At 37.2% G+C, this 106101-nt stretch overlaps 2 protein-coding genes across 31 annotated transcripts; one reads left to right on the top strand and one right to left on the bottom strand.

Annotated features, from left to right (window-relative positions):
* Positions 1–4087: 4087 nt before the first annotated feature.
* SEC31A (SEC31 homolog A, COPII coat complex component) lies at positions 4088–75986 on the bottom strand (the record flags this gene model as incomplete). Of its 30 annotated transcripts, none has more annotated exons than XM_084233666.1 (27): positions 4088–4267; positions 5709–5780; positions 7895–8014; positions 10660–10923; positions 11956–12014; positions 21159–21500; positions 23125–23251; positions 23957–24049; positions 26976–27149; positions 30789–30962; positions 32721–32866; positions 33799–33925; positions 35740–35918; positions 36437–36512; positions 39356–39433; positions 39907–39945; positions 42226–42300; positions 43259–43495; positions 50305–50457; positions 50661–50822; positions 53026–53125; positions 56776–56918; positions 58098–58238; positions 59418–59513; positions 60936–61134; positions 63759–63882; positions 65620–65698. In XM_084233666.1, the coding sequence occupies 27 exons, from the start codon at positions 65696–65698 to the stop codon at positions 4088–4090; spliced, it is 3759 nt and encodes a 1252-aa protein (XP_084089792.1). The 30 variants fall into 30 exon arrangements, with proteins under 30 accessions (XP_084089792.1, XP_084089803.1, XP_084089814.1 ...); XM_084233677.1 differs by having other exon boundaries at positions 21204–21500; XM_084233688.1 differs by lacking the exon at positions 23957–24049 and adding an exon at positions 13624–13662.
* A 13218-nt stretch (positions 75987–89204) lies between these two features.
* On the top strand, positions 89205–105257 carry THAP9 (THAP domain containing 9; the record flags this gene model as incomplete). The annotated part of the gene is made up of 6 exons (XM_084232970.1): positions 89205–89473; positions 97651–97846; positions 99402–99491; positions 99580–99883; positions 101240–101390; positions 103289–105257. The coding sequence occupies 6 exons, from the start codon at positions 89205–89207 to the stop codon at positions 105255–105257; spliced, it is 2979 nt and encodes a 992-aa protein (XP_084089096.1).
* Between the last annotated feature and the right edge of the window lie 844 nt (positions 105258–106101).

Below are 106101 nucleotides of genomic sequence, written 5' to 3'. Positions count from 1 at the left end.
CATTAATCCAGAATGCAAAAACATGTACCCAGTTAAAGTCTGTTTCGATTTTATTAGTTTTTTCAAGAGCTACTCCAACCACTTTAAACCCATGCATCCCATACCTCTCAGAGGGGGGAAAAGGCAAACAACTGAAAATTAAAGAACTATACATTTTGACCCTAGCCTTAAATGCATGCTGTGCAACCTGAACTTAAGTGACTAGCATGGTTACCACAGCCCTGAGCAGAACAGATGCTACAGAAATATAAAGCAAATAGTGTAAGAAAATCTTTTTCCTTTGTAATTTTCCACTGTTTTTCCTTTGTAATTTAGTTTGGTTGAAAGATTTGGGGCACTTATCCGTAAGATCAACTAGTTAAGACTTTCTGTGCAGTTACTCCTCTTTGTATTCGCAGAATAATTTGAGAGGCCACTTGTGACACCATCATTTAATGAATACCCCAACAGATTTCTCAGTTGTTATATGGGAATGCTGCCACCATAGCCGTGGACAAAATAGAGGGGACTGTGTGTGTGTTGGTGAGTGTGGACACAGATGTGCACTGTTTGCTGAGTCTTCATGACAATTCCAAATGAAGTTTCCACTGTGGCAAAGGAGACCACAGATGGTCTCTTAGTCATTCTTAGGTAAGCCCCCATCAAATGTTGCTATCTCTCCCTTTATCTTTCAGGCAGGATCAAGCAGGCATGCTGGAATCTGGTTGTCCTTTGAGATTCATGGGAACTATCTGAATCCAAAGGAACAGAAAGGGTCACTGTATTCTGAACAGGCAGATGTAGTGTAGTTGTTCTCAACTTTTTCCCTCTGTCACACTATTCAAATGAGTTACCTCCTCCAGCAGCGATCTTTCCCATTGCACATATTCACAAATGGGGCCTATGGCTGTATCCATCCCATGGGCCAAGGTTAGTATGAAGAAGGGGAGGAACAAGTGCAGTATAAAAAAGCACACCTCCCTTTGAGATTCTGATACAATTCCTCCCAATACCTCCAACAGTTTCCCTCACACTCTTCTTTATTTTAAAATCAAGTAGTTTTAAAAAATAAAAACACAAAACAGAAGCAGCAAAATTTAACAGACTTGGGATTCAGAAAGAATGACTGGTCAATATTCATGAAATAATGGCAAAGGGACATTGGTGACTTTTTTTTTTTTTTAAAGATTTATTTATTTATATAAGCACTGGGTACAGTCAGAAGCGTGGGTGAGAGAATTCACCAGGCCAGAGCGGGGAGCAGAACAGGCAGACTGAGAAAGTACACTGCTGAGGGGAGCAGTGGGCGCAGGACACCATGTGGGATCCTCGCTGGCAGCCGGGGATGGAACCGGCGCTGCAGAGGCTGCGGGCAGCTTCGCAGCCTAGTGCTCAACTGCTGCGCCATGGGGAGGCCCACATTGGTTAACTTTTTAAAACTAAAGAACAAATGAGTTGATATCATCGACCGGGTGTTTATATATAGTCTAATACAGTGGCCCCTGAATTATGCAGTCATAAACTATAACGTCTTCTGAGTTGAAAACATTAAAAACAGATTCATTTTCAAAGTTTCACACTGAAATTTTCCACCTTTTGAAAGTTTTATCCTTCAGAAAGACAAACTTCTCTTTCCATGAGCTCCTATTATCTTCATGCTTTAGTGAGTGAACAATATTTTGGGTACAGCTCATGTAAATGTCCATCCGTTTACATGAGTCTTCTCCAAGGTTATAAGCTTTGTGGAGAAATGTCTCCATAATATTGTATTTAAGGAGAGAACAGGGCCTTTCTGGTGGTGCAAGGGGTTAAGTCTCAGCACTATGAAGCAATCCACAGCCACTGCAGCACAAGTTCAATCCCCAGCCAGGTTGTTGAACAAGGCGCAGCAGACCTCTCCTGTCTCGCCTGCTGCGCCCCTCATCAGTGTATATCAGTAGATCTGAGGGTTCTGCCTACTCTGTCTCTGGTGAATCCTCTCACTCCCTACACCTCTGGCCTACACCCTGACTCTTGTATGCATAAATAAATAAATCTTTAAAAAAAAAAAAGAGAGAGAAAAGCTCAGATGTCAGTGGTGAAATATTTTACACTCATGCTCAAAATCTTTTGGGTTGGCCAGGACTCGACTGCCACCTAAGATTGTGTCCCATCTTTTTGGGAACAACTGTTAAGTGCTGCCAATCATGTCACTGTCATATCAGGGTAAATATGCAGTCATAACGCAAAGACTCTATAAAGACAACAAATGAAAAATTAGCGGTCAGCCTGTTGTTCAGATGGGGGTCTTGGGCTGACACCGTAGGTGAGAGTCAGGTTCAGATAGTCAAGTTGCCACTTCAGTGAGTCACAGACTAACTGAGACTTGCAAGTTCCAGAAGACTGAAGAACAGCTACAATATTAGCACCTCACTTTGTTTTTTTTTTTTATTTTTTATTCCCTAATAAATATCTGATTTATTAGATTTATTTACCATTTCTCCCCTCACTTATATGATCCCAAATCTGTCCTAAAATCAGCTTCATTTTTTTTTAAATAATAGATTTTATTTTTATATTCCCCATACAATTGCAACCCCCCCATTCTGACCCCAATCCCTCCCCTCCCACCCCCCACCCCCCAAAAAGTGTCTCTGGCTCATAGTTTTTTGTTGATTTTGATTTTCACTTTCTTATAGTTATTCATTTTCCTGGTCCCTTATTTAAGTTCTCTAGATCCCTGCTATGAGTGAGACCATCCGGTATTTTTCTTTTTCTTTCTGGCTTATTTCGCTGAGCATGATCCCTTCCAGCGCCATCCATGTTGCTGCAAATTGCATGTGCTTATCTTTTTTGAATGCTGAGTAATATTCCATGGTGTATATGTACCACATCTTCTTGATCCAGTCATCTATTTTTGGGCATTTGGGTTGTTTCCAAAGCTTAGCTATAGCACCTCACTTTGGAGGCACCAACACTGATTAAGGTCCTCCTTTTTTTTTTTTATTTTTTACTTATGTAACTATTCTGAGTTAAAAATTAAGTTGGCTGATTTCTAAAAGAAGGATTGTGAGTAGAGAATTCCAGTAAAAGGAACTGAAAAGTTCTTCCAAATTATTTACTTATACTGGAAGCTTGGTGAAACTCATTCCTTGAAACAGAACCTCTATCTCCATAGTAGAAACAGTTTTTATCTTCTAATCTTCCAACCCTCTTAGGTAAAATTGAATGAACAGTGAAAAATTATTAGTATTTAATTCTCCTCAGTTATAAGAACCATTGTCTTTTTTTTTCCACATCACCCTTAAGACAAATTATATAATAAAGTCACTTACCGAAAAATGTCTTGCTTTGATTCAGGAAGCTGACAGAAATTAGTTTTCTTTCTGAACTTAAATCCTCGAGCTAATAGGTAACTACTGAAAAATGGATGAATGACTCTCAAAACTATAAAATGGAGACAATTCAATCTTAAAATTCAGAGTATTGAAAACATTTATTAATAGAAAAAGTTCAATGCATTCTACAGAATGTAAATGTGGTCTTTTCTTATAGATACTTAAAGCCAGTGATCCCACTTTTCATTAATATTTGCTAAAATCCATGTAGCAGCCTCTATATTTAGTTATTTGTTCAGGACAAGAGTGAAGCCTAAGACACACAAAACAGGGATTAAACTAAACTATGAGCAGCTGTTTTTAAAAAAAGAGTACATACACATAACACAGGATTACACATTTTAATCTGATTGACATGGAGGAAGTGGGGAGGACATGAAAGAAATGTAATTTTAGCTCTGCTTTACATATAACCAGATACTCCATTTCTAGAAAGTATATTGAGGTCTTAAAAATGGTATTTTATCAGAATACTTCAGGAAGCCACACTGTGTAATCCAAGAAATACACTATTTGCAGAATAGGAAAATCATCACAGACAATAAAAGATCAAAACAAAAGAAAGCACCAGGGTTCTGAGCAGTTTTAAGTAAGTATATCTGCAGAAATAGTGTAAATGCTCTTGATTGGCTGCTATGGGAACATGCTAATGAGGATTGGTCCATATTTTATTCTTAAAAATATGTTTCTTTGGAGAAATTGCAATGTTGGCTGGGAGTGAAGCTGTGCTTTTAGACACCCAGCTTATTGGCCTGGGTGAGAACAACTTTGAGAACTGGCATGAAAGCAGAGATTTCACTGAAGTTACTGGTGCTAACTATGTGGGTGTGGATGGTCAATCCTTCTGAGTAGTTTCGAATTTCAATGCTCCTTGCAATGTTGTGTAAACCGTTGATGATTGTTGGTGAAAGCTGAAATAAAGGTGGAATCAAGAGAAAGAATTAAATTAAAGAGACTTTCCTATGAGACCCTTTACAAACATTAAATCTGGATTTAAAAAGAGCTTACAATAAACATAAATATGTATAATAAAATTACATGTATAAACTATTTATCATTTCTAGAAAGTTTTTTTGGACCAAGCTACACTTAAGTTGTAAAACAGAGCCATGACAAAATGATCTATGTAAGGATTTTATGAAATATACTTGTTTATGAACAAGGTATTTTCTTTATAGAAAGAAGGTAGAGTTCCGCCCCCAAGCTGAAATGCTAATATCTCTGAGTTTATGATTATTATTTTAGATGTAGCCTCACATCTTTCAAAGTTTTTCCTATGCGGATGAAGGTGATCAAAGATTCTTAATCATAATATGAGGGAGAAAGGGGTCAATTTATTCTAAAATCTTGTCTATAACAGAGACCTTGAACTTCTGGTTTACTTCCATTAGTAGGACAATAATCTTTACCATGTATTCAATTTGCCAATTCTTAAATTTTTTTTTTAAATAATCCTTGATAATCATCTCTTAAAAACCGTAAGACCTTTAGTTTTTTTCCATGCCATTATTTAGCTGACATATCCACACTTTTGTGAGAATTTATTTTGGAACAGTCTGCAGAACACACACTGTTAGATCAACTTTCTTTGGTTTGGTTCTCATGAGATAAATGGTTATTTTTATCTGATAGGACTGGTTCAGGGGAAGAGGAATGCTGAAATTCGAGAATATAAAAAAGTCCCAGTTCCTTTTTTTCCTCTCCTATCCTACTGCTTTCATAAAACAAAGCAATTCTAGAAAAGAATGGAGAGTGGGGATGAGAGATCAGACAGTGCATCTGGTACTCCCTGCTGACTACCTTCAGTGCATTAATGTGTTTGTCTTGTGGCTACATTTGGCTTTGCTTTATGTAATAACTGTTCTAAAAGAAAAGGATCCGGAGTCTTAAGACTAAGAGAAAGATTAGAGATTTGGTCTCTGGAAAACAAAGTATCTTCACCGTTCTCTGACTTCTTTCTTTTTTTCCCCTCAGATTTCTTGACTCAAGGGACACAAAAAATGAACAGGTCAGTTACCTTAGGGCCAGTACAGGTCAGTTTGTATTTCTACTCCTGTTTTAAGAAGGATTAAAAACCTCTATCCCCCACTCCCTTCCTCCTCTCTCTCTCTCTCTCTCTCTCTCTCTCTCTCTCACACACACTCTCTCACATTCACACTCATATTCTCACTCACACACAGCCCTTCCCCTTATCCCCAATGGAGAAAATTTAAGATTTGGAGAGTTAGAGTGAAGCCCATTCCAGGGCTGTCCCAACTTTGCCCTCAAGCATACTACATGTGAGTGCTTTATTTACTAGCAACCAGAAATAATAATTATCATAAATCCTTCCCCTTCCCCTCCAAAACTTACTGTCTGTTCTCTAAGTTTATCATATAGAAATTCCAAACGTTTGTTGGCATCATCTAGCTTCCTCTTGGTTTGCTGCAGGACAGGAAAAACATATATTTCAACACTAATTTCTATCCAAAAAATGTGCCCTATATCTCATTTCACTAAACCTTATGATTTTGACCAGCTTCATTTTACAAAGAGAGAAACAACTATGACACCCAAATTTTAAAAAGTTATTAGAACAGAGTGCAAACTATTAATGGGAGAGGCTGAGTGGATATGAGGCTCCTCCTCCTGGTACATGTAATGGAACACTGGTTGGATTTTATCTGTTAGATTTTATCTGCGTAAGTATAAATACTAGTTAAACACTTAGATATATTTTGCCTAATCCTGACTCTTTCTGAGCCTTTAAAACACCGAAGAAAAAAGAAAATTACTTAAGAGTAAGAGTAACGTAGTAAAATAAGTCCTTAAAGAGTGCTCCCCCCTAATACTACAAATAAAGGATGAAAATTAGAACATGATTAACATAATGATCTGTATTAAACACAAGTATAGAAGTAATACCGTTTTTCAGTATTTACTGAGTGCCTACTATGTGCCATGCTGGAATACTGTCTTGTCTCATTGAGCTCATATTCTAATGGATGGTGGAAAAAAGCACTAAATAAACACTATATTGTATGTCAGATGGTAATTAGTGCCATGAAGAAAAGTTAACAAGGAAAGGAAGTCAGAAGCATTGGGTGTGGCAGGTGGTAAAAGAAAGGTCTGATGGCTAATGGGGCACCTGAGCAGAAGCGAAAGAGAGGAGTGAGAAATGCAGCTATGTGGGAGCAGCAGAAGGAGCAGCATGAATTAAATTTCTGTTGCTGATGTGCTCTTGGTATGTTTGAGGAAGGGAATGTCACTGTGTTCCAAGAGTAGAGGAAGAGGTCAGGCCTTCAAGGATAACATTATAAGCAAAGTAATACAAAATAACTTTGTGTTGTTCAGGTATAACTTAAGTGAAAATAAGAACAAAGCCATACTATAAAAATGATTCCAATTATTAAAATGGACTTAGGTAAAGGGGAACTCTTTTAGTCCCTGTCTCAAGTAAATTCTACTTCGCTCTTGTGGACCCAGAAAGATGGTATGCTGACCCAGAGGAGGTTAACTCAACAAAAATTTATTGAGCTAGGCCATGTACTAGAAAGGCATCCTTCCCACCTCTCTATCTGAAGGACTGGAGTTCTGCACATTTTTAATAGGACTCTTGTATGTCTGAATGACCATAACCTGTCTGTTCAGAAGAGTGCACAGGGGGTAGTGATAGCTGGTGATCAGCAGAATCTGCTCTCTCGCTCCCAGTCTGGTCTTCCCACCACTCCCAGAATGCCAGGCATTAAGGTTTATGGTAACCCTTCCCTGCCTCTGCTTTCCTGACACTTTAGGTACAACTGTTTTCCAAAAGACCAGCAGAAGGCTTCATATATTTATATTCAATGTTTGATGGACAACAAATTCCAGAAGTTGTTTTTTCAAGCAGAGAAGTGGCAGTGGCTAAATAAATATATTCAATGTTTGTTGGCTGAATTTGAAACTTCATCTAAAACAAGACAGGCTTTGTGGAATTTTTGTTGTTGCTAATACACAGGCATCCTGTAAGTAAACTTAGTAAAGTCAGTTGCTATAATTATGACTATGACTCCAATATCTAAAACATTTAACTATTTTTAAGACCTTTGCAAAGTTATATATAAGATTATCTATCTACTTTTAAAAACTTTAACAAATACCCAGAAAGAAACCCTAAGTCCTAAACCCTAAATCTTGCATGTCACTACTCTTGTTCTATACACGGGCCAAGTACAAGGCTGCTGATGAGAGGATATGTAGAACAGTGGCTGAGAGTGAGTGCTGGAGCCAGACTCGGTTGGAATGCTGGCTCTACTTTGACTGTTACTACATTTTGCCTTCATTTTCTCATCTGCAAATAAAGATGGCAAGTCTACCGACCACAGGGTGGTTGTGGGGATTATATAAATATACATAAAAAGCAATTTCATACATTTTTATATGCAAAGAAACTATATAAATGTTGGTTGTATACTTTTGTACAAACTTTTTAGAAATATACTTCGTCAAACTTTAAGAAATAATTAGAGAATTCCATAAAAGATTACTGCAATCCACAAAATATGAGAAAAAATACATACAGGATCTGTAGCTGAAGAGAGGCAGCGCTGAATAAGATCCTCAAATGTGGTCTTTAGGATGAGATGCTCATCTGGAATAGGTTTCTTGGTAATTTTTTCTGTTGGCAGAGACTGTACATGCTGCAAGAAACAATACCATGTAATGACAAGAAGTAATCTACATACAAAGCCCTAAATCTGTGATAAAGAGAAACTAACCACATTTTACATAGACTACTCAAAAGTAAAAAAAAAGTTCCCATGTAAAATCACATGCAAAAACAAAAAGTGATAATCAGTAGAAGGTATAGGTACTCTTCCTACAGCTGTAATTTTCATAAATAGAACTGGACATAAAGTATTTGACTAATTAGGGAACATATATTGATCACATTGTATGTAGCTGTAGGGAAGTTGACCTGTGTCAGTGGTAAATAAAAAGAACAGGCATTTACAAAGTTGGCTGCTTGCTGTGTATTGGCTCATTTTTCTTATCCTGGTTTTCTTCTATTGATTTACTCTTGGAGTTTATTAACTGGCCTATTATTAAATGGCAAGATCAAAGCAAAGGCTGGGATAGAAGAGTCAAAGATGTTACTGAGTATATAGATAGAAAAGAAGGAATGTTTACATTTTTAAAGTTTTATTAGTTTATTCACTAAAAAGACATATTAGGTAAGCATGTGCCAGCACACAGCTATGTATTGGTGATTCAACACAGAAATGAGCTCAGCCCACAGGGAGTTTCTCTTCTAATGTAAGAAAATTGAATGTTGTAATTTTACATATAATACCAATTGTGGCAAGTTAACATTAGTGGGACCAACAGGTAATATAACTGAGATTTAATTGAAGAGAAATGCTCTCTTCAGGAAATTTTATCAGAAGAGTAAGTAAGAGTTAACTAGTTAAATGGGAAAGGAAAAGCATTCCTAACACAGGAAAGATGATGATACCAGGGGACTGAAAGTAGGCCAGTCTGGCTCGAACAGAGAGCAAGAAGATGAGCTGAGGCCTTCCAGGCTATATGAAATACCTTGGTCTTAATCCTAAGAACACTGAGAAGCTGTCATGTTTTAAGCAAGAAGGAGACAAAACTAGATTAGAGATGGATAAGAGTAGATGCTGGCAGATCAATTAGAGGCCCCTACATTGCTGAATATTTAAGATGAAGGTAGCATGGACCAACTGAGATGCAGAGAAATATAGATAAGGAATTTGAGAGAGATTTTAAATGTCAACAAGACTTGAGAATAGATTTGAAATAGAGGTTAAAGGAAAAAGAATATAAAAATGATCCTCACATTCTAAGTTGGATTAAATAGAAGATTAAAGTGCCACTCCCTGAAATAGGAGACACCAAAAAAAGGCTAGATTTGGGAGAAAGACTATGAATTAGGTTTTGGACATGCTGAGTGTGAAATGTCTTGGAGACAATCCAAATAGATATGAAGGCCTACCCGAAAATATAGACCTGTGCAGCTCTCTCTCTTGATGGTAACTGAGGTTCTGGTCTACATCATTATAACATAAGCATGTAGATCTAAACCAAAGTGAATGGCTGAGCAGCTTCCCAAATGATCATAGACTTGTAATAAAAAAAAATTAAAAATGTATCTTTGTAATTTGTATTCTAGTGGAAAGAAGCAAGTTTTCCCACCTCTATCAAAACACTGGCTTTTTATAATGCAGCTTTTAATATCTGTAAGTTCCTTATGTAGAACTATCTCTGAATAGCAGAGCATATTCTTGTAATAAAGATATAATCTTTATGAATTAGGACTTCAATGAGTGAAAGACAAAAACAAACAAAGAATTAGTTTTTACTTGGCAGGAGTTTGTTTCATTTTCTTATTTTGAACTTTGACCCAAGCACTTCTGTTTTCAAAGAATAGATCAAAATATTCATTTTCATATGTCTAAATCAATTACAGAGAAATGTGATTGACAGATTTTTTTAACCACTTGCCAACTAGCTATTTGTATGTGAAAAGGAAATATAAATCTTTATCTCCATTTGAAAATAAGGCTGTATCATTAGCTCTAATATACACACAAGAAAAGATGTCACTATATTTTAATTTTATATATATATATTTTTAATAGGTTTTTTTTAATAGAGGCATGTTTTATTTATTTGTTTGTTTTGTTTATGCATGCACTGGGTACAGTCAGAAGCGCAGGAGGGTGAGAGAATTCACCAGAGCCAGAGCGGGGAGCAGAGCAGGCAGAAGGACCGAAGTACACTGCTGAGGGGAGCAGCGGGAGGCAGGAGAGGTCTGCGCGCCATGTGGGACCCTCCTCTGGTGGCCGGGGAGCAGCTGGGGATTGAACCGGCACTGCAGAGGCCGCGGGCAGCTTCGCAACCCAGCGCTCAACTGCTGCGCCACCGGGGAGGCCCTTAATTTTATATTTTAAAGACAAAAACCTTTGGAAACAGTTTTCTGCTTATTAACCTTGGATGCAAAAGTGAATTCAACCAACCTTAAATTAGGGACAACAATTAGGTAAAGTGAAACACTGCAATTGTTGTGTTATAGTAAACATACACTAGCAAATACATAATCCTCTTTTAGAGAGTTTGCATATGGCTATGCAATTGAAAAAATAACATATATACATGATTAATTCCTAGAAAGGGGTTACCATTTTTTATCTAGGTTGTTTAAATTAAAGCCAAAGTTTCTGTTTATTACTAAGGGTGTGATCATAAAGTTAATACAAATTAAAAAAATGTACTGTAATGCAGCCATCTCCCCATTCCACTTCCACAAATTTGTTGTTACCTGGATGGTATTTCCAATAGGAGCCCCTGGGGCACCTTCGATATTGGGCTTTGAGAAAGATGGTGGCATGCCTGGTTGACCAAGCGGTTGTTGTATGCCATGGAAGGGCTGACCACCTGGAAGATGGGGCTGTGGGAATGAAGGTTGGCTTGACAGTGATGCCGGAGCCGAAGGTTGTTGCTGCAGCATCTGTGACTGAGGGTCACCCAATGGGTTCATGATTGGTGATGTGATGGGAACAGGAGGCATATAGTTTTCAGGCATCTTTTAAAAGAAAGAAATAAAAAGACACTGAAAGTAAGAAAAAAAACAGTACCAACATTTCATCAGTTTGAAATAAGGGAGTTGGAGTATTCATTCCATAGTATTCATTCCACTTTAAAAAGTAATTTTTAAAAATAGAATACTGTTTTCAAATGAAATTTGCTTCTTATTTCTAGAGTTACCATATAAAAGCAAAGCTAAGCTGGCTAAGAGAGGTGGGAAGCTCAAACCTGAACTTCTCTTTCATTTTTATCTTCCATACTTACTAGAGCCAAAACATGGTGTGTTTAAAAGTAGATATCCAAGTCTGAAGAATTATATGTAGCGATACTGGAATCACATACTCAAAAAGTATTTGTTATGTGATCTGGATGTAATGACCTTTTCCTAGATCACGAAGTAGTACCTGTCAATAATCATACTAAATATAGCAGGCAAAGTTTCTGACCATTACTATCCTAAATTTTGGATTTTCTTGCCCATTTAGTGTCCCCAAATCTTATGTTTCTCATTACTATATTTGGGGGAAGAGGATCATTAGTAGCAAAAAAAAAAAAAGTAGAAAATGTCTTAGGGAGAAAGGAGAAAAGATTCATCCTATGCTCTAATCAGCTGTCAATAGTTACTGACATCTAAACAATGCTCAGTTACACAGCTATTTATTTCTTTATTCATGTTATGAGACATGGGCAACATTAGTTAAAAATAAAATTACCAAATTCATGTTTACTCCCAAAAAAGTAACTCCTAAAAATATCATTTGAGAAGCCTGAAATCTTGCTCTCCTCTCCTTGAAAAGGATCTGGTAGGAATTTTATATCTTGCCTTCTAAAAGAGACTTAATTCATACCATTGTAATCAGTGCAAGATTTTGCTGCTATTGTTTTCTACTTTCTTTCCTTTCATGGATAGAAGAGGGAAGTATTGGTCAGTAAGTTTGCTTTTAAAAGGATCTGTCAAGTATGCTGGACACTTGGAAGGCCACATGATTAACAGAACATTTATAGACAATTGGACATCTCTTTCTATTACCTTCTTCTTTTTGGGCACTCTGTTCAAAGCTGGAGGATCATTCCAACCATTCTGAGGACCTATAACAAATAATAGAAGGCATTTTCCTTTAGAATCTTGAAAAGAAGAAAACTAAATTGTATCTATCATAATATAATACCTTTAAATTCTGCTTCAAATCTGAAATAACTATCACAAAAGTTATACCAGGTAAGGTAAGGTTATCATTATGTAACCCTGAATTCTCAAGTTCACTACTTCTAATAGTTACAAGTTCTGAGCTTAGTAGTCAAGATACCTTGACCTTATTTCCATTTAAAATGAAAGGGTTATGTTAAATTTAAGAATAATGAAGTCTTTATATTTACATCTGTGTACAACCTTCAAATATCAGTTAACAAATCTCTCCTAATGAGAAAATAAATCGTTTGAGTCTGTTTTTTAAAAAAAAAGAAGTTTCTGATATATTCAATATACAAAAATAAAAGCATTATCATATTTCCCAAGGGCAATTCAACATAGCAAATCTTCAAAGTAGAAGCACTGAAAAAAAAACCCAGTCCAATTATGTATCAGCAGTTTTTACTACCTTTTTTTCAAATGTCACAAACTTCAGACTGGCCAAAAAAAAAAAAAAAAAAAAAAAAAGGTGAAATTAAAAAAAAAAAAACAAAAAAACACAACAACTGTCTACTTCAGTATATTTCCTAAGGAAAAAAAACCACCAAAAATACTGTCTGCCCAGCCTACCCCATGGAAAGTGTTTTCTCTTTGAATTTGATGCATTTGACATCCGCTGTGCTTGTTTGGCAATAAGCCATGCCCTGCCCATGGAGGGGTGGAGGGGATATGAGGGGGGAAACCACCAAAACAACAAAAAATGAAAAACAACAAAAAATGCTGTCATCTCAAAGTGAGATTACACATCAATAGCGGCACTCATTAAGTAACTTAATGCCTTTTTATTTTTTTTTAAAGAAAATAGGAATAAAACATGCCAAAAATAAGAGAATAATTTCTAAATTGCAATATGGTCATTTTACACTTCACTGAGTTTTCTTAATTTTATAAGTAAAGACAAAAAAATCACTCTCCACTTTCAATAAACATTCTTTCAGTATTTTACCTTTCACTTGTTTTATTAATATCCACAATATTAAATGACAACAAAGTTGTTTAGCAAATCAAAGAACCTATGATTCATGTCACAGGATCTTCTCCTAACCAGTACTCATTTACCTTGACTTTTAAAATAAAATTTCTCACAAGTTTACTAGGAAATAGGATGCCAAAAGAGCCTGAAATCATTTGAATCAATCACAAAATATTAAACCACATGCTATTATATGCCTCAGAAATTCTTAAAAGTTCTAGTCTGACACAGATTAACTATTCAAATCTCTTCTATCATCTTCTAATCTTACTTGAATCTAAGACAATCTTGATGTAATGGTTGTATTTATAGGAAATATCTGACTTTTAAGATTTAAAGTCATTTTTGCTTCCATGTTATTTCAATCAGGTCTAAATTTGATTCAATCAAAAAGCCAAATTAAAAAGATCAGAGTGATCAGATTTAAGCTATCATCAGCTTTGAAGTTCACATGCATTATTGGGAATGTCCATTCAATAATTGTATTCAATGATTCAAAGATTTCTGAAGTTATATTATTTTTGTAACCAATTCACCTTCCAACATAGGGGCCTGGTCTTGCATAGACTGACTTTCTGTAGACAAAATGTAAAAGTCACTTAAACAGTACCATTATCAAAGACATTTGTTAAACTTTCTCATTTTTTAATTGTTCTTTTCCCTCCATCAACCTGCCCCCCACAGAAAGAATGAACTAATTTTATAAGGGCATAAAAAACTTCCTTTTTAATCAAGTCACATCAAATATCTTCTAATTAAGAAAGTAAACAGTTTTGGGGTAGTGAATTCAAGTTGTGTCAGATCCAATTAACTTTTGAGTATCACTTTTTCGATTATTGTGTCATCTCTTTCAAAAGAAAATTTTGCTCTTCTTCATTTAAAATAACAGCATTTCCTGGCCTCCCTGGTGGCACAACAGTTGAGCGCTGGGCTGCAAAGCTGCCCGCAGCCTCTGCAGCACCGGTTCCATCCCTGGACACCGGTGAGGGTCCCACATGGTGCACAGACCTCTCCTGCTGCGCCTGCTGCTCCCCTCAGCAGTGTACTTCATCAGTCTGCCTGTTCTGCTCCCTGCTCTGGCTCTGGTGAATTTTCTCACCCTCCCATGCTTCTGACTGTACCCAGTGCTTGTATAAATAAATCTTTAAAAAAAAAACAACAAAAACAGCATTTCTCTGTTTGCCTAAATTATTTCTCTACTGGGCCTCCGTGGTGGTGCAAGGGGTTAAGCACCACACTATGAAGCGATCTGCAGCCTCTGCAGCATGAGTTCCATCCCCGGCCAGCCAGGAGAAACCACATGGTGAAGCAGACCTCTCCTGTCTCACCGGCTGCTCCCCTCAGCAGTGTATTTCAGTCAGTCTGCCTGTTCTGTTCCCTGCTCTGTCTCTGGTGAATCCTCTTACCCTCCGCACATCTGGCCTGTACCCCGGTTCTTACATAAATAATCTTAAAAAAAAAATTATTTCTCTACTATTATGTCAATGAAGTTCAGTAACATCAATGAGGAGGAGAGCACTTCCTAACTTAACTATGTGCTCATTTTAGTATTACTTAAAGCAGTAAAGCCAAATGAGTTGAGGGTACTGTTAAGATGCAGCTTCTAATTCACTAAATAGTGTATGACCTGAGATTCTATTGTTCCTATTAGCTCCCAAGTAATGCCAATGCTGCTAGCCAAAAAACCCTCTTTCTGTAGTAGGGACTTAAAGAAGAATGGGAGGATTTTAACCTGTCCTGCAAACTTCAGCACTGTTCTTGTTAAAGATAAGCACAACAGGCAATCTTAAAGTAGCACCACTTTTTTGCTGGTTTTGGAAGGCCCTCAGATCTGCATTCTAGAGAAACTATAATTCCTGGGGTAACACTATGAATATGATCGTAAATGAAAACAGGTCCAGTAAATCATCTCATACAGCCTTTTCTGTAAAGACATGCATTGCAGACTGGCACAAATCTTTCAAAAATCATTACTTCTCTTAAGAAACAAGTTTCTAGCATACCAGACAGGGAAACAAAAACTGAAAAGTAACCTAATTCCAAAATTTTCAGATATTCAGAGTCAGGCCAGGGCCAGCCTCAAACCAAAAGCATGTAGAGGAGGTATATACATCAATATAACTTGTGGAAGTTCAACTATCCTCACTTGGGAAGAGAGGATTTAAGATCATTATTTCAATTAGTGAGTTCAATTCAGTTTGAGATCTGCTTAAGAAGCACATGCCTCAGAGAAACAGTGAGGGAGGGACAGTAATCCCATAGCTTGAAATTTCACTGGGCAGTTTGCAGATAGATGTTTTTCATATATTACGGGCCCTAAACATAAGCCAACTTTTCACTGAAGACTTAACTAAAGAAAGGAGTGATCAAGGATAAATAACTATAAGTGATATTCTATTTTTACCTCAAATGCATTGACTTTACAACCTAACATCCCATCCAGGGCAGGACCTCATAGCACCACAGTTAGTAAACCTCTGTAAGCCAATGTATGTGCATTATGGCAGAGGACTAACCTGATTTCCAACTACTGATTAATGCTTTAGCACCAGACTTCAGTTTCTGGGCTTAACCTCAAAGTACTGGAAATACCTTAGCCTTGACCCTACTGCAGAGGCAGGAGCAGAAGATGACAGCAGTTTTTTTTTTCTAATCTCTCATGGAAGTGACTTAAGACCTGGGTATTAAAGCCTGAATGAAATCCTGATTTCATAAACTATTAGCAGCAATTTGTGGACAATTTGATATGACCCTTTGGTAAAATGACACCAAAGTTATAAAGAAATCAAATTAAATTCAAAATTAAGAGTGGAACAATCAAATCAAAACAAAAAGATTCTCACAGGAATATATAAGCAGCTGGCTAGCCCACGTAACATGAGTTGTCTATTGAACAGAAGGTAATAGCTAGCTGTACAATGACCAAAGAACCCCAAAATATATGCCTAACTGACTCCACCTAACTGCAAACCATGCAATATATTTAGCCATCTCTTTTATGTTTATCTATTATCAATTTAATGCAGTCTCATTTCAGCTATAATTCTAAGCCCTTTTAATCTTTGTTTTATTTCTTTAAATACTATTTAAATATGACTTAAAAAAAAAAAACAGAAGTTGTCCTCTACTTTTTAGTGGCATACTTTGATAGCAACACTGGATGAAAAAAGCAAATGAAGAAAACATTATGGAAGGTGTAAAATAGTGTGTGAGTGAGATCTCAAGTGTGTGTATATAAAAAGTATACACAGAAAGAGTCACTTCATCACACCACTAGGATAGCTAGTATCAAAAAAACAAACACCAAAAAAACAAATGTTGTTGGTGTGGGTGTGGAGAAATTGGGACGTTTATACATTGCTGGAGGAAATGAAAAATGGTCAGTTAATGTGGAAAATGGTATAGGGGTTCCTAAAAAAATCTAAACATTGAATTACTATTTGATAAAGGAGTATCACTTTTGGTATATACCCCAAAGAATTGAAAATAGGACTCAAACAGGTATTTGTATATTCATGTTCATAGAAGCATTATTCAAAATATCCCAAATATCCATTTCATCTTCAGTGAATGGATATTATACAATGTGACACTTATACACAGTGGAATATTATTCACAGTCTTAAAAAGAGAAGAAATTCTGATATATTCTACAATGAGGATGAATATTGAAGACAGTGAAATAAGTCACAAAAGGATAAATATTCTATGATTCTACTTATGAGGCACCATGAATAGTCAAATACACAGAAACACAGAATAGGGATTACCAGTCGTTGGGGAAAGAAAGAAATTATTTAATAGGTACATAATTTCAATATGCATGACAAAAAAATTCTGGAGATGGTGATGGTTGTACACTATAAATGTACTTAATGTCACTGAATTATATATCCACAAATGGTGAAAATGTTAAATTATTATATTTTACCACATTAAAAAATTAGTATGTGCATATATATCTGAGATACATCTATAGAATGCATCTGTATGTATGTGTGTATGAAGGGAGTCAATAAACCTAAATTATCAGTGATTATATATTTGGGTGACAGTTACAATTTTATTTTATATAGTATTTGGGGTCTTTCACAATACTTCCTACAGTGAGAAATTAGTAAATATAAAGGGAAAATTAATTTAGAAACAATATGACGTTTGACCGGACACTGTAGACCCCTATGAACCTTATTATAGGGATCAGTACTCCCAGTCTTTGGAGGAAGAAGGCAGCATTGGTTGGTCTCACATGCAAGAATGGAGTTGCATGGAATCCTTCTATGAATTCACTTCTCACTGGGAACCTTCTTGGGTATTCTTGTAGGAGCATAATGGCAGGATTTGTGCACTGGCTAAGACACTTTTCAGTGTATTCACAGAAAAATATTAGTAAAATTGGTATGGAATGTTTTGACTAGCGGGTAACTTGAGATGGAGAGAACAGAGCATCTTTGTTAACCATAAACATCTCACATGCCCCATTAAAAAAAGATCACAAAACTGAAAATTAAAATTTACAAAGACATGAATCCTTGAGGTCATTTTCCAGTGACTCAAGATAAAAGAATTATCCAAAGAAAAATAAGGAAGGCTATCATGTTCTTCCCTTTATTTAAAAAGTTAAAACAGGTACTTAAAATTTGACTAAGGAATAATAATGAAAATTAAAAATTTTTTTCAGAACATTGTTTCATGAAAATATACATTATACACCTTCGACACTATTCTATGTGAAGAAGCACTAGATTATATACTTGAATCAAATTTTCTATTGTTTAACAAAGTTAATAATGTTCACTCAAAAGACAATTCCTCTATAGTTTGAAGGTCACTATCAGAAAACAATTTTTAGAGACAATTTCTTAAGGCCTTCATATTTAAAAGAGATTGCCCTTTGTAGCAAGCACACATTAAACCGGGATTGGGGGGGGGGTAGGACAGGAAGTATTCAACTCATCCTAGAGAGTAAAATTGAAAATTTCCAGCATTCCTGTTGCTGCCACCACAAGGTTGCACTCTCCTAACTCTCTTTATACCTAGAACTGAGGAAGAGCCTGTCTTCCTTCCCTGTGATTAGACCTTGCTGCCTGCCACAATCTATTTTATTGTCCCATGGTCAGATTAGTTTCCATCAATTAACACTTTAATCATACCTCTCTGCAGTTCAAACTTCTTCACTGGAGCTTTCCTTCTTACTTTATGAACATAAACTTCTGGCTTTTCAGGTTTTCCAAAATATGACCCAAATACAAACCTTATGTTCCAATTTATAACAAAGCTTTGAGTTCTTCAGTAGGATTCACTAACCTTTTGTTCTTTCCTACCTCTCCCTGGAATAACTGTGATTATATACTAAATAGACACTCAATAAAATTTAGGGAAGGAATGTTTTGAAGATTGCAACATTCATTTCTCTGAGCCCTGACTACATAATTTTATGGTTCACAAAGAGCAGAGGGCTTGAAAATCCTAGCGCTTGTCAAGAATTATCTATTGGACAAGTGGAATCTCTAAGTCCTATGGAGAACCATGATACAATATAAGACACATTAGAACAAAGATAAATTTTCCAGTCACAATTATTTATGTAACCTAAGCAAAAATTTTAGGACATCAAAAAATAAATCATGCTAAAGTTGTTATTGTTATTTAAAATACAGGGTACTATAACATGCAAGAGGTAACAAACCAGCTAAGCTAAATGCATGCTGAACACAAAAATGTTTGGCTTCTTCTTCCTATTAGTCACTATTTCTCAGCCAGGTTAGAACATTCTGTTATTTTGTATATAAGCAAAGATTTTTATCTCACCGCCAAATGCACTTCTACTTAAGTAGGAAAAAAACCCCATGCAAATACTTAACTTGATGATAAAGTAACAGATCCCTAAAACAGCTCTGCTATATGATTTTCTTAATTTCAACACTGATTGTTATTTCTACCACTAAAATCAGGACTAGCATATCTGGCAAAGAAAATGAAACTAAACTTTGATGATTGAGAGAAGTGGGTTCGTATCTCAGCTTGGAAACTATAACTGTGCCATCCTCAGAACATTATAACTCTTAGGACATTCAAGTAAATTTCTCACGTCAATTAAAAATAAAATACTGATGCCTGACTCTCATGGTTGTGAGAAACAAGAACATATATAGCAAGTGCTGGTATAGATCCAATATATGTCCAATAAATGCTAATTCATTTCTCTACTTGCCTGTACCACTTTTAAAGTGGGGACTTGCTTGGATGTACGTTTTACTCAAGAACTCTATTACATAACTATGCAGAACAGATATTATCTTCACTCATTTGATTTTAAAAAATGTAATTTTAAAACCCTTAGCACTGAATTAGCACTCCTCTATAAAATATCAAACTACTAAAGTACCTGTATTGAAAACTATTAAAATTTCATTTGTGCAGTAAAGGGTGATAACATACTGCATGTCATTTGGGTACTTCGGACTTTAATATTATATATCAAAGAGGGGAGGAGATGTATGTGTGATTGTGAACTTGTAAGACTATGAGAAAAGAGTATTTCCTCAGTAGATCCTATTTTCTGATTTTTTTTAGCAATTAAAGCTACTACTGAGCACATAAAAGGAGAAACACATTTTTACACTGAACTCTCCAAGAACAAATTCATTATTAGGAGCAAATAAAAATGCACATGATCTTTTTGCACCTCTACCTTAAAATCATTTAATTTTGACTTTGGTTTTGTAAAAGCACAGTTAACATTTTAAAAAGGTGTTTACAATATGCCAGCCTTGTCCCTAAATGCTTTCAATCTATTAACGCTTTCAATCTTCTTCATAAGCTTATTGAGTGGGTGCTATCACTATCCTGCAGAAACTGAGGCTTAAAGAAGTAAAGTAAATTACTCAAGGTCATATAATGAGAAAGTAGTGAGGCTAAGATACAAACCCAAGAAACCTAATTCCAAACCCTGCATTCTTAACCAATGTTAGTGGTTCTTCACCCTAACTCATTGATCCCTTTTTAAAATACATGCTTTTGAGGACTCTTTTACTATCCTGAAATGAAAATCAAATAATATAACTGACCAATAAAAAATTAAGAGTTTTCACTGTGATTAAGCGTGATAAAATTAATTTATAAAACATTGTTTTAAAAATAATTTTTAACTAAAAATTTTCAGGCACTACACTACTAGATTAAAAAAAAAAAAAAAATTCCTAGGGCCTCCCTAATGGCGCAGGCGGTTGAGCGCCGCACTGCGAAGCTATCCTTAGCCTCTGTAGCGCGGGTTTGATCCCAGCCAGCCGGAGAGAAACCTACACAGAGCAGCAGACCTTTCCTGTCTTGCCCGCTGCTCCCCTCAGCAGTGTATTTCATCAGTCTGCCTGTTCTGTTCCCCGCCTTGTCTCTGGTGAATCTTCTCACCCTCCTGTGCATCTGGCCTGTACCCCGGTTCTTGTATAAAAATAAATAAATCTTTTAAAAAAAAAATTCCTAGAAATTTCCAAAATATCCAAGAGGGTGGTATTGCCCTAATGGATAATGACTGGACTAGTACATACTGATGTCTCTCAGTCAGAGATGTGTTCTCTTATTTTCCTTTAGGTAAATATATTAAGATCCTTCCTCACCTTTACAAATAAACAAAATTATAAAATTAGTACAATCTCATTAAGACCCTATACTACTTAGTTTCCCTGTATGAGTTTACGGTACAAATAATTTTTAAATTTGAAAATGTCTTACTATGAGCATAGAGCATAGTTTTGCTTTATTAAAAAATCAGTGTCAATTAATTCTGGTTCCTTCCACTAACTACCTTGTCAATTAATTTCTAACCACTTATTTTAAGCTCAATGGTAGATTATTCTTATCCTTCTGAAGTCCTAAAGTTTTCCTCATTTAGCAACTAAAGTTCATTGTGGGAAAAATCACATTTTTAGATATAGTTTTAAAATTTGTTATAATAATCCAATTAAAACTCATATTACTCAGTTTACAAACAGAAGTAATTTCCCAAAACCCATCCACACGTTCATGAAAAAATAAATGAAGGAGCCAAACCAAATCCCTTTCAAGCGCAGACCTGTTCTTTGGGACGCAGGCAGCTCACTGGCAGCAGGCAGTGTACCTGTTGTTCCAGAAGGTAGTGCAAAAGCTGAAGATGATGGAGGAGCTCCTGGTCCGCCATGCTGGAAGGATGCTCCAGAGGATGGGGGAGGAGGGAAAGAAGCAGCAGAGCTGGAGGTAGTTGGAGATGCCTGGTGCTGAGCTGTATACAGCTGAGACTGCCCAGAATAGGGAGAAGCAGAAGATATGTAAGGGGTGTTAGGATAAGTATTTGAGGCAGAAGGTGCAACAGGCTGCTGAGGTTGATACATTGCTGACCCCCCTGTTCCGAAGGAATACTGCTGGGCTTGTTGATAAGCTACACCAAGGAGAAGAAACAGAAATTTTAATTAGTTACAAGTTTATTCAACAAAAGAAAATCAAAGTAATCTCATTTTATGGAGCTTATTTTCATCATTCTCCTTACACCAGTAAGTCACAACCAAGCATTAACACTACAGTATGCTTTTGATAGTTCAAATGCTGCCTTAAATATACTAATAGTCATTAGAACAAGTACTGGAAACTTGCCATCTCCAGATTGTTGCTGGCTATGAAACTCTTTGAATCATCAGACCCAAGAATTTCAAGACTGATCCTTTTCTGAGACGTCCTGTTCCTGTGACATGACTGCAGTGACACCTGCTAGCCACCAGATGGAATCATGGAGGAATCATACAGAAAAAGCATCCCACTTCGTAGTAAAAATTACAGGGAGTTTGATGGTCATAGGGTGAACACCCTTGTTATGAACTAAATCTCTCTCCAGCATCCTGTAAAAATCACCAACCACTCAAATTCTAAGTTTGAGCACAGTTCCAGATTAGTAAACTCTCTCCGATCCCTGACAAAATGATCATTATATAATATTTCACATATAGTACAGAGTAGGTTAGTAAGAGATCAGTATGTTTTAATGCAAAGACCTTAACCTACATGAGAGACTTTAATACTATAGCATTCTGCCTGTCAAGGGGTAGGTATGAACCTCTAGAGATACTGTACCAGAACTGTATTCATTCTATTCTGAAGACAGTACTTATACATTGAGAACTAGAGAGGAAAGCTGTATCAAATTTGTATTAATGTTAAGGAAAAACACCCATTTTAACACAGAACATCCTCAATTAAGATTAGGGAGTAGATAAACAGTCTTGTTTGTGTAACAGTTGTACAGTCACAGAATTTTCCCCCTTTGACATTTTTACTCTTTGCTTACAATTTGTGCTTTTTTTTTTTTTTTTTACTTTCCAAGCACAAAATAATAAGAGTTAACGGTGGATACATGTCATTATTACACATTTGTCCAAAGTCATAAACTGTACAACACTAAGAGTGAACCTGAAAGTAAACTATGGACTTTGGGTGATGATGTGTCAATTTAAGGTCACGGATGATAACCAATGTACCACTGCAGAAGAGGATGTTAATAGTGGGAGAAGTTGAGCTTTGAGGTAGGGAGTATATTGGAATGCTGTACTTTCTACTCAATTTTGCTGTGAATCCAAAAGTGCACTAAAAATAAAATGTTTCTGAAAATAAAATGAAAAACAGCAACAAATATCTCTTGGAACTTTTTTTTTAATGCCTTGAAAATTATCTTGCCTAAAAGAAAAGACTATGTCAAACTATTTCTAAAATTCTATTTTTAAAATACCAAAAGTGGGATATTTGCCTTTTTTTAACAGGTCTTAGTATAGGCTCAGGAACAGTAGCTAAATGTTCTCAATGGACTGAGAGGAGCTATTTCCTAGCATGGTGATTCACGATGCCCACTAAGAAACCACAGTTCTCTATAGCAAGAATTTGAGTCCTAAACAGAATAGTTCTTTATTTACTTGCTTAAATTGATTTGATCATGGTTTTTGGAACTTCAAAGTAAATGTTAAATACATGAGGTAAGACATGCAGCTGTGAAAGAACTTTAGGGTCATACTACTTACGTTGTGGCTGCGGATAAGGTGATACCTGGGTGTGCATATGACCTGGAGATGTGGGAAGCTGAGTTGAGACAGCATTTGGGTTAACTTTTCCATGCATTATAAAACCTGGAGGTGGAGGATTTTCTCCCTAAGAAATGAGAATATGGTAAAAAGGAGATTACATTTGGAACCAAGAACCTTACCCTGTGGATTTATAAGCTCTAAGATGGAATTCTATGTTTACTTCAAAAAAGAAAAAAAGTCATAGGAAACACTGCATCTTGCACAATCTATCTTGTTTAGAACACATTTTCTGAGCAACACATTCTGAATGATTTAAAGATCAGATAGGTCCAAAGTAATAATTGCAAAGAATGGCAATAGATGCCAGTAGCCTCATAATAGTGTCAATGATATTTATAATTCACCAGGTTTCTCCATCTCTACTAAATTCCATTCACTACTCCACACTTTGGAAATATAAGTATAAATGTCTCAGGGGACTTTTGCCTCGCTTCAATTTCTGCAACGCTAAAAAAAAGAAAAAAAAAGAAAAGAAAACAAAAAGAAGGTCTTAAATGAAATCAGAATTAGATCATTGTTAGAACCTTGGCTGATGTTTTTCTAGCTCAAGTCAGTTTAGAAGGGTAGAAGAAGAGAAGGATGAGGAAATAAATTCATTGTGCTAAAAACTGCTTCCTGCATCCTAAAAGAATTAAAATGCAAAATGCAGGCAAGCAGACAAGGGAAGGTAAACCTGAAGAAAGGGGGAGATAAGATATAATTATATATATATATATCTTATATTTAGGTGAGCAGAATCCTGCTCAAAGAGGAATAATGAAGGATATACCTGTGTGTCAGAGGGAGAGGCTGCAGGTGGATGGCTGGGAAGGGCAGTAGGAGTTTTGTTACTCCAGGTAGTGACAGTAGGGGCAATTCTAACCTGAATTGAACAAAGAAATACCAATCACAGAAAATAAAAAATGAAAACGTTAAAAAAGAAAAAAAAAGGCCCAAAAGGCATTAATAGCCATGCAAAGAAAAAATAAGAGCAGCAAAAGAGCATACATAGGTCTGGCAATTGCTTTCAAGGTAGCTGGGATTTCAAAATTCACAAAATGAGATGAGAAAAATCAATATGAAAACCTAAATCAAAGCACAAAGAACAATGCTGCCCAAGTTTCAAGAACAAGGAAAAAAGCTAAGTCCTATAAGCAACGAAGGAAAGAAGACATTCCAGAAAAAAGGTAAAGGAGTAAAAAAGTGATTTTTGAAGCATTAGTAGTAGTCATGCTACTATCAGATCTGTAAACACAGAGCTATAAGCTCTCATTATAGCCATAAAAATTTCATTAGATTTTATTAGAGCCACAAAAATCATATTAGTCCCGTATGAGGCTTAAAATAATACATTCTGAGAATACTAAAGCTGAATATCAAAGACTGTCCAGTGTAATTCTCACCCTTTACCATTGAGAAACCCACGACCCTGGGAAGGGAAGGGATTTGCGCAAGTCCATACAACATGGTAATGGAGCTATGACTGACGGCAGGTCGCCTAACTCTTTGGCCAGTGTTTGCTACATTATACCATTCTTCCTGCTCTGGAGTCCAGTAATTTTCAACTTTATTTTAAAGCCATCAAAATCTTTTTGTCAAGTAAATTTTTGTAAGGACTCCAAGATATATTCAGTTAAAATCGAAGACATGCTGGTCAAAGTGGGAGTGATCTATTAACATGGCCTACCCTTTCCCCCTTTAGCTTCGCCTGTAAACACTGCTTTAAAACCACAAGCCACTGCCTTCATGCAACATATCATAAGCTTTAATCAAGAAAATCACTGCTTAATTCATAGTTGAATTTGTTTTTCTTATGAGATTGATAAATCAAAGTGTAACAAAAGTCTTTCAATGCTTTTATCTTTTTCCATGAAGAAAGATAAGTACAGGGAGGTGAAAAGTAAACAATCTTTCCCAAAGTAGAAAATACCTTACTTCAGTACCCTGAGACAGTGTGACTGAACTCCAGGTGCCTGGGAGTTCTAATGCCTTGCTGGTTATTAACTAGCCCCACAATGCTGAGAAATTTAAACTGCATGTCTTAAAAACTCCGGCTGATCACTTGACTTCTTCCCCTTCATCTCTCAGTTTTCTCAGCCATCATCTGATTTGCCTTATTTATGTCATAGATATTCTACGTCTAGTGCAATTTCCACAAGAATAAGAAATTTAATCTGTTTTGGTTTACCAATATACCCTTAACAAGTAGAATACAGCCAGGCAGTCAGAGCAGGCTCTCAATAAATATTTGTGAAATGAAAGAAAAAGAAAGAATACTCTTGAGAGTTAACAGTTATATTCAAATGTAATCTATCCTGATTAGGGGCTAATAAAAAGTGAAATAGACAAAGGAGCATGAATTGGTTTGTTAGTTATCCATGATTTTATACTTACTTCCACTATAGCAAAATGTTAAAAAAAAAAAAAGACCATTAAAAAAAGAACAAACCTGTTAATCATATTAGCAGCTTGTTTGCCCATTTTATTCTATTTTTATTTATTTATTTATGCATACAAGAACTGGGGTACAGGCACAGGAGAGACACAGGAGAGAAGGGGTGAGAATTTTTACCAGAGACAGAGTGGGAAGCAGAACGGGAGGACTGACTGAAATACACGGCTGAGAGCAGAGGGCGAGACAGGAGAGATCTGTTGCACCATGTGGGTCACCTGCTTGGCCAGGGATCAAATTTGTGCTGCAGTAGCTGGGGATAGCTTCATAGTGCTGAGACTTAACCCCTTGAGCCACCAGGGAGGCCCTGTTTGCCCATTTTAAAATGGGCAAAGTGGGCCTCCCCGGTGGAGAAGCGGTTGCGCGCTGGCTGGGCTGCAAAGCTGCAGTGCTGGCGAGGGTCCCACATGGTGCACAAACCTCTCTTGCCATTCCCCCTGCTCCCTTCAGCAGTGTACTTCGTCAGTCTGCCTGTTCTGGTCCCCACTCTGGCTCTGGTGAATTCTCTCACCTTCCCGAGCTTCTGACTGTACCCAGTGCTTGTATAAATAAATAAATAAATAAATCTTTAAAAATAAAATAAAATAAAATGGGCAAAGTCCCTGCTAATTTTGTTATCAGTCACTTATAAGTGATTTATTACTTCATTATATTTATTAGATCATTTACTATTTATGAACATATACTTTTCATTGAAGAAAAGAGATGTTACTTGTTAGCCTGGAAATATGTTTCTATACAAAATAGTAAAAGACAATAAAAGGTCACATATTTTAATTGGTAATTTTAATTTAATAAGTAAATAATACATTTATTTAATCCCCTTCACATTCCCCATAAACCTTAGGTATTCACTTTTCTCTAATATGCAAGTTGTCCCAAAAGTTTATTTTCTGAATACTCTATTGTACGGATAGAGAAGCCACAATAAACCTATACTAATAATTCTGAAAATACTAGGGAAAAAAACAAACAAAATTATTTTACAAAAATATTTTGTCAAATTAACTAAATCACTCACAAAATGACTACTTTTTCTAAAGTTTCCTGAAGTTACTCAGGTGAATCACATAGAAAAAGTTTCAAGAACAGATGTATATATGTAAGGGGAATTTGAGCGATGGAGAAATAAAAAGAAATCTCTCTAGAAAGTTTAAATTATTTTATATCTACAAGCTAATCCTTGATCAGAAAAAAGCAATCATTTCAAAAGACATAAATATACTTTCAAGAATCTGAAGAGATAACTATTAAAATACTATGTTGTCTACCACAGATAAGATCTCTTGGACCCAACAAATTAAAACCACCAATTTGAACAGAAATACATTAATTTAATCTGGACCGTATCACTCACATGGGGATAATATTGTTGAGTTGAAGCTCTTGGCATCTGTGGGTGGCCTGTAATTGGTCCCGGTCTGCCCTTGGGCAGCTGCTGCCTCTCGTAAGGAATTTTGGGTAATTCCTGTCCTATTACAGGTTCTCCTTGTGCTCTACAAAGTCTGTCACGAAGCTGCACAATATTTGGCTGTAATAAGCAACAGAAGAAAACAAAGCAAGTAGTTAGAGTTCACCCAACTACATGACAGCTGATTTTCTTAAAGTAACCTTGATCATTTTAGAGATCCCCTTTTGCTCATATGCTCTATATTGTACAGTAGCCCCGAACTCAATGATATGATATTATTGTTCCTCATAGTCGAGACTGACACCAAAGGTACCTGATATATAGTATAACTTGTAATTTAACTAATGCAGGAATTTGTATTATGCCCACTGCATGGAAGTGTGCAAGATCCATGTCGCTCATCACCATTGCTCTTTGCTGTTACTTTGTAGTTGAATAATGCTCACAAATCACAAAAATAGGTAAAAACACACAATTTTGTTTCTTTGCAGGGAAAAAGTCTCCAAAAGAGAAACAAGTGCTAAAGATGATGGAGAAAATGGTGAGCTAAAAAAGATGAAAACTAATTAAAAAAATCTCACAGACATTTGAAATAAGTAAGACAAATTCAGGGTAGCTTACAGACATACACAATTACATAGATCTATGAGTATATATTTTGGGTGTTAACAACAACAACAAAAAACACTGCATTGGGGCCTCCCTGGTGGCGCAGCAGTTGAGCGCTGGGTTGCGAAGCTGCCCGTGGCCTTTGTGGCGCCGGTTTGATCCCCGGCTGCTCCCCGGCCACCAGAGGAGGGTCCCACATGGCGCGCAGACCTCTCCTGCCTCCCGCTGCTCCCCTCAGCAGTGTACTTCGGTCCTTCTGCCTGCTCTGCTCCCCGCTCTGGCTCTGGTGAATTCTCTCACCCTCCCGCGCTTCTGACTGTACCCAGTGCATGTATAAACAAATAAACAAAACAAAAAATAAATAAATAAAAACATGCCTCTATTAAAAAAAAAAAATGTTAAAAAAAAAACAAAAAAAAACACTGCATTAAGGGCCTCCCCAGTGGCGTAGCAGGTTGAGCGCAGCTCTGTGAAGCTATCTGTAGCCTCTGCAACATGGCTTTGATTCTAGGCCGGCCAGTGAGATACCCACATGGAGCGGCAGACCTCTCCTGCCTCGCCCACTGCTCCCCTCAGCACTGTTTTCGGTCTGTCTACCTGTTCTGCTCCGTGCTCTGTCTCTGGTGAATAATCTCACCTTCCTGCACCTCTTGCCTGTACCCCAGTTCTTGTATAAATAAATCTTTTTAAAAAAAAAAAAGGACTGGGTCTCCCCGGTGGCGCAGCGGTTGAGCGCTGGGTTGCGCTGGGTTGCGAAGCTGCCCGCGGCCTCTGCAGCGCTGGTTCAATCCCTGGCTGCTCCCCGGCCACCAGAGGAGGGTCCCACATGGCATGAAGACCTCTCCTGCCGCCCGCTGCTCCTCTCAGCAGTGTACTTCGGTCCTTCTGCCTGCTCTGCTCCCCGCTCTGTCTCTGGTGAATTCTCTCACCCTCCCGCGCTTCTGACTGTACCCAGTGCATGTATAAATAAACAAACAAACAAATAAATAACTCTTAAAAAAAATAAATTTAAAAAAAAAAAAAAGGACTGCATTAAACTGTTTCAGCAAGAGTTCATTTTAGTATCTTTAAATAGTATCTTTAGGGCCTCCCCGGTGGTGCAGTGGTTGAGCGCTGGGTTGCGAAGCTGCCCGCAGCCTCTGCAGTGCCGGTTCGATCTGCTCTGAGCCCCGGCTGCTCCCCGGCCACCAGAGGAGGGTCCCACATGGCGCGCAGACCTCTCCTGCTGCCCGCTGCTCCCCTCAGCAGTGTACTTCAGTCCTTCTGCCTGCTCTGCTCCCACCTCTGGCTCTGGTGAATTCTCTCACCCTCCCGCGCTTCTGACTGTGCCCAGTGCTTGTGTAAATAAATAATAAATAAATAAATAAATCTTAAAAAAAAATAGTATCTTTATATAATTCCTACAAATTCATTAGAGATTTAAAGATGTCATTTAAACTTTTTAGGTATACTTCATTGCCTTTTATGGAGAAGAATTATATACTATATGATATCACAAAGTGTCAGGATATATTCCCCCCAAAATATTAAAGGTGTTCTGAGAAACACAGGAGTAAGTAACATCAAAATTATTCTTATATAAAGAATGTTCCTTAAAAGTTATAGAAAAATATATGAAATATCTAAGTAGTTATAAATAGTAGTGAAAATAAAAGGCTTAATTCTAAAACTAGATCTATAGGTCTCAGATTAAGTTAGTCTTAAAGAGTCTTTCATCTCATTATAATAACAAGACCTTAGTAAGTCGAAAGTCTCACAGAACTATTATACCAAGCCAAAAAAAAGATTATTTCCATTCTACCTAACACTCTCACTCACATTTTAGAAAGATATGTACTGAATCCTACAAGTAAGTGTATACAAAACCAACTAGAGAATCATACTTCCACAGTCCTACATAGATATAAGTATTTTAACTCACTGAAATTACTAAATGAAACTTATTGGTAATTCCCTAGAATACACAAAATACTGAACAACGAATCAAAAAAGATCTATGATAGATAAAATGTTTACAATAAAAAGTACAGAAATAACAACTTATCTGCAAGGCTTAAAATTAGGCTCTTATCACACACAAAATGCAGATATAAACATCTTACTTGTAAAAAACATTCCTCAAACCCAATCCTGACTTCCACCCATGCTTCATCTTTGGTTTTAGGTTCCCCTCTCTGCTCTGTTGGCACTGCTAGTTCTATCACAGTACTTATCACTTTAGAAACCCCATGTTTACTCATCTATAATCATTTTGAGTTTGGAAACCTCCTTAGGGAAAGGATATATACTCAGTAATTTATTGAGTTGAATTGAAACAAATATCAAGAAAAAGTCTGCGTTTTATTGCATACCAGCTAAGGACACTAAATTAGGAACATGATGTCATTCCCTCTGCCTTGAACACTTTAAAAATATACTTGCCCACAGATGGCATCAGACTGAAATGATATATAGAATGAACTTGTTTGCTACTATGTGGAATGGCACTGTGGTAATTCACAACTCCAGGGCCTCCCCTGGTGGCACAGCGGTTGAGTGCTGGGCTGCAAAGCTGCCTGCAGCCTCTGCAGCGCTGGTTCAATCCCGGCCGGCTGGCTGGTGAGGGTCCCACATGGCATGGCAGACCTCTCCTGCTGCGCCCACTGCTCCCCTTAGCAGTGTGTTTTGTCAGTCTGCCTGTTCTGTTCCCCGCTCTGGCTCTGGTGAATTCTTTCACCCTCCCGCGCTTCTGACTGTACCCAGTGTTTGTATAAATAAATAAATCTTTAAAAAAAAAAATCACAACTCCACTTGATTTATTAAATATTAACGTTTACAGCTTTACAACAGACAATCTCTACAAAGAACCTTGTACACAGTCAGCACTTGACTTAAGAATAAGATAGTTGGCCCTTTTCCCATTTATTTTCCTCAAATGTTTCTCTCAGTACAAAGAGATCTATTATACTGCAAGAGCATCTTATCTCTGACCCAGCATGAGTTCACCAAAAATAATCCTTTAAGTAATGTCAGTTACATACATATATAGTCAGGTGGCAGACAACTGCTTGAAAACATTCCACTCACTAATATAGTTATGTTTAACACTGAGTGCTATCTACTGGACTCACTTCTGTCATACATTGAAAGAAAAATCATCATTCTAATTACCTGGTTGGAGTTTTCAGGAAGAAAAGCCAAGGCTGCAGCAATACTGCCCTGGGCTGCCAACAAATTGGCATACTGACCCATCTTCTCAGCCAAAAGAACTCCTATGGTATTAGTTTCTATGGCTTGGGTGAGTTGTACAGCTTTTCGCATGATGACAACTTTCTCAATCAGATCCTAAGTGAGAAAAAGGAAAGGGAGTGAAGGAGCAACAAAGATTCCAAGGTGTGCACGAAAGGAAGCAGGAGAAGATAAAACAGTTAAGATGTCTAAAACTTATAAAAAACCAGAATCTATTATTACTGCTCTTACAAATACCTGAACTAGCTGACTAACTTGTAGGTAAATAAGTAAGGAGGAAAAAAAAAATTTCTTTTTCATGGGCTTCCCTAATGGCGCAAGGGGTTAAGTCTCAGCACTATGAAGCTGTATGCAGCCTCTGCAGCATGAGTTCCATGCCTGGCCAGGGAGTTACCCACATGGCACAGCAGACCTCTCCTATCTCACCTGCTGCTCTCCTCAGCAGTGTATTTTAGTCAGTCTGCCTGTTTCGTTCCCCACTCTGTCTCTGGTGAATCATCTCACCCCCCCACCACCCACACCTCTGGCCTATACCCCAGTTCTTGGATGCATAAATAAATAAATCTTTAAAAAAAAAATCTCTCATTCATGGCAAAATACCCTTAAACTGCCAGGTACGTGCCTAGTGTGCAAAAAATAGGCAAATATCAAAAGTGAAGGTAAGCAGATGTTCAAAGGCGAAAAATAGGTTCTAGCAGATAAACGAGGAACCATGCATGAAAACATCACCTGTTCTATAAAAAAAGTATTACTATAAGACTGATCTCCAAATAGGTTCTTGTGTTGCTCTTCAATACCAATTTTTTCAACAATGGGGAGTTTAGCTTTAAGTAAAACGCACAAGACTATCTATTTACCTATCCTTCATAAATGTAGAAATTCAGAAATGTACAAATATTTGTTTTCATAAGCACTTAGAAAAAAATCCTTGATTTCCTACTAGATTTTCTGTTTCAATACCTTGATCTTTCAAGCATCAAGCATATACAGAAAAATCTCTTTCCAGAGAGGAAAAAAAATTCAGAATGAATCATGAGATTCTGCTGACTAAATGCTTAGGGAGAAAAATCTAAATATACAGTTACTTAGTGCCTGACAACAGTCTTCACATTTTTCACTTCCTCTCTTGTATATATTGATACTACATGGGATTCCACTAACCTTTTACTTTCACTTTCCCTAAACAAGATTCACTGTAAGTATTTGGGAATGCCTTCAATAGTGCTTCCTTCTTTCACCAAGCAGAGTTAATGGAGGCAGAAAGGGGAGAGGGAGAATAAAGGAAATAAGCCATAGGCTGTTTCCATGTTCTTGCCAGCTACTTCCCCCAATAAACTACCAAATAACAACCTTGTTCTCATTAAAGGTTGAGATCCATTTTACTACTTGGCCCCTCAGCAAAAGAATTTTAAAGTGTAAAACAGTGGGGTGGAAAGCAACAAAACTGGGGCCTCCCCGGTGGTGCAGCGGTTGAGCGCTGGGTTGCGAAGCTGCCCGCAGCCTCTGCGGCGCCGGTTCGATCCCCGGCTGCTCCCCGGCCACCAGAGGAGGGTCCCACATGGCGCGCAGACCTCTCCTGCCGCCCGCTGCTCCCCTCAGCAGTGTACTTAGGTCCTTCTGCCTGCTCTGCTCCCCGCTCTGGCTCTGGTGAATTCTCTCACCCTCCCGCGCTTCTGACTGTACCCAGTGCATGTATAAACATAAACAAACAAACAAATAAAATAAATAAATAAAACATGCCCCTATTAAAAAAAAAAAAAAAAAAGAAAGCAACAAAACTTCTATAACAAACGAAAGGTGAGAAAGGTGAAAGACAGCACTAAAAATTAAGTACTTTTTGTCAAAGATACCAACCTGAAGAGACAAAGGATTGCTTCCATCTTGAGCTTTATTCCAACATGCAACGAGCTTCTCCACATTCCCTGCACATATGTAGCAGAGACAAGCCTGGGTCTGTAGGAGGCTATCACCTTCACTTTCAAGCCTGGTTCCCAAGAGATCTAAATATAAAAAGGAAAATAAGATTATACTCAAGGCAATCTGTATATGAGGTTTGAGAAGTCCAATAATATTTTTGGAGGTAGAGATTAAACTTAACAACTAATGAGCAGCAGGTAGAAACAAAATCATTCTGTCATGTCCATGCTCAGTAACTATTATAGGAATGGAAGTGTGTGACAAGTTGTATATAACACAATGTGACAAGGTTCGAAATAGCTAGCTATAGAATAGATTTCTATCATTTATATTAGAAAAAATAATAAATGGAAAAAACATGTGAACAGAAAAATCTTAATGAATATTTGACCCCATTTCATCACATCAAATGCTTTTGTAGTAGCAGACTAAACTATGGCACATAGTAATTAGGTCTAATAAAATTTATGATAAAATATCTTACAATTTTTGTGTTCTATTACTACTTTCAAGGTATTCTTTTAGGGATATCTTAAATACTTTAAAGGTTGTTAATTCTTACAATAGCAGACGGTGGCCTTTATTGTTCAAATAATGATACTTACTCCTTAGTTACCAGTTAAGGTCTTTAATGGTGCTTTCTACTCAGATGCTATAATTACTAACTTTATCAAGTTAACATTAAAAAGTGACTGCTAATTATGTGCCATTTTACATATAAATAGACTGAGGCTTTAGAAAGCAGTTTTTCTTAGCGCATACACCTAGTAAGTGGTAGAGGTAAGACTTCCATGTCTGATCTATCTGAAACCAAAATCACTGAGTAGTATAATTAAAAATAATGACTAGGTATAGAGAAGTAATATAGTTAATAATTCTGAGAAAAGTAGTTGAGAACTTCTTATTTGCGATTTCTAAGTTTACATCAATTTCTATTAAAAATTGTCATTAATCTTATCTATAATATACCATGCCATATAAATATGTAATAGAAATATGAAGCTCATTTTCTTACCACAAAGGGCTGAAAACTCATCTGGTTTAGCGTAAGTCAAAACTGCAGCTAAAGCCTCTCTCCAATTTTTAAGGTCACATGACTCAACAATCTCTTTCCAGTTCTTCATCACCACTGCAGTAATTAGCTTGGGAAAAAAGGAAACAAAGGGAAAGTTAAAATCCTTTATTAATGAAAATTAGTTCTCACTATTCAATTATGTCTCTCAAAAAAACTACACATAACACTTCATGCCGAATAGGGCAGCAGCAAATAAATATCCCTGAACCAACTGACCTAAAAGGTAGTATTATTTTTCCTAAAAAAAAAAAAAAAAAAACCACACAAAACACACTTCATAAAATGCTGAGAAAGAAATGTATAGGGTGCTATCAAAACATTTAACAGGAAGATATGATTAGGTTTGATGAATCAATAAAAATTCCCTGAACAACAGACATTTGACATATGAAGTCAAAATTAACTTTCTCGAGAAGAAAAAAATATAAAAAACAACCAGGCCAAAGGAACACTATGTGCAAAGTGCAGAGGGAAAAGGGAACATGGCATATGTGAAGAACTGCAAGGTTACCAGTGTGGCTAAAAGATTAATAGGGCAGAGACATGAAACAAGGCTGGGAGAAAGACAGCAACCAATGTGGTGGGACGGAACAATGGGACAGCTTTTATGGAAAGGAATTAGACATCAAGCAGGGACTTAAAAATGTTCAGAGCCTCTGCACCAGAAATTCTTTTCCAAGAACTACAGTCCTATTAAACAATTAGAAATTCACACAAATCTTTAGACACAGGATGCTTATCACTTTTGTCTATATTAGGAAAATAGGAGAAATGGACTAAATATTAAAATAAGGGAAATAACATCCTTAATACAGAGCAATCAGAAAATCTTTATTAAATAAAAAAAGATAAAATTAGTTAAGAATCCCTAATGAATATATAATATATATAATCCTGATTCTGTTGTAAAAATTCTACAAACACACAGAAAGAGGGATGAAAGGATATGTACTGATCTGATGGAAGAATCGGGAGGTGTTCAAATGTTTATTTTTAAATTTTTCTAAGTTTTCTACAAAAAAATATGAAAAACATTTTTCATTTAAAAATAACCTATGCAGGGCCTCCCCGGTGGCACAGCAGTTGAGCGCTGGGTTGCAAAGCTGCCCACAGCCTCTGTAGCGCCAGTTCAATCCCTGGCTGCTCCCCGGCCACTGGAGGTGGGTCCTGCTTGGCACGCAGACCTCTCCTGCTGCCCGCTGCTCCCCTCAGCAGTGTACTTCGGTCCTTCTGCCTGCTCTGCTCCCTGCTCTGGCTCTGGTGAAATCTCTCACCCTCCCGAGCTTCTGACTGTACCCCATGCTTGTATAAATAAATATATCTTTAAAAACAATAATAATAATAAATAAAAATAAAAATAACCTATGCAATATGGATGGAGTTAGAAGGAATTATGCTAAGAGAAGTTAGAAAAAGAAAAACAAATAGTGGATGGTGTCACTTATCTGTGGAATATAGAGAAACCAAAGGGTTAGGAAAAGTCAAACTAAAAAATTAACCCTTGAAAGCTCACTAAAGAACTGAGGCAACCAGAGTTAGGAAAGAACACAAAGGAATATGGTATTAGATTATGGGTGTTTTGGTGGCAGGTAGACTATGGTAATAACACCTGAAGAGGGGGATCCTATACTTCTAAAATATAAACAATGATGTAAGACAATGTCACCTCAATAAAAAACATGAGAATAAAAACATTATACATGCAAAAAACAAAAATTGGAATAATCATGCCAAACTGCCCACAAATATCTATTTCCAGGTCAAGGAATTATGGGTGGATTTTTTGCTTTTTATTGCTTCTTGCATTTTAATTATCTATAATAAGAATACATTGCTTTTATAACCAGATACTATTATTTATGTATTTTTAAAATAACATACCCTGGTAATTTTGCTTTTAGACTTTGCAAAATATTTTTTCTGAGTTCGAGCCAAGAGTTCTTGTCCACCTGCTATGGCCAATATAATGGCATCAGCCATGCGGTTATCATGTAAACAAAGGTCAACTGCACTTTCAAAATTACCAGTCAGCAAAGCCTGAGTAATTAAACCATCAATATCTGCAATAAGAAAACAATACACAACTTAAATGAAGTTAGTGTTAGAAGGAAAAATACACATATCAATTTTTACATGCACACATATTAGAGAACACAATACTAATTTCTGAATAAAAATGGTGGATTAATTTCTAACATAAGCTATTGAGATCTACGGAAAACTCCTGAGGTGTATGTAATAGACATTCCGGATTGTTTAAACTGGATTAATAAAGATCATTATACAGTTTCTATCACACAGGTTCTAAGAACATACCATCATTTCCAAGGCACTGATTACATGTATAAGTGATACTGAGTCTTTCTTTTCAACCCTCTACCATCTATGACAAAGGTCTCTAAGTGGAACTTAGGGACTATATGCTTTCAAATGGTTAAAATAAATTAGAAATCAAAACCAATATGGGCAGCTCTTGTTCATTAAGACTGCTCATCTCTGTCTGTCTAGTGGGCATCAGTCTTTCCTTGTTCTCCTTTCTTCAATAAACTTGGGGGGAAAAAACCCAATATGTACTTACCCCCACTGATGGAGATGTTAAATGTTCCTCTAGCTGATGGTAGAAAATCAGGTTCTTGTTTTTCATCTTTAATGTGCTAGAGAAACGAAACCAGAATGAAACCATGCAATAGTAGTAAAACAAAATTTATGTATGATTATTCATCCACTCCTTAAATGGCATACCAAATTACTCCAGAAAAGTTCTCAGATCCAAGTTTATACTTAAAATTTATGACTTTCCTTTATATAATCAAAAATAAAATGCAAGGTCACCAGAACTAATAATAGCCTAACTTAAGTATACATATCCATTATTGGTAGCTCAGAAGTTATTGAAGCTAAAGAAGCGTTTTCTTAAATAACTCAGCTTGAAATACCCAAAATAAACAAGTTTTAAATGATACTATATTGAGATTTTTTAGTTGACTTTTTATTGAAATACAATTGAAGTATATTAGTTTCAGGTATACAAAGATTTGATATTTGCATATAATACAAAATGGTCACCACAATAAATCAAGTAATCCACACATAATTACCAAAATTTTTCTTGTAGTGAGAACTTTTAAGATTTATTTGATTCATAAAGTAAAAATCAAAATCAACAGGCAACTATAAACCAGAGACATACTACAGTGGGGGAGAAAGGAATAGGATCAAAACAAGGGAGGGAAGAGCACAAGGGACTATGGTGACAGTTTATGGGTGAATGGGAAGTGGGAATTTTACAAGGATTTATGGTCAACTATGGTACAAAAATGAAAAATTATGCAAAAAAATAAAATAAAAAAATAGATAACCTAATAAAAAAAAGATTTATTTAATTCAACTTTCAAAAATACAGTATAGTGTTACTAACTACAGTCACCATGCTATACATTACATTCCCATTACTTATTTTATAACATATTTGCATTTTAAAACAAGCTTGCTTCCTACACATCTGAAAATTTCTCTCCATTAGTTTTAACTAGGTTCAGTTTTTTAGGTCTTTTTATTTTAATTTAATCAGACATGGGAAAAAATTGCTTGGTGTCCTTATATAAATGCAATGTGAACACAGTATTACACTGCTTATGAATATATTCAATTATATATGTTGTATTCTCTTAAATTAGTCGTACCTGGGACAGCAGATTGGTTGGGTAAAGAATCAGATTCTGAATTTTTTTAAACATTCAGATTCTGTTTAGAGCAATTCTGCTATAAATTTCTGAGACTGTGCAATACTGAGTAAAAATAAATTCAAAAAAAATTTCTGTGTTTAGAAGAAAATAAACATAATGGAGGCATATACTGGTGAATATTTCAAGTATTTTTTCTGCATACAAAGTTCAAAAGAAGACAAAAAATATATCTAAGAAATTACAGAGAAATTTTTAAAGAAAAACATAGTTGTATTACATGAGATAAAAATATCTGTCTTTTGTCTTTTGTTATTATGCTATCTACATGTGACTACAGCTGCCTAGCATTCAAAGTCAGAAGCGTTTTGGTTGGGTAATTTTACTAGAGCACAGTACATCATCTGTAAATATTCTTAATTAGTTAATACCGACTACTACAGGAGAATAAGTATAACCTTAATTTTCTCAACTAAGAGAGTTTAAGACATCAAAAACCAAAAAAAATTAACTGTTATTCATATTAATGCTTAATCAAGATATTGATCCAGTTATATTCACTAACAAAAAACTTGCCCAAAACACTTTTCTTGTAACTCAATTTTTCAAATTTACTTTCTAAAAACAATTAATAAATCTGTTTATGTACTTCTGAAATATACATAAGGGCAAAGTATGCAGAATTCATAATGTGTTAAGTATCTTCAACGTGTTACTGTTTGACAAATATTATCAAGATAAAGGGGAACATTTTACCTCCTTAAGATTTTCCAAATATTCAAAAGTACACATTGATGACTACAGTTTTGTTAAATAGATATTATTCTTACTATTAATTCATGAGTATATTTCCAAATATTTCTTTGATTATATAGTTCATCTACTTAATATAAATGAGAGTACATATCCATAATGTATCCCACAATTCTGTCTAAATATTCCCAAGATTAGTATAAACTTTTAGTAAAATTTTATCCATATCCTTTATGCTCAGTATAAACAAATGCTAGAAGATTCACTTCTGAAGAAAATATTTATTATAATCATCTTGTTATAATCTTAAATTTACTAATTATTTTATAACTTAATAAAAGATTGTAAGAAATATTTTAGTCAGGATATACCCATAACACAAAGAACAATGAAAAAGTCAAAAGTGAAATGAGAAGCAAGAGTTTGTTGATTAATTTTCCACGAGTAAATATAATTAAAAAGGAAGAAAAGTAAATTATAGAACTATTAGTGGTTTAAAAAGACCCACAAAATTAAAAGGAAAAAATTAATGATACAACTCTGTGTTCAAGGACTCTTTTCAATTAGTTATAAAAATTTTTCAACTGCAACTCATGACATGTTTACAGAAAACCATGACAATCATTTTATTAGTGAAAAATTCCTTACTTGGATTCAAAGTTCAAGACTAATCAGAAATTTATGCTACAGATAGTGGGCTCTAAATATTAAATATTAATGTACCCCCCCAAATTAACTTTACATACAATGAATGAAATGTGGATTTCTGAGTAAATCTATTCTCAGTTTGTCATTCTGATATCCATCTTACCAGATTAAATCAATCAAACATCAACTGTTAATTTTAAACCATACAGTCCAGAAGCTAAGTCAAAGAACTAAAGATTTCTGAGATGATATTCTGTCATTTAGGTAAATCAATTACTATCCTAAACATCTCTAAGAAAACAGTATGTTCCAACTTTATTTTTCACAAGAAATCAAGAGAATTTTCCATATTTCAAGGTGAGTTAAACAAATTATTTTTTTCTAATATAATTAAAAATGAAAAAAATAAGTACCTCTCCCAAGAGCTGCTCTTCAGCAGCAGGGCTCTCTTCCCCATCACTCTGTGCTACTTGGTCAGAGTCTTTAAGAGCCTTTGGTACACAAAACAATCACAGAAGTTGAAGAATATGATGTAGTGTTTAAAAGTTATTAGTGAACAAAGAAGACAAAAGACCCAACCAACAACATTTAGAGCTAGTTTTATCATAAGAAGCAACATTAAGTAAATTTAGAAACACCATTGGAAGAAAAACAGAGGCATTACTGCTAAGACCTTCCCTTTCTTTCCTACCAAATGTCCCTAGGCAACACAGATCTTTACCTTAAGGTATCTGAGCAGTCACTGATTTAATTTTTTTTTTCCTTTAGCAAAATTCAAATACTGTAAGACAAATAAATGCTCTAACAAAACTTAGGCTATTTTAAAAAGAGATTTATCCATTTACAGTATTTAGGATATTCACTTTTTTTTAAATACTGAGAAGTAATAAAACAGACTTCTGAATTACATTTCCTTTGTTATGACCTAAATTTTAAAAAGCAGCTGTTTTTAAGGTCTTCTTACCACATCAGGTCCATCCACTTTGTTCAAAGTCAAAGCAATCTGAAATAAAAAGAATAACCCACCTGCTGAGCTTCAAAATTCTATTTGAAGACATACATTAAATGTTCACTGCTCATAAAAATCCACAAAAATTCAGAATAGAGATAGTATATTTAAGAAAATAAATTTAAGAGTAGTACATTTAAGAAAAGAATGAGACCTGGACAGAACTGGTTTCTCAATACTTCTCATTTCCACTACATGGAGTTCTATTGATCACATCATTTCACTTGCTATTCAATCACAAAACTAACCTACCGTGATTTCAGGAAAATACTGTAATAGATTTTAAAAATATTTCTTCAGTTACTCACTATGGGAATAACTGCTATTTCAAGTATTTTGACAATTAAATTTCCTCATTTTTGCTGTAAGATATGCAGTAAAATTTTCATAATTAATTCTTTACAAACCTAAAAAGTTAAAGCACTGATAAGTTTACACTAATAATGAAAGTTAAATATAAAATAAAAATATAAAGGAGTGAGAAAAGACATAAACAGGAAGCAATGGGGCTGCGATAGGATCCTAGGTCCATCTGACATCAAAGAGCACTAATTCTGTTTCTAAAAGGCACCATGAATGCAAGAACCTTGTAGTGCTATAGAAAAGTTTAGTTCCTTTTAGAGAACTACAAGGGGTTAATTACAATGTCAAAGAATCTAACATTTCTTTCAAGATTTCCAAAGTCAAGAAGTCTTTTTAATGCTGTTCACATCAACATTTTCTTTAAGGAGAAAACTCTAAAACTAGATTTACATTTATGATTTCCTCTTTTTATTTTTTTTTTAAAGATTTATTTATTTATTTATACAAGCACTGGGGACAGTCAGAAGTGCAGGAGGGTGAGAGAATTCACCAGAGCCAGAGTGGGAGCAGGAGCAAAGCAGGCAGAGGGACCGAGGTACACTGCTGGGGGGAGAAGCGGGTGCCATTCCCCAGCTGCTCCCCGGCCACCGGAGGAAGGTGCCTCATGGCTGGAGAGGTCTGTGCGCCATGCGGGACCTGGGACCCTCCTCCGGTGACTGTGGAGCAGCTGGAGATCAAACTGGTGCCGCGGAGGCTTCGGGCAGCTTCGCAACCCAGCGCTCAACGCTGCGCCACCAGGGAGGCCCTGATTTCCTCCTTTTAAAAGGGATTCTAAGGGCCTCCCCGGTGGCGCAGCGGTTGAGCGCTGGGTTGCGAAGCTGCCCGGAGCCTCTGCAGTGCCGGTTTGTTCCCCGGCTGCTCCCCGGCCACGGGAGGAAGGTCCCTCATGGCGTGGAGACCTCTCTGCTGCCTGCTGCTTCCCTTAGCAGTGTACTTCAGTCTTTCTGCCTGCTCTGCTGCCCCCTCTGGCTCTGGTGAATTCTTTCACCCTCCTGAGCTTCTGACTCTACCCAGTGCTTGTATGTATGTATGTATGTATAAATAAATAAATCTTTAAAAAAAAAAAATAAAAGGGAATCTAGGTTAAAATATTAAACAAATCACCTGGACTTGTTTATTCAGGTTCAATTAAATTACCCTTGTTTCAAATTATTTACAAGTTACTTGGCAGGTGGAACAACTCAATTAGGAATTGTGAGTTAATGGCATCAACAGTTGGCATGAAAAATTGAACTAGCACCCTAGTTTTCATCACTTAAGTTGCAGTAAACTCAGTAATCTCCAACAGTTTCTCTCTTTTTTTCCACCCACAGAGCCCTTGGTTATATACACTCTTAAAATTTAACTGTTACTTCCAGTATTTGAGGCTTACAATATCTTTTAAGGCTCAACTGTCCCTGACCCAGCTCTTCAAATCAAGTTTGAAATAAAGGGGATTCTGGCAGCTTACAAATCTAGGTACAAGGTAAAGCTTCACATTTAAAAATATGTATTCACGGGCCTCCCTGGTGGCCCAGGGGTTAAAGTCTCAGAGCTATCAAGCTATCACCAGCCACCATCATGGTGTATGGTGTAGCAGACCTCTCTTGCCTGTCCTGCTGCTCCCCTTAGCAATGTATTTCAGTCAGTCTGCCTGTTCTGCTCCCCACTCTGTCTCTGGTGAATCCGCTCACCCCCTGCACTTTTGGCCTGCACCCCAGCGCTTGTATGCATAAATAAATAAATAAATAAATCTTTAAAAAAAATAAATAAAGGCACTTATGAAACTGGGGTGGGGGAACCTTGGTAAATACAGATTCCTGTTATATGTTTATTGAAAATTATTTGAGATAATCTATTTAGAACTTTATTTTAAAGAGCTACATGTTATACAAGTTATTAACTTTTCTCTTAACTTTCCCAAAAGTTTACCTTCTTTCCTAGGTCTTCTTTTCTGTACCCTAGAAGTTCAAGGTATTTGCCACGAGAATCATCTTCAAAGTTTACCTTTAAAAAAAGATTATGTTAAAACAATGACCTGTATTAAAAGCCCACATTTTAATTAATTGATCAAATTCCAAACAGAATTATTAAAGGTATCTGAAGTCTAAAGTATCAACCAGAAGGTTCACGATGAGAAAGATTCCAAATAGTTTTTTTAAAATAAATTATTTTTAATAATAATTATGCTGGTAATTGATCATCCTGGTTGACTAAAGTTTACTTTCAAACTATAATTTTGGTAAATACATACTAATTCATGTCCAAAAGTCATATGAATAAAAAATGCACACTAAGTTGAACATTCAACTCCTTAAAGCTCTTTTGCAAAATTTATACTTAATTACACTATATAAAAAGAAATTCTCTCATTTTAGAACTTGGTATCATTTGTATTCAAGATCTGTTTTCTTTGGAAAATTCAGTATCAAGAAACAGACATTCCAGTGGAGGCACAATGACCAACCAGAAAATTCTATCTGCTGGTCAATTCAGTATACATACTGACTTTAAGTGCAACTCAGTAAGAGAGGAGAAAGGTTTACATATTCTTTCCGCTACAGCTCATCCTTCTTTTCCCATTCTCCTTAACTAGAGCTTCTATACAAATGAAATTATAATTTCATTTCCCTATCATTTCATTGTAAGACACTCTAAATTCTAGTTTTAAAATAGACTTGTTGAATGTTGTCTCTGTCAAATACATTTATGATATTGTCTTACATACTTATTAAAAAAGTGCTTCACATTAGGCTTTTCATTGTCCAGAAAGAAAAATTCTTGATATGAAGTTAGTAGTGTGTTCTTTTTAAGTTTTCTTTAATTTCATCATGAGGTTCCCAACATCACAGTCTTCCAATTGTTTTTTTAATATGCTGTTTTTTAATAAACACACTTAGCAAATAATGGGAATAGATGAACTATGCAGATAATGATAATAAAATTGTCTTAATATCAACTTTACCTTCAAAAAGGACCACACATTTTTTTCAAACTCAGTCTGGGAAGCATCAATTTTTTTCTGACAGTAGTTGACAAATCCTTGTGACTGCACGACCTGCTGAAGTTGGTCGGATCGGCTGAGGAATTCCTTTTCTGTCACAACCTGACTGATGAATACGTGGCGTTGCTGCTGCTGCTGCTCAGCTCCTTGCTGGGAGGGCATTTTGACATTCTCAAAGGTAACTAGTTTGCCTCCAAACTATAAAAGAAGAAATGAACAAAATCAGTCTGAACAACAAAGATGTAGCCAAAAAATGTGCTAATTTTAAACCTGCTTATGGAAAAAACTGTGGCCTAAATAGACACCAATTTAAATAAAATTAGCTGATATCCTTGCCCATGCTCCACAATCTGACTCCGGACTTCAATTATACTGCTACATAATAGCCACCTTCCAGATAAAATGTACTATTTATTGTACTCCACAATTTCTCACCTATTTGTTTTCACTGCCTTCCACATATGCAATGCTACTTCCCTTTAAGGCCCCAAGCAAATGTCATCTCTTCCATCCTGATAGCCTCAGTTTATCACCTATTTTTTTTTGTTTCAACTTTTTTTTTTTAAGATTTATTTATTTATTTATTTGTTTGTTTGTTTATTTATGCAAGCACTGGGTACAGTCAGAAGCACGGGCGGGAGGGTGAGAGAATTCACCAGAGCCAGAGCAGGGAGCAGAGCAGGCAGAAAGACCGAAGTACACTGCTGAGGGGATCAGCGAGTGGCAGGAGAGGTCTGCACGCCATGTGGGACCCTCCTCTGGTGGCCAAGGAGCAGCCGGGGATAGAACCGGCGCCTCAGAGGCCGCGGGCAGCTTCGCAACCCAGTGCTCAACTGCTGCGCCACCGGGGAGGCCCTTGTTTCAACTTTTAACTGCACATATTTCTGTACTAGGCTCTAAATTTTATTTTATTTTTTTAAGATTTATTTATTTATTTATATAAGCACTGGGTACAGTCAGAAGCGTGGGAGGGTGAGAGAATTCCTCAGAGCCACAGCAGGGAGCAGAACAGGCAGACTGACAAAGTACACTGCTGAGGGGAGCAGCGGGCGGCAGGAGAGGTCTGCGTACCATGTGGGACCCTCGCCAGCCTATCGGGATCGAACCTGTGCTGCAGAGGCCGCTGAGAGCTTCACAGCACTAAGCTCAACAGCCTGCGCCACCAGGGAAGGCCCTCTGATCTCTTTTGTTCCTGAAAACAGGAGATGAAATCCCCCATTTCTATCTGTTCTCTCTACTCTTGGTGGAAACGAACATCTTCATTATCACAGATGGGAGTCAAGGCCAAGAGAATTCTGTACAAATAAACTTGTTAAAATAATTATCTCCCTTTAGTCTATATATTTTAGTTACTTTGTACAACTGGCATTCTTTGTCCAATCTCTTATATAAACAACTCAGGTTTTGCCACTTGTTTGGTTGTTCATTTTCCTTTGGAGGTTCATACACACATGTAAAAGCCTGTATGCTCTAGTAAAAGCTCCAAAAATCACTGCAATCAAGAAATGTGCCCAGATGGTTTTAGCTTAGGATTCCTCAAACTTCATTAATCATAGAATCTTTTTTCTCCTAGATTTCTATACACTTAGCTGAACTAGCTTCCTAAATAACTCAAAGACTGATATTTAAAAACAAAACAAAAAAACCAACCTGTACGTTTTTTTCCTGTATGTTTTTAATCTTCTTATGTCAATTTATTTCTCCCACTCAGCCAAAAATCCTAAGAGGGTAAAGTTCTTCCTCCCTGACTTTAATCTTTGTCTCCTTTATTCTTGTATTTTTCACAGTATATAATATCTATCTTAAACATAACAGGCAGACAGCTAATATCTAATATATTTATAAAAAATGAACACAGGAAAAGAAGGAAACAGGACCAAATTTGGATCTGTATACAACTATGGTCTTCCCACGAACTTATTAAATGTATAATATGTTCAGTGTTTGTTATGTCAGGCATTGTAGAAAATACCAAGATATAAAAGTAAATACAACTATCCTTAAGAAACTTGAACATGAAAATAAAACTGAATACAACAGACACATAAAATATTAACGGAGATACAGATGACACCACTCATGTAAGTTCACAAAATGACAAAACTGCTGAGTTTTCTGGGTTCTAGGAAAGTTGGAGAAAAGTATACAAGTGAAACCAGTTTTTAACCAGTTTTACAAGATGATTAAATTTATTCAATACTGGGTGCTATGTAATATTAATATTACATTACAGAATTACAATAATATGAATGATGTATTAGTTATCAGTTTTAAAACTGACCTAAGCAAAAATAGAAAACAAATATTGCAACTTAAGACAATAAAAATATATCTAAAATCTTAGTAAAGTAAAAATAATGCAACTTACAAAAATTTCTAAAAATTTAGCAAGAAAATAATTGAAAAACTTGGAAGGAATTACAAATGCAGCAATTTAATGTTGCTTAGAAAAGTTTAGATTAGGTGGCCTAGGGGTTAATTCTCAGAGCTATCACTTCTATAGCCTGAGTTCAATTCCCAGCCAGGTTGCTAACCCATATATGGCACAACAGGCCTCTCCTGTTTCAACCACTGGTCCCCTTAGCAGTGTAAACCTGCCTGTTCTGCTCCCACTCTGTCTCTAGTCAATCTCTCATCTCCTTGCACCTCTGGCCTTCACCCCAGTTCATTAAAAACAAAAAGTTTCGCGCTGGAAGGGATCATGCTCAGCGAAATAAGCCAGAAAGAAAAAGAAAAATACCGGATGGTCTCACTCATAGCAGGAATCTAGAAAACTTAAATAAGGGACCAGGAAAATGAATAACTATAAGAAAGTGAAAATCAAAATCAACAAAAAATCTATGAACCAGAGACACTTTGGGGGGGGGGGGTGGAGGGAGGGGAGGGATTGGGGTCAAAATGGGGGGATTGAAATTGTATGGGGAATATAAAAATAAAATTTATTATAAAAAAAAATAAAAAAAATTATCAACTTTCTACAATCAAAAAAAAAGTTTCAATTAATATTACGTAGAATTAATATATCAATATCAAAACATAGATATTTAGGTAAATTATTTACAAGATAATCACAAAAATAACTAAAAATTCTAAAACTTCAATAATGGTAACCAAAAGATATTTGAGGGGGACACTTAACATCCCACACCTCCTATCCACAGAGAGAAGGAATTTTCATGGTAATCTATAAGGGAAAAACAGAACACTTCTAGCCGCTCTCTCCCTCATACTCTCCTGGGAAAGGGCTGACTACACTGACATTATTTTCAGTGAAGAAATAAAGAATATTTGCATCAACTCTTTAGGGATTCTTTTTGTGTCTATCATCCTACACAGAGCTCTAGTCCACACAGGTAAGTTGTCTGTACCTTCAAGGAAAGCCCTACAGAGCCTAGGTCTACCTGTGATAAGGTTGCTAAGGCTGTTTAACAGGGACAAAGCTAACAAAATATTTACTGAATCAGACATTGGGAATATAGTATAGGCAAACAAAACAGATGAAAATCTAGCTGTTAGAGCCTATATTCTAATTTGTTACAAGGTCCACTAATGGTTGCACATCTAAATTACAATCTCCAATCTACCTTATAAATCTACCTACTAAATAAATCTACCTACTAAAACTGACATTTTGATTTTCCATCTAATTTGGTTCCAAACTCATATGTGAAAGAAAGGAGTGTTACTTATCTTATAAAGATGCTCACTTTTCAGTCCCCAAATAAATAAATATTAATTGGGCTCCATTTTAGGCACTGGAAACATACCTATGAAGTAGACAGCCTAACTGTACCCAGTGCTTGTGTAAATAAATAAATAAATAAAAAGTGAAAACAAAAAAAAGTGAAAATTCCTAAATTCCTTAAACAAGCAAAGATTCAAAGGCAGAGTGCAGATAATGAAGAAGACCAAGTAAGAGGGATGGTGAAGGTTAATTAAATCTATAGAATGAATTTATGAGTGACATAATTAAAAGTCTATTTCAGAAAGATTACTCCTGTATACGTAGTATAGACTGAAAGGGGTAAAGACAAGCAATAGATATGCAATTATGTAACATGTAATCATGTTTAAGTGGAAAAAATGAAGAGAATTAACACTATAAAAGGTGAAATAAATCCATGTTATTTATAAAGAACTGAAGGATGAATAGGAGAGGCCAAAGGAAAAGTTATGAGCTGTGTCAATAGAGGAATGACACCAAGAACTCAACAGTGACTTACAGAGGAAGGATTCATCCAGTTTTAGGGACAATGTATATACAGAATTCTATGACGTGTACAATTCTGTTCTGATAATATAAAAAGTTGTGGGGATGCTGAATAAAATGGTTTAAGTTTAAAGTCTTAATTTTAGACATTATTACCAAGAGACCAATTTTTAACATTATATACAGAAGGCATTTGATTAAACTGACATAATAGCTAGATTTATATATGCAAGATCAGACAATTTATTTCTTTGTACTTCTCTTTATTTGCAAAATGGAGGTAATTGTGGTTATTTTAAAAGTGGTTATAAAAACTATATAACTTAATATAAAATGTTATTGAAAATGTTAAAATATTACCTGGCACAAAGTATATAAGAAATATTTTTTAACTTTTAATATTACTATTAAAAAGATAGTATCATACCTGTAGGTTCAAGGGAGACAGTAACCCAATAATGGACAAATGGACTATTCTATGCAAGATTTTTAAAAACAGATGTAAACTGAGAATATTAAGGATAAGCCTATAGTATTTCTTTTTTCTGGTCTACAGAAATGGTGAAAGTTTTATAAGTTTCGGTTTGAGGACATTAATTTGGAAACAATTTCTTAGATACAATAACCAAAAAGAAGAGATAACAAAAGCAGTAATAGACAAAGGAGGCTTCTAAGCAGCAAAGGAAAGAGTGGAGTTTAAAGGAAAACTGAAGAATGTGAGAATATATTTACAAATGCTTTATCTGATAAGGAGTTAATATCCAGAGCATATAAATAATTCTTAGGGGCCTCCCCTGTGGGGAAGCAGGTTGAGTGCTGCACTGTGAAGCTGTCCTCAGCCTCCACAGCACCGGTTTGATTCCCATTCAGCCAGGGAGAATCCCACATGGCGAGGCAGACTTCTCCTGTCTCGCCCCTGCTCCCCCAGCAATGCCTTCTGTCCGTCTGCCTGTTCTGCTCCCCGCTCTGTCTCTGGTGAATCCTCCCACCCTCCCGCAACTCTGGCCTGTACCCCAACTCTTGTATAAATAAAAATAAATATTAAAAAAAAAGAATTCTTAAAATTCAACAACAAAAAACCCCAAACAACCTCATTAAAAAATGGACACAGGAGGTTTGTCCCTGGTAGTGCAGGGGTTAAAGTTTCAGCGCTATCAAGTCCTCACCAGCTAGCCACCCATCATGGCAAAAGATCAATCCCTGGCCAAGGAACTAACTCACATGGCACAGCAGACCTCTCCTGTCTTGCCTGCTGCAATGTATTTCAGTAGATCCGCCTGTTCTGTTCCCCACTCTGCCTCTGGTAAATCCTCTCACCTCCCGGTACCTCTAGCATAGACCCCAGTTCTTGCATTCATAAATAAATAAAATAAATATTTTAAAAAATGGGTATGGGAGTTGAATAGACATTTCTTCAAAGATGACACACAAATAGCTTACAGATGCATGACAAAATGCCTCACCTAACTAATCATTAGGGAAATGCCAATCAAAACCATCATCTCAAGTCCATTAGGATGCCTGCTATCTAAAAATTAGAAAGTAATTACTTGTTAGTGAAAATGTGAAAAAAAAAATGGAATCCTTGTGCATTTGCTGATAGAAATAAAAATAGTAAAGGTGGTATGGGAACCAAGATGGAGGTTTTTCAGAAAATTAAAAATAAAATTACCTTAAGATCCCATAATACCACTTTTGATATATATCCAAAAGAACTGAAAAATAGGATCTCAAAGTAATATTTGGAAAAAATGTTCATTGCAACATTATTTACAATAGACATAAGGTAGAAGCAACATAATTATCCATTAATAGGTTAATGGGCAAAGAAAATGTGGTGTACACACACACACTCACAAACGGAATACTACTCGGCCTTTTAAAAGAACCTTGAGAACAATATGCTAAGTGAAATAAGTTAATCACAAAAAGACAAATACTGCATGATTTCATTATATGAGAGATCTATAGTCAACCTCAGAGAAGCATAAAATAGAACATGATTATCAAGGGTTAAGAAGCTGTGCAATGGGCAGTTTTTGTTCAATAGGTATAGAGTTTGGGTTCTGCAAGATGTAACAGATCTAAAGATCTGTTGCATATAGTTATATGCTTTACAGTACATTTAACAATGAATAAGATTTTAAAAAATCTAGTGGAAAGGTTGTACAAAAAGGAGGATACCTCCTCCACCTCCCTACCCCAAAAACAGACAAAGCAGAAACAAGGACATCACATTTAATAAGAGAATGAGGGGCACAGGATGGTGGGAAGTTTGCACAACAATGTAAACATACTTAATGCCACTAAACTTTGTATTTTAAAAGGAGTAAAATTTTATGTTGTATATACTTTACCACAATTTTTTAAAAAGGGTGTAGTTCCCACCTCTTCTGAGAAATCCTTCTGATTGACTAAAAACCAGAAACCAGGCCTCCCCAGTGGTGCAGTGGGTTGAGCGCAGTGCTATGAGGCTGTCCGCAGCCTCTGCTGTGCAGGGTTCAATTCCCCGCTGGTCAGGAAGGTACCCACATGGTGCAGCAGACCTCTCCTGCCTCGCCCTGTGCTCCCCTCAGCAGTGTCTTTGGTCTGTCTGCCTGTTCTGCTCCCCACTCTGTCTCTGGTGAATCCTCTCACCCTCCCCTGCCTCTGGCCTGTACCCCAGTCCTTGTATAAAAAAAAAATAAATCTTAAAAAACAAAAACAAACCAGAAACCCATCCCGTGTGATCAATCCTATAATAACCCTTTACTAAAGATCCTTCTTGCTTATGGACCATAAAAACAAATCCACCTACTGAAAAGGAAGCACCAACAGGCCTTCGGATCCACCTGGGTGGCTTCTTTAGAGGCAACACTACGCTATGTTGAGTAGTTGGCTGTGGAATTTGTAACGGAGGAAGGGGCTGTCCTGTGCCAAAGGGATCCAAATTCCCAAAAGATGATGAAAGCTGAAAAAAATAAAGATGGGAGAATTTGTAACTTAAAAAGATTATATGTTTTCAAGTCATAGCTAAGAACATTTTTAAAACATAATTATTCAAATTAATCAGAACTGTTGATCAGTGAAGTCATTTTCAAAATCATTATATGATTTTGATTTATGCTTTTTTTCAGGTGTTATAACCCAAAACCTTAATTTTAACAAGTTTACCTTGTCAACTTGTTTCTGCCTTAAACCATCTGCACTTCCACCCATGATAGAATAAACACTGATACGCCCATCAAAGGAAGCAGCTGATAAGACAGCAGGATTTCTTGGACACCACTGAATATCAAAGCACCACTGTGTGTTGGTGGGAAGTTCATATAATACCTAGGTCAAACAAACAAAAGACAGTCAGAAAGTGGTACAGTCACTTTATAGCCAAACACCTGAATCAATATGATCAACAAGTGCCACTTGATGAAGCATTTTCTTTTTAGAAAGTTTTTTTTAGCCAGGAAAGTAATTATAAAAAGTTCCTTAACATACAACAAAAGTATATTATGCTGGTTTATTATGATAAAAAGAAATGCCACTCAAAATTTCAATCAGATTTGGCACAAGTTCATTTTAAAAATGGAGGGTTTTTTTCCTTTTTTATTGAAAAACAAGAATATTCTACTAGACTCAACTTGTTAAAATAAAAGATCACTGGTATCCTGTTTGTCTCTGCCTGTGTAAAGGCCAAACAACCAATTTCAATTTAAAGACAAACTTTAATCTTAAAAAGAAAGAATTCAAGCAGAAATTTCTCTTTTAGTCAATTGAAAAAAACATGTTTATATCACCCTTATTACAGTTTTGGCATAGACAGTTTCCTTTAGGTGGGAAAAATATAGAAAAACTATAAAAATGACACAAAACCTTTACATTGTAATAACTCTTGCTAATTCAAAGTTAGTGTGATGGTAACTAATGCTAATATGAGCACAGCTTTCATGGTTTTATGAATTAAGTTAAATTAGCTTAACTTTGGCATCTGGTGATATTTAAAATAATTTTTATGCAAAAACAGAATTAAGTGAAAAGATAATCTGCTCATTCTTGATGCTTAAATTGGTTGATGAGACACGCAGCTGAATCACTTTTCTGTTCCAATCTGCATTAACATCTACTAAATTTTAAAAGTTGCAGCCTGTTCTACAGGTTTATTCCTTCCAAGTTTAAGCACACACAAGTAATCTTAAGTAAAAATTCATTTAATCAGGGTCCTCCTGGAGGCGCAGGGGTTAAGGTCTCACGCTATCAAGCTATCCCACTGCAACATGAGTTCAATACCCGGCCAGGGAGCTAACCTACATGGTGTAGCAGGCCTCTCCTGTCTCGCCTGCTGCTCCCCTCAGCAGTGTACTTCAGTAGATCTGCCTGTGTTCTGTTTCCCACTCTGTCTATAGTGAAACTCTCACCCCGCAGCTCTGGCCTACACCCCAGTTCTTGTATGCATAAATAAAAATATATCTTTAGAAAAAAATTCATTTAACCAAACTGCATAGCTGAGAAAATAAGAACAATTTCCATAAATTCTGAACCCATTTTTGAAGGCACAGTGTAAAATCCCAGATTTTTATTCCTTGGTATACAAATCATATGGCGTAAAAATTATTATTTTAATTTTGTCTCTATCACTTTAACATTTCTATATTTTACAGATATTAATAAATGTGGCAACTTTAAGCTACAAATCAAATAACAAAAGTGCTTATTATAGATTTAATATTGTATTATAGATTTAATGCAAAACAAATTTAATATTATAGATTAAAACCTATCGAAGATACTCTTATTTTTACTAGCATCCCATAAAAGTAACTAGGAAAACACTTACAGTAATCTAAATTTAAAAAAAGATGAACGTGTAAAGCCATAGTTAAAATGTATGAACTCTTGTCCAATACTGTAAGAAAGGGAAACCATCCAACTACTAAGAATAAAATAATTTTAAATTATTTTAATCCAATTTTTAACCCAAAGCAAATAAAATTGTTATATAGCAATTACATTCAATAGGGTAAAATTTCCTACATTTAAATTATTACCATGGGAAGAGCATATGACAAATATTAATTATAAAAAGTATTAGATTCTTGTTATATTGTCCAGAAGAGAGATTAAAAACCTACATGTACTGATTTTTCAAGTAAAAGGGAATTATGAGGAATGGTAAAGCAGGAAAAAGACATCAACATTGAGTACTCCTACTTTGAAGACATGGGTTTGTACAGACACCACATGTAAAATAAATCAAGTATTTCGTGTCTAAATAAACATCTTATATTGGATATGGGGGCTAGGAGATAATTTTTACTTTCAAATATACTATTTCAATGACAGATTTTTCATGTTTGAAACAACTGAGCTTAGATAACGTTGCTGGCAAAATCTCTGCTCAATGACTGCTTCACATAACTCCATCTATTTTCCCATGTACTAAGCTGTAATAATGCACTAAAAAATCCATATGGAAAATACTTTTTTCAGCTAGAAATAAAATATTATAATAGCTATAAGCTTGAGAAACATTTCCTCCCCATACCTCTCCTGTATTTGGGTTAGAGCAAAGAATCTTAGCATCTTTTCCACAGCTTAGCAACAGTTCAGGATCAGCCATGCTCCAAGCAATTGCCAAAATCCCCCTATTAAAAAAAAAGGAAATGAAGCAATTTTTAATCTTCAGAAAAATCAAATACCCAAATTATTTCTAAATATGTTTCTTGAGAATATACACTAATAGAAGTTTCATTTCATAAACCATTTCAAAAGTGATTTGGTAATATGTATACTCATTTGATTATTACATTGCATTCAAAATAGTGCAAAGTATATGATAGCAAAAATGAAAACAAATGTCCAATGACATGAACTATATAATAATAAATTATAGATCATCTTGTGATGAAAAAATTAGTTGAAAAATTACATTATAGAAAATTATTTCTTACAATTAATGAAAAAAGGTAACCGTGTATGTAAATTTGTATAAAAATACATAATTACATTAAATATTTAATTGGAATTATGTAACTACAAATTAATAAATGCACAATAAATGTTCTGCCTTTGCATGGGTAGGAAATGCAACTATTTTACATTTTCTATGTTATGTTTACATTTTCTAGTTTTTATAATTTGCAGAATTCTTCTACCAAATGCAGCTTTTTAAATTTTTTCTCCCTGTTCTTTTTTTTTTCAAAGATTCATTTATTTATGCATACAAGAGAGGAGGCACGGGCCATTTATTTATGCATACAAGAGCGGAGGCACGGGCCAGAGATGTAGGGGGATGAGAGGATTCACCAGAGACAGAATGGGGAACAGAACAGGCAGACCAACCAAATACACTGCTGAGGGAAGCAGTGGGCGAGATGGGAGCAGTCTACTTCGCCATGTGGGTTGCCCCCTGGCCAGCCAGGGATCGAACTCATGCTGCAGAGGCTGCAGATTGCCTCATAGTGCGGTGCTTAATCCCTTACGCCACCAGGGAGGCCCCAGTTTTTTTAATTTAAAGAAAAAATTTAAAATTTGTCTCACAAAGTACTACAAATCTAAATAACAAAGATCTGATTTTATAGTTCTTTTGGTGTTATAAGTACTTTAATCCTAACTATAAGTTAGGATTAAGTACTTTAATCCTAACTATAACAAAAGTAATTATTGTAGCTATTTTGAAAATTCAGGTTACCATAAAGAAAAGTTCCACGCCAGGGAAAAACACTATTAATATTTTGTCTTTTCTATATTCATTCCTTTGTTGTTTAGAGATGGAAGAAGTTAGTAATACTACCATGCAATGAAAAAAAAAACTAGAAACCAGAATAAAAGTCTAGTTACTAGAAACTATAATTATGTTAGCATGTTTCTTAAAATAAAAGCATACAAATTCAGATCCCTTAACTCTGCTGGAAACATTTCTAAGATGCATGGTTTCTTAACTTAAAATTTCCCAAATATAGTTAAATCTCATTTTTAATTTGTTTGAGTTAATGGTGTTTTTTTTCTCTAAAAGTTGTTTTTAATTTGATAATGTTTCTTCAACTAAGTTCCTCTCAGAATTCAAGGAAAGATAGTATAAGAGAAGGAGCCATATTGTTTAAGAGTATCTGGTTTGTCCAAATATTCTTTTTCTTAAAAAGTTCAAATCTTTGGGCCTTCCCGGTGGCGCAGCGGTTGAGCGCAGGGTTGCGAAGCTGCCCGCAGCCTCTGCAGCACAGGTTCGATCCCTGGCTGCCCCCGGCCACCGGAGGAGGGTCCCACATGGGGCGCAGACCTCTCCTGCTGCTCCCCTCAGCAGTGTACTTCGGTCCTTCTGCCTGCTCTGCTCCCCGCTCTGGCTCTGGTGAATTCTCTCACCCTCCTGCACTTCTGACTGTACCCAGTGCTTGTATAAACAAACAAATAAATAAATAAATCTTTAAAAAAAAAAAAAGTTCAAATCTTTTTTAAAAAAGTATTTTTTAGAGGACAGTATTATGTCCACCCTCATATTCCTCACTATTCACTTAGATTTACCAATTTGGCCACACTGAACTATGTCCCTCCCTTTTTCATACATACATAGACATATATACACATATATATATTTGACCATTTCAGGGTTAATTGTAGTTATCATACAGGTCATCCTTAAGATTCATCTCTGTGGATAAGAAAATTCATCTATACAATATTTCAATTACATACTGAAAATATTTATTCACATGCAATAAATAACATATAATAATTTTTAATATATAGTCTATATTAAAATTTCCCCAACTGCATCAATAATGTTCTTTACAATTGCCTTCCCTGGGCCAGGGAGCTAACCCACATATGGTTACAGCAGATCGCTCCTATCTCGCCCACTGTGCCCTCTTTGTAGTGTATTTTAATGAATCCACCCATTCTGCTTCCCATTCTGTCTATGGTGAATCTTCTCACCCCCTGCACCTCTGGCCTACAATCCAGTACTTATACGCAGAAAAAAAAATTTATCATTGCCTTTCCCTGTTAGACTCCAATCATGCATGTCAAGGCATGTCAAAATTTCTTTTAAAGAAATCTAGAACAGGGCCTCCCCAGTGGCGCAGCGGTTGAGCGCTGGGTTGTGAAGCTGCCCGCAGCCTCTGCGGTGCCGGTTCGATCCCCAGCTGCTCCCTGGCCAAACCGGAGGAGGGTCCCACATGGCGCGCAGACCTCTCCTGCCGCCCGCTGCTCCCCTCAGCAGTGTACTGCGGTCCTTCTGCCTGCTCTGCTCCCTGCTCTGGCTCTGGTGAATTCTCTCACCCTCCCGTGCTTCTGACTGTACCCAGTGCATGTATAAACAAACAAACAAACAAAACAAAAACAAACAAATAAATAAACATGTCTCTATTAAAAAAAAAAAAAAAGAAAGAAATCTAGAACATTTAGGTTCTTATTAAGTATTTTAAAAAGTCACACAACTGGGTGGCACAAGAGGTTAAAATGCAGCACTATGAAGCTATCCATAACCACTGCTGCATGAGTCTGATCTCCGGCCAGGAACTAACATACATGGCGCAGCAGACCTCTCCTGACTCACCCACTGCTCACCTCAACAGTGTATTTCAGTCAATCTCCCTGTTCTGTTCCCCACTCTGTCTCTGGTGAATCCTCTTACACACACACTCCACCCCCCACACCTCTGGCCTGTATTCCAGTTCTTGTATGCATAAATAAATCTTTAAAACAAAAAAGTCACAAATTGTAGAGCTGGAAGGGACCTCAAGGTCATATAAGCCAATAGTTGCATTTATTAAAGAGTAGTAAAATGGAAAATTAAGAGAGGTTGATTGCTCCTACACCCACTATGATCTGTCTTGCTGAATTATGATCGTCCTAAAATTGGAAGCAGAATGTTGTGTTAAGAGTGTGTACTCTGGGAACAGGACTTTTGGGTTAGAAGTCATCACTTGATTATGTGACCTTCTAGTAACTTGTCAAGATAAAGTAGATTCCGAAGTTAATAAAAATCTAACAATTCAAAGTACTAAGTAGATGTGTTTTTTTTTTTTTAAGTTGTAATTTTATTTTATTTTATTTTTAAATAATAAATTTTATTTTTATATTCCCCATACAATTGCAACCCGCCCATTCTGACCCCAATCCCTCCCCTCCCACCCCCCACCCCCCAAAAAGTGTCTCTGGTAAGTAGATGTGTTTTTAAAAATTAACAAATCAAGTTTGTTGAAAGAGCAGAATGATACCTGGCATGTTTTTCAGAATGATACCTGGCATGTTTTTAAAAATTAACAAATCAAGTTTGTTCAAAGAGCAGAAATGATACCTGGCATGGTTTTCAAGGACACGAAGAGGAGAGGAAGCAAAGCGAAGATCCCACATCTGGACCACTGGTGACCTATCATCCTCAGAGGCAAGGACCATCTGCGTAGCAATATCAGGATGCCATGCCAAGCCAGAGCAATGCATCTGCAGAAAATTAAGACTCATGTTTTATCAATCATATTATAAGCCAAAATGAACTTGAGGAATATTTCTTTGTTTAAACAATAGAAAACACTAGCTCAGATTAGTATATTATTAAAAACAAAACCTAAAGCTACTAAATTTTATTAGTCCTAAAAGTAAAAAGTTTAAATGTTTTCAATTCACCTAGCTATGTGCTATAAAAAGTCAATCTACGTCAGACTAATTCTATGACAAGAATGAGTTTTCCAGTCAAAATCACAACTAGGAAAAAGTTTTATATACATTTAAAATTTAGCAGATTCAGAAAAATAAAGATAAAAGATTTCAACAACCAAGAACTCTTCGATAATGATAAAATATCAAAAGCAACATCACCATCATTTAAATTTTTACATCAAATTAACATTATTATTGAAAATTTCCTGGAATTTCTGATCTTACTGAGTATTTTAGAAAATGACTGAAATGCCTATCGTAGGCCTTACTCCACTGAAGCTTGTTTTAAAATTCCTCATTCATTGAAAAACAATACCCTGAAAAAAGTCTTTTAAATAGGTTTTTGTTCTTTTTGTCGTCGTTTTAAAATTTTGCATGTGTTCTCTAATCCAGGCAAATTCATTTTTGAAATGTCAAACTAAACAAAGTATTTAAAAATAATCTAACAAAACAAGGTCCCCTAAATTGCATCTAAATTACTTTATAGCTATAAAATTTGTAAGGCTGAAAATTAAATGGGCAAGTGGGAGAAAGATATTAGCTCACTTTCACAGTACCAATCAGAAAATATGAAGTCAGGAGTTTGGAAACTACAAGTTCACACATCACAAAATTAGCAGCAGGAAAACTGTACATTCTAAAGAAAGTTAAAGATTAATTAGAGAGTTGCTGTAATTATTTGAAATAGTTAGCAAAAAAAAAAAAAAAAAAACCACCACCAGTATAAGCCCCATAATTTACCAAATTCTCTCTTCACCAGTATTATCCAACATGACTTATTGTTATTTTTGTATTATTTTCCTCAAGGAATAAAACCTTTCACTCTAACATACTGGGCAATGAAAATAGAACTTAGCTTCATAGAAATCTGATTTGTTGCCAATTATGACAATGTAAGAATACCTATATTCATAATACCTATAGCAAAAATATGTATTCATCACACATCAATCATATACTTACCCTATTACTATGATCACTGACTTTGATGATAGGTTCATTTTTTCTAAGATCCCATACAGTGGCCCGGCCACTGGGACTGGCCGATGCTAAAATATGCTGAACTTGTCTGTTCCATGCAATGCAGCTGATATCTTCTGCAGGCTATAAGGAATAAACTCTTAAAAAAAACTTCTCAATTATAATTAAATTTAACTTCAAATCTGATTCTTCATGAAACAAAATGGATTACTTAGAAATCTATCTATTCATTCCACAAATGTGCTTTATATATTCCAAAGTTTTCAAAATGTACACAATAGGTTAAAGCTCAGATATATGCCAATTCAAGATTTTCTCTTGGGGCCTCCCTGGTGGCCCAAAGGGTTAAGTCTCAGAGCTATCAAGCTATCACTGCTATGGCCTGCATTTGATCTCCAGACAGGGATCTAAGCCACATATGGCACAGCAGACCTCTCCTGTCTCGCCCGCTGCTCCCCTCAGCAATGTATTTCAGTCAATCTGCCTGTTCTGCTCCTCACTCAGTCTCTGGTGAATCTTCTCATTCCTCGCACCTCTGGCCTACACCCCAGTTCTTCTATGCATAAATAAATAAGTCTTTTTAACAAAAATATTTTATCTTGTTTAATACTGTCTCATTCAACAGTCATTTATTAGGCTCCTATTAAAAATCAAACCTTGCTGATTTTGTAACTGTCACAAGATAGATAATAGACCACAGAGTAGATGCTGATCAATACACTGGAAAACTAGGAAGGCAAAAATGACAGGCTAAGCTATTAGAAAAATAACTTTATAAATGGTATGCTATGTGCTATCATTATGTTATCTCTCAGATTGCCAAAACGTTAGTGTCAGTTATAACAGCTACTCAAATCTAGTAGTCTATGCAAAAAGGCAGGGGGAAAAATGTTCTTTCTCAGCTTATTAGAAATATATAAGAAAGGAGGTTTTTGTTTTTTAAATAAATTTCTATTCCATTCTGATTTTTATTGCAGGTTAGGTATTATTGCACTACTTTCCTATATCTAGTACTATATCAAATATCTGGAAAAATTAGTAAGGACTTTTGTCCATTTTATTCACTACTGCGTAAACACTGACTACTATCTGTTAGAGGGTACTCAATGAATAAGTATTCGCTGTTGAAGGACTCACTGATACTTTGAAGAAACAAGTTTATTAATACTTTGAGATGCTGAAGGGAAGACAACAATATCTAAATGCTGATTTTAATCAAATATACTTTTTGTGAAAAACAACTGAAATAACAAGTGTAGAACTGATTTGGGTTCTTTTAATTACATGAAATTAATGTAATACCTGTGTTTTGGCTCCTGGTGTCATTGGAGTTGCAAAATTGTTTAGATCCCAAATGTAGATTTCAGATTCATTAGCACCAGAGGCTACTAAATTAGTCTGCAATCAGAAATAATAAAAGACTAAATAGCACTTGCAAATAATTAAGTGAACTTAGAATAACTCAGTTCAGAGCTGGAAAGATCTGTATGTTTTAGAACATATAATTTTTCTATTTAATTAAAAAAGCAAAACAAGAATACTATGTATGACAATTTGAATTTAAATAGTTTTTTTAGAGAAACATTTCTATTTAACTAAAATAATTGTTCTACTGACATTTTAAAATAAGACATTAAAAATAATTACATGAATAAATTCTTAATCATGCAACCATATGGGAATTATCGTTTGTGGTTTTGCATCTCTGGAAGGGGATCTGGCTGTGGGAGACAAAAAAGGCCACCAATTATTGCTTTCAGACAAATAAATGAACTCTCAAATAATGGCATCTATCCTAGGATATGTCAAAGCCAGCTTCTGGAGTCAGACCAAAAATACAGCTAGTAAAATTTCCTGTCTTAACACTTCAAATATTTCTAATATAGTTATAATTAATCCTATTCTAGGTAGCAATATTCTTATTTTATCTCTTTTGTACCTTCAGGGTCAAAAAGATGCTAAATCTGTACAGGATGACAATGAGTTGCATATAGTGACCTTGATCCTTTGTTCACTCATATATTCTTTCCTGATCAACTGACACATAACCAGGAAAATGGAGGAATTCTACGGTAGTTGTCACCTACAATAAATGACACTTCAACCAAAAATCAGCAGCTGTTTAATTCAATTAACAAAGGAACTAGCTATGTAAGCAAAAGAGTAGACTCCATAAACTGTACAAAGAAAGGTTGGATTTGTGTATTTTTATATCATAAGTACTTACTTACAATACAGTAAAAATAACTACTTCAAACTTTCTTAAATTTTATTTTTTGGCTTTTATACTTTAGTATCCTATTAATTCAAGATGTTCATTAGCCTATATACTTATATAATTAATATTCAACATGTTTGAGAGCAACAGTAAGAGACTCTTAGTCATTAAATTTGTGCTAAATTTATGTATAATGTCTAATTATTTGATAAGAGTAGTAATCTCTTTGTCATAATTACAAAATTTCTTTTAAAAAAAGCACAGGATTAACCCAGACATCACAGCACTAGCCTAGTGCTGAATAGCACAAACTTTTAAAAGGCAAAATTTCCTACCTTTGGGACTCCTAAAGTTCAACTAGATAGTATGATATCCATCTTCTACCTCTAGAATTAACCCCAAGATCTTAATCCCCACCATGTATTTGGTACTATTCACCCTGAAACCAACTCTGAACACTTCATTCTTCAAATAAATACTCACTCATCAACCAGCAGGAACTGAATTTGCCAAGTCCTACATTGATGAATAGTAGATTCATGTATTTATTGCAAATAAATAGCACACAGCTCAAAAATAATGAATAAATGCCAAAGCCTGACCTGAAAAATGTTCACATCCAAGGCTCTCACTGGGCCAGTATGTTTGTCATTCTGGGCAATCACAACTTCCTTGTCTCCAGCTATAATTTTAGAAGGATCATAAAGAATAATATTTCCATTTTCACCACCTGCAATTAAAACTCCAGAAGTATTTCCTTTGGAATCCATTTTATGAGGGCCCCAAATCAATTTGTGGTACCTTTAAGAGAAAATGAGTAAAATGACTCATTTATAAAGTCAAATATATACAGAAAAGAATCTGAAGTTATGTACTTAGTTTATTTTCGTAAGTATTCCAGAAACACTGCATCTCCTCCATTCCTGGTAACACTGCAGGATTTTGGTGAAACAGCGTTTTAGTTTTTTTATACTCATGTGAATGTCTGACTATATTTAAGGAGTAAAACTCTTTGTAGTGGTAAATATAATTTTAAAGTATACTTGATTTTTGTGTCTCATATATGAGCTTAATTTGGTTTTACCATTTAGAAACTGTGAGAATCTGGGCAAATTACTAAATCTTTCTAAGCTACTTTTGTTGTTTTGGGTTTTTTTTAAAGATTTTATTTATTTATACAAGCACTGGGGTACAGGCCAAAGGTGCGGGAGGGTGAGAGAATCCACCAGAGACAGAGTGGGGAACAGAACAGGCAAAAGGACCAAAACACACTGCTGAGGGGAATAGTGGGCAAGACAGGAGAGGTCTGCCACGCCATGTGGGAATCTCCCTGGCTGGCTGGGGATCGAACTCATGCTGCACGATAGCTTCATAGCGCTGCGCTCAACCCAATGCGCCACCGGGGAGGCCCCCCAAGCTACTTTTGGTTCATTGGTAAAATAGAGCTAATCAATCACTTCCCTTGATTTTATTTGACTACAAAAGTAATCACCAAGTGGTTTGTTGAATATAAAGGTGTCCATGGAACCAACTGAAATTTTCTAAGAAAAATACTGAGATCCTGAGAGTAAAAGAAACATCAAAAGTATGTCTACTATGACAAGTTCCCCTACTGATGGAGAATAAAAAATTATGGATGGGGCCTGCCTAGTGGCCTAGGAGTTAAGTCTCAGCACTATCACCACTGTGGCCTGATTTCAATCTCTGGCCAGGGATCTAACCCACATGTGTCGCAGCAGACCTGACTCGCCCACATCGCCCCTCAACAGTGTATTTCAGTAAATCCGACTATTCTTCTCCCCACTCTGTCTCTGGTGAATCCTCTCACCCTCTGTACCTCTGGCCTACATCCTGTTCATCTATGCCAAAAAAAAAAAAAAAAAAGTGGACCACCCTGGTGGCGCAGGGGTTAAAGACAGCATTATCGGGCCTCCCTGGTGGCGCAGTGCTGGGTTGCAAAGCTGCCCGCAGCCTCTGCAGTGCTGGTTCGATCCCTGGCCGCCAGCCGAGGGGTCCCACATGGTGCGCAGACCTCTCCTGCCATCCGCTGCTCCCCTCAGCAGTGTATTTTGTCAGTCTGCCTGTTCTGTTTCCCGCTCTGGCTCTGGTGAATTCTCTCACCCTCCCGTGCTTCTGACTGTACCCAGTGCTTGTATAAATAAATAAATAAATAAATCTTTAAAAAAAAAAAAAAACACACAAAAAAAAAATAGCGCGATCAAGCAATTGGCAGCCACTGTAGCACGAATTCTATCCCTGACCAGCCAGGGAGCAAACCACATGGCGCAGCAGACCTTCCCTGTCTCACCCACTGCTCCCCTCAGCAGTGTATTTCAGTAGATCTGCCTGTTCTGCTCCCCACACCTCTGGCCTGTACCCCAGTTCTTATATGCATAAATAAAATAAATCTTTAAAAAAAAAGATTATGGATGAAATATGAAGTTAACAAGAAGGCATATGGTGAGACAGATGAGGGAAAATTGCTAGACAAAAACTATCTAGGGATCCTATCATAATGCAGGCATATCGCATCACAGCTCTGACGACTATGAGAGCTCCCACAAGAATCCATGATTTGAATTGTATTCTGTTAACTAATATACAATCTCCTCACCTAATACTTGCCAAGTTATTGAAGCACATTTTACAACTCAAATGAAAGTGTTCTTCCTCTGCATTATAATAACCATAAGTACTTGGGAAGGTGATTTGAAAACCCAAACTGTATCAGAAATACGTCAACAAAACTCGCTGTAAAGTATGTTTTTAAATATAGGTAAGTATAAAGAAAACAATAACCTATCCACCAATACTATTAACACCTTAATCAGCACCCAACTACTTTTTCTAGTCATACCTACCTCTTTTTTTTTAAATTTATTTATGCATACAAGAACTGGGGTGTAGGCCAGAGGTGAGGGAAGGTGAGAGGATTCACGAGAGACAGAATGAAGAGCAGAATGGACAGATCTACTGAAATACATTGCTGAGGGGAGTAGTGGGCAAGACAGGAGAGGTCTGCTGTGCCATATGGGTTAGCTACCTGGCCAGGAATCGAACTCATGTGGCAGTGTCTGGCAACAGCTTATAGCGCTGAGACTTTAACCCCTGCGCCACCAGGGAAGTCCATACCTACCTCTTTTTATAAATAGGTAAAATAAAGGAGATAGAAAGTAACTCTATTATACATAAAAAACTACTAGAAATTGGAGCTTCTATTTCCTATTTTAAACATAATAATCAGCTATAAAAGTTCAAAAACACAGAGAACTACTTCTTTTACTTCCACAGAAATTTACTCATTAATGTTTCATGTCATAAATGATGTTTCTTGCAGTTTCTAATAATGACATACATATATAAACTAAGCAACAATCACAATATGTAATTAAATAAACAAATGAATTTGAGGTTGAATCTCATACCTGTGAGAAGAAGAGAAAGTAGCACAAGATTTCATATCCAAGGATGGATCAGAAAGGTCTAATTCAAATATCTCAAGGGAAGCATTGGTACTAAATGTTGCATCCAACTGCTGAGCAGATGTTCCTATAGAAAATATACTTATAGTAATTACATTTGCAAAAACAGATGACTCAGAGAAAATCATTATAAAACATAAAATGCATGTTATCAGTGATCTCATTCATGAATGCTGCAACAGTGGCTGAAACCTCAACACATATGCTATTGAGCAGATGCTTAATTTACTATAGCAATGTGATTCTGATACAAGGTTCAGAGATTATGGTTAAAAGAGTGGGTAATGCAAATCATTTTTGAAGCTCATAGGAGTCAGAAAGGCCCAGATATCCTTCTGGAAATAACAACAAAATGGTTGCCCCAAATTAAGTTCAAAACTGTATTGACTGGTAGTAGTGGTACTGGAATAACTACATTTGTGAAACATCATTTGATCAGTGAATTGAGAAGTATGTAGCTAACTTGGGTGTTGAGTGTTACCCTCAGTGTTTCATACCAATAATGGGCCTATTAAAGTTCAACATGTGGGCTACAGCTGGTCAGGAAAAATTTGGTGAACTAAGAGATATCTGTTAAGTCCATACCCAACATGACATTTTGTTGATACAGTATCAAGAGTTGGCCTAGCAAGCACAGAGATGTGGAAGAAATACATGAAAACATCTCTATTGAACTATATGGCAACAAGATGGGTGTCAAGAAGAGGAAAGTTCAGACAAGTCTACTGTCTTCCTCTGAATAATGATTCTTCAGTGACATTTCTGTCAAAAGTTACTATAACTTGAAAAGTGCTACCTTGGCTTGCTGGAAAACCAACTGGAGACCCTAATGTGGAGTTCATTGCTATGCCTGCTTTTGCCCCACCAGAAGTTGTCACAGAGCCAGCTGTGGCAGCACAACATGAACATGATTTAGAGGATCCTTAGGCAACTGCTCCCCAGGTAAAATAACCTCTGAGAATAGGCTGGAGCTAGAGCCCAGCACCAGAAGCCTAGTTTTACAGACTGTCCTGTGCTGTCAGTGGTGTAGTGTGTTCACATGCTTAATCTTTGGAATGCTAATGGAGATGAATGGACTTTGGAGTGAATGTGGCAGTTAAAAAAACAAACAAACAAAAAACCCCTTAATTTCTTGGCCCTGTAATATTTAGCTGTTTTGAAACTTGTTTCCTTTTTAAATTTCAAATGTATGACTGCTACGGTCATCACAATATTCAAGGGATAAAATCTTGTTTGCTATTGTCATTCACATTCCTTTTTGTTTAGAATCAGAATAAAGTTGTATTTCAGATATCATAAAAAGTGTAGCTATTATAAAAGCTCTCTGTATAAACAGTCCCATGATTTACTACACCTGCTTATAGTCACAAATAATGTAACTCCAACTCTTTTTATGTAAAATGTTCATCACTCATCAAAATGTTCTTCATTCAAACTGATATTTATTAACTTCTTTTGCATATGATATATCAATGCTCAATACTGTAGCAATAACGATAAAACACATTCTGTAAAGTGGGGAAGACACTATAAAGGCTACGCATGTGTATGTACACACATACATAAATGATTAGTGCTCCAACACATAAATGATTAGTGCTATAATGTACAAGGTGATTTGGGAACACAGAGGAAGATCAATGAACTCAGCTGATAAGGGGAATGGAGGAATCTCTCCAGGGAAAAAAAGAGGCTTCTAGAGAAAATGAAACTTGAATTGAATCTTAAATTATGGACAGGTATGAACAGGTCAGATAGAGAAGAAATTAGGTGATTCATACTATCTTCTCTCTTTTGAACTCACCTGTAGCTAGGTAAATGGGATGATTCTGGGCAGGGCTCCATGCCTGCATGGCAGTACGATCTACTTCTTTTAACTTCATCCTGCTAAGAAAATATTTTACATAGACATATACTGAACATGTAACAGAGAATACAGAACCACTTTTAACAGAGAAATATACTGGTCAAACCACTACATTACTAGTAATAACCCAATACCCCAATACATCAAATTGGTTTAGAAATCATTTGTTGGGATATTCAATATCAAAAAGAAAAGTAATTTGTCAAATTATATGAGATAAATTTAGGATCATTTTAATGTTTTAGTGTTTATAGAGTCCTTCAACTCAAAAATTAGTCTAGAAGAGATCTTGCAAAACAATAGAGGATAGTATGAGGAATTAACCTTGCTACACAATATGCTTCTTAGAAAAGATGGTTGGCAGTATAATCAGGTGCTAGAGAAGGCACATAAAAAATAAGATACAAAGGAAAAAATAGACAAAACTAGCAGGCAAATTATAGATCTGAGAGATACAGCAGGGGAGGGTGAGGGAGGGGAGTCAAAGCAGGGAGGGAAGAGCACAAGTAACAATGGTGATGGCTCATGGGTAAGGTGATGAAGGGAGATTTATGGGGATTACACCTGAGGGGAGAAATCAAATATTGTACAAAAATGAACGATGTATTAAAAAAAATTTAAATAATTAAACAAACAAGGTAGAACTTCCTAGAGGAGGATTACCTAATGATAAGTTTCTTGTTTTAAAGGTTTACTTTATTTATGCATTCAAGAGCTAGGGTGTAAGCCAGGGGTGAGAGGATTCACCAGAGATACAGTGTGGAGAGGACAGGCGAATCCACTGAAATACACTGCTGAGGGGAGCAGCAGGAGAGGCAGGAGAGGTCTGCTGCACCATGTGGGTCAGCTCCCTGGCCAGGGATCAAACTCAAACTCAGGCTGTAGCAGTGACAGCCTTAACCCTGATGCTACCAGGGAGGCCCAGATAACAGCAGTTTTAAAAATTAATTTTAAATAAGAACGAACTAATTGCAGAGAATATAGTTATTAAATTGGTAGCTTTTAAAGATAAACCAAAAAAATTTCAAAAAATGGTCACACCAACATACAATTCTACATAATACCATATATATTCTGTTAAATTTACCTTGGTAGAAAAATTAAGGAGGTCCTGAGCTCTAGCTTCAAAAAAAAATGTTATTTTACATAAATGCATTCACATGGCAGTTCTTCACTCTAAGATGTACCATAATTTAATTACCTAGTTGGTGACTAATGAACATGCAAGTTATTTCTAATCTTTTGCTACTTTTTACAAACAACACTGAAGTAGATCATCAAATGTACATGTTACTTCATTCATGGACAGGGATTGCTAGAAATTTCCACAAGTAAAACAGCTGGGGTACAACATAAATGCAATTTTAATCTTGAAGGACAGCCCGTCATGGCAACTGTACCTCTTCACATCCAGGAAAGTAATACATGAGTAGCCGCTGTCCTATTTAGTCTCACTGGAGTATAGAGTAACACTTTAAGATTTTTATCAACCTATCATGGTGAAAACTTTAGCTCAGTACATTTGCAATTTGCATTTCTCATACTAAAATGTTGAAAACTATTTTTTTGATTATGGTGAATCCACATTTCCTTCTCTGTCATTGTTTTTGTCTATTTGTATCTATATCATTTGCCCATTTTCCAATTATGTTGTCAGACTTCATTTTTTATTTTACTTACAATATTTTTTTACCTTTCACATGATTTTTATTTTTAAAAAATTTTATTTATTAGAGCTATTTACAGTTACAGTATCATTCTGAAGATTCACTGTCCTAAAAATTCTGTGTCTACTCATTCATCCCTGTTTTCATTTGTCACTTCTTACTGATCTTTTTACTGTCTCCATAGTTTTGCCTTGTATAGAATGTCATTTAGCTATTATCATACAATATAAAGCCTTTTCCAGATTGGCTTTTCACTTAACAACTGACATTTTAGGTAGCTTCATGTTTTTTGTGACCTGACAGCTCATTTCCCCCCCCTTTTGTTAAATTCTATTTTTTTTTTAAGATTTATTTATTTATGTATACAAGAACTGGGATACATGCCAGAGGTGTGGCGGGGGGTGGGGTGAGAGGATTCATCAAAGACAGAGTGGGGAACAGAAGAGGCGGACTGACTGAAATACACTGCTGAGGGGAGCAGCAGGCAAGACAGGATAGGTCTGCTGCGCCATATGGGTCACCTCCCTGGCCAGGGATTGAACTCGGTGCTGCAGTGGCTGCAGAATGCTTCATAGTGCTGATGCTTAATCCCTTGAGCCACCAGGGAGGCCCATATTTATTATTTCTTATTGAGGTACTAATGTTGGCTTACAACATGGTATATGATTTAGGGGTATAGATCCATACCTCTTCAAATCTATGTTACTACACATTACCTACCACCAAAACCCCAGTAATCCTCTGCCATAATGCAGTGGGTCCCCTTCTCTTTACTCTCCATCCACCTATCCCTCTGGTGGCCTCATTTCTGCAGCCAGATTTCTAGGATTTGGATGATTTATTTCTTTTTAGCACTGAAAAATATTCCATTTATGGATGTTCCATTTTAATTTATAATCACATTTATCACTTTTAAAAAACGGTTTCTAAATTTTGATTAACTAGAGAGGTCTCCTGCCTGCCAAGGTTATGAAGAAATTCATCCTTATTTTAGTTCTGGCAAATTCATATACAGTTTACTCTTTGCATTAAAATTTTGATTGATTTGGAGTATATCCTGGAGTATATTTTCAAATTTTATTTCATTACCCCAAAGTTATTTATTGAGCAGTCTATCTTTCCCTACTAACTTTAGATATTACCTTTATCATGAACTGAACTGCTGTACATATTTAGATTTATTTGTGGGTTAATTATTTAGGTTTATATTCCTATATGTAGGTAGGGCTATTTACAGGAATTAGGATTTACATTCCTGCATGAATTTAGGTTTATTTCTGGATTTCCATCCTTGTATCCATTTGTCTGTCTACATGTTAAGCATTCTAGAGTTTTAAATATGAAGGCTCAAAAAAAAATATGAAGGCTTGGGCCTCTCCGGTGGCGCTGTGGTTGAGCGCTGGGTTGCGGAGCTGCCCGCAGCCTCTGCAGCGCCAGTTTGACCCGGCCGCTGGGTGAGGGTCCCACATGGCGCGCAGACCTCTCCTGCCGCCCACTGCTCCCCTCAGCAGTGTACTTTGTCAGTCTGCCTGTTCTGCTCTCCGCTCTGGCTCCAGTGAATTCTCTCGCCTTCCCGTGCTTCTGACTGTACCCAGTGCTTGTATAAATGGATAAATAAATCTTAAAAAAAAAAAAAAAAGGCTTGATCTGAGTATGACTTGAATAACCCCATCCACTCGTCCCCTCCCCACCTCTTTCCTTGTTAATACTGATGGCTTATTTTACTATATAAACATTTTTCCCTCAAAGTTTATTGATTTGCCTATCATTTACATATAATATAAACATAAGAAAAGTGTTTATCTAATTCTAGAAAAAAGAAAATGTTTTATTTGTATTCTATTTTATGATGAATCGATACAATGTTGAATATTCCTAGTGAGAGGAGGAAAGACAGAGTGGGGAACAGAACAGGCAGACTGACCCAAGTACACTGCAGAGGGGAGCAGCGGTAGACTCAAGAGAGGTCTGCTGTGCCATGTGGGTTGCCCCCTGGCGGGCTGGGGGATCAAACTTGTGCTCTGTGCAGAGGCTGCAGACAGCTTCATAGGTTTTGTTAAGACACAACCCCTTGCGCCACCAGGAGGCCCGTTTTCCTGTAGATTCTGTTGGGTTTTTTACACACATACTCACTCATATACCATATGCCAATATTTCTCATTTCAAATTACTTCTCTAATTTCTTTCTTGCCAAGTTGGCCAGAATTTGTAATACCATACTGCATCATAGTAGTAACAGTGAAACTTCTTCTCTCTTTCTTTAATGGGAAAACCTTCTGTATCATTACCGAGCATGATTTTCTGATCTGAGATATACATAGATACAGTTCTGTGAATGTTTCATGAGGCCTAAAAAGAAGAGATGCTATGTATTTTCAGGGCTGAATTCAATATATTTTAATCAAATCTACCCTACTGACTGCATGGTTAATTCTATATCCTTATCCCTCTCGTCCCCCACTAGATCTATCCTGGTATAAGAACAATGAACAAAACATCTCCTACTACTGTGCTACTAGTACATTTGCACCTGATTTCTCCTAATAGCCCTGAAACATGCCTTATGAAAATTACTTTGTTATTTAATAAGGTTATTTGGTAGATCCATAATGTTAAATGTACACATTTTAGTTTTGTGAAGTATTCTTAAATAATGCCTTTGGGCCTGAAATCCATTTTGCTTCAAATTAAGATTAACACCCTAGTTTTCTTTTTATTTGCCTTTACTTTATAGTTTTGCCCTACTGAACTTTTGAACTATTTTGTTTTCATTGTCTACCTTAAACATAGCAAAAAAAAAAAAAAATCAGATTTTACTGGGAAACCTGATTTGAAAACCTTTAAATAGGTTAGCTAAGGTCACTGATATGACAGATGTTGTTTTCAATTCTATCACAATTTCATTTTAATAACACTACTCTATTTTTCTAGTTACTACTACTAACTGCACTAATGAAATAAGCTTGTATAATCTTACTATCCCTCTTGTACTACACAGTACTAGTCAAGTATTATCTTTCTCAGTGTTTACCTTTGTACTGTTAAGTATATTTATACTTCCACTAACTGATTTGTCAGCTTAAAATGATGTCCTTTGATTTGTAGTCATTACAGATGAGGCAATCCATTAAGCTATTCTATTTCTAATTTTCTACTTCCTAGTACTCATAATTTTTAAATACTTTTGAACCAATTCCTTTATTACCAGCTATTTAATATGTACATTTTATTCTTTATTCCCACTTTTGTTTCAGCCTTATATATTTAAATATAATTAATGCTCTCTAATAGGAGTTTTGCCAGTTTTCTTACTCTAGAAGATGAAATTTATCTGCTAGTGGTTTCTTTTAAGAGGTCTTAGAGTAACAACATACCCTGAGTCTTAGGTGTTCAAATTGTTTACAATATTAAGGCACAGAAAGATTAAATAGTTTGTACTTACTAGTAAAGGGAAGAGTTAAGATTTGAACTCCAAAGTTTAGTTCCAGAGTCCAAGCTCTTGTTACTACAAGTTCAGGTATTCAATTTTTAATCAGAGAAAAAAAAATTAATATAATGAAGAAACAATTAATGGCAAAGCAACTATAATGCATGATGAAGTAAAGAAAAGAAGAAATGTATTTTAGAAAAACTGTACTAGGTGGGCACTGGGAGGTTGAATATGGGATTGGGAGGTTGAATCACATGGTCAAAAGCAGGTCTCTGGAATCTCTCCTTGAATTGAACATGGATTCTGCTACTTATGAGACCTAGGACACACTGTTTAACTTCTTTGAGCCCACCTCTACATTAGCAAAATGTGTATAAGAGTGACTATCTTGGGGCCTCCCTGGCGACACAGAGGTTAAAGTCTCAGAGCTATCAAAGCTATAACCAGCCACTGGGGCATGAGTTTGAACCCTGGTCAGGAAGCTAACCCACATGGTGCAGCAGACTTCTCTTGTCTCTCCCGCTGTTCCCCTCAGCAGTGTATTTCAGTAGATCTGCCTGTTCTGTTCCCCACTCTGTCTCTGGTGAATCATCTCACCATCCCGCTACTCCGCACACCTCTGGCCTACACCCCAGTTTTTATATGCATAAATAAATAAAAATAAATCTTCAAAAACAAAGAGCGACTGTTCATGGAATTTTGTGAGGCTTAGATGAGACAATGTATTTTATAGAGCCAAACACAGTGCCAAGCACATATGTTAACATGTAAAGTGATAACTATTTTTAAAAACTATTACTATCATGAATTTAATCTAGAAAATTGCACATCCAGCTTCCTAAGATTATTCAGAAAAAAAGAAGAAACAGCAATTTTCTAGGACATGAAAAGGGGCCTATTTTGTTTATATAAAATGCCTTTTCTTCCTCTCAGCCAACCGGCCAACCTAGTCTTTAGTAAGTTCAAATCCCAGCTTCTTCATGAACTTTGTCCTGATGACTCAATCCACTCTGATCTAAATAATCTCTTAACTGTTTATATTTGCCTATATTACTTTAAGCATTTATGAAAAGATCTTATTCTATATTAATAAAACTTTATAACATTTCACTAGCACATGCTATTTACATTTTTTCCCATTCTTTTTTAAAAACTTTTATATGTCATCTTGTATCACTAACTAGACAATGTCCTTTTCAATCAAGTGTTATAACTTTTACCCTTTCTTGGACTCAAAATTGCTTAGTACAGGTGAGGTAGACATATTAATGTGCTACAAAGACCAATTTTGGGTAAAAAAATTGATTTTTAAGTCCTTAACTGTTCAAAGGATCTCTTCCTATTTAAGAAATAGGGGTTCTCCCCGGTGGCACAGCGGGTTGAGTGCAATGCTGTGAAGCTGTATGCAGCCTCTGCAGCACCGGTTCGATTCCCTGCCGGCCAGGGAGAATCCCACATGGCGCAGCAGACCTCTCCTGTCTTGCCCGATGCTCCCCTCAGCCGTGCTTTTGCTCTGTCTGCCTGTTCTGCTCCACGCTCTGTCTCTGGTGAGTCCTTTCACCCTCCCGCAACTCTAGCCTGTACCCCAGCTCTTGTATAAATAAAAATAAATCTTAAAAAAAAAAAAAGGGGAAAGTTTTGTCAAGAGAAAACATTGAATGTTAGTATCTTTAAGAGCAAACGTACAAGGGCTACTTAATAGTTAATGAGTAACACTTACTGAAAGAGAAAGAGGCAAATTCACAAAAACATGAAATAGTTAAATGGGAATTCAAAGCATTTATAGAAATTTATTGCTTGGCCCTCTTAGTCTGATGTTCCACCAGAAACAATTCTACTTATTAACCCATACTGTACTGAACACAAGGCTTTAATGCCATTTGTAAAAAACAAAATAAATCATTATACTACAACAATGGTCTGTAACTACATTATGTGATCTGAATCTAAATGAATACTGATTTCAACCATTTTCAAAATCACTAAGAATGCTCTGGAAGTACAGCTTTACCTGGATGCATGACTGTCCATTGAGTTGTAACTAATTTTCTTGAAAATATGAAGGTTTCAACCCAAATGCCCAAAAATAGATGACTGGATCAACAAGATGTGGTATATTTCTACAATTCAGCTATCAAAAAAGATAAACTCATGCCGTTTGCAGCAACGTAGATGGAGCTAGAAGGAATTAAGCCAGAAGGAAAAAGAAAAATATCGCATGGTTTCACTTATAGCAGGAATACAGGGGGACCAGATAAGACACCAGTGTATAAAAATAACAACAGTACAAAGCACAACAAAGCAAGAACAGACAATTATAAATCAGAGACATCCTGCAGAGGAGGAGGGAGAGGGAACAGAGGGAGGGAGGAGCACAGGGGACTGACGTGATGGTGCACCGGAGCATTGGTGAAGGAAATTCTATGGGGACTACACCTGAGGGGTTGGAAGCAAATATTGTTTAAAAATGAACAATGATGGGCCTCCCCAGTGGCGCAGCGGTTGAGCGCTGGGTTGCGAAGCTGCCCACGGCCTCTGCCGCGCCGGTTCGATCCCCTGCTGCTCCCCGGCCACCGGAGGAGAATCCCACATGGCGCGCAGACCTCTCCTGCCACCCGCTGCTCCCCTCAGCAGTGTCCTTCGGTCCTTCTGCCTGCTCTGCTCCCCGCTCTGGCTCTGGTGAATTCTCTCACCCTCCCGCGCTTCTGACTGTACCCAATGCATGTACAAACAAACAAATAAATAAATAAATACATAAATAAAAATACATGCCTCTTTAAAAAAAAATTAAAAAAAAAGAACAATGATGTAAAAAATTTAAAAAATTAATTAAAAAATAAATTAACGATAAAATAATAGTCATCATGTTGTAAAAAAAAAATGAAGGTTTCAGTTAAACCATGTGTACACTTCCCAAGTGAGACTTACTTTAAAAGTTATGTATATTTTTTCCAATAATATATGTGACTAGAATTCACGCTATGCAGATTTGTTTTTATTCAAAGCTATTTTACACAGAATGTAATCACTGTATATATAAAAGGGAAACTGAAAAATCACTTGTTCGCATAAGCCAACTACAAAACAATATATATAGGACACCAGTTAAGAGCATGGAGTCTGGGTCAACATCATCCGTTTAAATCCCACCTCCACCATGTCCTAGCTCAGACTTCAGTGATATCACTTTATGTGTGTTGAAGTTACCCCCTTTGTAAAATAAGAATGAATGTATCTATGACATAGAGTTGTAGTGAGAATGAATGGTGGCATTAGTGTGATTAGAATAGTCCCTAGCACACAATAAAAGCAACGCTTGTCAATGTCAGCTATTACCAAAGTCATAATTTAACATTGAATTACAAGCCTTTTTCAATGAATCTTTAAGATTACATTTAGCAACTGAAGAAAATTTATGTCCCAATTATTGTCTCCTACAATAACTGCAAGTAATTAAGTGAAAACTTTTTTCTTTATGCTCATTTTCTAAATGCTAATTTTTATAAAGTAATTCTAAAACCCAACCTAGTCTCTAAAAAACATCAACCCTACAACGTTACATATAGTGCTAACTCTACCTTGGAAAGGAAAGTTAAGGAGATAACAAGGCAGAATCTTTGTCAACCCCCAGACCCCCAACCCCAAGCTGGCACTCCCTTTAGTGAAAAATCCATCCTGTGTTTGAAAAAATATCTCATGATGGTTTGGCACATTTGTTCTAGAGGATTTATTTACTATTACTAATGTTCTAGACGCATCTCACTCAATCAAAACTAAATCAAAGGGGAAAATATAAATTGGTTACTGAATTAAATACATACACATCTGCAGTCTTAATAAATAAAACTTTTTGAGCTGAAATTAACCCAGAAATGACAACATTTCTAAATACAATGTAAAATTTAATTTAATAATCTCACCTTCAAGGACTTTAACTTGGAATTTGTAAACCTCACGAAAATACACTGAAAATCCTATATGTGTATGTGCTCTTTTCTAGGGAGATCCAATGCTTTCATCAGGTCCTCAAAAGGAAATGGAATCCCAAAAGGTTAAGAATTATTGCTCTGTACAGGTTACAAATTTCTTTCTAGCCTTAATTTATTAGTTTCCAAAAAAAAAAAAAAAAAAACCTCTCACGTATATAATTATGCAGAATAATTCTAAATCCATTCCAAAGCTCACATTTCTCCAATACCCTTGGATGTCTAACTACAGCTTATCCAGTGCTGTAATTAAAGGATGAGAAAGGAGGAGCACAGACGAATCACTAAAAAAAAAACTGAGTAAACTCTAGCCAACTCTAGAACAATCCGTAGGTACAGAAAATGTAGGCTAGTAGATGCAAGGACGTGATTACTGATTAAATACAAGTACAGTTGCTGATAAAAACAATCAAATCTCAATTTTCTGTAATTAGAAAAGAAAGTTGAGGAGGAGGAATTTGTGACAGACCATTACAACTTCGGAAGAGAGAAGTAAAATGAGTTCCTTGAGTTCCTAGAAAAGTTTTGAATGCCCACAAACCAAGGCAATATTTTCATTTATTTTGTACTGGTCCGGAAATTTACCCTCTTATTATAATAACTTATTTGCAAAAACATCTAACACTTAATGAGACTTCCTTGGGTGACAACCTGTAATTGGCGACTAGAACCCTTAAAATTGACAGCCTTCAGTTAAAACCTGTGAATCTTTAAATCGGGCAAGAGTTCAAACACAAACAAAAAATCCTAACCAAACTAAAGACAACCAAAGGAATCCTGCAGCTTGTTTCCTTCCCCTGCCCTTGGAGACCGTACCTCTTTGTGTACAAGGGTCTGAAGGTCTCCTAACCTCAGGCTCCCAGTTACCCCCAGGCAGGACACCCCGTCGCAAGCCTCGGGGAACTCCTGCTCCGCAGTGGTAACGTCGGCGAACGCCGACCGGAGCGATTCCCAAAGCAGCAGTGACGCCAAGCGCCGTCCTGCTGGGCCTGAAACGAAGACGAGGGGCGCGCCGCCTCCAGAGACCGGGCCGCGGACCGGCGGGGACAACGGAGACCAAGGCGGGGGTCCCAGCGCTGCGCGGGCTCTTTCGCAAGGTGCGAAGGGCCGCGAAGAGGACAGGAGAGAACAGGCACACGTACCTGGCGGGGACCCTCGGCGACCGGTTCCTGCGTTAGCGCGGCGCCACTCGGACTCTCCCAGCATTCGCCACCGCCCCTCCTCCCGGCCCAGGGCCACCTCCACGTTCCGTTCCAACGTGGCAGCCGCAGCCCCGCCCGCGCAGCCGGCTGACGCTTCCGGGAGCGACGCCTCGCCCCGCCCGCTCCGGCGCGCGCCCGCCACGGCACTTCCGGGGGCGGCGGCCAGGTCCAGCCCGGCGCGCGGCGAGCTTGGTGGGTCGCATTTGCGTGTCGCGCGTTTTTAAGACCAGGAAGCGGTGTTGAAGAGCTGCGCGCGGGGTGCCGCTGTGGGCCAGGACTGCGGAAAAGGGGGAAGCCCTGTTGGGTGTAGTTGTCTTGCCGGGGACGACCGGCCGCCCGAAGTAACGCCACGTAGCGCTAGACCTATGATGTCAGCAGCCCCTGAAACATCTCCAGCACCAGACAGACCGCTAGAAAACTGGGCTGCAAGGACCTTACTGCAGTGACTAATTTGTGCCTGTGTTCTTAAAATTGCTTACTTGGTTCTACGGTATTGCATTTGGTAACTTCTTTGAAACGAAAAGCTCAGATCATACCCAAAGGCTGTTGTGGAATTAATTTTGTCGCATAGTGGAATGAACTATAACTTATTTGCGATCTCATGGCAATTTCCATCAGTCAGTGCAATTTTACTAGATGCGTTGCCTGCATTCGTTCCTAGGTTAGGGAGGAATTATTTTACAGCAAAGGAAGACAGGAAAACCACCTGGTTTAGTACAACCTGAATTCAACTTCTAGAACAGTTCTCTTCTAGTTAACCCCCCATTCAACCACCTTTCCTAAAGCCTTTCCTAAGCACCTTCACCGATTCTTTTACACACACAAAAATTAAATACAACAAATTTTCTGTTTAAGTACTAGAGTAGGCATATTTTTGTATTCATTGCATTCTTTCCAACACCCTGTATTGGTTCAATTTAAAAGTCAAGTTTATTTCTGAAGAACTGAGTAGCTCAAGTGGATTGTTAGGCTACAATAAATAGCTAGTTAAGTCTTCTGTAAAAGGCCTTCCATTCTTAGTTATGGCTCAAGGACTAGCTTCCTTAGATACCAATAAAAATCCAGTTTAAAAGTGGGACCACGATTTGAGTCAACAGGAAATGTCTGACAACCTCTTAACTGCCAACTGCTAGTGGGGATGGCCCCACTAGCCTGGAACTGTGCCTGGTAAGGAACAGTTCATTAAAATTTTCCCCAAACTCAAAGATTCAAACAGTGGTTACATTCTTTGATATCACTTAATGCAACTGTACAGTCAAGCTGTTAAGTCCTCACTTAATGTCCTTATTCTCGGAAACAGCAACTTGGGGAAAACAGGAAGCCAATTCCTTAAATAATACCCTTTAATTCAACCTCAGCTTGATTTCTCATCAACATTAAACATTATTCAATGGTCTGCTATATATTCCTAATTACTCCCCCTTTGTAGGCCCTGTGAGTTAAGAATGGCAAAATATTTCATGACATAAAAAAATTATGTAAAATAAATTTCAGCATCTAATTTTATAGGAATACAGCATTGCTCAATAGTTCATACACTTACTATGGCTGTTTTTGTACAAAGGCAAAGTTGAATAGTTGCTAGAAACCATTATCAACTGCAAAGCATATTTATTATGCAGGCATATTTACTATAAAACCCTTTATAGTATGTTTGCTAACCCCCATTCTATTCCACAGAATTCTGCCAACAAATGGATTAATACTCAAAGTTCAACCATGAGACATTAGGTATAAATTTTTATTTTGAAGTCTTGAGATAACATGAAAAGGCAATATGAAATGTTAATTATAACTGGTTTTGTATACAACCAATTCTAGTCTTGACTTATTTGGTTAAATGTAAATATTCCCAGCTTGCTTTAAATTCAGGCAGTGCTTGCTTTGATTATGCCAGTTGATTGCAGAGCAGTTTTAACCTGTGGGATTAATAATCTGATTGTTATGTTACCTTAAAATTGTGAAAATATTAAAAGTTCTCTGGGTGTTGACTGTAAGTTAAAAATAGTAAAAACAATATTGGAAACAAATATTGACATACTGTTTTATTTCTCTATAAAAAACATCAAGAAGTTTTAACAGTAATTTCTTCTCGAAATTTACAATACGGAGCATCTTTTCTATGCTTTGGCAAACTGTCACACTCCTTTCTAAAGTTGAACCATCTTTCAGAATTTTATCTTTGCACTTTCAATGCCATGAAATATCTTGGAAAGTTCCTTTAATGTGAAGTTTTTCACCAGCATCACTTTGACTTGCTCATCCTTTATAACACAACTGCATTCTCCAATCATGCTTGCTCTTATTACCTTTCTCAAGCTGCATATCTAGAACTGCTTCTTGAATGGCAGCAGTGTCAACATTCCATGGTTGCTTATATATAACCTCTTTAACTTGATTTACAATCCACCCAAATCATGGGAAATGTTTTTACAATACAATCTCACACTACCATGCAAAGACTATCTGTAGTCCTTGGTATCCAGGTACAAATTTCACTGTAGCATCCTTATCTGAGTTTGCAGTTTCACCACACAGCTTCTGACTTCTGAAATGATGAATGCAGCCTTCACCAGCAATAAGGTGTTCTTTTTCAGTTTCTTCTTATGACCATTTTCCTTCAATATAACAACTAATTTCAATGCTTTGATGTGAATGCTAGTCAAACTGGAATTTGTTTTGATTAATCCAAAGTGCATTAAATGTTCCTCTTCAACCATAAGCCGCCTTCTCTTCCTAGTGCAATTTAAACTTGGCCTTGTTTTTTATATTCACCACACTCAAAATAAGGTTCTTACTGTAGCTTCACGCAGGCTGAGGTCTTGTCCTATCTTTGCTTTGCTGTTTACGATTTTCAAATCATCCAACCAAATCCAATTTCACTTTCCAGTTTTTCACTTTCTGATTATTTGCTGCCCTGTCATCTTTGTTGACAATTCCCTCTTCTAATTAGTCATATCTGTAAAATGTTACATGGAGTTACCACTAAGCAACAAGGAGACAATACAAGCATGTTTTACTGTTTGTAGGTGAACAGATACTCAGTGACCCATCAACACCTTGAAAGTGATGTAACTGATCACTGATTGTAATGCTCATTTATTACTGGCACAGTGATTTGTGGCCTAAAGAGCTTGCAGCAAAGTTTATGCAACAATTCAGTTAATATTATAATAACTGGAATTTCAATTGTGTTGTTGGGGGGGCTGGTGTTAATTAAGCTGAAAATTTATATTTGATGAGGTTTAAACTATAAAATACATGTATCTAAAAAGGGTTACATGTATCCAAAAAGAAAAGACAATTTTTAATCCATTTTAGGACTAGGCAAGCTTAGTCCTGGATCAAATAAAAACTGAAATTTTTCTCAAAAATAGTAAGAGTTCTAAGACTCTGCCTTACTAATTGAAATTAAAGGTTCTGGAGACAGTGTAATGTGGAATTCTTCAAATTGGGATTTGCTAGCAGTGTAAAGACATCTTTTTGAGAATTTAGGTGCCTTCCCCGCATTTAAAAATCCTAACCACTGCAAGAGTTAAGTCTGGACTGCTTTGATGATGATCAGATTGTTCAACATTACCATCACCACAATAAACAAAACTGTTATGTGTTCACAATTTATTTGACAAGAGCCAGCATATATTTACTGCTGCAAAACAACATCTATCCCATTAAAGTCATTTTAATAGTTTTTGAATGCATTCATTCTATAAATCTTCAGGTTAAAGGGCCATCAATGAAGCATGTATCAACTTTTATGTTTGTAGAAATTTTAAGTAGAAAACTTAAATCAACATTGAGTAGTCACAACAATTTTTCTTCTGTTTCTCAAATTTGAGAAACACCCCAAGATTTACATGCCAAATTAATGACAGAACTGTTGTTAGATCTGAGATACCACCTCCTAATCAATTGCCTGTCTATTATTCTTGAACAAAGCTTAGCCTATACGATGGTCATCTACTGACATATCAAATAATCACCTATAGAATAGCCAATAGTTCAGCAAACTCTGGGAGACAGGTAATCTCTAAGAATTTCAGGGGTTGAAAAGATTGACTACTAAGGTTAACATCCTGACCCCAACCCCTCCTGTCTATCCTGCACCAAGCTATTTGAAAAAATATTTTTGAAACCATATCTTTGAAAAGCTAAGAGAAGAAAAATATTTTTTTAAAAAGATTTATTTATTTTGGGCCTCCCTTGGTGGCGCATCGTTTTGAGCGCTGGGCTGCGAAGCTGCCCACAGCCTCTTCAGTGCCAGTTTGATCCCCGGCCACCGGCGAGGGTCCCACATGGCGCGACAGACCTCTCCTGCCGCGCCTGCTGATCCCCTCAGCAGTGTATTTCGTCAGTCTGCCTGTTCTGTTCCCCGACTCTGGTTCTGGTGAATTCTCTCACCCTGACTACCCAGTGCTTGTATAAATAAATAAATCTTAAAAAAAAAAAAAAAAGATTTATTTTTATACAAGAGCTGGGGTACAGGCTAGAGGTGTGGGAAGGTGAGAGGATTCACCATAGACAGAGCAGGGAGCAGAACAGGCAGGCGACGGAAATACTCCTGAGGGGAGCAGCAGGCGAGACAGGAGAGGTCTGCCATGCCATGTGGGAATCTCCCTGGCCGGCCGGCCGGGAATCAAACCTGCACTGCAGAGGCTGCGGAGAGCTTCACAGTGATGCGCTTAATCCGCTGCATCACCAGGGAGGCCCGAGAAAAAAAATTTGAGTATAATACCCTCTGTATTAATTTTTTAATACTAATGAATTTATAAACCCCTTACCGTATCATACAAATCTTTGGAATTCTCGATCAGGTAAATCTGACAAGTGAAGTTTTCAAAGAAAAGCACCCTTTAATTTTATTCCTAAAGGAAAAACATTTACAGACAAATCAATGTGTAAAAACTAAATCACATATATACAAGCCTCATGATTTTCTTTTTCTATGTCCTCATCCACATACATTAATCACAACAAATCATGATGTGAACAGCAGTGGAAAAGTTTAATCATTGGACATATGTACTTCCTTATTTATTTTAGCCTTTTCAATAAAACATAATAAATGCACATTTCTATAAATTTCAATTCTCTCATGCAGAATAGATAAAAACTCTAATTTTGCTATGATTAGGAAAAACTCTTAAGGAGAAAACTGCAAGTATATCATTTATCTATTTTGTGAAGATTACCTTATATGAACCTGGAGGTGTCTTCTTCAGCAACAAACCCGACGTGAAAATGGTAACCAGACCTTAGTATATATTTCAAAATCGGTTATGCCTTGCTTTACATGTAGTGTTTTTGTCATTAGACAAGTTTTCTATCACAAGCACTAAAACTTCAATGGATAGCTCTGCTATCAGAACTTTTGAGCAGTGATAGAGGAAAAAAATGCCACAAGTTTATAGATTGCAGGTATTAATTAGAATTCTGCCCTTTAGGAATGTTCTGATTGCCTGACCTGCTCTTAATCTTAGATATAGAGAAGACTTGAAAGGGGAGTAGGTTGTGGATGGAAAGGGAATGTAACAGAAAAGAAACAAACTGTACTCACCATATTGGATAAAAGTCAAGTTTTGTAGGAAAAAAGCAAACTGTTTTAGGCGGTTGCTGCATATTTTCATCTTTATCCTCTGTCAAATATTTATGGAACTACCTATAAGTAAAGGGACAACATTCCTTCAAATACTAAATAAAAAGTTCAACTTTTTTAAATTTGTCTGCACTCCAAGAATACTAGGGGTAGGGAAATGCAATTTCAACTTATAGTCTTGTTCCAACCAGCTTCTCTAACCACTAATTTCTCCCAAGAGTAAGTGGGAGAAGGAACTGCAAAAATATATGAAATCAAGGTAAAGTATTCTGACAATAAAATGAATTTTCTTGTAAAATCCTAGAAAAATTCTAAAAGGAATCTCTGCAGCATCATTTAAGCAGTTTATATACGTATAGGCCAGGACAAAACTGTGACCTTGGGCATCCCCTGGTGGCTCAGGCGGCTGAGCACGGCGCTGTGAAGCTGTCCGCAGCTTCTGCATGCTGGTTTGATCCCAGCCGGCTGGAGAGGGTCCCACATGGCGTGGCAGACCTCTCCTGTCTCGCCCACTGCGCCTCTCAGCAGTTGTGTTTCGTCAGTTTGCCTGTTCTATTCCCCACTATGTCTCTGGTGAATCCTCTCACCCTCCCACGCATGTGGTCTGTAACCTGGATCTTGTATAAATAAATAAATAAATCTTTAAAAAAAAAAAAAAAAACCCACAAAACTGTGACCTTACAAAAGAGCAACTATTTGGATACACATGCTTTTCTAGTTCTAATTATCTGACTTGTGGGACAATTATTCAATATCTTGATTCAACAAATTGAAATAGTTAAAAAAGTATTTAAATGGCATGGCAGGGCCTCCCCGGTGGCGCAGCAGTTGAGCGCTGGGTTGCGAAGCTGCCCGCAGCCTCTGCAGCGCCGGTTCGATCCCCGGCTGCTCCCTGGCCACCGGAGGAGGGTCCCACATGGCGCGCAGACCTCTCCTGCCGCCCGCTGCTCCCCTCAGCAGTGTACTCCAGTCCTTCTGCCTGCTCTGCTCCCCGCTCTGGCGAATTCTCTCACCCTCCCGCGCTTCTGCTGTACCCAGTGCTTGTATAAATACAAACAAATAAAAAAAAAAAAAATTCAGTCCTTTAAATAAATAAATAAATAAATGGCAGTCTGTCTCCAAGATGGTCCTCAATGATTCCCTACCTCTTGGTATTCATACCCTTCAGAGTCCCAACCTACAGCGTACCAGGAATGGTCTCTGCAGCCAATGTAATAGGATAGAAATGATGCTATGTTACTTTCAAAACTAACCTTAAAAGACAAGCTTTCATCTTGTCCTTTCTCTCTTGGATCATTCCCTCTGGGGAAAGCCAGATGTTATGGTATGAGGACACTCAGGCAGCCTATGGAGAAAAAGTTCACATGGTAAAGAGCTGAAGTCTCCCGCAAATCAATGTCTCCTTCCCCGCCCCACTGTTAAGTGGTTTATTTTAAACTATTAAGTTTTTCATAATTTGTTAAATTGATATAAATAATACAAAAAAAGTCATAATCTGTACTTAAAAGTAAATTGTACAACTTACAGATTAGTAGACAAAAGTGAAATTTTAGGAGAAAGATTCAGAACTGCCTTTATATTTGGTCACCAATAATTTCCAAAACAACAAAAGCTTTCTGAAGCAAAATAAAAAATAAAAAAAGAAAATTTCAGCAAGACTGAATCAGTTCTACACATACAGTTTAGTAGGTCTTTGTATTTTTAATTTTACTGTTATTCTTGATTGCTATTTTTACTACAAATACATTTCATTATATCAGGATAACAAATAAAGGTTCTAGTAGAGTAAGAATCTGACAAAAGGGTAGGTGTATGTAGGGTAAGGTAAAAGGTATCAGGCTTTTCTGCCCTCCCGCCATCAGGATAGATGAGGGAACCCTGTGATCCTGAATGCATGCCTGATAGCGGGCACCTGAAGTGGGTACACCTGAGCTAAGAGACTGCTTTATAAGGGTGGTGCAGCAGAGTACGGTGTGGTGGTAGTGCGGTGTCGAGGGTGGAGGAGTGGAGGAGTGGAGTGTACGGAAGAGTACGGCGACTACAAACAAGGGCGAAAAATATGTGGCTGCTAGAACCGTTCATAAACCTGCCCGGAATGGGTTGGTTGCTTTACAGTGTACCACAAGGAAAATATAAGTTCTGGAAAGCAAAGTTTATTTGCTTTCATAGGAATGATTGTGAGAAAAATAGTTAAACCAAAAACCATGTGCACGTGTGGCATGACGCTTAATTATTCAATAGCCTCCCCTCCCCACCGCAAAATAACTATTCAATAGGCATTAGCTGGCCACCTTCACACACCCCAAGTGACCAATAATTGAGATTCCATACCATAAAACATGAAAGTAGATTTCAGGGGTCTCTCTAGTGGGGCAGGGGTTAAAGTCTCAGCACTATCAAGCTATTGCCAGCCACTGAGGCCCTGAGTTAGATCCCTGGCCAGAGAGCTGACCCAGATGGCAAAGCAGACCTCTCCTATCTTGCGCACCACTCCCCTCAGCATTATATTTCAGTTGCTCCCCGCTCTATCTCTGGCCTAGACCCCAGTTCTTATATGCATAAATAAATAAGTCTTTTTAAAAAAAGTAGACTTCAGGGCCTCCCCGGTGGCGCTGTACTCACCATATTGGAGTAGTTCGATTCCCGGCTGCTCCCCGGCCACCAGAGGAGGGTCCCACATGGCACGCAGACCTCTCCTGCCGCCCGCTGCTCCCCTCAGCAGTGTATGTTGTCAGTCTGCCTGTTTCTGTTCTCCGCTCTGGCTCTGGTGAATTCTCTCACCCTCCCGCGCTTCTGACTGTACCCAGTGCTTGTATAAATAAATAAATAAATAAACCTAAAAAAAAAAAAAAAAAAAAAAGTAGACTTCACTAGTCTTATAAATCCAGTTTTTTATATGGACAATCCTCACTTTCAAACTAACTGCTATAGTTCCAGGAATACATAATATATTTAAAAGAGAAGATATACTACCTACCAAGTATATTTCGAGTAATTATCTTCCAAGAACCAGGAATTTTCCCCAACATCTCTAAGTATGCTTTCCTGAAAAAAGATTTTTAAAAATTATTTTCTGTAACGGTCAAAGCCTTTTGCAGACATCTTTAATACAGCTTACATATCCTCATTTACGTATTAATAATCACAACGGTTCATTATGTGAACAGCAGTGAAAAGGTTTAATCACTGGATATGAAGTTATTGGAGAAAGCAAAGATATAATCAAATGACCAAACCAAGAACCTCAATTTTATCAGAAAAACAAAAACAGCAGTAAGAAAAAAACATGTGAAAGTTATAAACAAATGTAAAGACACATAACTACAACTAAAAAAAAAAAAAAAAAAAAGGTTTCATTTGTAAGGGATTACATACTTTTCTATCCAGTAGAATATTAAAAACACCTTGGGCAGTTATCACTTGTAGTGTAGCTTTGGTAATTTTCATTCTACCAGTCTACAATATTTAAGCAAATCTTTTTCCTAACAATTCTCAGTAAGACATTTGTAATTAATTATTAGAAAAATGCAATTAAAATGAGAACCACATTGTTTAATCTTTCCTAGGACAGCTATAATATCTGGAATCCAATGAAATAGGAAAGGGGAGGGGGAAAGCTCTCTTTTTCTCCTTACACTGAGCCTGAATGACAGCAAGGGAACTTTCAACTCCACCATAAGAAAAAGAAAAACAAGTGTCTGTACCTGGGACTCCTGCCCTAGCGCAAGGCTCTTAGCAGGTTACACCACCTCTGAATCTATTCTAACAGCAGTCCATTAGCTCAGAGATTCACTTTAATATGAGATATCTAGCATTTAAGAGACCCCCCCAGATAGGCAGGGACAATTTAAAGATAACTTTAATGGAAAGGGAAGACATAAAAGTACTTCCCAGGTACTAATCACTTTTATTTTAGATATTATAAAACTGATATGTAGTTTTATATGAACAGTCAATATGATGGAGGCTGAGAATAGAAAATTTAGAATGGAGGCATCACAAGACTAGAAACTAGAGGTGGGGGTAGAAATGATTAGCACAGTTGTTAAACTAGCAAAAGAAATGAAAAATCCTTAAGCTCCAGTGCTGTAGCAAGTCCAGACCAGAGGTGGGGAAATGGAGACTGAGGGCCATTGTAGAAAACCATCAGTCTTACTTACTCATACCTTACAAGTAAATAATTTCACAATAGATAACAATTCCAGGATCTCCCTGGAATTTGCACTATCAAGCTATCTGTAGCCACTGCAGCATGAGTTCGATCCCCGGCCAGGGAGGTGACCCACATGATGCAGCAGACCTCTCCTGACTCGCCTGCTGCTCCCCTCAGCAGTGTATTTCAGTCAATTCGCCTGTTCCGTTCCCCACTCTGTCTCTGGGGAATCCTCTTATCCCCACATCTCTGGCCTGTACCCCAGTTCTTGTATGCATAAATAAATCTTTAAAAAAAAAAATAGGTAACAATTCCACAAAGGAATAACCCCTTCCAAGAATAACACTCTTACTTATCAGTACAATTTCTGCAATGCCCATCGGTGACTATGCAGGTGCCTCTCATTTTCTTTTGCCTTTTCCTGTTCTTTTAAAATGTAACCTTTGGGCCTCCCCCGTGGAGCAGCGGCACAGCCTCCGCAGCACCGGTTTGATCCCCGGGCAAGAGTCCCACATGGCGTGCAGACCTCTCCTGCCGCCCGCTGCTCCCCTCAGCAGTGTATGTTGTCAGTCTGCCTGTTTCTGTTCTCCACTCTGGCTCTGGTGAATTCTCTCACCCTCCCGCACTTCTGGCTGTACCCAGTGCTTGTATAAATAAATAAATCTTTAAAAAAAATAAAAAAATAAAATGTAAACTTTGCCTGCCTGTGTCTGTGCAAATGTCCTCATCTCTGTGGCACTGAAATGGGAGTTCCGGTAAAACTTTTCTCAGAGATAACCTGAAAACATCATTCTCTGAATCCTACACCTCATCAAAACGTCTTATCTTAACCTTCCTCTTCTCCATAAGACCTACATCTTTCAAATCTACAATTTTGTTGAATATAAAATGTTTTTAGAAACAGATATGACATTAAAGCAGAAACACAAGTTAAAAATTTGTGTACCAGGGACTGAGAAGACAAATTCATCTTGGACAATGCCAATGCACTCCAAAGCGCATCCTTTAGCATGTTCAGAACAGACTTTGAGTCCTGAAAAATAAGGAAACCACCACATTACTATTTCTCACCCAGGAGAATGTGGAGAAAGTAGAACCCTCATCCACTGATAAGGGGAATATAAAATGGCATAGCCACTTTGGAAAGAATCTGGTCCTTCAAGAGGTTAAGCATAAGACTTAGCATGCGGCCCAGAAATTATATTCCTATGTGTACAAGTTTGCCCACAAACTGCACATTAATGTTGATGGCAGCATTAATAGCCCCCCCCACAATAAAAAAGAGAAAACAACTCATACTCAACAACTGATGAGTGATACATAAAATGTTGCATATTCATACAACAGTTATTTTTGGCAATAAAAAGAAATGAAGTGCCACAAAAGAGATGAATCTTAAATCACTCGGAAGGATCCCGAGTGAAAGAAGTCAGTGACAAAAAGACAATGTATTAGATTGTGATTCCATTTATATGAGGTAACTAGGAAGGACAAATCTACACAGACAAAAACATTAGTAATTTCCAAGGGCTGGAGATAAGGAACATATAAGCAATAACTGCTAATGAAAATGGGGTTACTTTTGGGGGTGATGAAAATGTTCTAGAATTTATTGTGGTGATGGATGCACAATTCATCATACACTAAAAACCACCAACTTGTACACTTGTAAGTGGTTAAACTGTATAGTATGTCAATAAAACTGTTACCAAAAAAAAGGGCAAACTATTTCCTTAAAGATAATTAACAACTGTTACTTATTTTTTTTAAAGATTTATTTATTTTTATACACGTGCTGGGGTACAGACCAGACAGTGGGGAACAGAACAGGCAGAAGACAGAAATACACTGCTGAGGGGAGCAGCGGGCAAGACAGAAGAGGTCTGTGGCACCATGTGGGATTTTGCTGGCCAGCTGGGATTGAACCAGCACTGTGGAGGCTGTGGACAGCTTCACAGCAGGGGGTTCAACCCGCTGAGCCACCTGGGAGGCCCTGTTACTTATCTTAATTTCATTTCATTCAGATGTTAATTGGCTGAGTACAAGAGAAGGCTTAACCTACCAACTGATAATGATTTAAATCCATTTTACAGGAGGGCAGGGAAAGGAGGGATTGAGGTCAAAATAAAGGGGTTGCAATTGTATGGGGAATATAAAAATAAAATTAAAAAAACCTTTTTAAAAATTAAAAAAAAGTGTTTCAAAATGAGGATCTAAGGAAGGGTCACATTGTAGAGAGTTTTATTATAACTGAACAGAAATTTGGAAAGAAATTAAAGCTAAACTCCAACCCAAAAAAAAAAAAAAAATCCATCTTATAGACAAACAAGCACAACCCCCATGAACTAATTTTCTCTAAAACCCACGGGAAGACACTGTTAAAAAAGATTAAAAAAAGCAAAAACTGCTACTTTCATTCAAATAAGATGTAAGTATATTAGTGACAGTCGGTGTGAATAAATAATACCTTGAGATGCGTCTTGGCCATTATGTGAACAAGGTGAAGGGGAAACTCAAGCAATTTTTCTTGGAAATATTGGCATCATTCTTGAGAGCTAGAGAAAGAAATGAAAGCTACAGATATTTCTATTTATTAGAATGGTCCCCGAACGTTAAGGATGAAGCACTGTTTCTTCTACGAAAACTGAAAACTCACACAGTAATCATAAAGAACAAAGACACGGTTCTAGGATCGTCTCGCATGTGAATGCTACCCGTGGTGCCCACATCCCAACCAAAACCCATTCATTGCCCTCCTTCTCCTGTTCTGTGAAGGTCGTGACATTCCCCGAGGGCCCCAAAGCCCTTCCCTTACTTCCCTCTTCATTCCCCAAGGTCTTGCAGGAAAAGGTTCTCTGAATCGAGACATATCCGATTAGGCTGTCATTCAATCTGCTCTGGAATCACAAACCGACAGGCAACCATACCAACAGCTCTTACAGAATCTACACGACATGCTCTCAATAAATAATTTTGGGCCCGATTTTGTCTTCCACATTTCTAGGGCACCGCGTTTATCCCTCTTCTTCCGATACCTTCCTTCCATCACGTCCTCTGGACAGTTTCAGAGCTCGCAGCTGGATTCGCCTTAACTTTACTTTTGCCTCTTCACTTCGCATTCTCAGACTCCGCTGCATGAGACGCTCGATGGCACCGGATTTAACCCGAGTGGGAGAAAACAGGAGAAAAGCGAGTCCGTTGCAGCAAAACGCTCTAACCACCCTTGACCAGGGAGGGAGGCGGGGCCTAGTGCGCGTCTTAGTGCCTCGACACTTCCTGATTGGCTGCCGCGGGACAACGTGACCTGTGATTGGTCACGGCGCCAAGCGTCGCGCCCTAGGAGAGGATGGGAGGGAGCCCTGCGCTTTAAAAGCCCGCCTTTCCCAACAAATAAAGGTCGTGGTTGCCGAATCAACGGGCGGAGCTAAACTTATCGTGATTCATGCTGTCGCGCGAGCACCGAAAGTGGAGCCCCACGTAACAAGAAGATGACCCGCAGTTGCTCAGCAGTGGGCTGCAGCACCCGGGACACCGTGCTGAGCCGGGAGCGCGGCCTCTCCTTCCATCAGTGCGTGAGCGCAGCCTACGCTAGGTCTCCCTCCCTGCATGGCCAAGTTGGCAGTAGGCCAGGGTGGGGCGGGGCCGGATGTGCGTTGCGCCGTCGACGTGACGTGCGTAACGTGAGGCGGGGAAGCGGAAGTGGAGAACTTGGGGCCTTCGCTGTCGCTGTTTACCTTGAAAGTGCTAATATTTTCTCGTTGGCCTAACTCTTGCTTAATGACGCTTAGGCAGAGGTACTCGAAGGTCCTGCTTCCTGTAGGCGGTTTTACTATTTGAGGAGACGAGTAAGAGGGCAGTTTGGGAGAGACGTTGAAGGCTTGCGCTTCTCTTCAGGGCTGGGCTTGCTCTTTTTTTTTTTTTTTTAATAGAGGCATTTTTTTTTTATTTGTTTGTTTTTGTTTATACATGCACTGGGTACAGTCAGAAGCGCGGGAGGGTGAGAGAATTCACCAGAGTCAGAGCGGGGAGCAGAGCAGGCAGAAAAACCGAAGTACACTGCTGAGGGGAGCAGCGGGCGGCAGGAGAGGTCTGCGCGCCATGTGGGACCCTCCTCCGGTGGCCGGGGAGCAGCCGGGGATCGAACCGGCGCCGCAGAGGCCGCGGGCAGCTTCGCAACCCAGCGCGCAACTGCTGCACCACCGGGGATGCCCTGGGCTTGCTCTTGAGCCCGAGTGTAGATCTCCTTTCACCGCTGCTTCCTAGCTTGCAAGGTGTTGAGTAGTGTTAGCTGAGCTCTGCAAGCCCGGTCTGGTTGGGCTGGATCTGGTCATGGCAGGGAGTGTTCATTTGTCTGGAGTGGGGCAGATTGTCAGACCTAGCTAATATGAACCCACCTTTATGTTCCACATGGCTACAAGTCTTTTGAGTCAGTGTTCTGGGCACAATGTAAGTATAACAGTGGGTGAAACAAATCTTAACAGACAAAAATATGAAATACAGAGCTAAAAGGTTGACTGAGGACTTTTATGAGCTTAAAAATCTTTAATGGACATATATTTGAATTGGATCTTGAATCTTACCTGTATCGGGCAGGTAGGGTGGGAGGAGGATTGCAATTAAATAGAATAGTATAGAAAAATGTGAAAAGAGGGCCTCCCCGGTGGCGCAGCAGTTGAGCGCTGGGTTGCGATGCTGCCCGCAGCCTCTGCATCACCGGTTCTATCCCCGGCTGCTCCCCGGCCACCGGAGGGAGGGTCCCACATGGCGCGCAGACCTCTCCTGCCGCCCGCTGCTCCCCTCAGCAGTGTACTCCGGTCCTTCTGCCTGCTCTGCTCCCCGCTCTGGCGAATTCTCTTACCCTCCTGTGCTTCTGACTGTACCCAGTGCTTGTATAAATAAATAAAAAATAAATCAATTAATTAATTAAAAAAAAGATTTAAAAAAAAGAAAAATGTGAAAAGATAGAAAGTGCAGACACAGGAGTGGGGAAAGTAGCTTGGACACAAATTATTTTTGAATGTCCATTTTGAGTATTAAAACGTCAGATTAGCAACTTTCAACTATGTTTGGTTGGCTTTTCTGTGGTGGTTCTTTTTTTAAATAGGGTTGATACCGCCATCTCAGCTGTTAGAGTTGTATCCTTTCTCCCCTGCCATTTTCCCCCTCAATTGTTCCTGTTTTCTTTCTTTTAAACTACTAATTACTTTGTTAAAGTAATTAGGAAATCCTGAGCATGGTTAATTACTTCCATTTTTAAACACAGACACAAACCCTCAGCCTATCCATTTTCTTTTCATAACCTTCCGTTTCCTTCCATGTATAGCCAGACTCCTCAAAACTGGAGCATACAACTAATTCCCTAAGTCCTCTTAACTTTTCAATCTGCTGTTTCCAGGTTCCTCTCACCAATGCTTTAAAGAAACAGCACCCACAAGGGTCACTGATAATCTTGCCAAATCCAAGCGGCACTTCTTAGCCCTCTTGACTCTTTTTAACTCTTAATCCTAAAGACTACTTGACACTCTCACTTCCCTTGGCTTTGACACACTCTCCCTCTCTGTTTCTCTAATTTACTCAACTTTTGATGCCTTCCGCTTCTGGTGCCTACTTTCTAGGTTCCTTCAATAAGGAAGAACTCACTGAATTCATTTGTTTTTGTTTTATATATTGAGGACCAAAGTAAGATCTTACTGGAAAAAAAGTGGTGCGATTATTAGTTTAGTCTGCTATTGCTCTTCTAGCTTGATTTCTTCCCCATTCATACCATTTTCCAGATACCTGGAAGTCATTTTTCTAAAAATGCACATTTTATTATGGTGGTCCTCTGAGACAGAAATTTAATCACTTGGGCTCTTCAATGACAGTAAGACAGAGTCCAGGCTTCCCTGTGAAGGCTCTCATATACTTCTCTTCCAACCTGAATTACATTCCCTATTTATATTATTGAACATAGAACAAACACTTCTGTGAGCAAATGGGAAGGAATCATCTTGTCCTCATGACACTCAGGAAGTTGTAAGGGCAGCAGGAGAGAATAGAGACAGGAAAAGGAATTTGGGATCACGTTAGACCTAACAAAGTGATATTGATCTGAAGTAAGAACTCACTGAGAAGTTTATACAGAAGGAGAGGATTAATCAATTTGTCATTGCCTGAGGCGTCCATCTTCAAATTTTTTGATTATGGAACTCTCCATACAGAAAGTGGAGTACAGGCCTCCCCAGTGGTGCAGCGGGTTGAGCGCAGTGCTGTGAAGCTGTCCGCAGCCTCTGCAGCACAGGCTCAATTCCTGGCCAGCAAGGGAGATTCCTACATGGCGCGGCAGACCTCTCCTGTCTTGCATGCTGCTCCCCACAGCAGTGCTTTCAGTCTGTGCCTGTTCTGCTCCCCGCTCTGTCTCTGGTGAATCCTCTCACCCTCCCACACCTGTGGCCTGTACCCCAGTTATTGTATAAATAAAAAAAAAATCTTAAAAAAAAAAGTTGAGTACAATTTGATATATGCACAGTAATTTATAAATTACAAGTGGTGTACTAATAGATACAGTTAGCCTAGGGCTCTGCATCTGCAGGTTCAACTAACCCAGAAAAATATGTCCTATATGGTTAGGCCAGTGATAGTTACACCTGAGCAAACCGTGTGCAGACTTTTTTCCTTGTCATCCCTAAATAAAACGGTATAATAACTGTCTATATAGCATTTGCACTATATTAGATATTATGCATAATCTAAAAATAAAGTATACAAGATGTACATGGGGTATATACAAATACCACATTTTATAAAAGGGACTTAAGTATCACAAATATTGGTATAAGTGGGATCCTAGACCCAATCCCTCTGAGGATACAAAGGGACAACTGTTTTATAAAACACAATTTAAAGGATGGGGCAGAAAATTATAAAAATCTGAATTTTTTTTCAAATCTCAATAGATGAGTACAGCCTCCTATGACGACCAGTCACCCTGAAGGATAGATCCAAAGCTTATTAGCATATGAGGTCTTTTGTGATCTGGCTTCTAGTTACCTATCCAGCCCTTCTGTAGTAGGTCCCAGCTATCTCTGTACTCCTAACCCTCTTAAGCCTCCAGATAATATTGTTCAGTGTTTTAACAGCCAGTAAGATGCAAGTGGCTATTTTTTTTTTTTAAGATTTATTTATTTATTTATACGCGCACTGGGTACAGTCAGAAGCGCAGGAGGGTGAGAGAATTCACCAGAGCCAGAGCGGGGAGCAGAGCAGGCAGAAGGACCGAAGTACACTGCTGAGGGGAGCAGCGGGCGGCAGGAGAGGTCCGCGCGCCATGTGGGACCCTCCTCCGGTGGCCGGGGAGCAGCCGGGGATCGAACCGGCGCTGCAGAGGCTGAGGGCAGCTTCGCAACCTGGCGCTCAACCGCTGCACCACCGGGGAGGCCCAGTGGCTATTTTTTTTAAAGATTTATTTATTTATGCATACAAGAGCTGGGGTACAGGTCATATGTGTGTAGGGGGCGAGAGGATTCACCAGGGACAGATCGGGGAACAGAACAGTCAGATCTACCAAAATACATTGCTGAGGGGAGTAGCAGGCGAGTCAGGAGAGGTCTGCTACACCATGTAGGTTGCTCCCTGGCTGGCCGGGGATCAAACTCGTTATGCATTGACTGCGGACAGCTTCATAGGTTGCGTCTTAATCCCTTGTGCCACCAGGGAGGCCCAAGTGGCTATTTTTTATCTCTGTACTTTTGCATGTGCCTTGAGTGGCATCACATACCCCTGTTGACACTTCAGTTCTAGCTTTAATTATATCTATTAAACTTTCTCCCAGCATCCCCCAGTACAATCACCAGAGTTTTAAAAGAGTTGCAAGGACGTAAACAGGGAGCTCTGGTGAAAAACATGGAATAAAATGACTCAAAGATGTGGAAACTATTATTACAACAATATTGGTGTTCTGTCAAATGCATAAAAATGGTTAAATGCGAAATGGGACTAGCATGTTAAAAATTAAAGTGATCCATTGATTAATTTACTTTTGGTTGGTGTAAAAAGACTAAGAAACTTATTAAAGCTATGTATATATGTGTATATATATATACATTAAATATGTATTTATTTATATGTTATATATATAGGTATTATGTATATATAAACAGTCTGGAAGGGATTTTGCCTGAATTGTTGTAATGAGTTCTATTTTTAAACTTTTATGAAACATTTAAAACACACAGAAAATAATATGTAACAAACAGCTATGTACCCAGCACTAGGATTAAGCAAATGTTAACATTTTGCCTTGTTTCAGATTTCTGTTCTTTTAGAAGAGAAGTTACAGGTATAGTTAAAGGCCTACCCCTTAGCGTTAATCACTGTAGGAGCGATTTTATTAGACCACTTTTCTGGAAAATATTTGATGTGCAGGAAGCAGAAGGTAAATTCCTGTCAGTTGTTTAACAATGGCATAGTTAACAGGAGAAGGAAAATGGATTCTTTATGATAGCATAAATTAATTCATTATTGGGGTGATAATCGATTTGGGATTTTTCTTCCGCCACAGGTAGCTTTAGACTGGGGAAACGTGAGTTATGATTTCACTTATCTGCTGGTACCTATTCTTGTCATCATTCCCTAAAAAAAAAAAAAAAACAGTATAACAACTATCTATATAGCATTTGCATTGTATTAGGTGCTAGACATAATCTAGAGATAATGTCAAGTATACGAGAAGATATACATGTTATATGCAAATGCCACATTCTAATGGTTATGGTTTCATCTTCTGTAAAAAGATAAAAACCTCCCTTGTAGAGGTTTGTAAGACTAAAACTAAATCTTTCAAACATATATGTTGTACAAGGTAAGTGTTTTAAAAGTAGTGTCAATTATTATTACCATTTTAAATTTTGTCCAGAAATCAAATTAGTGAGACTAATTATAATTATTTTCAAGTCATTTTATGCATAGAAAATATTTAAGGGCCTTCCTGGTGACAGAGCTATCAAGCTATTGCCAGGCACTGCAGCATGATTTCGATCCCTGGCTAGGGAGCTAACCCACATGGCGCAGTAGACCTCTCCTGTCTTGCCTGCTGTTCCCCTCAGCAGTGTATTTCAGTCAATCTGCCTGTTCTGCTCCCCACTCTGTCTCTGATGAATCTTCTCACTCCCCGCACCTCTGTCATACACCCCAGCTCTTGTATGCATAAATAAAAATAAAAATCTTAATAAAAAAGAAAATATTTATTTAAAACTGGGATGAACCAAGAAAGTTTTTTGGGACTGGCTTACGGTAACTATTTCAGGGCTCCCGGTCGCCCAGGTCACCCCATGGGCTAAGGGGATTCATAGATATACTTATGAGACATGCTAGTTAGGAAGTTTGCCTTAGAGGATCAGGCTAGTAATGTAACTTGATAGACTAGCCAACTTTTGGTGTCTCTGCATGGTTAGAGACTATAGATAATTGGTGGAAAAGAGTAACAAACCTGTGCTTTTAGCTAAGGAGGAGCCCAGTAAAAAGTTATTTGTCTTCCATTTTTGATAAGACAATTCCTGTACATTCTTTCTTGATCAGGTAGCACCATCATATTTCTGGAACAACAACAAAAAAAGAAAGTCCTGGAAGTGGATTAAGTTGTTCCTAAGCAAAAACAGACTTTGGATAGTATTTTACAGGTTACACAGTGCTTTTGAATGCATTTGTATCGTCATGTGCTCTTATTACAGCCCTGTGATGAGGCTCAAAGATTTAGAGATGTATCTGATATCATCTGGCTGAATAAAGATATTGGTAATTGATGCTCAAATATAGGTTTTGCAATTTAGCCTTTTTTCCCCAAGGTGATTGAGAGAGTATCTCAGTCTTTTTTTTTTTTTTTTTTATGATTTTTTTTTTTTATAGAGGCATGTTTTCTTTCTTTCTTTCTTTCTTTCTTTCTTTCTTTCTTTCTTTCTTTCTTTCTTTCTTTTCTTTCTTTTCTTTCTTTTCTTTCTTTTCTTTCTTTTCTTTCTTTTCTTTCTTTTCTTTCTTTTCTTTTCTTTCTTTCTTTCGTTTATACATGCACTGGGTACAGTCAGAAGCGCGGGAGGGTGAGAGAATTCACCAGAGCCAGAGCGGGGAGCAGAGCAGGCAGAAGGACAGAAGTACACTGCTGAGGGGAGCAGCGGGCGGCAGGAGAGGTCTGCGCGCCATGTGGGATTCTCCTCCGGTGGCCGGGGAGCAGCCAGGGATCGAACCGGCGCCACAGAGGCTGCGGGCAGCTTCGCAACCCAGCGCTCAACCGCTGCGCCACCGGGGAGGCCCGTATCTCAGTCTTGTTTTAGTATACTGCTGTATTGTTTCTGTAACAGTTGAGAAAATGAAAATTTACATCAGTTTCAGTTCCTACCAAATGAGGTGCTTCAAAGTCTAAGTTTAAAAAAGTCTGAATTAAAAACATACAAAAGTCATACAGCTACCTATAGATCTGTCTCCAAGATGAATGAGAGGACAAAGAACAAGTAGTTTGTGCTTTTATTTATTTTTAAAAGATTATTAATTTATGCATACAAGAACTGGGGTGTAAGCCAGAGGTACAGGGGGTAAAAGGATTTACCAGAAAGAGTGGGAGCAGAACAGGTAGGTCAACTGAAATACACTGCTGAGGGGAGCAGCGGGCCAGACAGTAGAGGTCTGCTGCACCATGTGGGTAGCTCCCTAGCCAGCAGGCCAGGGATCGAACTCATGTTGCAGTGCTTAGCTATAGCTTGATAGCTCTGTCTAACCCCTGTGCCACCAGGGAAGCCCAGTTTTGTGATTTTAATTGCATTAGTATCTCGAGTTTTTTTTCTTTACCCACTTGTAAACATAATAATTGGGCTGAGATTGGAAAAACAGAAATGCAAGATAATTTTATACACAAGGCTAGTAAAAAGTGCTTTTCAGAAAGTAAAATAGGAAAATTAAATATAGGAATGTACTTGTTTGCTAATGCTGAGTAAGAAATTTCCTCACATTCAGTGGAAACATTATCTCACATAAGTTGTGAGGTTCAAGTATTCAGGAATGGATTATTGACTATAAAGATTGAAGTAACATGTTAGCCAAGATTGCAATCACCTGAAGACTTGACAAAGTTGAAGGTTCTGCTTTCAAAAAGACTCACTCAAAAGGCCTTTGGCTGCTGGCTGCAGTTTCTTGCTAAATGGCCCTTATCTATAGGGCTGCTTATGACATGGCAGGTAACTTCCCCCAGAGCAAACCACTCCACAGAGAGAGCCTAGGTGCCTTTTATGATCTAGTCTCATTGCCACTTCCACTTCTGCTTTTAATTTTTCAGCTTATACTCAAGGGGAGAGAAATTAGACTCTTGAAAAGAATACCAACCTTTGGACATTGTTTAAAATTGCCACAGGAAAGGAAAAGACACAATAAATTTGAGCAGATTCTTTTAATTATAGCTAGTGAAGAGAGAATGTGGTAGGATATTTAATAGCATAGGATATTTAATTTGCCTCCATACAAATTGAAACAAATGAGGGCCTCCCTGGTGGCGCAAGGGATTAAGACGCAACCTATGAAGCTTACCGCAGCCATTGCAGCACGAGTTCAATCCCTGGCCAGGGAGGTGACCCACATGATGCAGCAGACCTCTCCTGACTCGCCCGCTGCTCCCCTCAGCAGTGTATTTCAGTCAATTCACCTGTTCGGTTCCCCACTCTGTCTCTGGTGAATCCTCTCACCCCTCGCACCTCTGCCCTGTACCCCTGTTCTTGTATGCATAAATAAATAAATCTTAAAAAAAAAACAAATTGAAACAAATGAGATTGGTTAGATATTAAACTTCTGGATTAAAAAAAATCAAAGACCTTTGAAAAATGAAATTGGATTAAGTAAACTAAACTTTAAGTGGTTTTAATATTTATATTACCATTTTATTTTCATGTTAATGAAATTTTAATATGATTGCTGTAGATTTCCAACTGATACCATACAGCGCTCAAAATGGATCAGGGCTGTTAATCGTGTGGACCCCAGAAGCAAAAAGATTTGGATCCCAGGACCAGGTGCTATACTGTGTTCCAAACATTTTCAAGAAAGTGACTTTGAGTCATATGGTATAAGAAGAAAGCTGAAAAAAGGAGCTGTGCCTTCTGTTTCTCTCTACAAGGTACTTAAATCTAGGTGTAAACCAAACTAAATTTTGCAGAGACTTTAAAAATCAAGGAAGCTCACATTATACGTAGAATTTACAGAGATGAAAAAAACCCACCTAGTTTGAAAATCAGTAGTCCAGTACTAGATTTGCTTAGAAAATCAGTTTTGCTTTTAAATCTATATGCAATACTAGTAATTCTGCTTTGGAGTTGTTGTTTTGTTTTGTTTTCAAAAATACACTGTTTAAATGCCTATCATATGTCTAGACAAACTTAAAGGTTACTAAACTGATCACAAAAATCAATTAGTGGGTATAAATAGCCTTAGAATTCAGGCCATATTTTAAGTGATAGTTTTCATAATAGTTTGAAATTATTAAACCCTTATTTGACTCCTCCCAATGTTTGTATTGATAAAAAATCTACCAAGTTATCACCATTGATATAGAAAGAGGTATGTGAAAAAATAGAAGAGTTTCATGAGTCAGTCACCAGTATTGGTGTTATATTGTCTCTTGTTAATATTTTATCCTTTTACCCCTTAGCCATCTCTTGTGCAGGGCTAAGGAGTCCCTGTCTGCATAGTCAGCAGTAGTCTTCTCGCTGTTGTCTTGATACTGCCCTTACCTTCCTCTTACTCATTGGGGTCTCCTTTAGGTACTGTTTTATCTCATTCCTGTATTTAGAAGAATATACTGATGTAAAATCAAAACTCAATGCAAAATCTAAACTCATGATTTTCAAGAGTTTCCTGTTAATTGATTTGTGCATTTTGAATAGGCCTGAGTTCCCTTTTCAAATCACATATACTTTCCCCACAGTATATGTGATAAATTATCTTGCTTTCATGCATTTGTGTAAAATCAATAACAGTTACTGTTGAGAGCAACAATGATCCAGGCATTGTACTAGGAGGTTGACAAAAGTTATTGTATCCCCTAAACAACTCTATATTTACTCCCATTTTACCAAGGAGATAAGAAATTGTAGAGGATAGGGCCTCCCCTGGTGGTGCAGGCGGTTGAGCGCAGCGCTGTGAAGCTGTCCACAGCAGCCTTTGCAGTGCCGGTTCCATCCCAGCCGACAGGTGAGGGTCCCACATGGCACAGCAGACCTCTCCTGTCTCACCTGCTGCTCCCCTCAGCAGTGTATTTCATCAGTCTGCCTGTTCTGTTCCCTGCTCTGTTTCTGGTGAATCCTCTCACCCTCCCCTGCATCTGGCCTGTACCCTGGTTCTTGTATAAATAAATAAATCTTTTTTTAAAAAAAAAGGAGAGAAAGAAAAAAAGAAATTATAGAGGATACATGACAGCTAGCAAGTGAGTGAACCTCAGTTCAAGCCCAGATTAGTCTTAATTTGAAAATCCATGGCCTCTCCACTATACCTGCCTTTTTTTTCCCCCACAAAAAAACTTCCCCGTCTCTCCATTAAGCCATGTTATTGCTCCTCAAAAAAACCATTCAAAATTCACTTCCACAAAGCCTTCCTAGATCACCACCACTTTACTCTAGTTCCTTGAATCATTTGGAAACTTTCAGCATCATGTTACTATTAATATTTCTGTATAGACAGGGGAAAAACTGTCTGCATTGCCCTACAGACTATATGTTTGGGAAAAGATTACGACCTTTTCTTTCATAGCTGTCCACAGCAGTCAGGTGAGTGCTCTGCATTTGGTGGTGTTTTTATAGATTACCTTCTGTGTGTGATTTCTAAAATAACTCTAATTTTATATTTCTCTCATAGGTTATTCAAGGTGTACACCTTAAAGGTAAAGCAAGACAGAAAATCCTACAACAGCCACTCCCTGATAACTCTCAAGAGGTTGCTGCTGAGGACCATAACTACAGTTTAAAGAGACCTTTGACAATAGGTACAGAGAAACTGGCTGAGGTGCAACAGATGCTACAGGTGTCCAAAAAAAGACTTGTTTCCGTAAAAAACTACAGGATGATCAAGAAGAGAAAGGATTTACGATTAATTGACACACTTGTAGAAGAGAAGCTACTTTCTGAAGAAACAGAGTGCCTGCTACGAGCTCAATTTTCAGGTATATTCCTAAATGACCTATAATTTTTACAACATAGTTTTAAATTTTTCCGAAAAATCATTAAAATTTACTTTGCTGTTGCCTCTGAAAATATGCTTTGAGAAATGAAAAGGCTCAGTAGTGTATGCTAAGAGATATGAAAAGTAATCTCCAAAATCCTATTATAGTCTTCCAATTTTAAAAGTAGTATGTTTATTTTAGAAAAAGCAAATAAATATTAATATATGATTAAAAATAACACATAATTGTATTACCAAAGATGAGATCACAAAAAATCAACTAGTGGATATTCATAGCATTAGAATTCAGGTTATTGTTTAAGTATGTGACCGTTTTCATAATACTTTGAAATTATCTAGCCTTTTTTTGATTCCTCCCAATAATGTTGGTCTTGATACACAATACTGTACTTTTTACTTTATAATAGCACTCTGCTGTGTTACTGCAAATTCTTTATAAATTCTTTATTAACTGCTTCATAATTTATCACTAAAGTCTTTTTGCAATGGAGTTGAATTATATAATTTGCAAAATTCCTTGAACCTGAAAATTGTTTGGGTCTCAAAATTTTTTCTAAAATATTCTGTAGAGTATTTATGTGTATGCATATGTGTATCTATATACTAAAAGACTACCTAGTTGTCTTTGTGAATCAGGATATTTGAAGAAAGAGGGGCAAAATAAGAATTTTCAACTTATTCTTTGATGAAAGCAGCAGAGATTTGGATTTACATCCTGGTTTTTAAAAAAGAGGCACATTCTGTTTTTAAAAACAAGTAGTTATTTCTGAAGGTGGAGAATATTGTGTGTTTTTCTTAGAAGGGAATAGAGGTAATACATAATGGTCTCTACCGAGAAGAAAAGATTTTGTTTTTGCTCTCAGTGGTAGACAAAATTGTATGTTCAAACTAAATAGTACCCAGTCCCAGGAATGGTACTCAAGTCTAATTTTCACCCTCAGAATAGTGGCAGCCAGAGAATAAAATAAAACAAAGAGATAGCCTCATGATCCAGTGACTTAATTTTATCTAGTAATTTCATTTTCATCCATGTTCCCTCTACAAATCTCTGCTTACTCAGGCTGCCAATGAATAGTAAGATGTAATGATTCAATTTGAAACTTCTTTCTTCTCTCTTTCTCTGGAAAGAGAAAAGTGAAATGATCTGATGAACAGGAGAAATCTATCATGAGGCCCTAAGAATAGTTATTAGCCTCTATACCAACTGAGTGAAAATGTGATTGTATTATATTTGAATTTTGATGTGTGGTGCATTCTATGTCCAAATGTTATGACCTGTACCTAAAAATGCTACTCTGTACATTTTTCATCACAAACAGTAAAATTATTTTAACAGATTTTAAGTGGGAGTTGTATAACTGGAGAGAGACTGCTGACTACTCCACAGAAATGAAACAGTTTGCATGCACTCTCTACTTGTGCAGTAGCAAAGTCTATGATTATGTAAGAAAGATTCTTAAACTGCCTCACTCTTCCATCCTCAGAACGTAAGTGAATTACTTTTTAGATGTTAAATAAAATAAATATTTTGTTCTTTTATTGCATTTTATACATTAAGGCTATTAGTATTTCATGTTCCTACTTATATTCCACTGTCTTTTTAAAAACTTCTGGGTGGTATTTGTTTATCGTGATTATAGTGACATTTTCACCAACAGAATAAAGACAGCCTAATAAATGTTTTGCATCTTCCAGGTGGTAGAGACACTCTGGGTGATAAAATTTGAAACTTGAAATATTGGAATTTCTAATATATTTCAGTAGTTTTAATACCTGACTATCCTAGAAAATCTAGACGAATTCTAGCTTGAGGTCATTGGTTTTAGGTAAAACATGCAAATCTACATTATTCATTGGTAAGTAATTTTTTAGAATTTATGGTCAAAGTATATAGATGTAATTCTCTTAGTGTGAAACAAATAATAGCATTTTTATATAATACCTTATGAATTTAATACTGTTTTTATAACTAGTTTTACAGATTTATTTTTACTTTTTTTTTAATCTACGTAACTTAAACAACAGAAGTTTATTTTCTACATTTCAGAAGGCTGGAAGGCCAAAATGAATGTCCTGAAATAGGGAAGTATATTAAAACCTCAGTTAAATAAAGGCCATTATCCAGGAAGAAATCTTGGCAGCCTAAAATATATCCCAAAAATCAAAAATTTAAGCCACCCCCCCAAAAAAATAAAAAATTTGAGTTACAAAAATAAACTTGAGTTGGGCCTCCCCGGTGGCGCAGCGGTTGAGCGCTGGGTTGCGAAGCTGCCCGCGGCCTCTGCGGCGCCAGTTCGATCCCCGGCTGCTCCCCGGCCACCAGAGGAGGGTCCCACATGGTGCACAGACCTCTCCTGCCGCCCGCTGCTCCCCTCAGCAGTGTACTTCGGTCCTTCTGCCTGCTCTGCTCCCCACTCTGGCTCTGGTGAATTCTCTCACCCTCCGGCGCTTCTGACTGTACCCAGTGCATGTATAAACAAAACAAACAAATAAATAAATAAAAAACATGCCTCTATAAAAAAAAATAAAAATAAAAAAAAATAAACTTGAGTTAAGGTGAACATCTCAGTCTCTGCTGCACCTCCCCACCTCAAAATTCATTTAATCTTATTTTAGACAAATTATTACACTTGGTTGTTTCTCTGATCCATAAAAAATTAGAAAGTGAATTAGAATCAAATGAAGAGAATCCTGAGTAGGAGAGAATAATCAGAAGCCTCGGAAGGTCAGGAATACTGGAAAAGAAAAAAACTACTCCCAAGGAAGTGGTATAGCATTTTATAGTGGCAAAGAGATGCAGACACCTTAAGTGACCCTACAGGGCATATTTTGAGGCTGTAAGGAGCACTAAGTAAAAGCATAAATGGGCATCGGGAATGCAAGGTTTCACATTTTTACCTAACTAGCAGCACAATTTTGGCCAAGTGACCTAAGCTCTCCCACTATCTAGTTTCCTGCATCTATAAAATGAGCTGGATGTACTGCATGTTCTTAGTTTCCTTCTCCTTTAACAATTTTCTTTTTCAGTGGATTCACAGGAAAGACTGCCTTATCTAAATTAATCAAAATTACAAACATCAATTAGAACAAACTGGGTAATTGATTTGTATACTTTTTATAGAGAGAAATGAGAAACTGAAATTTATCTTGTGGTATGTTAAACTACTATCTGTGGTATGTTTAAGATGTGGCATCTTAAACTACTATTCTGTTCTAAGACTATTATTCTTTCATGGTAAAAATATGAATATATGCTTGAAAATATATGTAGAATTTGGCTACTTACAGTTGGCTATATTTTTATAGGGATTTTAAGCTTCTTTAAGTGCCATTTAAAGCTTTTTATTTCTTCATTTGGGTTTTACAGTTTCCTTTTTTTTCCCAGATGGTTATCCAAATGCAAACCCAGTCCAGGTTTCAATAGCAACGTTTTTTCCTTTCTTCAACAAAGAGTAGAGAATGGAGACCAGCAATATCAATATTGTTCACTGATAATAAAAGGAGTATCTCTCAAGCAACAACTTCAGTGGGACCCCAGCAGTCACCATTTGCAAGGCTTTATGGACTTTGGCCTTGGCAAACTTGATGCTGATGAAATGCCCCTTGCCTCAGAAACTATTTTGTTAATGGCAGTGGGTATTTCTGGTCACTGGAGAACACCTCTTGGTTATTTTTTTGTAAACAGGGAATCTGGATATTTGCAAGCTCAACTGCTTCGTCTGACCATTGGCAAACTGAGTGACATAGGGATCACAGTTCTGGCCGTTACATCTGATGCAACAGCTCACAGTGTTCAGATGGCAAAAGCACTGGGGATACATATTGATGGAGACAACATGAAGTACACATTTCAGCATCCTTCATCTTCTAGTCAGCAGATTGCATATTTCTTTGATTCTTGCCACTTGCTTAGATTAATAAGAAATGCATTTCAGGATTTTCAAAGCATTCAGTTTATTAATGGCACAGCACATTGGCAGCACCTTGTGGACTTAGTAGCTCTTGAGGAACAGGAATTATCAAATATGGAAAAAATCCCAGGAAAACTTGCAAATTTGAAAAACCATGTACTGAAAGTGAATTGTGCTGCCCAACTCTTCAGTGAGAGCGTGGCCAGTGCATTAGAATGTTTGCTCTCCTTAGGCCTCCCTCCTTTTCAAAACTGTATTGGTACCATTCATTTTTTACGCTTAATTAACAATCTGTTTGACATTTTTAATAGTAGGAACTGTTATGGAAAGGGACTTAGAGGACCTCTGTTGCCTGAAACTTATAGTAAAATTAACCATGTGCTAATTGAAGCCAAGACTGTTTTTGTTACATTGTCTGACACTAGCAATAATCAAATAATTAAAGGAAAGCGAAAACTAGGATTCCTGGGATTTTTGCTTAATGCTGAGAGCTTAAAGTGGCTCTACCACAATTATGTTTTCCCAAAAGTCATGCCTTTTCCGTATCTTCTGACTTATAAATTGAGTCAAGATCATCTAGAATTATTTCTAAAAATGGTATTGGTAACCAGTTCTAACCCTACTTGCATGGCATTCCAGAAAGCTTACCATAATTCAGAGACCAGATACAGACTGCAAGATGAAGCTTTTCTGCGTGAAGTAAGCATCCTTGACATTTCAATTGCTCGAAGGACAGACTTGGCCCTTTGGACAGTTCAGAGTCAGTATGGCATCAATGTTATAAAGACTCTTTTTCACAAAGAGGATATTTGCCTAGACTGGTCTAATGGTTTGCTAAGTGAGGCACTACTAGACCTCTCAGATCACAAGCGAAATCTCACCCGTTGTGCTGCTTATATTGCAGATAGACTATCAACTCTTGTACACTGTGAAGACTGCATCAGTGCACTGTATGCATCAGATCTCAAAGCCTCTAAAATTGGGTCATTGATATGTGTTAAAAAGAAGAATGGTTTGCATTTCCCCTCCAAAAGTCTATGTCAAGTAATAAATATTTGTGAGCAGGTTATGAGAACCCATTCAAAAATGGCAGATTTTGAACTACTTCCTAAAAGGGAAGAATTATATCTTCAACAGAAAATATTATGTGAACTTTCTGGGCATATGTATCTATTTGTAGATTTAGATGAGCATCTCTTTGATGGAGAAGTATGTGCCATCAATCACTTTGTAAAGTTACTAAAGGATATTATAATCTGTTTCTTACAGATCAGAGCTAAAGGTGTATCTCAGTACCCTTTAAGACAGTACTCAGAAAGAAATGAAATAAAAACTTTGTCAAGGAAACACTGGTCATCTTTACAAGATTACAAATGTTCAAGTTTTGCTAATACCAATAAATTCAAACATCTGCTAAGGAATGATGGCTATCCATTCATATGAGGGACCTAAATATATTAATTTTTAATTAAAAATAATTGGTCAACATTTAACATCCAACTTTTACCGTATTTTATTAATTGACCACTCTGCACAATAGACAAATTAGCAGTTCTGATGTACTATAATTTCTAATTATGCATATCAAAAACTCTGCTCAAACTTTGGTATGTCTTATACCATTTCAGAAACACCCAAGATGTAGGAAGCCATAAGTCAGTAGTAGAAACAGACTGACCAGTGGCTTTTGTCTTTGATTTACTAACATAATGCTGAGTAATCTAACTGGACATATTTGTAACTTGTTCAGTCTACTTTTAAACAACAGAATATGACAACTGGAGTCACCAAAATACTGACACCTTTTATAGACTACATCCCTAAAAGAGTTTTGATTCAGTATTTGACAGATTACTTATAAATCTTGAATATAATTTTTATGAAAATTAAGTGCTATTTGAAAATCAGGTTAAAGCAAAATATCAAATGCCACAAAAATCCCCTTCCCAGTGTACCTTAAAATAGAAATGTTGGGCCTCCCTGGTGGCGCAGCCGGTTGAGCTCAGCGCTGTGAATCTGTCCACAGTCTCTGCAGTGCGGGTTCAATCCCAGCCAGCGGCGGAGCTACCCACATGGGGCAGCAACCCTCTCCTGCCTTGCCCGCTGCTCCCCTCAGCAGTTTATTTCAGTCAGTCTGCCCGTTCTGTTCCCTGCTCTGTCTCTGGTGAATCCTCTCACCCTCCCGCACACCTGGCCTGCACCCCGGTTCTTAAATGCATAAATAAATCTTAAAAAAAAAAGAAATGTTTATGCTTTATTAGGTGAAGGTAAACATGTGAGCCATGAA

The sequence above is a fragment of the Talpa europaea genome (genome assembly GCF_964194135.1).
Source record: "Talpa europaea genome assembly, chromosome: 5".
Taxonomy (NCBI): domain Eukaryota; kingdom Metazoa; phylum Chordata; class Mammalia; order Eulipotyphla; family Talpidae; genus Talpa; species Talpa europaea.
Note: the sequence above shows the minus strand (reverse complement) of the source record. Positions and strands in the feature narration are given on the sequence as shown.